The sequence below is a fragment of the Neoarius graeffei genome, chromosome 18 (assembly GCF_027579695.1).
Source record: "Neoarius graeffei isolate fNeoGra1 chromosome 18, fNeoGra1.pri, whole genome shotgun sequence".
In the NCBI taxonomy this organism is placed as follows: domain Eukaryota; kingdom Metazoa; phylum Chordata; class Actinopteri; order Siluriformes; family Ariidae; genus Neoarius; species Neoarius graeffei.
The window spans coordinates 59,087,647-59,231,825 of NC_083586.1; the positions used below are offsets into that span (position 1 = coordinate 59,087,647).

The 144,179-nt window shown below is 43.6% G+C and overlaps 3 protein-coding genes across 4 annotated transcripts in view; 2 read left to right on the plus strand and 1 right to left on the minus strand.

The window, feature by feature from the left end:
- Positions 1-3,476: 3,476 nt before the first annotated feature.
- On the minus strand, positions 3,477-86,327 carry rfx1b (regulatory factor X, 1b (influences HLA class II expression)). Of its 2 annotated transcripts, none has more exons than XM_060899096.1 (18): positions 86,164-86,327; positions 62,352-62,717; positions 45,519-45,613; positions 45,364-45,432; positions 36,548-36,624; positions 36,104-36,449; positions 35,747-35,928; positions 32,564-32,683; positions 29,983-30,110; positions 29,768-29,886; positions 29,382-29,485; positions 29,145-29,296; positions 28,937-29,034; positions 25,507-25,656; positions 25,155-25,363; positions 7,683-7,836; positions 7,440-7,485; positions 3,477-4,197 (listed from the first exon to the last, which is right to left on the minus strand). In XM_060899096.1, exons 2-18 carry the CDS (start codon positions 62,689-62,691, stop codon positions 4,058-4,060), a joined length of 2,529 nt encoding a protein of 842 aa, XP_060755079.1. In that variant the 5' UTR covers positions 62,692-62,717; positions 86,164-86,327; the 3' UTR covers positions 3,477-4,057. The 2 variants fall into 2 exon arrangements, with proteins under 2 accessions (XP_060755079.1, XP_060755078.1); XM_060899095.1 differs by having other exon boundaries at positions 45,364-45,435.
- Positions 86,328-96,955: 10,628 nt separating this feature from the next.
- rln3b (relaxin 3b) lies at positions 96,956-104,895 on the plus strand. The gene is made up of 2 exons (XM_060899122.1): positions 96,956-97,127; positions 104,381-104,895. The coding sequence occupies exons 1-2, from the start codon at positions 96,956-96,958 to the stop codon at positions 104,692-104,694; spliced, it is 486 nt and encodes a 161-aa protein (XP_060755105.1). The 3' UTR covers positions 104,695-104,895.
- Positions 104,896-118,846: 13,951 nt separating this feature from the next.
- Positions 118,847-144,179, plus strand: part of spast (spastin) — a 42,287-nt gene continuing 16,954 nt past the window's right edge. The window contains exons 1-7 of the mRNA XM_060899104.1: positions 118,847-119,428; positions 136,063-136,146; positions 136,243-136,326; positions 139,419-139,490; positions 139,593-139,738; positions 142,819-142,964; positions 143,143-143,236. Coding sequence (XP_060755087.1) covers positions 119,047-119,428; positions 136,063-136,146; positions 136,243-136,326; positions 139,419-139,490; positions 139,593-139,738; positions 142,819-142,964; positions 143,143-143,236 — 1,008 coding nt within the window. The 5' untranslated portion in view covers positions 118,847-119,046. The remainder of the gene's footprint in view (positions 119,429-136,062; positions 136,147-136,242; positions 136,327-139,418; positions 139,491-139,592; positions 139,739-142,818; positions 142,965-143,142; positions 143,237-144,179) is intronic.

The window sequence follows — 144,179 nt, forward strand, 5'->3', positions numbered from 1 at the left end:
GTTGCTGCTTCTACGTTACCTGACGGATGTGAGAGGAAACGGAAGGATGCAGATGTGTAGAACGGCTGATCGATGTGAAAGATGCAGATCATGAACCAAGCAAATGAAATGAAGGAACGACCTGGAGGCTTAAATTCTTGGAGAACCGTGGAACTTAGACTGCATAGCTATATATATATTTTTTTGTTTGTTTGCAAAAGCACAACAGATATCATAGTCAGCGATATAACGTCTTAATTTATTCACACAATTAAAGATCTCTGCAGTCAGAGGTTATTCTCCAAAGGCACAAGCAGTACAAATATTACCGAGGCATCAAGCTTTAAATCTCTCTTCTGGCAAATAAGCATGCAAATTTAAAAAAAGACAACACAAAGCACAGATGCTGCTTCATGAAAAAGTAACACTGCAACTCAAAAGGATGTCAAGCGTAAACAAATGTCCGATGCATCATGAGGAATCCGTCTGTTGGGTTTGTTTTTAGGTCGGCGCCTTGTGGAAACATCATCCCCCCCAAAAAAAAAAAAAGACAGAAGAGGTGTTGCTTGTGTTTTAGCATCCACGTAAAACAAACGATGATTGTAGGTGATTCTACGTTCCACCAACCTGTGGTCAAACATCTCGATCGTCACAAAGATCATGTAATGTCGCTAATTAATAATGCATTAAAGGGAGCAGGTCAGAATCGTAGCACAGATTTATGCGAACCATGACGAGCAACTATGGAAAATCGGGACAAGTCTGCAGCTTTCTGGAGGAACTTGAGGCTGTGCAAAGTGATGACAGACAAGACGGATAACTGAGCACGAAAATCATTGTCCAAAAAAAAAAAAAAGTCTCTTTTTCAGTCTCTGAAACTCTGACGCATCATTTAAAACAAAACAAATCAGACGTTCATTCTGTCTGTGTATAAACACACTAATAAAGGTTTTTGAAAATCTTATACATTATTAAATATAAGCTAGCGCGAATTGAGGAACATGTTCCAGGCCCCAAAAAAATCTAGCCAGATTCATTCTGTGGTTGGTAGAAGAGAGCAACTGGACTTGCTTGGAAAGTCTTGAAGACGTTTCGCCTCTCGTCCGAAAGGCATCCTCAGTTCTGTCTGTCTAATAGGGAGTATCAAGTATTTATCCTCTCATGGATCATCATAGAATCCGAATCAGAATGCTGATGGCTGGCTGATAGAGGTCATAGACGCTGTCTTGATCCATCCTGGTGCCCTGTGTCTGGTCGGAGTTTTATCGCCCCACTCCTGTGAAGGACGGCCCCATGAGGACAGTTGAGGGTTATACCTGTTAAAACTGTTAATATTATAGTCAGGCTGTTTGTTGTTGCCCAAATGAGGATGGGTTCCCTTTTGAGTCTGGTTCCTCTCGAGGTTTCTTCCTCATGTCGTCTGAGGGAGTTTTTCCTTGCCACCGTCGCCACAGGCTTGCTCATTGGGGATAGATTAGGGATAAAATTAGCTCATGTTTTAAGTCGTTCAAATTCTGTAAAGCTGCTTTGCGACAATGTTTATTGTTAAAAGCGCTGTACAAATAAACTTGATTTGATTTGATAGACGCCCACCTCTGTTCAGTGATGGTCGTTCCAGGTTGACAAAATGAACGATCCTCTCTGGCTAAGATGTCTGCCAGTTTTCCGGAAGTCCTCTCATACTCCCGCACCAGTCGAAGGGAACTCATCCCAAAGTGCGTAGAAACATGTCTGTGAAGATACTCAGTCGTCCAGGTACATAGTAATCTGTGGTTGGTAGAAGAGAGCAACTGGACTTGCTTGAAAAGTCTTGAAGACGTTTCGCCTCTCGTCCGAAACGAGACGATGGGATGAGTTCCCTTCGACTGGTGCGGGAGTATGAGAGGACTTCCAGAAAACTGGCAGACATCTTAGCCAGAGAGGATCGTTCATTTTTGTCAACCTGGAACGACCATCACTGAACAGAGGTGGGCGTCTATGACATCTATCAGCCACCTACAATGCAGCCATCAGCATTCTGATTCGGATTCTATGATGATCCATGAGAGGATAAATACTTGATACTCCCTATTAGACAGACAGAACTGAGGATGCCTTTCGGACGAGAGGCGAAACGTCTTCAAGACTTTCCAACCAAGTCCAGTTGCTCTCTTCTACCAACCACAGATTACTATGTACCTGGACGACTGAGTATCTTCACAGATAAGCCAGATTCATTACACGTCAACTCATAAGTGCTAATGGTAGGGTTAGAAAACTTTTTTTTTTCTTAGTTTAAAGATTAGAAATTTCACCTTTAATAAAAACCTTGAGCTCAAAAGGATTTGCCCGTGTCAGGAATAAAACACAGCAGGGCATGCTGCAGTAGGAAAACAATCCACAATCGGATGATGTGATACAGCCTGGTGCAAAGAGGAAGTGTTTTCCGTGACAAATTAAAAATTGCGATTGTTAATTAACTTCTCCTTCTTCAATAGTCAGACCAACAACAACAACAAAAAAACACAGCTTGTCTTGTTACCGAGAAACCATAAAGTGCGAAACCTTGAAGGCTTTCCTTTGTCGGAAAACTTCCCGATTGTTTCAAAACGCTGACGCTGGAGACTCCTTTCTTGTGAGCCGTTACTATGGAAACGATGTATTAGAACAAGTGCATTAATACAAAACGCTGGATTACAGTGTGAGGGCAACAGCACCGAGAGTCCGACAGCACTGTGGTGTATTTAATGTTGTTCGATCCACATTCACTGGATATGAGGAATCGCGCACTCTGGTTGGCTACTCTACTACTAGGATATCAGCTCATATACCGTGAGTAGAGAAAAACAAAATGGCGGCGCGTGTTGCCAAACCAACCGAGGACAAAGTAAAAAATACAAAAAAAGTATGATTGTAAGGACGTAATTTTTTTTTTTTCAAGAATTATTACATTTTTCACAAATTGCTCCTGTAATTTCGCTGGTTCGTTTACATTCTTTATCTTTAAGCATTAAAAATTTGTTGACTGATTAAAAAGCTCAAAGAAAATTGAATATTTTACTACGCATGTATGCAATTTTGTCGGACGTTTTGTGTAAATTTGCAAAAAAAGGCTCCATTTTTCTCAAAATGCAGTGAATGTGGATAGAATAAAAAACACAGGGATGCAAACGGCGCGCCTTTTGGCGGATGCCGCCTTTTTCACGGCTGAATCGCGCAGATCCGATTTTTTTTGGGGGGGGGTTGGAGTGTCTGATTATAATTTCATCAAAGTAAATTCTGTATGTAAGCAAATGCCGTTACAGTCCATGAAACATAGGAAGTATAAGTATGAGAAGAAAACAGTAAATCAGAAAGCTGCGCAAACGTGCGCAGCTTTCTGATTTACTGTTTTCTTCTCATACTTATACTTCCTATGTTTCATGGACTGTAACGGCATTTGCTTATTTAGTAATTTTAATACAGAATTTACTTTGAAATTATAATCAGACACTCCAACCCCACCCCCCACCCCCCAAAAAAAAATCGGATCTGTGCGATTCAGCCGTGAAAAAGGCGGCATCCGCCAAAAGGCGCCCCGTTTGCATCCCTGAAAACAGTTTCACTCAATCTCGTCGTACATGGCTTGTAGCGCTATCAGCTCGTGTATGACTCGATTTCGTGGAATAACAAATTTGTAAAAAAAAAAAAAATTTGTATTGAATTGTCATGGTGCAGATTTTTTAGATTGTAACAGCAAACAAATAAAACTAAATTCCATGATTAAAAAGGAAAAAAAAAAAGACTTTAAAGTGGCAGTATGTATTCATATGCATTTAAATTCTATCACACGAATGGACTGTAATGTATACGGTATATAAGGCAAATTAATTTAAGGCATTAAACATTGATGCACTATGGCTGATCGAACAGTACTCTCAAAAGGCAGTAATGAATAAGGCAAACAACTGCATGGCACTAAGAGAGGAGAGAACACAAAGATTAAATCTCTATGTATATTTATATACGTGTGTGTGTGTGTGTGTGTGTGTGTGTGTCGTTCATATCTAAAATCTCTGAACAGGTCTATGTGAGCGTAAGTGGTGTTGAATCGTGTGCATTAGTTGTGCGTGCTGTTGAACAGGTCAGTCCTGGCTAATTTGGTGGGTGGTTCCAGAGACTCCTCCCCCATTGCATTCGAGTCGACCGGAATAGACACCTGGTCTTCATCGCTCTCGTCGTCGTCCTCCTCTTCCTCTTCTACGACACACACAGTGAACGTTAACTCAGAATAATGGTTTATCGAGCGGTTCACATCGTCAGAGCCCTGCTGCTTGGTGACTGGGAAACACGGATGGCTCTTTTTTTTTTTTTTCTCATTACTGTTTACCACAGACATGAACATTTCCCTCCAACATGTTGGTAAGTAATGGAAGGCTACAACTACATTAAAGGAGATACGCAGAACCATGGCCTCACTTTTTGATTATAAATGCCTAGAGAATGGCACAGGAATAATTGTAAGCGTTAACAATAAATCTAATATAATAATTTTTATGATTAAAGTGATTTCATATAGGTAGCGGTCTGAGTGAATGACCTTGACATCTGTGACATCACAGCAGGAAGGCTATCGGTCTCATCGCCATTTCCGCTATACTAAAACACAGCTGACTGCAACTCCGATCCTCCATTTTGAGCTAATTTATCGCCATGCCACGTAGATGTGTTGCTGGCGGGTACAGCAACACCAGTGGCGGCTGGTAGTCTTTCAAACAGGGGAGGCTGGTCGGTTACGATATTTCCAGATTTTAAAAGAAAAAACATAAATTTTGCCCATACTCTTGCCTCTGATCTGGCTGATTGTTGGCAGCGTCACAAACTGTGAAATAACAGGTTCTTTTGGCCCATTAGCCTACTGTCCAATATACATGATGGTGGTGTTGGGGGGGGGGTATATTTTAACATTTTAAAATTGTGGCATGTTGTTTAAAAATTGACCTCGGCTGTGTTTTTGTTTAAAAATGTTTTCCAAATTGTAGCTGTGTTTAATTCATATTCAGAAAAACATATATTCCAATATAATATACTCAGCATAAACATTTTAAATAGATTCTATATTTTTGGTCCATCCATGACATATTACTAAAGTAGCCTATTTACTGTTGTTGATGTGGGTCACTTGCTGTTAGCCAATTCACTTTCTCGTACCAGGAGAGCTGAAAGGAACGAGTATTATTCCCTACCTTTTTCACCAAGTCAATTTGAGGCGTTGGTCTACCCTGCTCTTTAATTTTAATTTTTTCCTCGAAAGGAAGACTGGCAAAGGGCTTCGCCAAAATTAAATCAGCAATGCTTGGCATCCGTGCGCAGCTTTCTTGCTAGCTGACTAGCCCCCTCAAGTTCAAGTTCAGTCACTCAAATAAACGAAATTTCTGGAACTAAGATAGCAAACTTGACAACACTATATTTACACTTTATTTACAGTGAAAATATATACAAACTAAAAAAGCTGGTAGAAACCGTATGTAATGAATGAAATCAAAATGTAAGCTGATCTCTTACAATACACCACAGCACTTGCGAATCCGCATGGGACTGAACTGATGTTGCCAGATACTGCTGACGTTATCCAGCCTAAAATATGTTCAAAACCCGCCAAAATGCACTTAAAACCACCCAATCTGGCAACACTGTACCGCTGCCTGTCTATAGTTGAAACGAGCTGTCAATCAAAGAAAATATCCGGCCGCTTTCACCAATCACCAGTCTCCTCACGGAAACTGCCATGTCCCTCCCATGTGAGGCTTGGAGTCCGTGGGCGGGCATTTTTGCAGTATTTGTCCAATAACCGTCTTGCATTTTGAGATTGAAAAGCGCATAGCTCCCAAATGCCATTGAAGTCCACTGAGGCTGGGAGTCTGTGAGACTCCGTGGGCGGGCATTTTCGCAGTATTTGTCCAATAATCGTCTTGCATTTTGAGATTGCCAAGCACATAGCTCCCAATCCACTGAGGCTGGGCTGCATCGCGCTGTCACGAGGGGGAAAAACTCACGCACACATTAGGCGAACTGCGGAAAGTTATAACGGAATGATTTCGCACTGTAGTTGGGTTGAGCACATATATTTCTATGATTCTGGATCTGAAATAGCAATGTTATAAGGTCGGCTATAACATAAGCCTAGCGCAATTCATCCTACACGATGTTCGTCATTTTTAGAGGAGGCTGAGCCTCCCTCGTTGTCTTAGAGCAATCGCCCGTGAGCAACACGACAGAAGGTGGATTTACGTTGCATTCATGGCCCAAGAATGTTCAAACTGCAAAGATTTGGACGCGTTTTGCGAGAAGTTCACGGGCACATTGGCGCCTACGAAGCGGTCTCTCCTCTGCTCTGCACATTTTACTGAAGACTCGTACGAGACCTCTGATCTGTTGAGGAGCGTTGGCGATAAGCCCGTATTGAAAGACGGTGCAGTACCAACAATTAAATGAAAAGAAAACTACAAGAGAAGGAAAGTGAGTTCAGTTGCACCAGTTCTCCCGGAGTATGAGCTGAGGGTCGTTGCTAAAACCCAGGACGTGACGTGACATCGCTCGGGCAGCGACCTCCCTGCAGTTGTTGCTAAAAACCGGTGACATCCCGTCCCGGGTTTTAGTAACTGCCTGAGCCGAGCAGTAATGGCGGAGTACTCAGTATGGATAAAATAGAGAATGAGTGGACCAGCCGTCTGATTTCTCCACTGGATATGCTCGCCTCAGCAGCAGTATCTCGCCCTTACGTGAAAGAAGTAAATGAACGGAGAACTGAAAGTCAAATTGTTTCAAAACAATCAGCCACAAGAAGCGAGAACACAGACGGGTAAGCTCCGACTCTCATTTGGATAAAAAAGCAAAAACACCACATTGTTTACCTGCATTTAGATTAATACATGTAACTTGTATTGTGCGTTTAAATTAGCGGTATAAGATTATTTAATTTGCTTCAGAATGTGATTCTCAGTTCATCTGATTATTTAATTCGCCTTTTACGTTTTATCAGTGAAAATGCATTCATGTACATGTATGTTGCATAAGTTATAACACCCATCCTGTTTTAATGAGAATCAACCTACAATCAATGAAGTTAAATCAGTCTTAGTTGAGCGAGTCGGTAACGGGATTTCTTACTTTCACCATAAATTATTATTTATATGGCTTTGGTCTATAGCTGTAAAAGGCCTCGGCCTTAAAACCGGTTCCCGCTGTGATGTCACGCACTGACGGCTGGCTGGCTCAACGGGGCAGTGCAATTTATGCAGCATACAAGAGTCAAGGATGAAGATACTATCCACTCAGAAATTTTATTTTTAAATAAACGGTTCTGTGTATCTGCTTTAAGTATGGACTGCTACGCGAACCCCTGTGCGCTCCACCACATCACCACAAAATGGCTGCTTTTTGTAAAAACAGTGAACATGTTATAGAGGATGATTGTCTCTGTGATAATTGAAGTGTGTTACCTTTGTCTGCATCTGCTGTGCTGTCGTTCCGGCCGAGGTTGGCAAACTGAAAATATAAAAGATAAATTTAATCGCACACGCAAGCTTTTCCTCTATGAGGTGGCATGTTAAGTAAGAAGAGCAGCGGTCCTTAAACAGAGCCCTGTGGAACACCACAGCGAGTAAACATTTCTGATGATCCCAGAGCTATACATTGTGTGTGTGTGTGTGTGTGTGTGTGTGTGTGTGTGTGTGTATACATACTTCTCCCATAACAGCGATGGGCGTTTCTCCTTTGGCCTGGGCGACTCTGTGCTCCACCAGGTAATACATGTACTCATCATACAGCAGACGGATGAGATGGAACGAGCCGAAACTGGCCGCACTGCGCAGAGTCAGATCCCTGATCACCATCGAGCTAAACACACACATACACAGGGAGGGATTAGTACTGCTGTACTACACACTACATACCGATAAATCTGTTTTAATTCAACCGTTTTAAAGGGTTGGTACTAAGTGGATAGATTAGCTGGTCAACAACACATTTGTAAACTGTTTGCAGGAATACTTACCCACACATTTCACTCCTGAGTGTGTTCCTGTCATATAATTGTTGAGTTTCTTTATGGAATATGCTGTCTAGGCTAACTGCGAACACATGTTTAAAGTGAATGTACAGTGGTGCTTGAAAGTTTGTGAACCCTTTAGAATTTTCTATATTTCTGCATAAATATGACCTAAAACAACATCAGATTTTCACACAAGTCCTAAAAGTAGATAAAGAGAACCCAGTTAAACAAATGAGACAAAAATATTATACTTGGTCATTTATTTATTGAGGAAAATGATCCAATATTACATATCTGTGAGTGGCAAAAGTATGTGACCCTTTGCTTTCAGTATCTGGTGTGACCCCCTTGTGCAGCAATAACTGCAACTAAACGTTTGCGGTAACTGTTGATCAGTCCTGCACACCGGCTTGGAGGAATTTTAGCCCGTTCCTCCGTACAGAACAGCTTCAACTCTGGGATGTTGGTGGGTTTCCTCACATGAACTGCTCGCTTCAGGTCCTTCCACAACATTTCCATTGGATTAAGGTCAGTACCTTGACTTGGCCATTCCAAAACATTAACTTTATTCTTCTTTAACCATTCTGTGGTAGAACGACTTGTGTGCTTAGGGTCGTTGTCTTGCTGCATGACCCACCTTCTCTTGAGATTCAGTTCATGGACAGATGTCCTGACATTTTCCTTTAGAATTCGCTGGTATAATTCAGAATTCATTGTTCCATCAATGATGGCAAGCCGTCCTGGCCCAAACCATGATACTACCACCACCATGTTTCACAGATGGGATAAGGTGCTTATGCTGGAATGCAGTGTTTTCCTTTCTCCAAACATAACGCTTCTCATTTAAATCAAAAAGTTCTATTTTGGTCTCATCCATCCCCAAAACATTTTTCCAATAGCCTTCTGGCTTGTCCATGTGATCTTTAGCAAACTGCAGACGAGCAGCAATGTTCTTTTTGGAGAGCAGTGGCTTTCTCCTTGCAACCCTGCCATGCACACCATTGTTGTTCAGTGTTCTCCTGATGGTGGACTTATGAACATTAACATTAGCCAATGTGAGAGAGGCCTTCAGTTGCTTAGAAGTTACCCTGGGGTCCTTTGTGACCTCGCCGACTATTACACGCCTTGCTCTTGGAGTGATCTTTGTTGGTCGACCACTCCTGGGGAGGGTAACAATGGTCTTGGATTTCCTCCATTTGTACACAATCTGTCTGACTGTGGATTGGTGGAGTCCAAACTCTTTAGAGATGGTTTTGTAACCTTTTCCAGCCTGATGAGCATCAACAATGCTTCTTCTGAGGTCCTCAGAAATCTCCTTTGTTCATGCCATGATACACTTCCACAAACATGTGTTGTGAAGGTCAGACTTTGATAGATCCCTGTTCTTTAAATAAAACAGGGTGCCTACTCACACCTGATTGTCATCCCATTGATTGAAAACACCTGATTCTAATTTCACCTTCAAATTAACTGCTAATCCTAGAGGTTCACATACTTTTGCCACTCACAGATATGTAATATTGGATCATTTTCCTCAATAAATAAATGACCAAGTATAATATTTTTGTCTCATTTGTTTAACTGGGTTCTCTTTATCTACTTTTAGGACTTGTGTGAAAATCTGATGTTGTTTCAGGTCATATTTATGTAGAAATATAGAAAATAAAGGGTTCACAAACTTTCAAGCACCACTGTATGTAACGCCTCTAAACCCCACTTTTTTCCTTGTGCAAAGCAACAATTATTATGTTGACTGATAATGTGATTTCCAACCAAAGCTGATCCAAAAGGCCATAAATTGACGGAAAATCAATAAGAACAGCTGATTTTCACGGAATTTGTCGAGACTGAATCGGAAGATCCCGAAGGGGTGCGTGATGTCACACGCGTAACAATCCAGGTATCGATTTTGTTCCCGTACGCAGCAGTGGTTAGAGCAGTCTCGTTATGGAATCACGTTTTGGAGAGAATTCTGAGCGTGATTGGGATTCTTATATGTCGGATGAAGGGGCAGTTCGAGCCCCCAAGATGAAAAACTGCCAGTTCGCGACACTCTTCCTCTGTAGCGCGTGAGATGGAGAGATCGATACAGTGCCTTGCTAACGTATTCATTCCCTTGGTGTTTGTCCTGTTTTGTTGCATTACAATCTGGAATTAAAATGGATTTTTGGAGGCTTAGCACCATTTGATTTACACAACATGCCGACCACTTTAAAGGTGCACATTGTTTTTTTTTATTGTGACACAAACAATAATTAAGATGAAAAAAAAACAGAAATCTGGAGTGTGCATAGGTATTCACCCCCAAAAGTCAATACTTTGTAGAGCCACCTTTTGCTGCAATTACAGCTGCAAGTCTCTTGGGGTTTGTCTCTATCAGCTTAGCACATCTAGCCACTGGGATTTTTGCCCATTCCTCAAGACAAAACTGCTCCAACACCTTCAAGTTAGATGTGTTGTGTTGGTGTACAGCAATCTTCAAGTTATACCAAAGATTCTCAATTGGATTGAGGTCTGGGCTTTGATTAGGCCATTCCAAGACATTTAAATGTTTCCCTTTAAACCACTCCAGTGTAGCTTTAGCAGTATGTTTAGGGTCATTATCCTGTTAGACCGTGAACCTTCGTCCCAGTCTCAAACCTCTGGCCGACTCAAACAGGTTTTCCTCCAGAATTGCTCTGTATTTAGTGCCATCCATCTTTCCTTCAGCCCTGACCAGCTTTCCTGTCCCTGCAGATGAAAAACATCCCTACAGCATGATGCTGCCACCACCATGCTTCACTGTAGGAATGGTGTTCTCAGGGTGTTGGGTTTGCACCACACATGGCGGTTCCCATGATGGCCAAAGAGATCAATTTTTTCTCATTTGACCAGAGAATCTTCTTCCATGTGTTTGGAGAGTCTGCCACATGCTGTTGGGCAAACTCCAAACGTGTTTTTTTTTTTTTTTAAGCAATGACGTTTTTCTGGCCACTCTTGCATAAAGCCCCGCCCACTCTGTGGAGTGTACGGCTTAAAGTGGTCCGATGGACAGATACTCCCATCTCCGCTGTGGATCTTTGCAGCTCCTTCAGTGTTATCTTTGGCATCTTTGTTGCATCTCTGATTAATGCCCTCCTTGCCCGGTCTATGAGTTTTGGTGGGCGGGGCCTTCTCTTGTCAGGTTTGTAGTGGTGCCATATTCTTTCCATTTTGCTCTAATGGATTTAATGGAGCTCCCTGGGATATTCAAAGTTTTTGGGATATTTTTTATAACCCAACCCTGATCTATACTTCTCCACAACTTTGTCTCTGACCTGTTTGGAGGCTCCTTGGTTTTCACGTTGCTTGCTTAGTCATGTTGCAGAGTCAGGGTCCTTCCAGAACACGTTGATTTATACAGACATCATGTGACAGATCATGTGACACTTTGATTGGATCTTGATCAACTAACTAATTATGTGACTTAAGTGAATCGGTTGGAGCAGCTTTTATTTAGGGGTTTCATACGAAAGGGGGTGAATACTTAGGCACACTCCAGATTTCTGTTTTTTCATTTTATTGTTTGTGTCACAATAAAACAATAATGTGCATCTTTAAAGCGGTCGGCATGTTGTGTAAATCAAATGGTGCTAGCCCTCCAAAAATCCATTTTAATTCCAGCTTGTAATGCGACAAAACAGGACAAACACCAAGGGGGATGAATACTTTTGCAAGGCACTGCAGATAGATAGAGAGAAAGAGATGTGCAGAACGCAGTGGTTACCTTTCATCATGTTTTCCTGAACAAAACTAAAAACAAATTGAGTTTTGCAATATTGCAATCTGAGAGCGTTTAATACGTTTCAGTTAATAGATGATGATTGCCCGTGCGTTTTTCTTCCTGTTAAAGTGCATCAGACATGATGAGATCGGATGTTGCGAGCGTGTAAATGCTGCTTGTAATCCTGCGTTGTGTGTGTGTGTGTGTGAGAAAGATAATGTGGAAATCGACGAACTGTCCAAATGCCATTTATTAAATAAATGGGTTTCTTTTTGCTCCAGTAATTCCCATGTGGTCGTTCTGGTGGTGGTGGTGGTGAACACTTAATGAATCAGATTTGTTATTAGTAGGCGACACACAATCTGCCCGCTTCGTTTGCACAAACCTCACCCACTGTTACTTTAGTGTCATTTCTTGGAAATTCGTGAACTGAATGTCCTGTTGTATATGGATTTAAACATCCAAACACAACGCAGCGCTTTCACGCTGTTATTTTTATAAGATTCCAACAATATCCGATTTCAGCGAGTAAACAAGCACGGAGTCAGATGAGCGGAAATAACCCAGATAACCGCAGTTCCATACGTGACGTCATGCGAGATTAGCCCTGAGGCAAGACTGCTTTTTCCGGGATCCAGACGCTGCGATTTATTGATAATTTTATTATCGAGCACAAAACTAAAATGTAGTATATTATTTTTTCCCTGCTTTATTAATTCATTTTGGTCATGAGTAATGATATTATTTTAAGGCATTAACAAAGGCACTTGAACAAAAATGGTGTTAAAGGGCTGATGACACATTTTTGACATCTTTGGCGATGTTTTATAACATAAAAAGTAATTCCCGATGATCCATATATTAATTCACGAAGGCGCCTATTTTACAAGTTATGATAAAAAACGCGGCTATTTGGGCAAATTTGACGGGGCTGCAGCACCCAGGAGACGAAAGAGGAGGAGGAGCTATATGACGTCAGCGAAAGAACCTTCCTCCTAACTTACCAGTTTGTTGTTGATGCGGCAGGTGTTCAGTTTATCATTATTAGTATTTTTATTATACATTAGTTACTATGCCTTCGCGTTGTGTTGCCGGCTTTTGCTCCAAAACCCACAAGGATGGGGTAAGTTTATTCAAGTTTCCCAGAGATCCCGAGCTGCATGCGAAGTGGGTGAAGCAAGTCAGGCGCACTCGTGACAAGTGGGAGCCCTCACCAACATCCATCCTGTGCTCTGAACACTTCGATTTGGATTGTTTTGACACCCTTCCCAGCTTAAAAGAATCTCTTGGGTGTGCAGTTCAGCACAAACGTGTGTTACTACCATCAGCAGTGCCTACACAGTGTTGCCCAGTTGGGCGGTTTCAAGTGCATTTTGGTGGGTTTTGAACATATTTTGGGCTGGAAAACATCAGCAGTATCTGGCAACAGATACTGCTGACGTTTTCCAGCCCAAAATATGTTCAAAACCCACCAAAATGCACTTGAAACCGCCCAACTGGGCGGGAAACCTCCCAATCTGGCAACACTGCCAGTATTCCGGAGGGGGTCTACTAGTAGCTATGCCGGATCCAAAGACAGTCCTCCTGTCAGAACGTGTTGTGAAACGACATAAGATAAAGGTACGTAGAGCTATAGATTCTACATGATAATCATAAATGTAATCATAAAGTCGGCGTGATATCAGTCATGTATTTGCTTGTGAAAGCTTGCGGCTTTCATGTAACTGCCGCCTAGCAACGAGAGGCAAAGGGTAAAGAGGGTAGGCTATCACAGATTCTATTCGGAAGAGATCAACACAATTCTAGACTCCCAGAAGAGGAAGAGCTAGCACTAGAGAGTTCACCGGCGTTTTCATGCGCCATTTCCATTGAGTAGAACCGCCAGTGAACCGCAGCGTGTTCTTCCGCCGATGTCACAACATGGCCGCGAGCCACGGACCCAGTTTTCTTGCGCTGTGCAATTAAAAGTTGGATATTCGCGTAACAACAGCTTCTTTTCACGTAATTATAACAGAAATCTAACATGTTTGCCATGTTGTATAGTTTATTTAAGAAATTGCATAGAGTCATGTTCGTGTCATCAGCACTTTAAAGTGCATATCACGGGTAAATTCAGGAGCAAGATCAATGTAATTCTCCTATTTTATATTAAACTTTGGTCAAATATCTGTAACATTTTGCATTTTGTGTAATTTTTTTACCTTGCGCAATACCAGAAAAATTCAGTTGAAATCGAGCCATTTGAGTTGAATTGGTCCGCCTCTGAAAAAACTTGGCATTTGGATTTCCTGGGAAACATTGATTTTCGTGACGTCGCGTGCGGGACGCCTCCTTCTGAATCCTACGTCAGCGCTGGTTTGTTTATGAGAAAACGTCCTGGTGGTTTTCTGCAAATTTCTTCAACGTTATCGCGTAATTATTAAAATGGTTAACAGATGTATCGTAGGAGGGTGTAGCAGCACCAATCATGATGGGATTAGTACTCATCGTTTCCCAAAAGACCGGACAATGAGAGAGAAATGGGAGCGCTTGGTCTACACAGGCTGTGCACTGAAACCGTGCAAAGCTCGCGCAGCCTGCTGGCGCTTCCGCAGGTGACGTCACGAATCTGGCTCCAGACTCCCTTGGGATTTTTCCAGACGTGTTTTATTTTATATTTTTCTGCTGGAGACAGATGGCCTTGTGCAAAATTACCCTTCTGGATGAGTGTGTAAAGGGACATACGTTCATATAAAAAAAAAAAAAAACATGAAACTGGTCCAGAATATGCACTTTAAGGTGATAATACACAGGGCAACTTTTCGGAAAATGTTGCTGGGCGATTGCGCTTCGACACTTTCCCATTGAGACTGGGGCAACATCATTTCTATCCGAACGATTTTGATCACTTTGGTCAACTTTTTAAGCTCATCCAATCAGAGTGCTAGCAGCAGATCATATGACCACCTGACAGCTTCTGAAATTTTCAATGAAGATGGCGGCGTCTCTGGCAGTGCAGTGAAGACAGAGACGACGTGTATCTTTTTATGGCGGTAAAGTGTGTGTGTAAACCCAAAGTGCTGAATTTACCTCATCAAATGCTGAACCAACATATCTATTTTTACATGCTCAGGTTGGAATAAAATTTTTTTTTTTCAGCAAAGTGTAAACTGCCGTTAGCTAACCACCGCTCCATAAAAACTGAATGGGATTTAGCTAACTAGCGGTTGTTTTTGCTCACATATGCCCCTTTTCCACCAAAGCAGTTCCAGGGCTGGTTCGGGGCCAGTGCTTAGTTTGGAACCGGGTTTTCTGTTTCCACTGACAAAGAACTGGCTCTGGGGCCAGAAAAACCAGTTCCAGGCTAGCACCAACTCTCTGCTGGGCCAGAGGAAAGAACCGCTTACGTCAGCGGGGGGGCGGAGTTGTTAAGACCAACAACAATAAGACCGCGAAAGATCGCCATTTTTAAGCGGTGAGAAGCAGCAGCTGTACAAACGCGAAGTCAGCCATTATTATTATTGTTGTTGCTGCTGCTTCCGTGTTGTTTTTGCTTCGATATTCGCGCCAAGGTTTAAGCAAACGTAGCGACGTAATGACGTATACAGCGACATAATGACATGTCTTCTCTTAGCACCGTGAGCGATGGAAAAGCAAACTGGTTCTCAGCTGGCTCGCAAGTTGAACGAGTTGTGAACCAGCACTGGCCCCGAACCAGCCCTGGAACTGATTTGGTGGAAAAGGGGTAATAGTTAGCTGAAAGTTATCGCTAGCTATGTTGGGATAACGTTAGCTCTCTTGCGTCAAGTTAAAAGTGACGGGCGGCTCACGATTTTTTTGTGAGTTGTAATAGAGATTGTCTGTCTAATTTATCGTCTGATCTAATTCACATCCAGAACACGACTATTTGTGGAACCCGAGTAGCCTGGCAAGCCAGACTAAATGTGAATATTTAGTCTGGCCTCAATCCGTAGACATTTCCGAAGGGGGTAGGAGGAACAAACTGCTGTCTTTCAAACTGTCTCTGTGCGTATAGGCCAACGCTCTGACCAATCAGCGCAACAGTGACTGTGACGTAGTCAGAGCGACAGAAAGCAGTGGGGGAGGCCTTGAAATAAATAATTTTTCAAAATGCATATTAATTAATAAACAGGTTCTAGATATTAAGAAGTTTGGAGATAACGACCACAAGTTTGGAGTCTGTACCACATACTTAACATACACTCTTATTTTTTTCAAGTGTTTTTCAAGGGTTTGCTTAAACTGTTTTTGAGAGTTTTTATTTAGTGGTGTTTGGTGAAATAATTTCCCTTAAATTTAAAATAACGGGAAAATAAGAAACAATCAAAAAGTAATGTTTCAAAGCTGTTTATTAATTCTTCGTACTGCACAAACTAGCCCCATCCTTTTGGCTACGAGCGGAGCCAGCTGGTAGATCAGACTTTTGCCATAGCCGGTCGGCAAAACAGCGAAAACGTCCTTCTTGAAAAGGAATGAGCAGAGAGCCTCTTCCTGCTCATGTTTCAACGAAAACTCCAAGTCTAATTCTTCTAAAACTGATTCCAAAGCGGAGTCAAACGCGCACTGTTCACTAGCCGTAGCCATCTTTCCTGTTGCGCTTTCTCCAGCGTCGCGCAGCTTTGTCGTCACTCCTGCAAAAGCCCGCCCAAAGAATCCAAACAAAAACCTTGCGTTGTGATTGGCGGGCACGATTTGATGCCCGGGGTGTTTGTTTATATGGTGCGAGGCTAGACCCACTCGCTAGGCAAAAATATTTTTGGCCGCTAGGCGGGTGGGTCTAGTTTACTAGGCTAGAACCCGAGGGCAAAACAGTACAAACTTCGGGATCTAAAAAAAAAAAGCAAGCCTTTCAGGAGCTCTGCCACGCCCTTTTCCTCCTCAGCAGCATCTCCTGGTCCATGCCCTTTAGTCTTTTTTGCTGAGATGAGAATTAAACTATGATGTTTTTGTGATGTGTGCGTCAGTTATTACTTAGAGCACATGTGATTTGAGGCTAGTAGCATTTTAAAGAGAGTTAAAAAGTTTATGATGAACAGAATATTATTTTATAAATGTTAAAATAATGTCAAATTATCTTTTGACCAGAGGATCTATTCAGTTTTGTTCCAGACGTGATACTTACTTGAGCGAAATAAATAAAGGCTGAAGCCGAGACAAAAGAAGTAACAATTGCAAATGTTTGTGACCCTCTTTCTCCCTGGCAATCGATTTGCTCTTATCTGATTGGTTGTTGCCCTAATTAGTTGCCCCATGTATCATCACCCTTAGTATTTCCTAGCTGTAACTGTGTTGTTTGGGCAGCAGATAATGTAAAACAGTAAGAATACAGGTGACTTCACCCGAGGCGGAAGTAACACAGCTCTAATCTAAACCAGATGTAAAATGTGAAAGAGCTGTTGCGTGACTGTGTATAAACAGATTTAACAAGAAATCAGAGCGCGCTCTCTCTTTATACAGACTGCTGAAAGATAAAGAAAGGAGAAGCAAATAGAGGAAGTACAAATGTTTATATAAGTTTTTAAGAAAAGTTTTTTTTTTTCCATTTTTAATAAAAATAATATTTTAGTTAATAGGCTGTTGCATTTCACTCCAAACTTTACAAATGCGGGGAAATAACTAGAGTCCTGTGCAGGTCTGAGCTCAGCCTTTGTCTGATTGGGAGGTAGAAGCTACGGTACGTTAAAAAAAAAAAAAGCCGCTCAGAAATACGTCGACGCCAGGATTCGAAAAAACGTTGCAAAATACAGTACGTTCCTTTCCTAGACAGTGCTCTAGACCGCTCAGCCACAAAGGATTACATCATAAACTGAGGTTATGTAATGTGGTGCTTACACAACAAATATTTCAGTGTCTATCTTTGCGGTGTCTGTGTGCCTAGCAACAGATTTGCTCTTATCTGATTGGTTGTTGCCCTAATTAATTGTCCTGTGTCTCATCTGGTTGCCCGTTGCCGGCAACATTGCCCAGTCTATCATCACCTTAAGAACAAAATGTTTGTAAATCTGGTGGGATGTTTCAGTTCCCAACGGATTTACAAACATGAATGAAACAATGAAAACTTTTACACTGAAACCTACAAAATAAATGTGTATAATTTTTAACTATTCTATTGAAGAGCAGAGGTGGACAAAGTACCCAACTTCATTACTTAAGTCAAAGTACAGATCCCACTGGTCAAATGTGACTCCGATACAAGTGAAAGTTGTCCAGTCAATTTTTTACTTAAGTTAAAAAGTACTGAAGTACTTGCTTTTAAAAATACTTAAGTATTAAAAGTACATTTTCTGTCAACGCGTCGTTGTATTATCACCACAGCTCTTACAAAACCTAACACCGTTACCAAAGACAGAAATGTGAATTCACAAAATGAACGCGTGCTGTGCATCATGGCGGTTTAACGTTAAGCTAGCTAGTCAGTGAAACTCCACCTGACATGCTAGCAAACTCTTTTCAAACTCAATCATATTGGGTAGCTAACGCTACTAGAAAAGAACAATTTCTACATTCTGTTTATTTGGCAAGATTATGCTAAAACACATTTCTGAAAGGACTTCAGATAAGTTAACGTTATTCATATTAGCGTAACTTCATTTTTACATGCTAACTAACAGCGTCCAAGTTAACTAGCTGTTTGTAAACGTTATCGCGTGGACAAGGTGACAGCAATTTGGCGGGCAAATCCATAGAAAGTCATTTGACTAGCCAGACTGCATAGCTACGTTTGCAATGTTATCGCTCGCTCTAAAAGCACAGACAATTCATTACAAGCTTTCTCTTGGAACAAAATGTTTACGGGCCTCAATATGTTTCCGCAGGTCGGATGGCGAGTTTTTGTAGGCCGTGATGTGGTTCGTTTCGGCAAACATTTAAAACAAAATTAATCTTTATTCCTTTCAGAAAACTGAAACATGGGTTCTAGGTAAAGCCATGAGCGCATGCGTTCTCCAGAAGAACCGCCTCCTTCCATTCTGCCATCAACCGATCGTGTTAAATAATGGTGTTGAGAAATTACTGAACTTGATTTTATCCAGTCTATGGACGTGACGTGACCCTAGTGATTACTGATCGGCTGTCTCAGTGTCAGCTGGGAAAAAAGCAATCAGGTTTTAGAAAAGGACAGAAAAAAGCATCCACTTTCAAAGCCGCTTCATAGTAACGAGTAACGAGGAGCTTGATAGAAATGTCGTGGCGTGAAGAGGACGATATTTGTCTTTCAAATGGAGTGAAGTTAAAGTTATGAGTTTCCAAAAACAGTAATACTCAAGTAAATGTACTTTGTTACTGTCCACCTCTGTTGAAGGGTGCCAGTAACAGAGATGCCTACCCCAAATTTTGAATTTCATCTCATCTCATCTCATTATCTCTAGCCGCTTTATCCTTCTACAGGGTCGCAGGCAAGCTGGAGCCCATCCCAGCTGACTACGGGCGAAAGGCGGGGTACACCCTGGACAAGTCGCCAGGTCATCACAGGGCTGACACATAGACACAGACAACCATTCACACTCACATTCACACCTACACTCAATTTAGAGTCACCCGTTAACCTAACCTGCATGTCTTTGGACTGTGGGGGAAACCGGAGCACCCGGAGGAAACCCACGCGGACACGGGGAGAACATGCAAACTCCGCACAGAAAGGCCCTCGCCGGCCCCGGGGCTCGAACCCAGGACCTTCTTGCTGTGAGGCGACAGCGCTAACCACTACACCACCATGCCGCCATTTTGAATTTCAGTATTCTTGAAACATTTTTCAGTATTTTGGAATGACTTTCAGTAACATTAATTTATGCGCATTTCCATTATAAGAGCTGTATATACCAATATGTTTAACATTTAAATTATTAAAAAGAACTGTTTTGTGTGAATTGAATAAACAAAACGCGAGCAGCCATCTCAACTGAATTTCCACTCAACAAATTTCTAGAGCATACAATATATCACATCTTTCTTTGCCCTCTAAGTGCTTTTAGCAAACCCCTAGTCAGAAATCTTGGTGTTCTATTTGACTCGGAGCTAAAATCTGATAAGCAGATAAATGCTGTTGTAAAGGGCAGCTTTTTTCAGCTTAGGTCCATAGCCAAGTTAAAATCTTTTTTAACTGTACCAGATCTTGAGAAACTCATACATGCTTTTATTACCTCAAGACTGGACTATTGTAATGCACTTTACACTGGCATTTGTGAATCATCTCTTGCACGTTTACAGCTAGTCCAAAACGCAGCAGCCAGGCTACTTACTGGAGCCAGGAAAAGAGATCACATCACACCCATATTGGCGGACCTACATTGGCTCCCTGTGAAGTTTAGAATCCAGTACAAAGTAGCACTGACAGTTTTTAAAGCATTACATGGACGTGCTCCAACATATATAGTGGACATGTTAAGTCCATATGTCCCTTTACGGTCACTGAGATCTGCATCCCAGGGACAGCTGATGGTCCCACGTGCACGGCTTTCCATGAAAGGGGACAGGGCCTTTAGGCTACGTTCACACTGCAGGCTGAAGTGACTGAAATCCGATCTTTTCGCCCATATGTGACCTGTATCCGATCTTTTATTGACAATATGAACGACACAGATCCTATTTTTTCAAATCCGACCCAGGCCGTTTGGATATGTGGTCCTAATTCCGATTCCTATCCGATCTTTTCATATGCGACTTCAGTCTGAACCGCCAGGTCGCATTCATCCGACTTACACGTCATCAACAAGCCACAAACGTCACTATTCTGCGCTGAAGTAGGCGGCGGGTCTCTCAAAAAAAGTTACAACAACATGGCGCATAATCACGGGCGCAGATAGAGGGGGGGACTCGTCCCACCCAGATTTAAATTCACCTCGCTCGGTCCCCCCCACTTATAGGGAGGAAAAAACGTCTATGCTGTCTTTCTTTGCATAAGGCAAACCTCACGGAAAAATCAAAAGACTAATTACCATTCAGTTTATTGAGGTGCACAGCAGTGTATACATAGTTGCAACAACTCGCATAAAACAAAACAAAGACTGATATTCGGTTGGTTGAGCTGCGCAGACTGCACAGGTTGCGAGCTCGAGCTTGGTTGCTATGGTAACCCACAACGAGTTTGACAGGCATATCGGGGTTGGGGTTGGTTTGCTGGCAGCTTTGTCCCCCCCAGTTTTTTGTCCCCCCCCAGTTCAAAAAACGTATCTGCGCCCCTGCGCATGACATCAATGCGAGGGACGCTTCGGGTTGTGAAGGTTCTGAATCTTCTCAATGGAAGGACGCAGAGGTTAGGGAGCTGATTTCCATTTGGGGGGATGCAGCTATTCAAGCTAGATTGGATGGGTCATACCGCAACCGGGCGGTTTTACTTCCGTAAACACTGGCCATGCTCACTGCGTGTGACGTCGTCGTATCCTGCAATGCGCATGCGGAACACTTTTAGGTCGCTTTTTGTTCATACTGAGGATCACATACAAGTCGCATATATTTGTTAATGTGAACGACCTCACAAAAAAATCGGATTTCACAAAAAAATCGGAATTGAGCATTAAGCCTCGCAGTGTGAACGTAGCGTTAGTGTCTATGCCCCACGTCTCTGGAATAGTCTACCACAGGAACTGAGATCTGCATCTGAGGTGTCAGTGTTTAAAACCTCTCTCAAAACACACCTGTTTAGACTTGCCTTCAATGACCTTTGAAATTGTGGGATTCTGGGATGGAGACCCTATTACTGTATGTATTGTTGTATTGCTGTGCTGTTGTTTCTTTCCTGTCTTGTTTGCTCTGTCTCATCTGTCAGTACTGGTACCTGTATATTTCTGTATATTTTGTATTTATTTCTTTAATTTATTTTATTCTATTTTATTTTTCTTACTATTTTACTGTGAAGCACTTTGGTTTTAAATGTGCTATACAAATAAATTACTTACTTATAACCCCGATTCCAAAAAAGTTGGGACAGAGTACAAATTGTAAATAAAAACGGAATGCAATAATTTACAAATCTCAAAAACTGATATTGTATTCACAATAGAACATAGACAACATATCAAATGTCGAAAGTGAGACATTTTGAAATTTCATGCCAAATATTGGCTCATTTGAAATTTCATGACAGCAACACATCTCAAAAAAGTTGGGACAGGGGCAATAAGAGGCTGGAAAAGTTAAAGGTACAAAAAAGGAACAGCTGGAGGACCAAATTGCAACTCATTAGGTCAATTGGCAATAGGTCATTAACATGACTGGGTATAAAAAGAGCATCTTGGAGTGGCAGCGGCTCTCAGAAGTAAAGATGGGAAGAGGATCACCAATCCCCCTAATTCTGCGCCGACAAATAGTGGAGCAATATCAGAAAGGAGTTCGACAGTGTAAAATTGCAAAGAGTTTGAACATATCATCATCTACAGTGCATAATATCATCAAAAGATTCAGAGAATCTGGAAGAATCTCCGTGCGTAAGGGTCAAGGCCGGAAAACCATACTGGGTGCCCGTGATCTTCGGGCCCTTAGACGGCACTGCATCACATACAGGCATGCTTCTGTATTGGAAATCACAAAATGGGCTCAGGAATATTTCCAGAGAACATTATCTGTGAACACAATTCACCGTGCCATCCGCCGTTGCCAGCTAAAACTCTATAGTTCAAAGAAGAAGCCGTATCTAAACATGATCCAGAAGCGCAGACGTCTTCTCTGGGCCAAGGCTCATTTAAAATGGACTGTGGCAAAGTGGAAAACTGTTCTGTGGTCAGACGAATCAAGATTTGAAGTTCTTTATGGAAATCAGGGACGCCGTGTCATTCGGACTAAAGAGGAGAAGGACGACCCAAGTTGTTATCAGCGCTCAGTTCAGAAGCCTGCATCTCTGATGGTATGGGGTTGCATTAGTGCGTGTGGCATGGGCAGCTTACACATCTGGAAAGACACCATCAATGCTGAAAGGTATATCCAGGTTCTAGAGCAACATATGCTCCCATCCAGACGACGTCTCTTTCAGGGAAGACCTTGCATTTTCCAACATGACAATGCCAAACCACATACTGCATCAATTACAGCGTCATGGCTGCGTAGAAGAAGGGTCCGGGTACTGAACTGGCCAGCCTGCAGTCCAGATCTTTCACCCATAGAAAACATTTGGCGCAGCATAAAACGGAAGATACGACAAAAAAGACCTAAGACAGTTGAGCAACTAGAATCCTACATTAGACAAGAATGGGTTAACATTCCTATCCCTAAACTTGAGCAACTTGTCTCCTCAGTCCCCAGACGTTTACAGACTGTTGTAAAGAGAAAAGGGGATGTCTCACAGTGGGAAACATGGCCTTGTCCCAACTTTTTTGAGATGTGTTGTTGTCATGAAATTTAAAATCACCTAATTTTTCTCTTTAAATGATACATTTTCTCAGTTTAAACATTTGATATGTCATCTATGTTCTATTCTGAATAAAATATGGAATTTTGAAACTTCCACATCATTGCATTCCGTTTTTATTTACAATTTGTACTTTGTCCCAACTTTTTTGGAATCGGGGTTGTACTTAAATACAATAGTGTTCCCTGTTTGCAGACATTACGGTTGACTACCAATCATTGGTATTGAATGTAACTCCTCAAAAGTATTATATTATATTGCCTGGCAAAATGTTCTACCTGTTAACGGATTCTAATAAAATTTTAAAAAATTTCTTATTTCATGCCAAAGAGAGTCCGACATTGTTCTCTTAATGTCCCAATATATAAATACTCCAGCATAATGCTTCAGAAGAGACATTGAATAAAATGACATTTATAATTGTATTTAAAACAGTGGAATGATCAATATTTTGCCACAATCCCAACAGCACTAATCATAAAATTCTGTTTTTGATCAGACTACATGTACATTTGCACTTGCAACACTGAAAAGACTTTGAATTAAAGAAGTACAGCCAGTGTTTGATATTTCAGTGAATAAAAATCAGACGTGTAAAAAGAAACTGAATAAGGTTAACTCACATTTCATGGCACTAATTGGCAAGTTCAACTCCAAGCATAGGTCAACCATCACCGCTTCAGCACGGGTCACGTTCCGTGTCTTTTCATCCACAGATTTTGTAAAAAACTGCTGGATACCCCCAGATTTACTTTCCGCCTGACTCGCCATTTCAGCATACTCCATATGTTTTTTTTTTTTTTGTAGTTGACATGCAGTCATCGCAACCACCATGAGTGATGTTAATGTCAGTTCTACACAGTTTGCAGTGCGCGTATCCATTGCCCTTTTGACTGGGTGTAACCAGTGATGGGAATAACGGCGTTAGAAATAAACGGCGTTACTAACGGCGTTACTTTTTTTAGTAACGAGTAATCTAACTAATTACTTTTTACATCGTTATAACACCGTTCCCGTTACTTACAATAAAATACTATGCGTTACTTTATTAAAGCTGTTTTAATCTGGCACGCTGCTCGTTCAGCCTTTCTTTCCTCTGCTTTCGTGTGGGGCGGGGAGACGCGAGACAACGGCACAGTAAGCCAATCAGAGTAGATTTGGACAACATACGTAGGTAGGCCACGCCTACTGCACTACTACGCGCTCTTTCAATCGGAAGACACAGCGATGGCGAGCGGTCAGCCCAGCACTGCGCTTTCACATTGGAAATACAGCCATTACTTTTCATTACTTGAAATAAAAGGCAAGAGTGTCTACGTGCAATGCACATTATGCCGAGGAACAAAGCGTTTGTCCTCGTCAGTGGCCAGTAATTAGTAACATAATTTTAATAACTACAAAAATATATTACATTTGATAGATGTCTTATCTCACATTGTCCCACAAAAATATTAATATAGTGTAGATAACGTTACTAATTGGTTCTGTTAAGTGTCCATTTCAGTCATTAAACACATTTAACATTCACTTTTATTATGATTACACTAATTGAATTTGATTTTTTTTGAGGGGGAACAAAATGTAACGGAATAATTACTTTCCCTGGTAATTAGTTACTTTTATGACAAAGTAACTCCGTTACTAACTCAGTTACTTTTTGGGAAAAGTAACTAGTAACTATAACTAATTACTTTTTGAAAGTAACGTGCCCAACACTGGGTGTAACGCACGGCCATTCTACCATATCGAAAATAGCACGAACAAATGTGCGGAATCTGCGCATGTCACACACAGCACGTGCGGTTGTCGTAAAAATAAATAGCCGTGAATCGCGCATGGATTGAAAAAGTCGCTTGGACATTTAAAAACAACTCACTGGAATTTTTTAAGACTTTATAATAATTCCGTACAGAATAACACTGTTTGCCGTAACATCGTATTTACGTAACTTTTCCGTACAAAATACGGCCAATCCGTACTAGTAGGCGTCTCTGCGATAATCGTGAAATCGGCCATGCCTGGTTTCTAAATGCTAATTACAACTAAAGTGTTTCCAGGCCGTGTGTGTGTGTGTGTGTGCTGACCTGTAGAAGCTCCACTTGAGCAGGAAGAGCTTGGCGGCTTTGGTGAAGGACGGGCTGGACGTGTAGGGTTTGAGGACGTGTGTGACGACGCTGTCCAGCCACACGGCCCACTGCTCCAGAGACTTCTGCTGCTGCAGCGTCATCTTAAAGTCCTGCTCGATCCGCTGCACCGTGCGCTCCTCGCACGCACACACCCACGACGCCTGCTCCTGCTCTCACACACGCAAGACTGAATGTGTTCCTTCATCATCCAGATAAACATCTCTAAGCTCAGAATTACGTAAAAAAAAATGCCAGAAAAATGGACTTGAAACGTGTCTGACTGTGTGTGGGGTTTGTTTGTTTGTTTAACCTGTACGTTGTTGAAGTCCACTCGGTTCAGGTCGTTGAGCATTTGTGTGATCTGGGCCGAGTTCTGCAGTACGGCTCTGGCCGCCTGAGCCAGGTGATTCAGAGATGTGTATCTGCGCAACGTCTGCGCAAACGCTCCTGCACACACCACCTACAGGGCACGCACACACCATTTAGTGTTGTGCTGTCACGTACACTTGTGTTCAAAATAATAGCAGTCCAACACGACTAACCAGATCAATCACTGTTTTTGGTGGAAATTATATTACTACATGGCAAATAATTTACCAGTAGGTGTAGTAGAGTCATAGAAAACCAACAGACCCAACATTCATGATATGCATGCTCCTGAGTCTGTGTAATCGAATAATTAAGTGAAAGGGGCGTGTTCAAAATAATAGCAGTGTGGAGTTTAATTAGTGAGATCGATCATTCTGTGAAAAAAACAGATGTCAGTCAGGTGGCCCTAATTTAAGGATGAAGCCAGCACATGTTGTACATCCATTTCTCTCTGAAAACCTGAGAAACATGGGTCGTTCCAGACATTGTTCAGAAGAACAGCGTGCTTTGATTAAAACGTTGATTGGAGAGGTAAAACGTATACTGTAAAGAAGTGCAGAAAATGATGGGCTGCTCGGCTAAAACGATCTCCAGTGCTTTAAAATGGACAGCAGAGAGACGTGGAAGAAAACAGAAGACTACCATTCGAATGGATCGAAGAATAGCCAGAATGGCAAAGACTCAGCCAATCAGTACGTTTACATGCACGTCCAAATCGAGCTACTGTCGGTAATCGAGCAAAGGGTCCCAGCAGGGGTGCCAGAGAAATCCAATCCTACATGCACAAGTGAAATCGGGCTAGTGTGCAAGGTGCATTGTGCACCCGAGCCACACGTGGCGCTACACGCCCCATCGTGTTGGTGCACTTCCGGTTGTCGTCATGAAGAAGAGCTATACTGTTGCCAGATACTGCTGACATATTCCAGCCCAAAACATGTTCAAATCCGCCAAAAAGCACTTAAAACCCCCCAATCTGGCAACACTGGCAGTTCTGTGTTCAAGCTGTTAGGCTTGCTCTAATAGACTGTATGGCTACAAACTGTCCGGCGCAGACCACTGTTTTGTAAGACAACTTATTTTGCACAATTGTATATTTTTCTAAAGTCCATTTTTTGCTTACAAAAAAATATATATTTTTTGCTTACAATTTAACTTGTGTCTTAATAAACACACAAAAAGTTCAATTGTTTTGTTTTTATTGACATTCTTCAAATGTTGGACATCTATACATACACACACACACAAATACAGTGACTTGTTTATGTACACAATTCACAGCTATGCAACAGCTGTACAGATGTATTTGGTGATACAGTAAGTGAGCTAAATTTTAACAGTGCAAACAATGCCACAAAAAGAAAAAGATTCATGCCGTTGTCATGCCGACCGAGGCTGTTGTGTTTCCCGCTTGTGGTCTCGTCACTTCCGGAAGGGGCAGTGCTGAAGTAAGTAGCTCGAATACGTAGCTCAATAGGGTATACATGCACCAAGTAGCTCGGCAGAAATCGCATAATCTAGGTCGTGTAGCTCGATTCCGAGAAATCAAGTTCGGTTCAATTTCAGCCGAATTAAGGTGTATACATGGCATTTTGAACTTCGATTTCAGTCGAGCAACGGCAGAAATTCGATTTTCTCTATGTGCATGTAAACGCACTGAATGATCAGCTCCAGGGTGATCAAAGACGGTCTGAGGTTACCTGTGAGTACTGTGACAATTAGAAGACGCCTGTGTGAAGCTAATCTATCGGCAAGAAGCTCCCGCAAAGTTCCACTATTAAAAAAAAAAAGACGTGCTGAAGAGGATACAATTTGCCAAAGAACACATCGACTGGCCTAAAGAGAAATGGAAAAACATTTTGTGGACTGATGAAAGTAAAATTGTTCTTTTTGGGTCCAAGAGCCGCAGACGGTTTTTCAGACGACCCCCAAACACTGAATTCAAGCCGCAGTACACTCTGAAGACAGTGAAGCATGGTGGTGCAAGCATCATGATATGGGGATGTTTCTCTTACTGTGATGTTGGGCCCATTTATCGCATACCAGGGATCATGGATCAGTTTGCATACATCTATTGGCCCTTTTCCACTACCCTTTTTCAGCTCGCTTCAGCCCGACACGGCTCGCGTTTCGACTACCTCATTACAGCACGACTCAGCTCACTTCAGCCCTGCTTAGCCCCCAAAACTCGCACGGTTTTGGAGTGGGGCTGAAGCGAGCCAAACCGAGCCGAGTGAGGCTGGGGGCGTGAGCAGACACTCCCCTGTGCACTGATTGGTGAGGAGGAGTGTCCTCACATGCCCACACACGCCCCGCGAGCACGCTGGGATCTGTAAACACCGCAAACCCGGAAGGAGAATAATTACGAGAATTTCTGAAGCCTTATGCGCCTCGCCTCATCTATACACTCTTGCCAGTATCTGTTGGCGTTGTCGGTGACAACAAGCCACAGCACCAAGACCAGCAACACTAACGACTCCAGGTCCTCCATGTTTATTGTTTACTATCCGGGTCGTGAGACTACCGCTTAAAAGGTCACTGATGTCACTGTTTGCGCCGCTTAACGACATCACGTGACGTCCACCCACTTTCGCTAATTCCACCCAATGTATTCACCCACTTCCAGCCAGCGCGGTTGTAGTCGAAATGCAACTTCAATAGCCCCACTCAGCCCAACTCAGCACGGCACGGCTCAGCCGCGTTTGTAGTGGAAAAGCGGCATAAATACTTGAAGAGGTCATGTTGCCTTATGCTGAAGAGGAAATGCCCTTGAAATGGGTGTTTCAACAAGACAACGACCCCAAACACACCAGTAAGCGAGCAGCATCAGGGTTCAAGACCAACAAAATGAAAGTTATGGAGTGGCCAGCCCAATCCCCGGACCTTAATCCGATAGAAAACTTGTGGGGTGACGTCAAAAATGCTGTTCCTGAGGCAAAACCAAGAAATGCAGAGGAATTGTGGAATGTTGTCAAATCATCCTGGGCTGGAATACCTGTTCACAGGTGCCAGAAGTTCTCAGAAACCGTGGTTATACAACTAAATATTAGTTTAGTGATTCACAGGAATACTAAATCCTTAAGATTTTTTCAGTTTATACAGTAAATATTTGGAGTTTGTAATGAAAAATGCAGACACTGCTATTTTTTTGAACAGCCCAATGTTCATTTTTCTTCATTTTCTGTAAAGTAATTAAAATATTCATACATTTTTCTTCATGTTTTGATGTAGAATATAATGTGCAGTGTTCCCAATGCATGGAAATAAAAACTATTATAAGGATTTTGAGCTTTACTCACGTTTTTAAACACACTGCTATTATTTTGAACACAACTGTATGTGTACATGTGCATCCATATTCTAGTGCGTGAGACCTTAATGCGGACCATCTCCTCCGGAACGTTCATCATGGCACTGGTGAGCCAGTTCTCTAAACTCTTGGCACAGTTACGGATGGCTTGTGTTAAGGCACCTGAGAACAAACGTCACGCCGTTACGAGCCGAAGTGTGTCGGGTATTGGTGTGAGTACCAGGATCAGATCTCCACTAGAGCCTGGTGTCGTGTGTAGAGCTGTGACTCACTGGGTATAGGTGTGAGGACTTCAGGGATGAGGATCTCCACGAGGGTCTGGTAGAGCGTGTTGTCACAGTTGCGACTCCACTGCAGAACCGGATCGTACTGGCACAGCAGAACCAGGCACGCTTTCGGCAGTCGCTTCTCTGATTCGCTGTGACTAGAACAAGCAGAATGTTAAAGTTACGAAGTAAAGTGTGTGTGTGTGTGTGTACGCGGGAGTGCGTGTGACAGGCGACACTCACAGGTCGAGTGCTTCGTTGGTCTGGCCCTCACTGAATCTCCAGAAGCTTTTCCACAGAGTCTCGACCAGAGGAAACTGCAGGTTCACCATCACGTCCACTATCGCCTGAAACACACACACATTACGTTCCATCGTGGAGGCTGTTGCCTTAGTAACCATATACTTCAAAAAGGTACTTATATTTCACCGAGCAGCATTTAAACCCAAAACCACATCACTGCATTCGGGATCCGACGTGTTTTTTCATATATTTGATTTTCAGTTTTTGATATTTTTGTAGATCGGTTGCTAATTCATCTTCGCTAACAAGTAGACCTTAGGTGACGAGCTAGAAAGTTATCGACAGAAGCCGTCAGGTCATGTGACAATTCAAACCAAGACCTTTACCTCACAGTGTTCCCGATAGAGCTGCTGGAAGGCTCGGATATTTTCCGGAAGAATCCCTTCGGGCAGGGCCTTTCCCTGGAGATCGATCTCGGGAAACTCAGGCAGAGAGCGAGACGTATCTGAGAGAGGGAGAGAGAGATTATATAAAAGATTAATAATGATGTCAGTGGAATGTCCTCATAAGGATAGTAAGAGAAACGTGTGCGTGTGTTTACCCAAAAACTGCTGATATTGCTGGATCTGAGAGCTGATGTCAAACAGTCCCAACCCCTGGCCTGCCCCTTGCCCCACCCCCAGCGCCATCCCATTGGTCATTCCCTCAACCTTCTGCACTGGTCTTATCCTACGAGGGAAAAAACAAACAATTCAACTCAAATCAAAACAAAACAAGTAATCCACATTTCAGCAGTCAGCTAGCCTAGTAAACTAGACCCAACCGCCTAGCGGCCAAAAATATATTTTGCCTAGCGAGTGGGTCTAGCCTCGCACCATATAAACAAAAACACCCCGGGCATCAAATCGTGCCCGCCAATCACAACGCAAGGTTTTTGTTTGGATTCTTTGGGCGGGCTTTTGCAGGAGTGACGACAAAGCTGCGCGACGCTGGAGAAAGCGCAACAGGAAAGATGGCTACGGCTAGTGAACAGCGCGCGTTTGACTCCGCTTTGGAATCAGTTTTAGAAGAATTAGACTTGGAGTTTTCGTTGAAACATGAGCAGGAAGAGGCTCTCCGCTCATTCCTTTTCAAGAAGGACGTTTTCGCTGGTTTGCCGACCGGCTATGGCAAAAGTCTGATCTACCAGCTGGCTCCGCTCGTAGCCAAAAGGATGGGGCTAGTTTGTGCAGTACGAAGAATTAATAAACAGCTCTGAAACATTACTTTTTGATTGTTTCTTATTTTCCCGTTATTTTAAATTTAAGGGAAATTATTTCACCAAACACCACTAAATAAAAACTCTCAAAAACAGTTTAAGCAAACCCTTGAAAAACACTTGAAAAAAAAAAAAAAAAAAGAGTGTATGTGGTACAGACTCCAAACTTGTGGTCATTATCTCCAAACTTCTTAATATCTAGAACCTGTTTATTAATTAATACGCATTTTGAAAAATTATTTATTTCAAGGCCTCCCCCACTGCTTTCTGTCGCTCTGACTACATCACAGTCACTGTTGCGCTGATTGGTCAGAGCGTTGGCCTATACGCACAGAGACAGTTTGAAAGACAGCGGTTTGTTCCTCCCACACCCTTCGGAAATGTCTACGAGCGAGGCCAGACTAAATATTCACATTTAGTCTGGCTTGCCAGGCTAGCAGTCAGCATTAAAGATTCAAACTGTTCGATTTGGAAACCGATTAATTTCTGAATCAATCGTTCTGATTCGTCTGGTGTCCGTTTTAACTTTCAACAACCGACGCTGAACATCCGTCATCGACTTACCGACCTGTGGTCTCTTCTTTCTTTAAAAATAAAATAAAATAAATAAAACACCGTTGGAGGAAACTGTTGCCTCCTGAGTTGCACTTACAAAGGAATTTACCTTGCGATTATTTTTCTTGATGCCGCTTGTTGTTCACAGTGGCGAAAAATGGAGATGGCTAATTAAAGTTAGCTCGTCGATGGGTTATTACACTACCGTTCAAAAGTTTGGGGTCACTTTGAAATGTCCTTATTTTTGAAAGAAAAGCACTGTTCTTTTCAATGAAGATGACTTTAAACTAATCAGAAATCCACTCTATACATTGCTAATGTGGTAAATGACTATTCTAGCTGCAAACGTCTGGTTTTTGGTGCAATATCTCCATAGGTGTATAGAGGCCCATTTCCAGCAACTCTCACTCCAGTGTTCTAATGGTACAATGTGTTTGCTCATTGCCTCAGAAGGCTAATGGATGATTAGAAAACCCTTGTACAATCATGTTAGCACAGCTGAAAACAGTTGAGCTCTTTAGAGAAGCTATAAAACTGAACTTCCTTTGAGCAGATTGAGTTTCTGGAGCATCACATTTGTGGGGTCGATTAAATGCTCAAAATGGCCAGAAAAATGTCTCGACTATATTTTCTATTCATTTTACAACTTATGGTGGGAAATAAAAGTGACTTTTCATGGAAAACACAAAATTGTCTGGGTGACCCCAAACTTTTGAACGGTAGTGTACATCTCATTATCTCTAGCCGCTTTATCCTGTTCTACAGGGTCGCAGGCAAGCTGGAGCCTATCCCAGCTGACTACGGGCGAAAGGCAGGGTACACCCTGGACAAGTCGCCAGGTCATCACAGGGCTGACACATAGACACAGACAACCATTCACACTCACATTCACACCTACGCTCAATTTAGAGTCACCAGTTAACCTAACCTGCATGTCTTTGGACTGTGGGGGAAACCGGAGCACCCGGAGGAAACCCACGCGGACACGGGGAGAACATGCAAACTCCACACAGAAAGGCCCTCGCCGGCCACGGGGCTCGAACCCAGGACCTTCTTGCTATGAGGCGACAGCGCTAACCACTACACCACCGTGCCGCCCGGTAGTGTACGTTCCAAACAAAAATCACATCACACTGGTGTTTAAAGTTAAAATGACTTATTCATACAGACGGGTGGAAAGGTGGAGCTTAAATTATACTAGTAACTTGTTCATCGGTTTATGGCGTGCCAATAAGAGTTCCTCAGGCATGGACACAGCGACATGTATTTCTATACAGATCTGTTTACTGGTATCAACTACAGTTCTCTCTTTATATTCGTTATCTATAAATATACACACACACACACACACACACACACACACACACACCTGTGCTTATGCGAAAAGGGCTGTTGTCTCATGGCCAGGTGTTGCTGGTCCTCCATGAGTCGGTGCAGGGGGGAGCTGCTCTTGATCCGAAGGCCGTAGTAGTGGTACTTCGAGTTCCCTCTGAAACGCACAAAATTGGGTTTCGCATAGAGGATAGTTTAAACAAAGGGATTCTCTCACACACCTGTATATGAGGATGAAAACACAGAACAAGGCAAGTACTTTTCCCATCCAAGGAACTCCATAAATTATTGGCACCCTATATTATACAAATGGCATATTTACCTTAAACACATGGTGAACATCTCCCTCCCCCCACCCCCTCAACCAGTTTGGAGAATCCTGGATTCGCCGTAATGCACATTTCATAATCCTTTACAGTCCAAGTTTGTGCATATGGACATCCTCGTCGAATCAGAGCACAGTTTTTCCGTAGGGATCAAATCCACAGGCTGTAAAGTTTGCTTGGGATCACTGTCTAATGTGTAAAACATTTAGGGCCATGTCCTAACCTTCTGACAGAAGCAACCTTGGTTTTTAGGCTGAAATATCCTGGTATCGGGGCTCGACATTAAGGGCTGCCAGATTGCCCGGGGCAAGTGGGATATGTCCCCGACATGCCCAACCAGGCAAGTTGGAATGAGCATGTATTACGAACTAGCACCACAAAAATTAGGCTTTTTGATCTTTTATTTCAGTTCCTAAAAGCGTCCCTCACTACATGTCCACCATTACGTCTTGGCTGTTTTCTTTGTCTCGGTTTCATTTACTGCTTCGCAAGTTATTTTATATCCCCCCCGCTGGTGTAGTATGGTACACATACTGTTTATAGACCCCTTGTGCATGACGTCACGCATCACATGATAATTACAGCTGGGGTCAGACAGACACTGTCTTTCACGCAAGCAGCTTAATCTGTCTTCAATATGGTTAATTTTTCCACTGTTTTTGTTTGTTCAATCAGAGAAATAGATAAAAGGCATCACCGTCTCCCCGCTATCAAGAAAAATGCTAACAAATAGAAGCAAATGCTTCAAGAACAACGAGGAAATGAGCGGTTAAAGAATACGAGGAGAGGAGCTCAGCCTGAAAACTCCAGAGAAATTCACGATCGTATTTAAAATGTATTTTACAAAAACAAAGTCGGAAGTGAGGATGGAAGAGTTTGCTTAAGAATCTCGGTTTAATTTTTTTTTCTGCTTGCATTCGAGTTAGCTCCTTCATGAAAGTGTTTGATTTTCGTACAGGTGAAGCCGCTTCCTGATTCGACACAGAAAACCCAGATTGGTTTCAAACAACTCGGGCATAAAAAAAAAACAAACAAAAAAAAAAACACCTTAATAAGGAGCGACATGTGCGATAAATCCTGAAAGAACAGAACAGATTAAGAGCAGAGAGAGCTGGAGCTTTGTTTCTGTTATCAGAGGAACACAGTCCTGTGCAAAATATTTATATATCAGGGTTTTGTTTTATATATAATCATCCACCTCTCGGTTTAAAAAAAAAAAAAAAAACCCAACCCAGCGCTGCATCATGAGAAACGGCTGCACTGATTCAGTTACAGGTTGCCAGATCTGTATGAAAACACCCACAACCTACACACTAAACCAGTGTTTCTCAACACTGTGACATGGGAAAGGGGGCCGTGAGACAAATTTTGATGATGCATGAGGCGGCAATGATCTGCATTAGTGTAACTATCGTTTTTTTGAATTTTAATTCATTTTATTTATTTTAATGTTAGAATATATAATTTTTTGATGGCACCCCTAACGAAGCCAGACGGCACCCCGGTTGAGAAAGGCTGCACTAAACAATAATTTTAAACTCAAACATTATCCTGTCTGTCATGACGCACCGTGGTTTTTTTTTTTAAACCTAGAGGTGGATGATAAAAAAAAAAAAAAAAAAAAAAAAGATTTATAAATATTCTCAAACACAGTACTGTTCAAAAGTATTGGCACCCTATTGTTTTCTTCATACAAACTGTGTTATAGATTTCTGTTTTATGATTTCTACATTATGGAGTAATGAGCCTACAGTCTGAGAGAGAGTTCTACACAAACACGCTGAACTTTACAATAGCTGCATGCATGTGAAATGGAAATAAACTGATTAAGGCAGGAAAAACTATTTTGGATAAAACTGTTATTGTCCGTTACAAGTAAAAAGTAACCAATAACCAAACTTAATAATAAACTTAATCAATAACCAAACTTCAACTCAATGTGTGATCTTCATTTTATGTTGCAATTCACAACTATTCTATGGTTTTCCTAAAAAATAAATAAATAAATAAATAAATAAATAAAAATTTAAAAAAATTTGTACTCACAAAATAGGGGGCAGGTGATAATATTGGGGGGCAAGTGGAAATTTACCTCCACTCGCGCCCCCCCCCCGGCCAAGTGGGTTTAAAAGTTAATTTCGAGCTCTGGGTTTTATTAATTACAGGCATTTAGCAGACGCTCATATCCAGAACGATTTACAACAAGACCCTGACATACCTAGGGTAGGTAGTTAGCGGTTAGGTGCCTCACTTAAGCCTAGGTCACAACCGGACGTACGATTTTTTGGCCGTGCGATTTTTGGCGTTTCCCAAATCGCTGCGTTTTTTTTGTTCATGGAGAAAGACGCGCGTTGGCCGCAAGTTTGTCTTGCAACCTGAAAAAAACGTAAGCGCCCGTAGAGTTTGTTTGACATGACAAAGAACCTCTGCGGCCGGTCTGCGGCCAGTCTACGGCTCGAAAATCAGCACGTCACATGCGCGCCCTCCGTGAGTTTCTTGCGTTTTTTGCCCGTAGACCAGCCGTAGGAGCACGTACGGCCGGTTGTGACCGAGGCTTTAAGGGCACTTCAGCCATTCCTGCTAGTCCAGGGAATCAAACCAGCAGCAACCTTTCAGTCCCAAAGCTGCTTCTCTAACCATTAGGCCACGGCTTCTCCTGGTACTTAATCTTCACAAGCCTCAGAGTGTCAGTGATCCACCAATACAAGCTACAGTGGGTTTTGCAGACGTTGATTTATTCAGCAATTACGGCACTCATGGCTCGTTCGTTTTTAGTCTCGCAGCAAACGATTCCTACTGTAACTCAAGAATTGTTTCTTTCTTGCAACTCTGTGTTTAGTGTGACGTACATCGCGTGTGTGTGTGTGTGTGTGTGTGTGTGTGTATGCGTATACCTGGTGCCGAGTCGGCGTGTCCGCAAGCCAACGAACATGGAGCGGATGAGTTTGCCGAAGGAGGCGGCGTTGACGGGCTCGAGTTTGGCCTCCTGACAGTGCAGCAGGTAGTGATAGTACAGCGTGCAGCGCGGCAGACTCACACCCTCCGCCTTCTCATAGTTATCCAACAGCCATTGCACCTTCACACACACATTGTGAGGACATGCCATTAACATAATTATTAACGCATCTTTAATTACTACGATACCGCCATCTAAATCTAGCTCTAACTCAAACCTTAATCTGAGGAAACAAAAGAAATCCTTTTTTAGCTTACATTCATATTTATCGCTTTATTAATCGGCGTGTACTCACAGTAGCCGGCGAGGCGCGTATGTTATGCGTGTAATTCTGGCCTCCGCTTCCCATCATGTAGCTTCCTGGAACCACGTAACCCCCAGCCCCTCCTCCGCTGGCCACACTCCCAGCCCCACCCCCACCCCCAGCTCCGCCTCCAGTCCCGCCTGAAGAAGATGCCCCCGATACCACAGTCACCCCACTACCACCACCTGTAGAGAATCCTGTAGTCACGGAAACCGGCTGCGAAGTCACGGGGGTGGAGACCTGTGACCCGGTTGTGGGTGGATCATCGTAGTACGGGCCAGAGGGCGTGGCCTGGTCATAGAGGGAGGACTCTGTGAACGGGTATGTGCTGGAGCGGCTGAGATAAAGAACCGTACAGAATGACAGAATGAGATAATTTATCATCAGGTGTCTGATTGGCTAACAGGAAGACGAACGAAAAAGTGTCTCTCTCACATGGGCGTGTTGTTGTAGTTGCCGTCTCCGTCCGCATACTGAACCTGGCTGGAGTAGACATGCCCTACTTGAGAGATCTACACACACACACACACACACACACACACACGACACTGTTTATGAATCACTGAAACGCATCTCCTTTTCTGTTTTAGTAATGAACATCATTATGACTCACTTGAAGTGAATCATTCAAAGTGAATCATTCAAAGTGAATCAAACAGTTACAATGTTTGATTTGCTTCATTCACTGTTCACAGGGGGTGTTAAAACATGATGAAACATGCTGTCGATCACACAATTGAGTACGACTTTACATGTTTTGGTGTGAATGTGAAAACGAAAAACAAACAAACAAACAAACAAACATGATTGATTTGTCTCAGTGATTCAATTAAACTGATTCACTTCAGGGACTTGCTCAAAGGAACAGACACTACATACACACACACACTGTACTAGGACTTTAGGCGCTGACTTCTTTTGATATTACACTTCCTACTAGTGATCTACCATCTGTACATTAGACCAAATCCCAAATGGCTTCCTGTTCACTCCACTATAAATAGATAATTGGGCTAATTTTGAGTGCACTGCTGGCCTGTTAGGGCGGGACGGTATCCATCCCACTCGGGAAGGTGCTGCTCTCATTTCCTGCAGCATAGGTCATAGTCTCAGAACAGGCCTAGTTAATTTCTGACAATCCAGAGCCAAGGCCAGGGAGCAGACGAACAGGCTAAACCGACTGTCTGCTAGCTGCACAGAGTCGTCACGCAGGGTCCACTACATCGAGACTGTGTCTGTTCCCCGAGCTCAACAAAAAGGTAGAAATACTCAGAGTTTGTTCCAGTAACCTAATCAATATAAAATTAGATCATACTGACTGTACAGCCGCTGCCAGCACCTTTGATCTAAAGGTGGGGCTATTAAATATGAGATCTCTTACATCTAAAGCGCTAATGGTTAATGAACTCATTACTGATCAGGAGTTTAATGTACTGTGTTTAACAGAAACATGGATTAAGCCAAATGAATATATAGCATTAAATGAAGCGAGTCCTCCTGGATACAGTTATATACACCAGCCTCGTCTAACTGGCAGAGGAGGAGGCGTCGCGGTTATTTATAACGATTATCCAGGTGTAACACAAAAACCTGGTTATAAATTTAATACATTTGAAGTTCTTCATACTCAATGTATGTAGCCTCGAAAAATAGATCTACCCAGTTAATTACGTTGCTTATTATTTACAGGACCCCGGGGCCATATTCTGAGTTTCTTTCTGAATTTGCAGATTTTATCTCAGACCCGGTTATCTCATCTCATCTCATCATCTCTAGCCGCTTTATCCTTCTACAGGGTCGCAGGCAAGCTGGAGCCTATCCCAGCTGACTACGGGCGAAAGGCGGGGTACACCCTGGACAAGTCGCCAGGTCATCACAGGGCTGACACATAGACACAGACAACCATTCACACTCACATTCACACCTACGCTCAATTTAGAGTCACCAGTTAACCTAACCTGCATGTCTTTGGACTGTGGGGGAAACCGGAGCACCCGGAGGAAACCCACGCGGACACGGGGAGAACATGCAAACTCCACACAGAAAGGCCCTCGCCGGCCCCGGGGCTCGAACCCAGAACCTTCTTGCTGTGAGGCGACAGCGCCAACCACCACGCCACCGTGCCGCCCCAGACCCGGTTATTTCCTTAGATAAAGCTTTAGTTGTCGGAGATTTTAATATTCACTTCGATAACCCAGAAGACCCTTTGAAAACAGCGTTTGTGTCCATTTTAGATTCAGTAGGGATTAATCAGAATGTCATAGGACCGACCCATAATGGTGGTCACACCCTCGATCTAATACTAACATTCAGGTTAAACGTAGAAATTATAGAGATCTTGCATGTGACGTCACAGCCGGTCCAGATTGTAACAGACGCCATCTTGTCGGTCAAACGCCATATTTCCGCCTTCTACTTCTACTTCTACCTTTTCTTCTGGAAAACCCTACTATATACAATTCTACTACAACGGCTGTGGCTACAAGCTCTCCCTACCTGTGCACGTTTTTTGTGTTTTGTGTGTGTGTTTTTGCGTGTTGTTCGTCTGTACCGGACTTCAATATCCACTACAACCGTATGGACTTACTGGACATTGTTTCCAGCAGAAAATGACGGTTTGTAGCGATTTCCATCGCATGCACAACATTCCGGACGAGATAGCGAGACCAGCGGGGTCTCCGCGGATTGTTATCGGGTCTGGCAGGCGAAGGAGGCGGCGTCGGGAGCGGAAGCAAAAGCGAGGCTGCAGAGCCGGCCTGTTGACTAAGCTCAGAAAACAGCCACTCAAATCTCCACTGCCAAGCCTCTACCTCTCCAACGCCAGATCCATGGTAAACAAGACGGACGATTTGGAATTACAGCTGGAATTACCCTATTCTATTCTATATTCGGCTGGTCAGTGCTATACTAGGTACTACTGATATATCTAGTATCAGTACTAGTAATACTTAAGTGACTTACCCGTCCAATGAGGATTGTTATTTTCTTGTTTACAAGATGCCACATCTGAGGGTGGCTGACAAATCCTGAATTTCTGTAAAGATAACTGTGCAGAGATTTATAAGCACGCAGTGCTTCACCACTGAACAGCGAGGGAAAGTTAATGAGGTAATTATACACATCTGGGTATTCCACCTCTGGCAGTTCAATATCCACTGACACGGTCGTGAAAACTACGTCCGGTAAGCCATAAGGGTCACTAATCTGTAGGTCGTTTATTTTAGACATATATCTAGTTATCTGTTCATTAGAAAAATGAGCCGTGTAGTCTGTCGGTTGAAATTGATCCATTTTGTACACGAGTGCAGCAGTATTCAGCGGCGTTTTTTACTGACAAGATGGCGGCTGTGTACTTTCCGGTCACGTGACTGCAAGATCTCTATATAGTCACACTTCCAGTCTGAAGTTCTCTCAGATCATGATCTCATCTCATTCAAAATATGTCTGAGTAATAATATATGCACCTCACCACGCTACTGTATTAAACGTACATTCACGTCAACTACTGCACAGAGCTTTATAAATGATCTCCCAGAGTTATCAACTTTGATTGGGTCACTGTCAGCCCCTGCAGAACTTGATCAGGCAACTGAATGCTTAGAGTCAACGTTCCACTATGGACCCTTTTCACGTGACGTCACGACAAACGCGGCCGCCATTTTGGATGTGTACTACCAGTAGTTTACCACAGCCAGCATTGAGGAACACCAGCAAAGAAAGTGTTTATTTTCAGCAAGACTTCCATCATGCCACTATATTGTTGTGCACCTGGATGTAGTAACCATCAACACACAAGGCAAGGGTTATCATTTTATCGGATCCCGACGGAGAAGATGGATAGCGGCCATAAACAGATTGGCAGCCCTCGGCATACCAGCGCTTGTGTAGTGACCACTTTGTTGGAGGTAAGACGAATAAAATTAGCCAGAAAAGGCATTACATTGCTGTTAACATTCTGTGGCGGCGAGTGTGTAACCAAACAGGCTAAAATAACCCATTGTAACCTCTTTCTTCTTCTGTAGTAGCTATTGTTGACTAGCTAATGTCAACAACATCATAGCTGGTATGTTACTGTAGCAATGTTTACGTTCAGTCATTTGGATGACTGTTAAAACCTTTCAGTCTCAAGTTTTTCCTTTACTGGATTTACTAGTTTACTGTAATTATGATCCGGCAGCTATTTACACCGGATCCAGTGTAAATAGCTGCCGGAGCCAACGTCCGAGAATTAAGCAGCGCGCTCCGGCTTGCTCCCGGAGTGCTCCGGCTTGCTCCCGGAGTGCTCCGGCCGAGGTTCCGGAGCTCGCTCCGGCTTGCTCGCCCTCAAATTAAGCGGCTTGCTCCGGAGCAAGCCGGAGCGCGCTGCTTAATTTGAGGGCGAGCAAGCCAGACCGCACTGCTTAATTTGAGGGCGAGCAAGCCGGAGCACTCCGGGAGCAAGCCAGAGCGCGCTGCTTAATTCTCGGACGTTGGCTCCAGCAGCTATTTACACTGGATCCAGTGTAAATAGCTGCCGGATCATAATTACAGTAAACTAGTAAATCCAGTAAAGCCGGAGCGCGCGCCGGAACCTCGGCCAGAGCACTCCTGGAGCAAGCCGGAGTGCGCTCCGGAACCTCAGACGTTGGCGTGTATGTGTATGGCGATGGGTTTTTAACGACATAGGTATACAGATCATGTGGGCCGAAGTCAGGTAAAGACGAGGGCTTCGTGTACTTCCGTACGTCAGTGAACAATCCTGGTGGAAGCAGGTAAACGTCGTTCTCTAAGCCTGCTAACCTCAATTTTTGCAAATACCTCTCCCTCTGCTCGCCCTGTAAATGCCCTACGTCGCTGGATAGTGAAGGTGTTTTCTGCATCTCGCTCCTTTTTCTTTTATGTTTTTCGTTTGTCGCCTTCCTTGCATTCAAACTGATTCGAGCCGAAGTCCACTACATGTCCAAAATGGCGGTTGCGTTTACGAAGGTCACGTGACTGAAAAGGGTCTATACCTTAGATAATATAGCTCCTCTTAAAAGGAGAGAAAAAATTAGCACCCTGGTATAATGATGACTCTCGCACATTAAAACAGACCACTCGAAAATCGGAACGTAAATGGCGCCAAACAAAATTGGGAGCGTTCAAATTAGCGTGGAAGGAGAGCTTCCTGAAGTATAGAAAAGCTCTTAGTGCTGCGAGATCAACATATCTCTCCTCCCTAATAGAAGATAACAAAAATAATCCTAGATTCCTATTTAATACTGTAGCAAAATTAACCAGGAATAAGTCCACTATAGACACATGCACACCTGCAGTATGTAGTAGCAACGACTTCATGATTTTTTTAAATGACAAAATTGAGAATATCCGACAAAAAATTCAAACTACTAATTTAAGGTCAGACAATGTAAGTGACCCTGTAGTTAACAATATAACTGTATCAGATCAGCAATTAGAATGTTTTACTCCCCTGAGAGAAATTGAATTACTTTCATTAATCTCGACATCAAAAGCCTCAACTTGTGTACTAGATCCCTTACCTACACGTCTATTCAAACAGATAATACCTGAAGTAATTGAACCGCTTCTAAAAATAATAAATTCCTCTCTTACGATTGGCTATGTACCCAAATCCTTTAAACTAGCAGTTATCAAACCCCTGATTAAAAATCCTGACCTTGATCCCTGTCAGCTGTCCAATTATCGGCCGATATCAAACCTCCCCTTTATCTCCAAAATCCTTGAAAAAGCTGTGGCACAGCAGTTATGCTCATATTTACATAGGAATAACATCCATGAAATGTATCAGTCAGGATTTAGACCTCATCATAGCACAGAGACAGCACTGGTTAAAGTAGTAAACGACCTACTGTTGGCGTCTGATCAGGGCTGTGTCTCGCTGCTTGTGTTGCTTGACCTTAGCACAGCATTTGATACCATTGATCATTCCATTCTTCTGGATAGACTAGAAAATGTTGTGGGAGTTAAGGGAACGGCCCTCCCCTCTCCTGGCTCAGCTCTTATTTAACTGATCGCTATCAGTACGTTGATGTAAATGGTGATTTTTCTAGACATACTGAAGTAAAGTTTGGTGTTCCACAAGGTTCTGTCTTGGGTCCACTGCTTTTATATATATGTTGCCTCTGGGTGATATTATTCATAAACATTGTATTAGTTTCCACTGTTATGCTGATGACACACAGTTGTATGTTTCTGCAAAACCTGATGAGAGACACCAGTTTAATAGAATTGAGGAATGTGTGAATCACAGACACTGGACGCTTATTAACTTCCTTCTGCTTAACTCTAACAAGACTGAAGTACTTGTACTCGGACCACATGTAGCTAGAAGTAAGTTTTCTGATTCCACAGTGACTCTGGATGGCCTTTCTGTTTCTTCACGTGCAGCAGTAAAAGACCTCGGGGTGATTATTGACCCCAGTCTTTCATTCGAAACTCACATTGATAACATCACCCGGATAGCTTTCTTTCACCTCAGAAATATTGCAAAGATAAGAAATTTAATGTCACTACATGATGCGGAAAAAATAGTTCATGCTTTCGTTACCTCCAGGTTGGATTATTGTAATGCCTTACTGTCTGGATGTTCCAATAAGTGCATAAACAAGCTCCAGTTAGTTCAAAATGCAGCAGCAAGAGTCCTTACTAGAACTAGAAAATATGACCCCATCACCCCTGTCTTATCCACACTGCATTGGCTCCCAATCAGATTTCGTACTGATTATAAAATACTACTATTGACCTTTAAAGCACTGAATGGTCTCGCACTGCAGTACCAAATGGCCCTTTTCCACTACCCTTTTTCAGCTCACTTCAGCTCGCTTCAGCTCACTTCAGCCCGACACGGCTCGCGTTTCGACTACCAAAAACCAGCACGACTCAGCTCGTTTCAGCCCTGCTTAGCCCCTAAAACTCGCACCGTTTTGGAGCGGGGCTGAAGCGAGCCAAACCGTGCCGACTGAGGTTGGGGGCGTGAGCAGACACTCCCCTGTGCACTGATTGGTGAGGAGGCGTGTCCTCACATGCCCACACACGCCTCGCGAGCGCGCTGGGATCTGTAAACACCGCAAACCCGGAAGGAGAATAATTATGAATTACGAGAATTTCTGAAGCCTTATGCGCCTCGCCTCATCTATACGCTCTTGCCAGTATCTGTCCGCGTTGTCGGTGACAACAAGCCACAGCACCAAGACCAGCAACACTAACGACTCCATGTCCTCCATGTTTATTGTTTACTACCGCTTAAAAGATCACTGAATCAGTGACATACAGAGCATCGTGGACGAGTTCGCGGAGCGCAAGGCTCGTCGTATGCCCTTCAAATAATGCGCGCAGTAGGCTATTGATGTTTTATTATGAGCCATGTACAGTATGTCGCCTAATGTTTTTTTGTTTCTGAGTTACATGTTCGTTTGAAGGACTTAATGTACAAAATAACATAGTTGCACCCCGTAGTGTTGAAATTGGTAAACACAGTGCATTCAGTGAGGTTTGCACCGCCCTCCTTTTATTTCTGACTCTTCCTGTCACCACTCTGAGCGCTCATTCGTATGCCCTTCAAATAATGTGCGCAGTATAGGCTATTGATGTTTTATTATGAGCCATGTACAGTATCCTAATGTTTTTTGTTTCTGAGTTACATGTTCGTTTGAAGGACTTGATGTACTAAATAACATAGTTGCACCCGGTAGTGTTGAAATTGGTAAACACCGCAGTTGCGGACATTTTGTAGCCTAAAATGATGTTATGATAAGCTTTAATAAAGGGCCCGGTCATTTGCCCCGCCCCCGGCCCGGCTCTGACTTGTTCCGCCACTGTCACTGATGTCACTGTTTGCGCTGCTTAACGACATCACGTGACGTCCACCCACTTTCGCTAACTCCACCCAATGTGTCCACCCACTTCCAGCCAGCACGGTTCAGCGCGGTTGTAGTCGAAATGCAACTCCAACAGCCCCACTCAGCTCGACTCAGCTCGACTCGGCACGGCACGGCTCAGCCGCGTTTGTAGTGGAAAAGCGGCATTAGCGAACTTCTGCTCCTCTATGACCCGCCACGCCTACTTAGATCAAAAGGTGCAGGCTATCTGCTGGTACCTCGTATAATGAAGGCTACAACAAGGGGCGGAGCCTTTTCTTACAAAGCTCCACAGTTATGGAACAGCCTTCCAAGTAATGTTCGGGAATCAGACACAGTCTCAGTGTTTAAGTCTAGGCTGAAAACATATCTGTTTAGTCAAGCCTTTTGTTAATGGTGTTTATGAGGTAAAGGAGGAGATCTGGAGGATCCTCAGACATAGAGTGTTTTGGTAAACTGGGATGTATGGATGCTGTCAGTCCCCACTCGCTTGCTCACTCGAGTTTGTTGACTGTGTAGTGGCTGCTGCTTTATGTCCCGGGGCTCCCTCATGCCTGTGCTACCTTCTGGCTCTCCCCTTTTAGTTATGCTGTCATAGTTAGTTGCCAGAGTCCCTGCTTGTACTCAGCACAATATGTATACTGTTCCTACTTATTCAGGTGACATTGGGCATACCTAAAAACCTGTGCTCTCTCTCTCTCTCTCTCTCTCCCAAAATCTGTCCCTCTAAGTTACATGTCAATCCTGGGATCGAGATGCTGACCTCTTCTGCTCCTCGGACCTGCCTGATCCATCCTGGTACCCTGTGTCTGGTTGGAGTCTCATCGCATCGCTCCTGTGGAGGACGGCCCCATGTGGACAGTTGAAAGTCATACCTGGAGGACACTCTGGACTCTTACAGTAATGCTTTTATGGCTGAGGACTACAGTTGACTTGCTAACTTTAGGACTGCAGTTATCATGAACAGTTTTGCACTCAAGTTTCCATCAGTGAAGAGTTTATAACATCAACGAAACTGACTTCATGTTAAAACTGTTAATGTTATAGTCAGGCTGTCTGTTGTTGCCCAAATGAGTATGGTTTCCCTTCTGAGTCTGGTTACTCTCGAGGTTTCTTCCTCATGTCGTCTGAGGGAGTTTTTCCTCGCCACCGTCGCCACAGGCTTGCTCATTGGGGATAGATTAGGGATAAAATTAGCTCATGTCTTAAGTCGTTCAAATTCTGTAAAGCTGCTTTGCGACGATGTTTATTGTTAAAAGCGCGATACAAATAAACTTGACTTGTCTGTCACTTCACTACTGTACTTCAACTGCTCACAATGTTCATTCTGTTCCAGAGTGACAGTAATAATACGAAAACATACACCAATACTAAAACCTCTTAACGTAAGCTGACCTCAGGAGTGATGTGCAGGTTGCTGACTCCGTGCTGGCCGCTCTTGGCTGTGGTCTGCACTACTGACCTCTGCTGGTGGGAACAGGAAGGACATGCTCAGAGCTCGAAAAGCAACAGGATGAGACACTGAGAATGAATTAACGTGTGTGCGTTACCTGTGCAGTCTGCACCACGTGTGTCGGCACACCTGTCTGGACGGTGGGAGGAGGACTGGAGTCCGACACTGAATCGCTCGAATGGATCGATCCTTCTACAATTATAGAGACGCAGATAGAGATCAGTTAAGACACAGCAAATAGAAATCTACCGTACTAGAAAACACAAGTAATGTAATGTAATCTAATGTTCAGGACAATAAAGCACTGCTGAACATGAACACTTTGAGAGTGTGTGTGTGTGTGTGTGTGTGTGTGTGTGTAATGAAAGAGGAACTGAGAAACAGATAAGACCGAGACCTCAAGACACAGGAAAACACATGACACAAGAGCCCTGATGCAAAAACATTCCTCTCTGTTCCTTCTCATAAAACACAAACTCCACATTCCTTTCCATTCGACCGTTCATTCATCATTTCATTTTTATTATAAACGATTATTGCAATGAGAAACCCACGAGGAAACACATTTCCTCATTTAGATCCTTAGAGAAACAAAAAGGAGCGCACTTGTCAAAGGATGGGTAGTGACGGCCAAACCACATCCACCAAACCCCCTTTGTTTTGTTTTTTGAAACGTTACTAATATCCGAGGTTGAGCTATGAATTAAAATGAGATTAGACTTCATTAAACTCATGCTTGTGTTAGCATAGCTAATGACAGGAGTAGGATGGAGTAATGATCTGAACTGATACGAACTACAAGGGGGGGAACGAGACTGTCAGTGACGGCGTAGCTCACTCCAGCCCCGTCTAATCCAGAAGGAACGATCTAAACTGGGCCGCCTTGCGCAATAAATGTTGCGAGCTATATACACCATATACAAGCTATATATAGAAGCGATATCCACCCTAGGAATACCGACCTATTTGCCAGAAAGAATCACAACGGCGAGAAACTGACTGAGAAGAAGTGATTTTTGTTGAACTGCTCACTCATTAAGGCTTAATTAGTCCATAACTTCATTAATAATTGTAATGAAGCAAATCTGGGTAGAAGTTCTGTGCAACCCCGGTACCCCTACCTTCACGCCAGAAAGAATCAAAATCAGTGAAGAACTGAAGGAGAAGCGATTTGTGTGGAAACTGCTCGTTAGGGATTGATTAATTACTCCATATCTTCATTATTAATTGCAATTATGCAAATTTGTGTAGAAGCTATGGTATATGCACCCCAGGGAGACTGACCTACCTTTCTGCCAAAAAGAATCAAAACCGGTGAAGAATTGAGAGAGAAGAAGCGATTTTTGTGAAACATGGATGACGCCGGATGGACAACGGACAACACATAATGGCATAAACTCATCACCTGTCGGCTGGATGAGATTTAAAAAAAAAAAAAAAAGGTCAGGGCTGGTTTAAGAAAAAAGAAAATCTTGGCAGTAAAGTGGAAAAAATGCGTCCACTCTGATGCGTGTTAAGGCCAATTTATGCTGACAACGCAGTCCTCGCAGACGGTGTCGCGGATAGCGTCTGCGTAGCCCCCCCACCTTCGCAGACGCTCTGCGCGCACCTCCCAAAAATTGTGACCACCGCAGAAGCCTCGCAGACAGCGTCGCAGACAAGAGGGCTCTGATTGGTCCACTCTACATCCGCTGTACACGCACTTCCGCTTCCATACTTTCCCGGTTTGTTTTGTTTTCACGACCGCCATTTTTAAAAACACGAGCGAAGATGGAGCAGCATGAAGAGCGGTTGATCGAGGAAGTGAGGAAGTACGTACATCTATACGACTCCAGTTCTAGTCATTATAAGTAACCGGAGGATAAACACTCCACTAACCACACCCACCAACTACTCCTAGCGATTTCGCGACTTCGCGCCCCCTTGCGTTGTAGCGGTGAATAACATCGCACACACCCATTACTCCCCGCTCAACGATAAATTACAACTGTCTGCGAAAAGCTATCTGCGAAAGCCTTGTCGCAAGAGCATGCAGAGGCCTTTACAGGTCAAAAAGTTTCAACCTAGGTGATTTTTTTTTTTTTGACTTGGGTTAAAATTTTTAACCTAGTTTATAATTTCCAACCTCGGTAAAATTTTGGATTATCTAAGATTCTTAAAAGGGATTTTCCATCGCTTCTTTCGTCTTCTCTTTTTTTTCCATACTTAAGCAGGATTTGAACTCATAACCTTCGGAGTCTTAACCCAACACCTTAACCACTAAACCAGCAACAATGGACCTCTTGCAGTCACGTGACCGGAATGTAAACAGCCGCCATCTTGTCGGTCAACAACACCGCTGAATACTGCTGCACTCGTGTACAAAATGGATCAAATTTCAACCGACGGACTACACGGCTCATTTTTCTAATGAACAGATAACTAGATATATGTCTAAAATAAACGACCTACAGATTAGTGACCCTTATCGATTACCGGACGGAGTTTTCACGACCGTGTCAGTGGATATTGAACTGCCAGAGGTGGAATACCCAGACGTGTATAATTACCTCATTAACTTTCCCTCGCTGTTCAGTGGTGAAGCACTGCGTGCTTATAAATCTCTGGACAGTTATCTTTACAGAAATTCAGGATTTGTCAGCCGCCCTCAGATGTGGCATCTTGTAAACAAGAAAATAATCCTCATTGGACGGGTAAGTCACTTAAGTATTGAGTACTAGTACTGATATTAGATATATCAGTAGTATCTAGTATAGCACTGACCAGCCGATTATGGTTGAATATTTTATCAGTTAAGGGGCGGTCACACAGCACTCCGCGTCTATATCACGTACAAAAAGATACAAAAATCTGGTGGACGTGGTCGTAAGTGCTAATTTTTGGTCAATTTTGGCTTTGCCGTGCTTTGTACGGGGTATGGCCGTCGGCGGCTGTTTCACTGCTGCAGCACTGCCTAAGCACAGCTAACCAAGTCCAGCCACGCACCCAGATGTTCCGTACCACCCTCCTCCTCCTCCTTCTTCTTCTTCTCTCAGCAAGAATATGTTGAGCCTGTATCAGTTGGTTCTGTTGGTGCTGGAGCATTAAGATGAGGACATCACAGCGTTGAGGGTTCATGTTCACCCCTTGACATCTAGACTGCAAGTGCCGAGGTCTCAGAAAATTACGGTATTTATACATGCCGCAAATCAGAAGTGATGCAGAAGTGATTAGACAGTGATCAATCGAATTTAGAACTTGTTTGAGACGTCGTTTAACGGGCTTAGACAGTGCTATGTACGCGGAAAAATCCATTTCTCAGTGATAAGCCGCTAAACACACACTATATCCCGTGATACCAACGCGTAACACCCGTCCGATGACCGTGCTCTGCCCGTGATAGACCGCCAAACTTTCGCGTCTTACCACGTCTCCCCAAGTTTTAATAACAGCCGGGACACTGATTATCACGTGTTTTTCACGTGTGTTGCACATCTTTACCACGTGTGCCGGCCGTGGTTGTCCGCGGTCTAAAGTTTTGAGCAGTCCAAAACTTTTTGCCGCGTCCGACGCCGTTCCGATTTTCCCCTGCATCCTGTCACGTCTGTATATCGACTGTAACACGTCTTAACTTCGACATCAACACGAACAACATCGTCTGCTTCACGGGAGAGCACTTTTTGACGGGTTTTGGCCGTGATAAAGCCGTAAAGCGCTGTGTGACCGGGCCTTTAGATCAAGTATCAGTAGTCTATCACTATTACTGTATATGTGGTATACCTGATAGCAGCAATCCATTTTGCACGCCTGTCAGGGTCCCGTGGCAGCCTATGAAACTTTCTTCCCGATTTCTGACCTCTCCTGTTGTGGCATTTATATGCCATACAACTCTCCGGCATTGTGGCACGGTAATATTTGCAGATTTGTGCGAAAAAAAAAAGAAAGTCAGTGTCGGTAAATTGCGGAAATACGGCGTTTGACCGACAAGATGGCGTCTGTTTACAATCTGGACCGGCTGTGACGTCACATGCAAGAGCCCCATTGCTCGTAGTTTAAAATACAAAGTCTTTCCAAATCCTAGCACTAGCTATAGCAAGTCTCCCTAATACAAGGAGCAAATTATGAACTGGGTTAAAAATTCTAAGCGAGGCTGAAAAAGTCCACGTGCCCTACAGTTCTGAGCTGGAACATATCCACATGTTACTCTGATACATTCATCAGCTCGAAGATTTGATCAAAGGTCGAATCCCCCCCCCCCCCCCCAAGCTGCATCAATATTAAAAGGTCTGAAGATCACCGAATACTTGAAATTTCTGTGTTTTATAAGGCGGTGTGTTCATGACGCATTGTTTTCTTTATTCTTTCATTTCGGGGCATCTAAGGCTACGTTCACACTGCAGGCTGAAGTGACTCAAATCCGATCTTTTCGCCCATATGTGACCTGTATCCGATCTTTTATTGACAATATGAACGACACAGATCCGATTTTTTCAAATCCGACCCAGGCCGTTTGGATATGTGGTCCTAATTCCGATTCCTATCCGCTCTTTTCATATGCGACTTCAGTCTGAACCGCCAGGTCGCATTCATCTGACTTACACGTCATCAACAAGCCACAAACGTCACTATTCTGCGCTGAAGTAGGCGGCGGGTCTCTCAAAAAAAGTTACAACAACATGGCGCATAATCACGGGCGCAGATAGAGGGGGGGACGGGTGGGATTCGTCCCACCCAGATTTAAATTCACCTCGCTCGGTCCCCCCCACTTATAGGGAGGAAAAAACGTCCATGCTGTCTTTCTTTGCATAAGGCAAACCTCACAGAAAAATCAAAAGACTAATTACCATTCGGTTTATTGAGGTGCACAGCAGTGTATACATAGTTGCAACAACTCACATAAAACAAAACAAAGACTGATATTCGGTTGGTTGAGCTGCGCAGACTGCACAGGTTGCGAGCTCGAGCTTGGTTGCTATGGTAACCCAAAACAAGTTTGACAGGCATATCGGGGTTGGGGTTGGTTTGCTGGCAGCTTTGTCCCCCCCAGTTCAAAAAACGTATCTGCGCCCCTGCGCATGACATCAATGCGAGGGACGCTTCGGGCTGTGAAGGTTCTGAATCTTCTCAATGGAAGGACGCAGAGGTTAGGGAGCTGATTTCCATTTGGGGGGATGCAGCTATTCAAGCTAGATTGGATGAGTCATACCGCAACCGGGCGGTTTTACTTCCGTAAACACTGGCCATGCTCACTGCGTGTGACGTCGTCGTATCCTGCAATGCGCATGCGGAACACTTTTAGGTCGCTTTTCGTTCATACTGAGGATCACATACAAGTCGCATATATTTGTTAATGTGAACGACCTCACAAAAAAATCGGATTTCACAAAAAAATCGGAATTGAGCATTAAGCCTCGCAGTGTGAACGTAGCGTATGAAACCAATAATGATCCTAAGATAAGAAGGTAACTATTAAAAAAATTTATTAATGAGAGGAAAAAAAAAAACCTGCCACTCTACATCATATACAAATTATAAACTGGTGGATTGGATTCGGAGAATACTCCATGTTAATTAGATTTGTGAATCCTTCCCCATCACATCCATATTCCCATGATACAAATCCTAGTTACCACATTCATCCAATACCATTAATAAAACACCTGATACTTCTTTCACTTTTTTTTTTTTTTTAAACAAGGTGTTCACACTGTAATGAACAGGTTTTTTTCCTTTTCCTCTTTCTCTTACATTTACAATATCCATATACACTACCGTTCAAAAGTTTGGGGTCACCCAGACAATTTTGTGTTTTCCATGAAAAGTCACACTTTTATTTCCCACCATAAGTTGTAAAATGAATAGAAAATATAGTCGAGACATTTTTCTGGCCATTTTGAGCATTTAATCGACCCCACAAATGTGATGCTCCAGAAACTCAATCTGCTCAAAGGAAGGTCAGTTTTATAGCTTCTCTAAAGAGCTCAACTGTTTTCAGCTGTGCTAACATGATTGTACAAGGGTTTTCTAATCATCCATTAGCCTTCTGAGGCAATGAGCAAACACATTGTACCATTAGAACACTGGAGTGAGAGTTGCTGGAAATGGGCCTCTATACACCTATGGAGATATTGCACCAAAAACCAGACATTTGCAGCTAGAATAGTCATTTACCACATTAGCAATGTATAGAGTGGATTTCTGATTAGTTTAAAGTGATCTTCATTGAAAAGAACAGTGCTTTTCTTTCAAAAATAACGACATTTCAAAGTGACCCCAAACTTTTGAACGGTAGTGTAAATCCGTAAATTAATTTAAAGTGGAAAATGTTAACTCTTGACGCCACACTGATCCGGCGTTTGTGTATCAGATTAGTGCGTCCCTACGTACCATATGCCCGAACGTACACTTCTACACTTCCAGGCTCCTCACAGTACACTACTCCAGGCTCCTCTAGTACACGACCTCATAACGATTCTGAGATATTCGACTTGTGAGATACAACATCACAAAATTATATATATCGGTGGATTAAAAATGTAATTTCTGACACACAATGTCTAATCTACAAATGAGATGTCCGATATTAATAATCTGTCTCAGATCAGTGCATTTGTCCTCGTAATCTAAGAACAGACAACATTTAAACGTGAACCCGACGTCTCTTGTTACTCACGGTACGCCGTATCGAAGCTGTACATGCAGCTACTGTAGAACATGACTTTACAAAAGAGAGAGAGAGAGAGACTGGAGAGGAAAACAACCGAGCATCTCTCAGTCTCGTTCTCCTCTTATACAGCACAGGACGAGGCCAGCCTTGAGCGGCTAATCTCTGCAGACGGCAGGACACTCTCATGTTCTCGTAAACACGGTGTTCGGGTTGAGCCGGGCAGAGATGGACACAGAGATAGAACAAGTCTGAACGAGAAGGACGGAGTGATGTGTAAACTGGAAATGGAGGATAAAATTGATGATGATGAGAAAGATGATCCAGTTTAGTTTTGCTAGCTTGAGCTACCTGCTGTGCGTGTGTGTTATCTTTCCTGATACTTAACATTCAAACTCTGGTATTAGCATCCTCATGCGCTTCTGGTTGTATGTTCATCAAATCAGTATATAGCCCAAGGTATGGAGAAGGTCCCGGGTGCAGCCTGGACTATCAGGTGGAGCTACACATGTAGCCCTGCCCCTAAGCCTAACCGTAACCCTTGTGCAGCCTCACCCCAGTCGCCAGGCTGTAGATGAGTGCACTCGAAGGTCTCTCATCTCATCTCATTATCTGTAGCCGCTTTATCCTTCTACAGGGTCGCAGGCAAGCTGGAGCCTATCCCAGCTGACTACGGGCGAAAGGCGGGGTACACCCTGGACAAGTCGCCAGGTCATCACAGGGCTGACACATAGACACAGACAACCATTCACACTCACATTCACACCTACGCTCAATTTAGAGTCACCAGTTAACCTAACCTGCATGTCTTTGGACTGTGGGGGAAACCGGAGCACCCGGAGGAAACCCACGTGGACATGGGGAGAACATGCAAACTCCACACAGAAAGGCCCTCGCCGGCCCCGGGGCTCGAACCCAGGACCTTCTTGCTGTGAGGCGACAGTGCTAACCACTACACCACCGTGCCGCCACACTTGAAGGTATGAGAGAAATATTTATGATTACAGTGTTCATAAGAGCAGGTCACTTTTACTTCAAGGTCAGTATTAAAATCACGGAAAGGTCCAGTCACCTAACGTATAATAAAATCAGCTGAAGCTAGAATCGCCCAAATGCTTTCAGAATGACCAGGTAACACTTCCTGTCGTATGTCGCTGCTCTTCCAGGGATGGTTCCTAAACCCCTCCCCATAGGGTAGCGCAAGAAACTTCACCAAATACTGGATTACAAAATAAAAAAAAATCTGAAAAACAAAAACAAACTAATAAAAATGACTGAATTAAAATGAAAGATTTTGCCCGCGGCTTATTCCTGACTAGGAGAAGCAAACGTAAGCTTTAGTCTACACTACAAAAAGTCATCTTAGCAAGCGAAAAAAATGCATAATTGAATATTTCTAGACACTTGTAGGTACAGTCCCTTTTTAACTACATTTCCCATCAGCCAACTTCCACGTTGACCTATGTCACGCGTGGGCGGGATCACCAACGTCACATCCTCCAGGAAGGCATAAACCATCCGGGAACTCCTAGCTCTTTCTCTTTCGGCGCCGTGATTCAACACGGACACAAGGAGGAATCGCTCGCTCCACCCGAGCAAACCCAAAATAAGACGTCTTTTCTTTTCTTTCTTGCAAGAATCAGAGTTTCGCGCTTTTCTTTGTTTACCTTTGGCCACGGTAGACTCTAAGATCGCGCGATTTTAAACTCAGCTCGAGTTACAACCGGTTTTTCATTTGTTCCTTATAAGTACGTACATCACTGCAACCAGGCAGTTATTTTAAAGTTAAGAAGCGATTGAATCCTTTTTAACTCAAAAGCTGTGCACAGTATTTAATCAGAGACTTTCTTTTCATCACGAGCAACCGTCGTCGGATCAAGAAGTTCTCTGCTCACGGAATCGATTCACGGAAACGACTCACGTGCTCCACAACGGCGAACCTCCAAAGTCTCGGAAAATCTCTTCATAATCTTGCTAAAGGCAAGATACTAAGTAAGACTGGCAAATTTTGGGCAAAACCTAGTCTTAGGAATTAGCTTTATTGAAGTAGTGTGAATTTAAACTCACGTTTAATTGTTACACTATAGACACGCAGTGTGTTGAATTGTTGATTGTTCTGTTATGTTTTAATCTCTCAATTGTTTTAATAGATAGGCTGTGCATGCTTCTTTATTCCGTACTAACATACTTAATTTCCTTATACATCTTGACTGTATCAAGATTTCAGTGGATTCAGTATTATGAGCTAGTGGGTTAACTACCGGCTAGCCCTTTGTTACTTAGAAACACGTGGTCACAGGCCTCAACAGGCCTACCCGAACACGTGGCACTCCCCCCCCACACCTTTAGCTAGCAACCAAGCTAGGCCTCCACCACACACACACACACACACACACACACCTCACTGTTTGTATATATTTCAATCTGCTATTATCCATTTTTATTTTTGTTATAGTAAATTCATTTATTACTGAAGCTGTGTGTCTTTATTTGTTGTCTAACAATATCTTTGAAGTCCCCAATCTCCAAAGAATTCTAAAAGGTGCATATAGTTTATGTAATATGGTAAGTGATCATAATAATTTGGAATATACCATAATTTAGCTGTTTGGTAATTTATTATTAAGCACCAAAATTAATGGTATTAATTAATGAGACTGATTCCATGAGTGATGTAATGATATGAGACAACGGCGAACCTCCAAAGTCTCGGAAAATCTCTTCATAATCTTGCTAAAGGCAAGATACTAAGTAAGACTGGCAAATTTTGGGCAAAACCTAGTCTTAGGAATTAGCTTTATTGAAGTAGTGTGAATTTAAACTCACGTTTAATTGTTACACTATAGACACGCAGCGTGTTGAATTGTTGATTGTTCTGTTATGTTTTAATCTCTCAGTTGTTTTAATAGATAGGCTGTGCATGCTTCTTTATTCCGTACTAACATACTTAATTTCCTTATACATCTTGACTGTATCAAGATTTCAGTGGATTCAGTATTGTTATGAGCTAGTGGGTTAACTACCGGCTAGCCCTTTGTTACTTAGAAACACGTGGTCACAGGCCTCAACAGGCCTACCCGAACACGTGGCACCAAAATTAATGGTATTAATTAATGAGACTGATTCCATGAGTGATGTAATGATATGAGACTGATTCAATTTAAATAATTCAAATGAGACTGATTCAATTTAATTATTAACCTTCAGATTTAATGAGACTGATTTAATGAGATTGATCACTCAATTACCCAAATGCACCTACACACTTTCATTTTTTCCTTATTCTCATTTTGCTTCGAGAAATAAATGCTAAAAATGAAAAATTCTCCGACAAAACAAGGCAATTTCAAACCTGAAATGAGTAAAAATAGCTTTAATAATCTGAAAATTATTTTATTGTAAACTTATCAGAGGAAAAACAAAACCCGCATATAAGAACCTGGATGGCTAAGATTTTCCATTTACACCCCCCCCAAAAGAAATTTACTGGTTCCATAACATATAGGTTTTTACATGACAGGCTTGTTGGCCCTGTGCAAAACCCCCAACCTGGAGGACCGGTAGATTGCTCTTGATCTGGCCCCTAACCTTCGACCTGTCTGGCATGGGTGTCCCTACCAGGACTTCAAAAAGGTCCAGCCAGCATAGCTCTTAGGCTCCTTGGGGCACACAAGCCTCTCCACCACAACAAGGTGGCAATCTAATCGAGGAGGTGCCGTCTCAACAAGGCCAGAAACTCTCTTAATATGATGAGCAAGGTATGGTGCTGCTCCACCTACAGCACTTACACCAAGCTGGAACTCTACCGCAGCTGTGTCCTCACAACTCTCCTATATGGTTCGGAATGCTGGAGGCTAATTGGGAACGATTTAACAAAGCTTTCCACGTTTCACACCAAGAGCCTCCGCCGAATTCTACGCATCTTCTGGCCCAAAACCATTTCAAACAAGGACCTGCTTGAAAGGTGTGGAGCTGAATCCTTGGCTACCATCCTAATGAGGAGATGCTGGAGGTGGATTGGCCATGTCATCCGCCAAGAAGCCTCCATCGTCAAGACTGCCTTGCACTGGACACCAGAGGGAAAGCGAAGGAAGGGTCGTCCGAAGATCACATGGCGGTGGACGGTGGAGAAAGAAATGCAGCAGATGGGAAAGACATGGAGCAGCATTTCAGTCATGGCGAAAGACCGGCAGAAGTGGAGGGATCACGTTACTGCCCTACACGCCACACAGTGTAATGGGCATGAGTGAGTGAAAAGAAATTTACATCAGAACCTGTCTTAGGCAAAAATTTTAAACCAGGTTCTTATTTTCAAATAGAGTCAAAACTTAAAAAAATAATAATAAAAATAACAATAATAAAAGAAAATAGGCTCTACAGAATAATGAAAATGAGCTCGAACCCTGGCGATGTCATGAGACACAGTACATTCATATGTACACACAACATATGTCCATCTGCAAAGATCCGTGTGGAGCAGGGCAACATGATCAGTAGCTGTGTTTGGTAAAAATACCAGATCGCTGACAATCAATCGTAAAGTTTTGCAGAACCGTGCACATGGATCGTTTTTACGGTTTGGCTTTGATTGTAGGATGTTCCATTGTAGTATACAATCCTCGAATGAATTTTGTTGATAATTAATGCCGTCTTGTAAATCAAGATTTGCATTTTCTGAAGTCACTGATACTCAGGTTTGCAGCAGATTCTTACTGTACTGTAAAATCAATAATCGACAAGTGTTGCCAGAAAAAACAAACCTTGCCCGGTAGCACTTATGATGAACATGGGGGGGGGTCCCCCTATGCGTACATGTGGCTACTGCTTATAAATAAAATAGTTTTCTGATCCCATGTCCATACAGAAAATATAGCATATATATATATTTACTCTATGAGGCAGTAGCCACAAAAATGAAGTGTACATCAACTTTACATCAAAGAGTATGTGGAGAGGGTCCACACCTTCCGGTTTCTCGGCGTCCTCATCTCCGCCGACATCTCCTGGTCAGTAAACATTACAGCAGTCATTAAGAAGGCTCAGCAGCGGCTACACTTCCTGAGAGTCCTCAGGAAGTACAACCTAAACTCCAACCTGCTACTGACCTTCTACCGCTCATCCATCGAGAGCCTGCTGACGTACTGTATTACGGTATGGTACGGCAGCTGCACTGCTGTAGACAGGGAGAGGCGCCAGAGAGTAGTAAAGGCAGCACAGAAGATCATCGGCTGCCCTCTCCCCTCCCGATGGACATTTACACCTCCCGCTGCCTTAGCAGAGCTAAGAATATTATCAAGGACAGCTCCCACCCTGGCTTTGATCTGTTCGACCTGTTGCCCTCAGGGAGGCGCTACAGGTGCATCAGGACAAAGACAAATCGATTCAAAAACAGCTTCTTTCCAAAAGCCATAACCGCCCTGAACTCGGATATGCTCTGACTTTATAGTCTATTTATTTTACAATGTGACTCTCTTCGTGCAATAATTTATAATGTGCAGTACTTTATAAGGTGACTCTCTCTGTACAATACTTTTATAATGTGCAATACCTCACTCCATAATGTGAAACGCAACACATACACCTCAGGACTGTGCACCTTACCCCCCTTACAATAATAATCTCCCCCTTTCCCCCTCCCCCCCACATGCTGTTTGCACTGTTATTGGAGATGCTTTTAATCTCATTGTACATGTGTATAGTGACAAAGGCATTCTATTCTAAAAATGAACAATTTAAAAATCAGAGAAGTAAAATATACCAAGTGTCTGTACTTTATATTATTCTACTCTTCCCTCTTACAGTTTTCGAGACTGAAACCTCCGAACCGAGGCCGACATACACACGCTGTCGCCATGACCCAAACTCTTATTTCCTGGAAATGGCCCAGCGCTAGAGCTCAACGGAACGCACTTTCCCTCTGTAATAAGCATAAACATGTCTGAAAGTGATTTCTTTAGTCTAGTCCATTTATTTCGAATGTTGAACCGAATTGTATACACTCACTGGCCATTTTAATTGGAACACGTGTATGCGCAGTGCATGATTGTTACACTCTTACAGCACGATGACGTAGTGGCTAGCGCCTCTATATGAGGCAGTAGCCACAATGAAAATGATTTTGACCTTTTTGGTGACCTTGACTGGATGACCCTCAAAACGTTGGATGTTCTATTTGAGACCAATGCCCATCTATCGTGAAAATTTCATGAAGATTGATCCAGACATGCCCTGTGATGACCTGGCGACTTGTCCAGGGTGTACCCCGCCTTTCGCCCGTAGTCAGCTGGGATAGGCTCCAGCTTGCCTGCGACCCTGTAGAAGAGGATAAAGCAGCTAGAGATAATGAGATGAGATGATCCAGACATTTTCCCGTAATATTGTTAACAAAAAAAAAAACAAAGAAACCCGACCGAAAACCATACCTCGCCCCCTGGTGGACTCCGTCCCGGGTAAGGTAATAAATGTAATACAAGTTTACAACAACCGAAGTGGTTTCTGTGGTAAATGGTAGTTTTTACAGGGTGGGGGTACCAACCCCACGCCCAACCGTCCTCTTTTCTCGGAAAAGACAGCGCGGGAGACAAAAAAAAAAAAAAGATGTGGAGAGTAACTGTAATGGAAGATCTACAACAGTGTGGTACAAACTGGTATCAAGCTCCCACCTTGGCCAAAGACAAAGAGAAATGGATGATGATGCTGTTTTGTTACCTTGATTTTACATACAGTATGTGCTTATCTGTAATAAGCTGTGTTCACATATATACCGGTACGATAGTGGTATAACTGTATCGATACAAAGTATACCGGTACAGTTTAGTGCATCTGTCCACACTAGCGAGAAATGTTTGCAGTTTTCTTTTACGGTAGTTGAAATGCGTGTGCGCGAAATGTTTCCGTGGTTACCGAGTAACTTCCTTCCGAGAACATGGCGGATGAAACAACGTGTGTGTGCTTTTTGTTGTCAGTGTACAGTCTGTATTTCTGGTGGTCATTTATTCAGTCGAATCGTATAAAACGCGCGAGCCAGTTGAGAAAGAAACAAAGAAAACGAATCTCCCTTTCTCCCCCCTCACTTTCTCCCTCTTCCCTTCTCTTCCCCTCCCTTTCTCTCCCTTTTCCCGTCTTCCTCCCTCCCTCCCTTTCTCCGCTCCATGTAGCTCCACGGTCGTTTTGAGTCATTTTTACGTTTTATTTACAGCTGGAAAGCACGGGCGTATCGTATTGTATGAATAACCCGGAAGACGTAGGAATGGTTCATTGCGCATGCGCATTATATTTGTATCGATACAGAACCGCTTCATCTGTCCACACTACAGCGAAGCGCTACAGTACCGATACGAAACCCATACATTTGTGGTTTCGTACCGATACAGTTATACCGCTACAGTACCGGTATAGACCCTTTTCAGTCACGTGACCTTCGTAAACGCAACCACCATTTTGGACATGTAGCGGACTTCGGCTCGAATTGGTTTGAATGCGAGGAAGGCGACAAACGGAGAACATACAAGAAAAAGGAGCGAGATGCAGAAAACACCTTCGCTATCCAGCGACGTAGGGCATTTACAGGGCGAGCAGAGGGAGAAATAACAACAGTAACGACACATTAGCAACGCCGTACAGAAATAACGGTTTATGGCACAGACCCTTTCGGTTCTCGCTCATCTAGCTGCTACAATGACTGCTTAGACTGCAACAATAATACCTAACACACATTTAAGTATCCGTCGTAAAGACGTGAAACTCATCGAGTGACGAGTGTGTTCATTGATAAGCTAACACAATCTAAAAGTAGACATACCATCACACTGCCCTGGCGCTGTGTACAGTTCACCTTCTATGGTTTGTGCACTCGCTATTTGCCATTACTTTCTCCAACCGTTGTTACAGATTACAGGGAACGGCCTGGATTTAAGAGACAAATACATGTTCCGCTTGTTTTGAACACTTATTTGTAGGCAGTGCTTTAATTTGTAAAGTGGGAGGTCCCAGAGCGTAGAGGATGAGCAGCTCCGGTGCGGAAAAAAAGGGGGCGGGGCGCTGCGCTTCTGGGCATGTTTTGTAATAACACTGCAAATTAAGTTCATCTGCAGATATTTTGTGGATGTCGTTTCATGAGAGAAATCACCAACAAGGCAGATATCAAAATCAGACATTAACACTAAATAAACTTGCATTTTTTTAATTTAATTATTTGGGTTTTTTTTTTTTGTTACATAGTCAAGAGAGGTGTCGGATCACCGGATCCAGTGTAAATAGCTGCCGGAGCCAACGCCCGAGGTTCCGGAGCGCGCTCCGGCTTGCTCCCCCTCAAATTAAGCGCTGTTTGTAGGACACTGCCTCTGATCTGTCCTACAGTCTACCAACAGCAAAGGAACACAACGCTAGCTAATGTCGTTAGCTAATAGCTACTACAGAACAACAAAGAGGTTACAATGGGTTATTTTAACCTATTTGGTTACACACTCGCCGCCACAGAATGTTAACAGCAATGTAATGCCTTTTCTGGCTAATTTTATTCGTCTTACCTCCAACAAAGTGGTCACTACACAAGCGCTGGTATGCCGAGGGCTGCCAATCTGTTAATGGCTGCTATCCATCTTCTCCGTCGGGATCCGATAAAATGATAACCCTTGCTTGTTTGTTGATGGTTACTACATCCAGGTGCACAACAATATAGTGGCATGATGGAAGTCTTGCTGAAAATAAACACTTTCTTTGCTGCCGTTCCTCAATGCTGGCTGTGGTAAACTACTGGTAGTACATGTCCAAAATGGCAGCTGCGTTTGTCGTGACGTCACGTGAAAAGGGTCCATAGTTGCTAGTGTGGACAGGTGTTGCGGTACGAAAGTAGTATCGTATCGGTACAAAATCCCTAGTGTGGACAGGGTATTAGCTTACATTGCAGACATTTGGAGAAAACGTATACATAATTTATATAAAAGATAAACCACGCCTAATGCCAATGAGGAGCTCTTTTCTTAAGAAAATAAGAACCCATTTAAAAACCTGATTAGCTTAATTTCACAGTAAATACAGTGTATGTAAGAACATGTTTAGGCTAACTTGGAAAAATCCAGGTCCTTATACGCAGGTTTTGACTGTATATTTCAACCATATTCAAGATATTTCCAGTTGTTGTAATCTTGTTTTTTTAGCAGTGTAACACCAGTTAAGATCACTTCCATCCTGAACGTATGGTTTAATCCGGAAATATGTGGCAGGATGGAGAGAAGGAAACCCAAAAAAAAAAAGGTTTTGATTTCTGTTTCACGTCGGCTTTAAAAGGGCAGGACCTGATTTCCTGATTTGGGGGCAGTGAAGTGGGATATATAAAAAAATAAATAAATAGAGAGAGAGAGAGAGAGAGAGAGAGAGAGAGAGAGAGAGAGAGAGAGAGACACACACACGTTGCTTGCTAAGCTAACTCGGGTTGTTTTCTCTTCTTAGTAATCAAAACTCAATCATAAAATAAAGTACAGTATTACTAAATGTAATCTTCTAAAAAGAAATCTCATCATCTTGGGCTTCTGACAGCTCCGAGTTCACGACGTGTGACGTTGCTGTCGTTTCTCGTCATGCAGTTAAAGTGTAATTGCAGCCTTGTAGTGCATTTTTGTCGTAATTTATTAACACATCTGAGGTAAATGTTGAGGTTTTTGATAAATCTGAGTCGCTTCCACTGTCACAGCTCCTTTCCATAGTCCATACACCAGACTAGCTAACTAACTCACTTTCCTCTCAGTCATTAGGCTGCATATGCTGGCTGTATGGTTTCCAGTTGCTTAGCAACAGCGTTGTCAAGAACTACTGCTTTTTTCCCCCAACTCTGTTGATGTTAGTTGATAGAACCACGCTGACCAACGTGGATTTGGCTAAACATCTGGGATTCTTTTGTTTCTTTGGTGTTTTAGTGTGAAGCCGGTGATGGTGTAGCACAAAGACGTGATTTTAAAAGTGGGAAACGGATCATTATGGGCTGTAATGGGCGGTGGAGGGATGTAGGGTAACGTGAGATGTGGGACACTTCCTGTGGTTCTCTGCTAATAGAAGTCGCCACAAATAAACCTGCAGCAATGCAACACTTTCACCCCGCACGCACACACGCATGCATGCACGCACGCTTGCACACACACAGAGCTCCTGGAGGAAGCTCAGAAAGGAAATGGAGAAAACATGTAGATGTGTAGAGGGTGTAACAGAAACTAGAACCATGCCCAGTTGTGTGCATGTGTGCACGTGAGAGAGAAATACCACTCTACTACTACGACGACGACGATGTCTCACCTGAAACAGTCACCACTATATACTGTGGTGTGTTTTGCCCGTTGCTGGACCCGGAGGTGGAGCTCTGAATCTCAGACACGGCGTACTGCGCTGCCGCCGCTGTAACCTGAGTGGGCGTGGCCAGAACAGCCTTCTTGAGGATCGCTGGAGGTGTGGTCTGCGTTATTCTAGAGGAAAGGCCTGCCTGTGATGGGGAGGAGCCGGATGAGCTCTGGATGTCAGCAAGGAACGCGGGTGTGACTGTGGGAGTGGCTTTTCGCTGGCCGCTTTTCGGCGTGTTCACGCTGCCCCCTTGAGGCTGGGAGGACTGGAGCTCCTCGGTGTAGCCTGGAGTCGCCATTGAGAGCGCCGCTGGAACCCTGCTCACTGGGAAACATAGGAACAGGACAACTATAATAATAATAATAATAATAATAATAATAAATACAGAAACTTGCATGGGTTTGATGGATTCTGTGGAATTTACAACCCCGTTTCCCAAACAGTTGGGACACAGGGTAAAATATTAATAAAAACAGACATTTGATGATTTGAAAATCATGGAAATCCTATATTTCATTGAAAATCGTGCAAAGACAACATCTCAAAATGTTGAAACTGAGAAATTTTATTGTTGTTTGAAAAAGATATGCTCATTTTAAATTTAATGCCAACAACACATTTCAAAAAAGTTGGCACAGGGACATGTTTACCACTGTGTTGCATCACCTCTACTTTTAACAACACTCTATAAGTAAATGTTTGGGAACTGAGGAGACTGATCGCTGGAGGTTTGAAAGTGAAATGTTGTCCCATTCTTGCCTGATAGACAATTTCAGCTGCTCAAAATTTCAAAATGTGCCAAATGTTTGAAATGGTCTGAACTGCAGGCAGGCCAGTTTAGCACCCGGACTCTTTTACTATGGAGCCATGCAGTTTTAATATGTGCAGAAAGCGGTTTGGCGTTGTCTTGCTGGAAGAAGGAAGGCCTTCCCTGAAAAAGATTTTGCCTGGATGGCAGCATGTTGCTCTGAAACATGTATACATCATTCAGCATTAATGATGCCTTCCCAGATGTACAAGCTACCCATGTCATATGCACTAATGCCCCCTCGTACCATCACAGATGCTGGCTTTTGAACTGCGCACTGATGACAAGCCGGATGGTCCCTGTCCTTATCAGCCTGGAGGACGTGGTGTCTATGATTTCTAAAAAGCATTTCTACTTTTGATTCATCAGACCTCGGGACAGTTTTCCACTTCACCTAAGTCCATCATAAAAGAGCTCGGGCACAGACAAGGTGGTGGGGTTTCTGGATGTTGTTTATATCTGGTTTTAACTTGCGTTTGTGGAGGCAGTAATGAAGTGTTTTCACAGACGATGGTTTTCTGAAGTGTTCCTGAGCCCATACACTACCGGTGCGTTCATGTGCTATGGGAATTATGGTAAATACCAAACGCCGACATGGAAAGCACACATGAACGCCCCCTCTTGTGGTATTTTCCACTGGGCAACTCGTAGAAAATTTTGATACACGAGTTGCCGAGATGAGATGAACTTTAACCTTTCAACATGGCGGTGAACAATGTGTTAAGAAAATCTCTACTTGTCATGATCAGGAAATATTCAGCATTATTTACCTTTTGACAACTCATATTCCTGCTGCAGCTGATGAACAAGGCAATCTAGAATTGTTTTAGCCAAATAACAGGCCTGATTCTGAATCTGGTCCACCATCTTTAATTGAACAACAAAAGTATGTGAACACAACACACTGGTAAATACCACCTCCCAACTGGAAAATATCATCTTCCCATAGCACATGAACGCAGCATACTTTCCACTACAGACACGTGTCTGCTTTTAATGCAGTGTCTCCTGAGGGCCTGAAGATCACAGGCATCCAGTGTCAGTTTTCAGCCTTGTCTCTTGCATACAGAGATTTCTCCAGATTCTCCGAATCTTTTAAATGATATATTATGTACCATAGATGATGTGATCCCCAAATTCTTTGCAGTTTTCCATTGAGAATGTTTTGGTATTCTTAAATTGTTGCACTGTTTGCCCACACAGTCTTTCACAGAGCGGTGAACCCCACCTCATCTTTACTTCTGAGAGACTCCGCCTCTCTAGGATGCTCTTTCTACAATTTTTAGCATTTCCAGTGCTTTGTTGCCCCTGTTCCAACTTTTCTGAAGCGTGTTGCTGGAATTAAATTCAAAATGAGCATCTCATCTCATTATCTCTAGCCGCTTTATCCTTCTACAGGGTCGCAGGCAAGCTGGAGCCTATCCCAACTGACTACGGGCGAAAGGCGGGGTACACCCTGGACAAGTCGCCAGGTCATCACAGGGCTGACACAGACACAGACAACCATTCACACTCACATTCACACCTACGGTCAATTTAGAGTCACCAGTTAACCTAACCTGCATGTCTTTGGACTGTGGGGGAAACCGGAGCACCCGGAGGAAACCCACGCGGACACGGGGAGAACATGCAAACTCCACACAGAAAGGCCCTCGCCGGCCCCGGGGCTCGAACCCAGGACCTTCTTGCTGTGAGGCGACAGCGCTAACCACTACACCACCGTGCCGCCCCAAAATGAGCATATATTTAAAAAAAAAAAAAAAAAACTTTCCCGGTTTCAACATCTGATATGTTGTCTTTGTACTATTTTCAGTGAAATACAGGGTCTCCTATATCGATTAGCAAGCCACCGTATTCTGTTTTTATTTACATTACAGGGTCCCAATTTTTTTGGAATTGGAGTTGTAGCTCACAAACTGTTTACGTGTCAGAAATTGGTTTTTTTTTTAGGCGTTTGTGGCTTTGAGATGAAAACCACAAAGATAGAATACTGCAGCTTTATTCAGATCAGCCATTCACCTTCGCTTCTCAATCTCAGCAAACACACACATCAAGCAGGCAGTGAGTGCGATTTCATACAAAAGGCTTGAGAGAGAGCGAGAGAGAAAAACTGCTACCAGACATGTGCCTCTTTTGTGTCTTATTGAACGTAAAGGAAGTTACTTCCTGTTTGAAGGCCACTGTATTAACCCCAGTGCTCTGTGTGTGCATGCGTGAGAGAAGATAAGAAGAAACAACAGAGAAACTGACAACAGTGAAGCGATGCCAAAGTGCCCTTTCTTTCTCTTTTGGATCAGGGAGCAGGACTGCATGATGACTTTAAAATTATTTAAACCTTCATCTTTATTCACAACTGATTTAGGATCAAAATTTTTTTTTATTGTACACAGACATTAAAAAGCAACAATGCTACTAAACAGATCAATGCGAAGCTTGTGACGCAACACGCTAAAGTCAGAAAATCGGTATCTCACATTCGATAATAATTTAATCTAAGCTCTCTGAAATATGTATACACTGCATGCGCTGAAGAATTCTCGATTCTGATTGGTCAGAAGGTGTTGAGTCACTTTCTAGAACCGCACAGCTACGATGCGCGCGCACACATACATACTAATACAAGGGTTTTCAAAGTGTGGGAGAGTCAGCCCCCCCCCCCCGGACAGCAAATAAACAACAGCGCCCCCCCCCCTTACAATTTTTGTTGTTGCTATACTTAATGTTCCATTCGTATTTAAAAAAAAAAATGGTTGTTGTACACATTATTTTTTTCTTTTTCACATTTTAAACATCTGTGCTTTTTAAAACATCTTGTTTTACACATTTTAAACATCTCATAGCATCGTTAGCTAGCACCTCTTGGCAGACAACACACTGTGGAGCAATTCCAGCGTTATGGACGTGACACTTGAACGCAAAATGGCAACAAATGACCCAGTGCATGTTTTATTGTCTCCCAGTATTTAAACAGGTGTTGCATATTTTAAGGCTGTACCATACTGGAGAAGTGATAGAACAAGAACAATTCCCATAGTACATCTAGGGCATGCCAGAAAACACCAATAAAAGATGCGTTATGGATGTGACAGAAGAAGTATCACTTTTCTTGGGTGACTGTACATTTTTATCAAACTCCATGAAATTGTAAACCTAATGTCGAAATGGAGAGATCCATTTGATAGACGGGTCCAAGGTGAATATTAAAAAATCTTTGTTTAAAATATTGTGTATTTCATGCAGAGTTTCGGAAGGAAAAGTCAGCGTTATGGATGTGACGAAATTCCGTTATGGATGTGACGCATCTGAAATAGACATGGCATATGTTTAGAAAATCAGCAATTTAACCACCATAACCCTTTGAAAAACTCTCTAAATATCAGCTAAAACTATCAAAGTTCTTAAATAATATTTAGGATGGCTATTGTTTTGCTGTTTTGTGGATTTTAGCATACATTTCTGTGGCTTGTGGCAATAATATAGAATTGTACATGATCAAAGTTGGTTTTAGCTTGGGTTTTACATTATAAGAAAGAAAGACTGACAGTGACATATTAGGTTGGTTACAAATTGGTTCAACTTATTCACATCTGTAAAATACAGGCCTAGGTGATATCTCTGGGAGTGGTTTTGATGTATTACATGTTGCTTTATTTTTGCATGGTGAGGTTGACATTTACATGGAATTGCCCTGTGGCAGTGGAGCATCTTCAGATCCAGTCCATGAAAATCCAAACTTTAAATAATCGTGGTCATACTTCCTTCTTTTTCCAGTCCCCCCCAGGATTCCGCGGGCCTTTTTTGTGATTGTTGCGGGCTAAAATGTCTGATGTTGCGAGGGGTTTTCCAAAAAATTGCGATGAAAGTTGCGGTGTCTTTTAGGTTTTTGTTGCGATTACATTGCGGGAGGAAGTGAAAGTTGCGAGAAACTGTTGCGATTTTCTCTTTTTGTGATTAAAATTGAGTGATATGTTAAATATTAAGTTATTACTGAAAAACTATTGATTAAAAAAACAAAGACACTGAGAAATGGTCCTATAAACCTTCCTGGGGGGCGTCGTGGCTCAGGTGGATAAGGCGCCATACCATAAATCCGGGGACCCAGGTTCGATTCCGACCCGAGGTCATTTCCCGATCCCTCCCCGTCTCTCTCTCCCACTCATTTCCTGTCTCTACACTGTCCTATCCAATAAAGGTGAAAAAGCCCAAAAAAATATCTTTAAAGGCTCGCCTGAGTTAGGGAGCCAATCAGAGAGTGGGGAGGGGTGGAAAGACGGTGACGCGTACTACTCGACAAACGGAAGCTTGTAGTTTATTTGGGACTGTTTACGGATCACATTTAACATGGCGGCGAGCGATACGAACCAAACTTTCGATCAAGCTTTAGACACTGTTCTGAATAGTTTAGAGCGAAAGTTTGTTTTAAAAAAAGAACAGCGTTTCAGTCTTTCTTCGTCGCTCTAACTACGTCACCGGGTACAACTGCCATGATTGGCCATGGGCTACGTGTACGCCAAATGATAGACATTCGCAACGTCCAATAAACGGCCGTTGACAATCGTAAACCACACCTTCCCTACGAGAAATTCAATAGGCGGATTCCAGACCATATTTCACTTGTGATATGGTCTGGTGTTAACCAGACTATCGGGTCGGAGGTTTCAGTTTCGAAAACTGTAAGAGGTAAGAGTAGAATAATATAAATAATATACAGTACAGACAGTGAAGACTCAGTGGAACGCACTTTCCCTCTGTAATAAGGCCATTATTAAAAAATGTTCTGTTTCCGGTCCACCGGCCGGGTGAGTGCCGTTTGTGCGGTTGAATTTTTTTTTTAACGCCGGTTTTTCGACATTTTTTTCGGGTTCGTAAATCTAAAATCGAACTTGACATTTATGCATTCCCAGGGCTTTCCACTAAGGGCCTCTGCATGCTCTTGCGACAAGGCTTTCGCAGATAGCTTTTCGCAGACAGTTGTAATTTATCGTTGAGTGGGGAGTAATAGGCGTGCGCGATGTTATTCACCGCCACAACGCAAGGGGGCGCGAAGTCGCGAAATCGCTAGGAGTAGTTGGTGGGTGTGGTTAGTGGAGTGTTTATCCTCCGGTTACTTATAATGACTAGAACTGGAGTCGTATAAATGTACGTACTTCCTCACTTCCTCAATCAACCGCTCTTCGTGCTGCTCCATCTTCGCTCGTGTTTTTAAAAATGGCGGTCGTGAAAACAAACCAAACCGGGAAAGTAGGGAAGTGGAAGTGCGTGTACAGCGGATGTAGAGTGGACCAATCAGAGCCCTCTTGTCTGCGAGGCTGTCTGCGGTGATCACAATTTTTGGGAGGTGCGCGCAGAGCGTCTGCGAAGGGGGGGGGGGGGGGGCTATGCAGACGCCATCTGTGAGGACTGGGTTGTCAGCATAAATTGGCCTTAAGGCTCATACTAGCCAGTCATGAGACATTTATTGCAAATGTTGCAGTCAGCATTTAAAATGCTAACTTAAAGTTTTTGTACAAGTTTCAGTTGATTAAACAGTCATATTTTATCAATTGTGTCTGCTTTTGTAATAAAAAAGTACTGAAAGAAAAAACAAACACAGCATTGCGATTTCTTATCCATCCATATATTTAAAAAAAAAAAATCCCTCCCTCCCGACTGAAATTTTTTTTTGCTCACCCGGTGGACAGGAAATGGATTTTTTTTTAAGGATGGCCTAAGCATAAACATGTCTGAAAGCGATTTCTTTAGTCTAGTCCATTTATTTATAATTAATATTTACAGTAATAAATCAACAGAGCAGGGAAGTTTTTAATCAATGGGGTTTAAAAGTGGGCGTGACCAAAACCCCTTCCTTTGTGTATGTAAACAAACCAAGAAACCATCCAATGACAGCAGTGTATGCAAAGGAGGCAGGTGAGCCAATCAGCATGTTTGTGGGAGGAGTCTTTCCGCCCGCTTTTTATTATTTTTTATTTTAAATACGCAGAACCTTTATTTTTAAATACATTTCTGAGTGGATAGTAACTCCATCCTTGACTCTTGTATGCTGCATAAATGGGAATTTAAAAAAAATGTAAAAAAAAAAAAATATATATATATATATATATATATATATATATATATATATATATATATATATATATATTTTTTTTTTTTTTGGAGAGTTAAAATCGACCGCAAAGTTGACATTGGAGCCGCCCCGCTGAGCCAGCCAGCCCTGAGTGTGTGACATCACAGCGGGAACCAGTTTTAAGGCCGAGGCCTTTGACAGCTATAGACCAAAGTCATATAAATAAAAATTTATGGTGAAAGTAAGAAATACCGTTACCAACTTGCTCAACTAAGACTGATTTGACTTCATTGATTGTGGGTTGACTCTCATTAAAACAGGATGGGTGTTATAACTTATGCAACATACATGTACATGCATGCATTTGGCTAATTAAATAATCAGATGAACTGAGAATCACATTCTGAAGCAAATTAAATAATCTTATACCGGTAACTTAAACGCACAATACAAGTTACATGTATTAATCTAAATGCAGGTAAACAACGAGTGTTGTTTTGTATCCAAATGAGAGTCGCATCTTTCCCGTCTGTTCTCGCTTCTTGTGGCTGATTGTTTCGAAACAATCTGACTTTCAGTTGTTCGTTCAGTTCTCCATTCATACTGCTGCTGAGGCTCATTCTCCATTTTCTCCATACTGAGTACTCCGCCATTACTGCTCGGCTCAGGCAATTACTAAAACCCGGGACGGGACGTCACCAGTTTTAGCAACAACCGCGGGGAGGTCACTGCCCGAGCGATATGATGTCACGTCTCGGGTTTTACCAATAACCCTCGGCTCGCGCTCCGGGAGAACTGGTGCAACTGAACTTACTTTCCTTCTCTTGTAGTTTTCTTTTCCTTTAATTGTTGGTACCTGCACCGTCTTTCAATCCGGGCTTATAGCCAGCGCTCCTCAACAGATCAGAGGTCTCGTACGAGTCTTCAGTAAAATGTACAGAGCAGAGGAGAGACCGCTTCGTAGGCGCCAATGTGCCCGTGAACTTCTCGCAAAACGCGTCCAAATCTTTGCAGTTTGAACATTGTTGGGCCATGAATGCAACATAAGTCGCGTTGCCGGCGGGTGCAGCAACATATCTACTAGTGGTGTAAATAATAATCGATACATATCGATGCATCGATCCTACAGTTGACGATCCAATGCATCGACACGTCCACAAGAGAATCGATCCTTGTATGTATTTTACCTCCTGTCTATTTTTAGTCATCTGCTCTAAGGCGTAATTCTGACTCCCGCGCTGCGGGTGGCGCTAACCTTACTTTGTCTCCACCTCCTACTTCGCTTCTCTACCCTCTTTCAGCGGGCACACACACACTCTCATAAACAGTCGGGGCAGACATTTTGTTATGGCGGAGAAAAAAACTGACTTACACACTCCTCAAAGTTTTAAGTCGTTCGTATGGAAGCATTTCGGTTTCCGCAAAGAGAAGGGACAATTGGTAAGGGATGTGGCTATATGTAAAGACTGTCGATGTGAACTTAGATACTGTGGAAACACGTCTAATTTGTCGGCGCACTAAGTGCAAGTATAGACCTATGTTTTTGTTACATTTCTCTGGTAGTGCACTTTTGCGGTCATTGCACTGATTTTGTGAAATACTTTTTTCATGTAAGGCTTAAGAAAGGCCCTTCAGTATCTATAGCTAAGACAGGTGCATTTTTTGGTGAATGAGGTGTACAGTAGGCCTAGGTGGAGCACTACTTTGTTACTTTTGTTATTTGCTATTCTTTCGCAAATAAAATATTTGATGATATTACAGCTTCTGTTGATTTAAAATTTGAAATATAGCCTAGCCTGTAAAGTAAAAAAAAAAAAAATCGAACCAATTAATCGAATCGGATTGAATCGAATCGAATCGTGGGGCATTCTTAAGTATCGAAAATAATCGAATCGTTGCCTTAAGAAATCGATACTGAATCGAATCGTCATGATGGCAGTGATTTACACCCCTAATATCTACGTGGCATGACGATAAATTAGCTCAAAATGGAGGATCGGAGTTGCAGTCAGCTGTGTTTTAGTATTGAGGTATTTCACTCACGTGACCAAGTCATGTGATGCTGCCATTTTGGACGTCACGGCTCGAATCAGTTTGAATGCGAGGAAGGTGACAAACGAAAAACATAAAAGAAAAAGGAGCGAGATGCAGAAAACACCTTCACTATCCAGCGACGTAGGGCATTTACAGGGCGAGCAGAGGGAGAGGTATTTGCAAAAATTGAGGTTAGCAGGCTTAGAGAACGACTTTTACCTGCTTCCACCAGGATTGTTCACTGACGTACGGAAGTACACGAAGCCCTCGTCTTTACCTGACTTCGGCCCACATGATCTGTATACCTATGTCGTTAAAAACCCATCGCCATACACAGGTATTGATCTGAAAGCGTATACGAGTTTGGATGCCTACAAATATTTTGTGTCAGGCTGGGTAACATGCCTACATCAGCGGGTCGTCCCTGGAGCCGGTGGTCGCCATCTGATTACAGCTAAGGTTTGTTCACATTTTCATTTACTTTCGGTCCTCAGGATAAACAAAATGTTATTAAATGTCATTGAAATAACTTCTTAGTCTGTTGAGACATGGCCCGTTATAAATTTGCTGTTACCAGGCAATGACCAAGAACTGTATTATTAGGGTCGGTGTAGTTGTAGCAGTGTATTAGCAACTAGCTGTTAGCACTAGCTAATGTCAACAACATCGTAGCTAGTATGTTACTGTAGCAATGTTTACGTTCAGTCATTTGGATGACTGTTAAAACCTTTCGGTCTCAGGTTTTTCCTTTACTGGATTTACTAGTTTACTGAGCTAGCGCGCTCGGCGGCCGAGCCGGGAGCCATCGCGCGCTCTCCGGCCGAGCCGGGAGCCATCGCGCCCTCTCCGGCCGAGCCGGGAGCCATCGCGCCCTCTCCGGCCGAGCCGGGAGCCATCGCGCCCTCTCCGGCCGAGCCGGGAGCCATCGCGCCCTCTCCGGCCGAGCGGGGAGCCATCGCGCGCTCTCCGGCCGAGCCGGGAGCCATCGCGCGCTCTCCGGCCGAGCCGGGAGCCATCGCGCCCTCTCCGGCCGAGCCGGGAGCCATCGCGCCCTCTCCGGCCGAGCCGGGAGCCATCGCGCGCTCTCCGGCCGAGCCGGGAGCCATCGCGCCCTCTCCGGCCGAGCAGGGAGCCATCGCGCGCTCTCCGGCCGAGCCGGGAGCCATCGCGCCCTCTCCGGCCGAGCGGGGAGCCATCGCGCGCTCTCCGGCCGAGCCGGGAGCCATCGCGCCCTCTCCGGCCGAGCCGGGAGCCATCGCGCGCTCGGCGGCCGAGCCGGGAGCCATCGCGCCCTCTCCGGCCGAGCCGGGAGCCATCGCGCCCTCTCCGGCCGAGCGGGGAGCCATCGCGCGCTCTCCGGCCGAGCCGGGAGCCATCGCGCGCTCTCCGGCCGAGCCGGGAGCCATCGCGCCCTCTCCGGCCGAGCCGGGAGCCATCGCGCCCTCTCCGGCCGAGCCGGGAGCCATCGCGCCCTCTCCGGCCGAGCCGGGAGCCATCGCGCCCTCTCCGGCCGAGCCGGGAGCCATCGCGCCCTCTCCGGCCGAGCGGGGAGCCATCGCGCGCTCGGCGGCCGAGCCGGGAGCCATCGCGCCCTCTCCGGCCGAGCCGGGAGCCATCGCGCCCTCTCCGGCCGAGCCGGGAGCCATCGCGCCCTCTCCGGCCGAGCCGGGAGCCATCGCGCCCTCTCCGGCCGAGCCGGGAGCCATCGCGCCCTCTCCGGCCGAGCCGGGAGCCATCGCGCCCTCTCCGGCCGAGCCGGGAGCCATCGCGCGCTCTCCGGCCGAGCCGGGAGCCATCGCGCCCTCTTCGGCCGAGCGGGGAGCCATCGCGCGCTCTCCGGCCGAGCCGGGAGCCATCGCGCCCTCTTCGGCCGAGCCGGGAGCCATCGCGCGCTCGCTCAGTAAACTAGTAAATCCAGTAAAGGAAAAACTTGAGACTGAAAGGTTTTAACAGTCATCCAAATGACTGAACGTAAATATTGCTACAGTAACATACTAGCTACTGTTGTTGACATTAGCTAGCTTGCCGTCCAAAATGGTGGACACCGGGGCGTCACGTGACCCTGTGACGTCAGGTGAAAAACCTCAATAGCGGAAATGGCGATGAGACCGATAAGACTTCCTGCTGTGACGTCAGAGATGTCAAGGTCATTCACTCAGACCGCTACCTACATGAAATCATTTTAATTGTAAAAATTATTATATTAGATTTATTGTTAACGCTTAAAACTATTCCTGTGCCATTCTTGTGTTCTCAAGGCATTTATAAACAAAAAGCGAGGCCATGGTTCTGCGTATATGCTTTAACCTTTTTGGTCACCGTGACCTTGACTTTGGCCAGATGACCCTCAAAATTTTGTAGGTTCTATTTGAGACCAATGCTCATCTATCCTGAAAGTTTCATGAAGATTGGTCCAGCCATTTTCCCGCAACATTGTTTACAAAAAAAAAAGAAGCAAACAAAGAATCCCGACCAAAAACAATACCTCACCCCCGATTAGGGCTGCACGATATATCGTTAAAAAACCGCGATCTCGGTTCACACCTACATGCGATTCACTTTTTGATTAGAGACGATTCTTCTGTTTTGTTTTGTTTTTGCATCACGAGCCGCGTCACACTTTAGTTTCCCTCCGTGCTCCCGTAAAGTCCACTGTAGTTGCTTTCTCCCTCAACCAATCCTAAATGCACCTGCACGTCATGTGGTTGCGCGTAGCAGCAGGCTTTCTCCCTAAACCAATCATGAATGGACCTGTACGTCACGTGATTCAGCGGCAAGCAAGGCAGAAAGAGATACTTGTTTTTTCGAAACACAGCAGCATGAGTGAGTGAAGAGATATGCGAAGTCTGCATGAGGAAAATGGAGGATGATGAAAACCCAGGTGTTAAGGGCCCCATACACGTTCAAAAAAGTCGTCAAAATTTTGTATCAAAATTTTGATACAAAGTTTGATCGTGTGTAGGGTGTTTTGATGTCAAAAATTTGATGTCAAAATTTTGAACCCAAATTTTGACATATCAAATCACTTTGATATTTTTTGAAGAGTCATCAAATTATTGATGCGTGTGTGGGGGGCTGAACGCATCACAGTGTCTTCTTTCAATATCAATGGCTTGACAAGGTCCAATAATTCATCGAAGGATGGGGCATCCATCCTAAGGAAATTACAGAAGTCCTCTGGTTCTTTGAGACGAAGTTCTCTGAGGAGGTTGACGTGACCGTACGTTCGCCGTTTCAAAAACCAGTCTTTCGACCATTTCGGTCGATGCCGAGGTGGTTCATTGTCCAAAGCGAACACAAGTGCTACGGCCACTGCTGCGTCCATGTCTAAGTTTTTGACAATACTGAATTTTTGATAGAAAAAACATTGAATCGTGTGTGGACATTTTACATCAAAATTTTGCATCAAAATTTTGATATCAAAATTTTGATGACTTTTTTGAACTTGTATGGGGCCCTTTAGCGAAGAGAGCCAGGCAAGTCGTCCAACACAGTTTGTTCCTTAAGGGCCCCATACACGTTCAAAAAAGTCGTCAAAATTTTGATATCAAAATTTTGATACAAAGTTTGATCGTGTGTAGGGTGTTTTGATGTCAAAAATTTGATGTCAAAATTTTGAACCCAAATTTTGACATATCAAATCACTTTGATATTTTTTGAAGAGTCGTCAAATTATTGATGCGTGTGTGGGGGGCTTTATTGTTTGTTGACGCTTCAGACAAAAGATGATGGCCTTGCAAGTTTCAATAACTATCTTTCCAATTGCTTGCGGAGACGTTGCAGTCAGGAATTTCAAGTCTTCAAAAGAATTTCCAGATGCCAGGTACCTCAGTGTGACGGACAAGCGTTCACTTGGTGGTATAGATGAACGCATCACAGTGTCTTCTTTCAATATCAATGGCTTGACAAGGTCCAATAATTCATCGAAGGATGGGGCATCCATCCTAAGGAAATTACGGAAGTCCTCTGGTTCTTTGAGACGAAGTTCTCTGAGGAGGTTGACGTGACCGTACGTTCGCCGTTTCAAAAACCAGTCTTTCGACCATTTCCGTCGATGCCGAGGCGGTTCATTGTCCAAAGCGAACACAAGTGCTACGGCCACTGCTGCGTCCATGTCAAAGTTTTTGACAATACTGAATTTTTGATAGAAAAAACATTGAATTGTGTGTGGACATTTTACATCAAAATTTTACATCAAAATTTTGCATCAAAATTTTGATATCAAAATTTTGATACAAAATTTTGACGACTTTTTTGAACGTGTATGGGGCCCTTAAGAGAGGTTCGCATTCTTTGGTGTGGCAATATTTCGGGTTTAAACCAGACGACGACAACCAGCGCGATGTACACTGCACCATATGTTCTGCCCGAGTAGCAGCAAAGCAGGGTAATACGACCAACCTGTTTAGCCACCTCAAACGCCACCACAAAGTGCAGTATGAAACTGTACAAAATGAATGTCCAAAAAAACAGACGTCTATAACGGAGACCATACGCAACGCGACACCATATCCACCCAGCTCCAGCAGGCAGAAGGAAATAACTGCAGCAATCGCTTACCACCTAGCTAAAGATATGGCCCCCATAAACACGGTAGAGCATGACGGATTTTAAAAAATGATCAAAACATTGGATAAACGATACTCGATGCCTTCACGCAACTATTTATCAAACGTTGCAATACCTGCCATGTACATTACAGTGTTCTGGCTAACACAATGTGTGTAAATGCCTGTTGTAGGTGAACTTCATAGAGTTCATTGCAGTTCATTTTAGAAGTAATTGGGTCTTCTCTGCGTTTATTTTATTGGTCATGAGCTTTGGGTAATGACCGAAAGAACAAGATCGCGGATACAAGCGGCCGAAATGAGTTTCCTTCGCAGGGTGGCTGGGTGCTCCCTTAGAGATAGGGTGAGAAGCACAGTCACTCGGGAGGAGCTCGGAGTAGAGCCGCTGCTCCTCCACATCGAGAGGAATCAGCTGAGGTGGCTCGGGCATCTTTTTCGGATGCCTCCTGGACGCCTCCCTGGGGAGGTGTTCCAGGCATGTCCCCCCGGGAGGAGGCCCCGGGGAAGACCCAGGACACGCTGGAGGGACTATGTCTCTCGGCTGGCCTGGGAACGCCTCGGTGTTCTTCCCGAGGAGCTGGCCGAGGTGTCTGGGGAAAGGGAAGTTTGGGCTTCCATGCTTAAGGCCTCTGCATGCTCTTGCGACAAGGCTTTCGCAGATAGCTTTTCGCAGACAGTTGTAATTTATCGTTGAGCGGGGAGTAATAGGCGTGCGCGATGTTATTCACCGCCACAACGCAAGGGGGCGCGAAGTCGCTAGGAGTAGTTGGTGGGTGTGGTTAGTGGAGTGTTTATCCTCCGGTTACTTATAATGACTAGAACTGGAATCGTATAGATGTACGTACTTCCTCACTTCCTCGATCAACCGCTCTTCGTGCTGCTCCATCTTCGCTCGTGTTTTTAAAAATGGCGGTCGTGAAAACAAACCAAACCGGGAAAGTAGGGAAGCGGAAGTGCGTGTACAGCGGATGTAGAGTGGACCAATCAGAGCCCTCTTGTCTGCGACGCTGTCTGCGAGGCTTCTGCGGTGGTCACAATTTTTGGGAGGTGCGTGCAGAGTGTCTGCGAAGGTGGGGGGGCTACGCAGACACCGTCTGCGACGCTATCTGCGAGGACTGGGTTGTTAGCATAAATTGGCCTTTAGACTGCTGCCTCCGCAACCCGGCCCCGGATAAAGCGGAAGAAGACGAGACGAGACTTTATTGGTGTTCTGGCTAACAGAATGTGTGAATATCTGTTCTAGGTGAACTTCATGGAGGTTACAGCCATGAACATTGTGCACATTACCACAACTGCCTTGACCGTATTAGTCGTGCTGTATTTTACTTTAAATATTTTTGTTATGCAAACTGAATAGTAAATTGATTTTGAATTTGAGATTAGAGTTGAATAAAGATTTAAATTTGTTTAAAAAAAAAAAATCGTGCAGAGAATCGTGATATCAATTCTTATCAAGAAAATCATGATACACATTTTTTCCAGAATCGTGCAGCCCTACCCCCGATGGACTCCGTCCTGGGCGAGGTATAAATAAATAAATAAATAAATAAAGGTTCTCATTTTGCTGTTACGTACGAGGATTAAAACACTTCACTGACATACTGTTATAGGAAAATAATCCACTTCCTGGTGGGAACTGTTAATCTGCTGCATCACACCATCCTGTCGCTGATCATTTTCCGAGAACAGCACGCTCCCAGGTGTTTTATTTTGCAGCTCAATCGATAACACACTTCCTCTCACATCTCATCTCATCTCACCTACTGAATGCTAAATGATCTGTTCCTATTAAACACAGCAATGAGCCATTGAATTATGGCAGTCTTTAATTGGTTGTCAAACAACTGGGCTGGGGTGGCACGCTGGTGTAGTGGTTAGCACTGTTGCCTCACAGCAAGAAGGTCCTGGGTTCGAGCCCCGGGGCCGGCGAGGGCCTTTCTGTGCGGAGTTTGCATGTTCTCCCCGTGTCCGCGTGGGTTTCCTCCGGGTGCTCCGGTTTCCCCCACAGTCCAAAGACATGCAGGTTAGGTTAACTGGTGACTCTAAATTGACCGTAGGTGTGAATGTGAGTGTGAATGGTTGTCTGTGTCTAATGCCGCTTTTCCACTACAAACGCGGCTGAGCCGTGCCGTGCTGAGTCAAGCTGAGTGGGGCTGTTGGAGTTGCATTTCGACTCTACAACCGCGCTGAACCGTGCTGGCTGGAAGTGGGTGGACACATTGGGTGGAGTTAGCGAAAGTGGGTGGACGTCACGTGATGCCGTTAAGCAGCGCAAACAGTGACATCAGTGAGCTTTTAAGCGGTAGTCTCACGACCCGGATAGTAAACAATAAACATGGAGGACATGGAGTCGTTAGTGTTGCTGGTCTTGGTGCTGTGGCTTGTTGTCACCGACAACGCGGACAGATACTGGCAAGAGCGTATAGATGAGGCGAGGCGCATAAGGCTTCAGAAATTCTCGTAATTCGTAATTCTTCTTCTTCCGGGTTTGCGGTGTTTACAGATCCCAGCGTGCTTGCGGGGCGTGTGTGGGCATGTGAGGACACTCCTCCTCACCAATCAGTGCACAGGGGAGTGTCTGCTCACGCCCCCAGCCTCACTCGGCTCGCTTTGGCTCGCTTCAGCCCCACTCCAAAATGGTGCGAGTTTTAGGGGCTAAGCAGGGCTGAAGCGAGCCGAGTCGCGCTGTTTTTTGGTAGTCGAAACGCGAGCCGTGTCGGGCTGAAGTGAGCTGAAAAAGGGTAGTGGAAAAGGGCCATATGTGTCAGCCCTGTGATGACCTGGCGACTTGTCCAGGGTGTACCCCGCCTTTCGCCCGTAGTCAGCTGGGATAGGCTCCAGCTTGCCTGCGACCCTGCAGAACAGGATAAAGCGGCTAGAGATAATGAGATGAGACAACTGGGCTACGCTACACACACACACACACACACACACGCAGTAAACACTCAGCTAAGCAGGAGAGATGATTGAAGACTCTATATCTGGAGCCTGCAGAACTGGTTTCACAATGCACCCTACAAATAGATGCTGTTTACTTGCCTGGTCTTGTGATGGAACGTACAAACTCTGATAGTGAAATCTCACATGTAACGACCTCTGACTGATGTGAACTAGTTATAATTAGTTTTATTAGGCCGCTGGGGTGGTGGAAGGACATCAAGGTGTTTCCATATTGCATATTCATGCGTACTCAGATTCTGAGCCATGTAAAATTATTTCTTAGGACTTAAAAAAAAAAAAAAAAAACACCCGCAAAATCACTTATTTCCCACATTAAATTTTTTTCAGTATTTTAAGGCTTACATTTAGCATTAACGTAAGTGGTACAGTAAATTGAAGCATGTATTCATTAGTGCAGGCTTAAATATTTAAAGGTTCTGATTGCAAAGTTGAACTCTGGGTAAAATGTTCCATTTCTATTGCTGTTGGAGGTTTGAGATGTTTCGCTACTGCGCACGCACACACCCACACCATATATCCTGTGTGTCAGTGTTTTGCCGACATAAAAAGCATCCCGCATTTTATGATTCCGGAGATTGCCGAAGCAAGTGAGCAACAATATCACATCACGTGACCACCGTGGGGCGTGTCTGACCTACTTTAAACCAAAACAAGTCGGCGTGGGCGAACATGGCAGACTTGTCTCTCCCGCCAACGGAAAAGAAAAGGAAAGCCTGCCTAGTGAAAGCGATTGCAAGACTAGATTTAGATGATGTCATTTTTCTGGATAGATAACTAATGGCCCTTTTCCACTACCCTTTTTCAGCTCGCTTCAGCTCGCTTCAGCTCACTTCAGCCCGACACGGCTCGCGTTTCGACTACCAAAAAAGAGCACGACTCAGCTCGCTTCAGCCCTGCTTAGCCCCTAAAACTCGCACCGTTTTGGAGTGGGGCTGAAGCGAGCCAAAGCGAGCCGAGTGAGGCTGGGGGCGTGAGCAGACACTCCCCTGTGCACTGATTGGTGAGGAGGAGTGTCCTCACATGCCCACACACACCCCGCGAGCACGCTGGGATCTGTAAACACCGCAAACCCGGAAGAAGAATAATTACGAATTACGAGAATTTCTGAAGCCTTATGCGCCTCGCCTCATCTATACGCTCTTGCCAGTATCTGTTGGCGTTGTCGGTGACAACAAGCCACAGCACCAAGACCAGCAACACTAACGACTCCATGTCCTCCATGTTTATTGTTTACTATCCGGGTCGTGAGACTACCGCTTAAAAGCTCACTGATGTCACTGTTTGCGCTGCTTAACGGCATCACGTGACGTCCACCCACTTTCGCTAACTCCACCCAATGTGTCCACCCACTTCCAGCCAGCACGGTTCAGCGCGGTTGTAGTCGAAATGCAACTCCAACAGCCCCACTCAGCTCGACTCAGCACGGCACGGCTCAGCCCGACTCAGCCGCGTTTGTAGTGGAAAAGCGGCAAAAATCATTCTAGCTAGCGCTTAGCTACCTTAGCCTTCGAGTGCATGGGCTCGACTCCACAGTAGCGAGTCGATGACGGAGTTATACAATTAACGCTTTGATCTTACACAGAAAGAAACGAGAACACAAAAGCATTAACAGAGAAAAAAAAAAGTTACTGGACAGTATATTTGTCTTTTGTGTCACGGATCTATTCGCAAACGTCAACCACAGATTACATCCCTGCGACTCAAAACTCTCCGAGGTCGATGCAGAGTCACGATGTTTTCTTGGTGGCGTCGCCATCTTGGTGTGACGCAGTTCCATAGTAGCTATATGCTAATTAAATTGGTTAAATCTTCTTGCATTCGGCTGTTTCTTGTTTCCGTAGGGCTGTACTATTTACCTCAAGAGGGAGGAAAACGATCCCAAAACAGAGAAAAGCGACCCTCAGGACATCAAAATGATCACATCGCGTTCGTCCACATGATACTGTTCTCGCGAGACACAGGAAAATGCCATGCACAATTTAAAAAATTTGAAAATTTCAGATGACTTTGCAGTCAGCAAATATAAATAAACTGATGTTCTTTCGATCCATTAGTAAAAAAAAAAAAAAGTACATAAATGAGCTTAAAGGTAATTACAGCATATAATGTTGATAATCAGCTGACCTGACTTCACATACAGTACTAATACTAATTAATGCATTGTTATATTCACAATCGTTGAATTAGTTTGATCATGGATCGATGGAATGGACATTAGTTAAAGGACATGAAACATAAAAGTACGCTATATCAGTTTCTTTCCATTAAAAATATGAAATAATTGCATCAACAAATACAAAATTATCTATTAAATTTAGCAAAATCGTTATATTCGTGATGATTATATGGCATTTCTGCTCGAGCTCCGATATGCATATTTTACAACCGGAAGAGCCGCTGTCACGTGATCATACGTCACAAAAACTTTCGGGTACAGCACAAGCGGGTAGATGAATGGAGAAGTGTGAATCGTGATGATGACGAATGCGACAAAATAGTTTTTGTGTCTTGGATGACAAGAAAATTGTTTCGTTTTTAGATTGTTTAACGTAGATTGAACATCATGGTGTATTGCGACCTCCCAGTCAGTCAGATGCTAACTCCTGTTAGCAATGTAGCTAGGCTCAGTATGGCCAATGGTATTTTTTGGGGCTGTAGTTAGATGCGACCAAACTCTTCCACGTTTTTCCTGTTTACATAGGTTTATATGACCAGTGATATGAAACAAGTTCAGTTACACAAATTGAAACGTGGCGATTTTCTATGCTATGGAAAGTCCGCACTATAATGACAGGCGTACTAACACCTTCTGCGCGCTTCAGCAGCGCATTGATACCTTCACTCGGAGTTGTACCATTATTTTTTAGACAGGGCGGACGGACCAGGGCATTCGCCCGCCTGGCCGTGCCCAACGAGGAGCGCTCTCGGCCGGCTTGGGAGGCAGACGGCAGCCCCTCCTGGGAGTGTGGTTTTACCATGGGCCTCATGCGGTAAGGATTAGTATTATAATTTTGGGTGTATCAATTATTGATTATCATAATTCTGACTCGTTTCGCCATTTTGAATGTTTTCATCTCGGACTCTGGAAGCATTGTATCTCAATCAATCTCGAAAAATATCAGCAAAAAAAAAAAAACTAGCTTGCAACGGACTTTAGCTAGATCTATGATGAACTTTCAATGTATGATACAAAAATAATACTTCTTTCAACAGATCATTAGCCTTTGAGCAGAATTGTTTTTAACTTACCAGGAAGTGTTATCGAGCCGACCGCTTTCAGTTTCATGGGGATTGAATGAACTCTCTGCATGCTCTTGCGACAAGGCTTTCGCAGATAGCTTTTCGCAGACAGTTGTAATTTATCGTTGAGCGGGGGAATAGGCGTGCGCGATGTTATTCACCGGCACAACGCAAGGGGGCGCGAAGTCGCTAGGAGTAGTTGGTGGGTGTGGTTAGTGGAGTGTTTATCCTCCGGTTACTTATAATGACTAGAACTTTTTTTTTTTATAATGACTAGAACTGGAGTCGTCTAGATGTACGTACTTCCTCAATCAACCGCTCTTCATGCTGCTCCATCTTCGCTCGTGTTTTTAAAAATGCCGGTCGTGAAAACAAACCAAACCGGGAAAGTAGGGAAGCGGAAGTGCGTGTACAGCGGATGTAGAGTGGACCAATCAGAGCCCTCTTGTCTGCGAGGCTTCTGCGGTGGTCACAATTTTTGGGAGGTGCGCGCAGAGCGTCTGCGAAGGTGGGGGGGCTACGCAGACACTGTCTGCGACGCTATCTGCGAGGACTGGGTTGTCAGCATAAATTGGCCTTCACTCTCAGAATCATCTGACCCGTCAGAGTAAAGACAAGATCCATGTTCATGTGAATTTCCAGCTATCGGTTCGAATTGATAGGGTCTAACTTCACATCTCTGTGAAACATCGGGAATGTCACTGTCGATGGTGTCCATTTCGGTAACCTGTTTACATTAGATTCCCAAGCGCTGGCTCCTTGAAAAGTTTTTGTGACGTCACAGGTCACGTGACCGCTTAGCTAATTAACGAATCATTGTTTTACGCTGATGTATAAAAAAGTTGAATAATGTGATGATTTTCACATTTTTGACACCCTGCAGTGATTTAGATGGCATTTCTTATGTCCTTTATACATAATTATACCCAGAAAAAAATCCATGTCCCATGTCCTTTAATGCAGCTCCCCACCCCTGATTTTCTCCGTGATTTAGTTTTGGCTGATTTCCTTTCCATCACTCAGCGCTCCCTAATCATACAACAAATATGACATTACTAGCAGACTCATTTATCCAGAGCGACATACAGCGAGTGCAAAAGTCAGGTACACGAAGTGCTGAACTTCTAGACAAAAAAGTTCTAGCACCAAATGAACAAGTGATAACAATAACTCGTGTAATATTCTGTTGAAGTATCAATACGCAAACCGCCAAGGAAACAAACCAACCAACCAAATACAGACTCTGAGACAAATGATATCCGTCGACCACATCTTGTCGAACGGCTTCTCGTGCTGCGTCCCTCAGAGGGAAGCGCTATCTGCCCTCTTTCTCATACATGAGCCCACTAACACCTGTGATTGGCTACTGTCGCTGTGATTGACAGGGGAAAGAGTATGCCACTCCCTCCCTCCTTGACAGCACAACTAGTTTTTCACTTGGATTCCCAGCCACAGATATCTGTCGCCAAGTTATTATTGAATTACTTTCTAAATATTATGTATAGTTTATAACTGTCAATTATAAACTGTACAGTGGTGCTTGACATTTTTGTGGACCCTTTAGAAATTGTCACATTCTGCATAAATATGACCTAAAACATCAGCAGATTTTCACACAAGTCCTAAAAGTAGATAAAGAGAACCCAGTTAAACAAATGAGACAAAAAATATTATACTCGGTCATTTATTGATTGAGGAAAATGATCCAATATTACATATCTGTGAGTGGCAAAAGTATGTGAACCTCTAGGATTAGCAGTTAATTTGAAGGTGAAATTAGAGTCAGGTGATTTCAATCAATGGGATGACAATCAGGTGTGAGTGGGCACCCTGTTTTATTTAAAGAACAGGGATCTATCAAAGTCTGATCTTCACAACACCTCAGAAAAAGCGCTGTTGATGCTCATCAGGCTGGAAAAGGTTACAAAACCATCTCTAAAGAGTTTGGACTCCACCAATCCACAGTCAGACAGATTGTGTACAAATGGAGGAAATTCAAGACCATTGTTACCCTCCCCAGGAGTGGTCAACCAACAAAGATCACTCCAAGAGCAAGGCGTGTAATAGTCTGCGAGGTCACAAAGGACCCCAGGGTAACTTCTAAGCAACTGAAGGCCTCTCTCACATTGGCTAATGTTAATGTTCATGAGTCCACCATCAGGAGAACACTGAACAACAATGGTGTGCATGGCAGGGTTGCAAGGAGAAAGCCACTGCTCTCCAAAAAGAACATTGCTGCTCGTCTGCAGCTTGCTAAAGATCATATAGACAAGCCAGAAGGCTATTGGAAAAATATTTTGTGGACGGACGAGACCAAAATAGAACTTTTTAGTTTAAATGAGAAGCGTTATGTTTGGAGAAAGGAAAACACTGCATTCCAGCATAAGAACCTTATCCCATCTGTGAAACATGGTGGTGGTAGGATCATGGTTTGGGCCTGTTTTGCTGCATCTGGGCCAGGACGGCTTGCCGTCATTGATGGAACAATGATTTCTGAATTATACCAGCGAATTCTAAAGGAAAATGTCAGGACATCTGTCCATGAACTGAATCTCAAGAGAAGGTGGGTCATGCAGCAAGACAACGACCCTAAGCACACAAGTCATTCTACCAAAGAATGGTTAAAGAAGAATAAAGTTAATGTTTTGGAATGGCCAAGTCAAAGTCCTGACCTTAATCCAATCAAAATGTTGTGGAAGGACCTGAAGCGAGCAGTTTATGTGAGGAAACCCACCAACATCCCAGAGTTGAAGCTGTTCTGTACGGAGGAACAGGCTAAAATTCCTCCAAGCCGGTGTGCAGGACTGATCAACAGTTACCGCAAACGTTTAGTTGCAGTTATTGCTGCACAAGGGGGTCACACCAGATACTGAAAGCAAAGGTTCACATACTTTTGCCACTCACAGATATGTAATATTGGATCATTTTCCTCAATCAATAAATGACCAAGTATAATATCCATCTGTAGCCGCTTTATCCTGTCCTACAGGGTCGCAGGCGAGCTGAAGCCTATCCCAGCTGACTAGGGGTGAGAGGTGGGGTACACCCTGGACAAGTCGCCAGATCATCGCAGACGCAACCAACCATTCGCACCTACGGTCAATTTAGAGCCACCAATTGGCCTAACCTGCATGTTTTTGGACCGTAGAGGAAACCCACACAGAAAGGCCTTCGCCGGCCGCCGGGCTCGAACCCTGAACCTTCTTGCTGTGATGTGACCGTGCTAACCACTACACCACCGTGTACGTATAATATTTTTGTCTCATTTGTTTAACTGGGTTCTCTTTATCTACTTTTAGGAAATGTGATGATGTTCAGCAGAAATATAGAGAAAATTCACAAACTTTCAAGCACCACTGGAGAGGAGTAACATTTATAATACAGTAATTACACCGGCAGGCTGAATGTTAAATTTTAATATTGATCTAAATACGCATATTCGTGCTATTTCAGCATTTTAATATATTCCGTGCTGCTTTTCAAGGTTATTTCCGCGTCGATCTGTGTGACAATGCTGATTGGCTGTGAGCCACGTCAATCAAGGACTATTTCACCTTACGACCACGCCTACTCCGGACAAACCACGCCCACTTCACTCCCTCTGACTGGTCAAGTCGAGTGCCAAAACTTTTTTTAAACGACTTTTCATAAAAACAAGGACGAAAGAACTTATGACACTCATTCACGAGGAAGTTATTTGACAAAACGATTTAAATAAACACTAATAATACAGTCGAGAAATGATTTATTTGGCGTCATGACGGTCTAAAGCCTGAGGTCAGGCTTCCCCTTTAAGCACTGTTTACACGGCAAGGTTTAAAGAGTTGGGTTTTTTTTTTTTTAGCCGGCCAAAAACAACCAACAAGTAAAAGTACAGCACTCTCGTGTTACCACACCCGCCATTTTGTGGCACTATCGCGGATCTGACATCGTCATAACGACCGTCAGCCTTCAGAAAGCTGCGAGGATCCGGTTACCTCCTTCCGCCTCGCTCGCGCTCAACAGAATCACACACACACACAGAGAGAGAGTTCAGTTTCAAAAAAAAAAAAAGGCACAAGACTCTGCGTCAAATAAAAAAACCACAATATTCACCTTCTAATTCGTGCTCTTTGTTTGTTGAGGTTTTTAAAAAATTCCTCAATAGTTTAAATTGTTGTTGTTGTTGTTGATTCCCGTTGCTTGGTTCTTGTCGCCAGGACTACCGTGACTATGGCGCCTCGTCCTCACCGGGGCAACTGTTGCTACCCACCCGTCCAAGTCCCGCCCTCACCTTAGCAGTCATTGGTGCGGTGCTCCAAAAACACTTTGCTTCATTGGCTGATTTCCTTGTCCTTTCCAAAGCTGTCATTTCATTCGCTGCTGACTCCTGTCAATCAACAGGGGGTCGTTACGTAAAAAAAACGCCCCTCATACACACAAACAGACTTTTTTTTTTCTCCTGATGTTGTCAGTCAGTCAAATCTGGGATATGGATTAAAATATCCCAAAACAGTTTAATAGTGCAACACAAAAGTCTAGAAATGTTATGTTGAGAGTTTGGGACATTAAAAAATAAATATATATCCTTTCTTGTACTTGAAACTTTTTGGGTTACATGACTGTGGTGTCGGCAAGAAGGTCCTGGGTTCGAGCCCGATGGCCGGCAAGGGCCTTTCTGTGCGGAGTTTGCATGTTCTCCTCGTGTCCGCGTGGGTTCCTCCGGGTGCTCCGGTTTCCCCCGCAGTCCAAAGACATGCAGGTTAGGTTAGCTGGTGACTCTAACGCTACGTTCACACTGCAAGGCTTAATGCTCAATTCCGATTTTTTTGTGAGGTCGTTCACATTAACAAATATATGCGACTTGTTTGTGATCCTCAGTATGAACGAAAAGCGACCTAAAAGTGTTCCGTATGCGCATTGCAGGATACGACGACGTCACACGCAGTGAGCATGGCCAGTGTTTACGGAAGTAAAACCGCCCGGTTGCGGTATGACCCATCCAATCTAGCTTGAATAGCTGCATCCGCCCAAATGGAAATCAGCTCCCTAACCTCTGCGTCCTTCCATTGAGAAGATTCAGAACCTTCACAGCCCAAAGCGTCCCTCGCATTGATGTCATGCGCAGGGGTGCAGATACGTTTTTTGAACTGGGGGGGACAAAAAACTGGGGGGGACAAAGCTGCCAGCAAACCAACTCCAACCCCGATATGCCTGTCAAACTTGTTGTGGGTTACCATAGCAACCAAGCTCAAGCTCGCAACCTGTGCAGTCTGCGCAGCTCAACCAACCGAATATCAGTCTTTGTTTTGTTTTATGTGAATTGTTGCAACTATGTATACACTGCTGTGCACCTCAATAAACTGAATGGTAATTAGTCTTTTGATTTTTCCGTGAGGTTTACCTTATGCAAAGAAAGACAGCATAGACGTTTTTTCCTCCCTATAAGTGGGGGGGACCGAGCGAGGTGAATTTAAATCTGGGTGGGACGAGTCCCACCTGTCCCACCCTCTGTCTGCGCCCGTGATTATGCGCCATGTTGTTGTAACTTTTTTTGAGAGACCCGCCGCCTACTTCAGCGCAGAATAGTGACGTTTGTGGCTTGTTGATGACGTGTAAGTCGGATGAATGCGACCTGGCGGTTCAGACTGAAGTCGCATATGAAAAGAGCGGATAGGAATCGGAATTAGGACCACATATCCAAACGGCCTGGGTCGGATTTGAAAAAATCGGATCTGTGTCATTCATATTGTCAATAAAAGATCGGATACAGGTCACATATGGGCGAAAAGATCGGATTTGAGTCACTTCAGCCTGCAGTGTGAACGTAGCCTAATGGCCCTTTTCCACTACCCTTTTTCAGCTCACTTCAGCCCGACACGGCTCGTGTTTCAACTACCTTAGAGCAGCACGACTCCGCTCGCTTCAGCCCTGCTTAGCACCCAAAACTCGCACGGTTTTGGAGTGGGGCTGAAGCGAGCCAAACTGAGCCGAGTGGGGCTAGGGGCGTGAGGAGACACTCCCCTGTGCACTGATTGATGAGGAGGAGTGTCCTCACACGCCCACACACGCCCCGTGAGCACGCTGGGATCTGTAAACACCGTAAACCCGGAAGAATAATAATTACGAATTACGAGAATTTCTGAAGCCTTATGCGCCTCGCCTCATCTATACGCTCTTGCCAGTATCTGTTGGCGTTGTCGGTGACAACAAGCCACAGCACCAAGACCAGCAACACTAACGACTCCATGTTTATTGTTTACTATCCGGGTCGTGAGACTACCGCTTAAAAGGTCACTGATGTCACTGTTTGCGCCGCCTAACGACATCACGTGACGTCCACCCACTTTCGCTAACTCCACCCAATGTGTCCACCCACTTCCAGCCAGCACAGTTCAGCGCGGTTGTAGTCGAAATGCAACTCCAACAGCCCCACTCAGCACGGCACGGCTCAGCCCGACTCAGCCGCGTTGGTAGTGAAAAAGCGGCATTAATTGACCGTAGGTGTGAATGTGAGTGTGAATGGTTGTCTGTGTCTGTGTGTCAGCCCTGTGATGACCTGGCGACTTGTCCAGGGTGTACCCCGCCTTTCGCCCGTAGTCAGCTGGGATAGGCTCCAGCTTGCCTGCGACCCTGTAGAACAGGATAAAGCGGCTAGAGATAATGAGATGAGATGAGACTGGTGTCGTGGTTAGTACTGTCGCCTCACAGCAAGAAGGTCCTGGGTTCGAGCCCGGCGATGGCCTTTCTGTGTGGAGTTTGCATGTTCTCGACATCAAGTTTATTTCTATCGCGCTTTTAACAATAAACATTGTCACAAAGCAGCTTTACAGAATTTGAACGACTTAAAACATGAGCTAATCTATTCTCAATGAGCAAGCCCGTGGCGACGTTGGCGAGGAAAAACTCCCTTGGACGACATGAGGAAGAAACCTCGAGAGGAACCAGACTCAAAAAGGAACCCATCATCATCTGGGCAACAACAGATAACATGACTATAACATTAAGAGTTTTAACATGAAGTCAGTTTCGTTGATGTTATAACTCTTCACTGACGGAAACCCGAGTGCAAAACCATTCATGACAACCACACTCCCAAAGTCAGCAAGTCAACCGCAGTTCCCAGCCACAAAAGCATTACTCAAAGTGTCCAGAGCGTCCTCCAGGTGTGATTTCCAACTGGGCCGTCGTCCACAGGAGCGACGCAACGAGACTCCAACCAGACACAGGGCACCAGGACGGACCAGGCAGGTCCGAGGAGCAGAAGAGGCCAGCATCTCGACCGACATGTAACTCAAAGGGACAGATTTGGGGCAGGACACTCGCCATGTCCACGTGGGTTTCCTCCGGGTGCTCTGGTTTCCCCCACAGTCCAAAGACATGCAGGTTTGGATAACTGGTGGCTCTAAACTAACCGTGAGTGTGAATGGTTGTCTGTGTCTCTGTGTCAGCCCTGCGATGATCTGGCAACTTGTCCAGGGTGAACCCCGCCTCTCGCCCCTAGTCAGCTGGGATAGGCTTCAGCTTGCCCGCAACCCTGTAGAACAGGATAAGTGGCTACAGATAATGGATGAATATAGACTGGAGTTAGAGAGCAACCCAACACCCTGATATGTCTCTGTGGCATTTTAATTAAACACTTCCAAACAAAAAGCATTGTGCTGTAAATCAATACGATAACAGCGAGAAAATCATCTCGGTCCGTACACTGCCTCTGTATCTCAACGAATGCCAAATTGCTAAGTGAATTTCACACACGAGCGGCTTACACACACACGCGCACGAGGATTGCTGATAAACAGCTACAGGCCGCTGATTAGCAAGTGATGACAAAACAACCACGAGCACATATCTCACCTCACTCTGTTTCCTCTTACGCATCCGTCTCTTATCTTTGAGCCAAAATGTCACGGCAGGGTAATGAACCCAAGGTTGAAATATTGCACCTGTGACATCTCCGAGCCCTTTTTCTGCAGATTATGATTATGTCTCTCAAATGTAACTTTATATCCTAAACCCCAGTTTTAGAAAATAATGGCTGTGATGTACTACATGCACACTATCGAATCTTCTGTGCCTGTTTTATGTCATGTTTGTCGCTGAAGACTATCAACGGTTATCGTTTATGACACAAGCGTAATGTCGTGTCACACAGATTAATCTCATGTTTAAAATTATTTCAATCGTCATTGGATGATGATGCTGTCTCCTTCTTGTTTTAGACACTCTCAGAAAATTAAGGACCTTTATGGGTACAATGGCTTGTCACTGGATCAGTAGGTACTTATTTGTGGCATACAAAAGTTTGGTCACCCTTGCTGAAAATGTCTGTTACTGTGAATAGTTAAGTGAGCAGAAGACGAACTGATCACCAAAAGGCATAAAGGTAAAGATGACACATTGCTTTAATATTTTCCGCAAGATTACATTTTTATTTCCATCATTTACAGGCATAAAATACCAAAAAATGAAAAGGATCTGAAGCAAAAGTTTGGGCAACTGACATGGTTAGTACCCAGTAACACCCCCTTTGGCAAGTATCACAGCTTGTAAACACTTTTTGTAGCCAGCTAATCATCTTTCAGTTCTTACCTGGGGGATTTTCACACATTCGTCCTTGCAAAAGGCTTCCAGTTCTACAAGTTTCTTGGGCTGTCTTGCATGCGCTGCTCTTTTGAGATCTATCCACAGATTTTCAACAGTGGCGGCTGGTAGTCTTTCAAACAGGGGAGGCTGGTCGGTTACGATACTTCCAGATTTTAAAAGAAAAAAGAAAAAACACATCAATTTTGCCCATACTCTTGCCTCTGATCTGGCTGATTGTTGGCAGGGTCACAAACTGTGAAATAACAGGTTCTTTTGGCCCATTAGGCTACTGTCCAATATACATGATGGTGGTGTTGGGGGGGTATATTTTAACATTTTATATTTTAAAATTGTGGCATGTTGTTTAAAAATTGATCATTATTGAAAGCAGCTCTTTGTCAGGAACCTCAGCAGTAACAGCAGAGTGTTCTGGAATAGGCACAAGCACTGACCTTGGGGAGCCAAACATAGAGCTGGGTGCCACACATTTCATTCATTGACACTTTCCCTATATTTTACTTATTTTGACTGAGAAATGTTTTATTGACAATTTTGAGAACCCTTCACTTTTAATCCAGGTCTGTAGTGTGAAATGTTCTCGGCTGTGTTTTTGTTTAAAAATGTTTTCCAAATTGTAGCTGTGTTTAATTCATATCCAGAAAAATACATATTCCAATATAATATACTCAGCATAAACATTTTAAATAGATTCTATATTTTTGGTCCATCCATGATATATTACTAAAGTAGCCTATTTACTGTTGTTGATGTGGGTCACTTGCTGTTAGCCAATTCACTTTCTCGTACCAGGAGAGCTGAAAGGAACGAGTATTATTCCCTACCTTTTTCACCAAGTCAATTTGAGGCGTTGGTCTACGCTGCTCTTTAATTTTAATTTTTTCCTCGAAATTAATTTTTTAATTTAATTTTTTCGCCAAAATTAAATCAGCAATGCTTGGCATCCGTGCGCAGCTTTCTTGCTAGCTGACTAGCCCCCTCAAGTTCAAGTTCAGTCACTCAAATAAACGAAATTTCTGGAACTAAGATAGCAAACTTGACAACACTATATTTACACTTTATTTACAATGAAAATATATACAAACTAAAAAAGCTGGTAGAAACCGTATGTAATGAATGAAATCGAAATGTAAGCTGATCTCTTACAATACACCACACCACTTGCGAATCCGCATGGGACTGAACTGAAATTCACCGCTGCTTGTCTATATTTGAAACGAGCTGTCAATCAAAGAAAATATTCGGCTGCTTTCACCAATCACCAGTCTCCTCGCGGAAAGCTTTGCCATGTCCCTCCCACTGTGAGGCTGGGAGTCCATGGGGCGGGCGTTTTCACAGTATTTGTCCAATAACCGTCTTGCATTTTGAGATTGAAAAGCACATAGCTCCCAAATGCCATTGAAGTCCACTGAGGCTGGGCTGCATCGTGTTGTCACAAGGGGGAAAAACTCACGCACACATTAGGCGAACTGTGGAAAGTTATAACGGAATGATTTCACACTGTAGTTGGGTTGAGCACATATATTTCTATGATTCTGGATCTGAAATAGCAATGTTATAAGGTCGGCTATAACATAAGCCTAGCGCAATTCATCCTACACGATGTTCGTCATTTTTAGAGGAGGCTGAGCCTCCCTCATTGTCTTAGAGCAATCGCCCGTGGTTTTCAATGATGTTTAGGTCAGAGGACTGTGAGGGCCCAGGCAAAACCTTCAGCTTGTGCCTCTTGAGGTATTCCATTGTAGATTTTGAGGTGTGTTTTGGATCATCGTCTTATTGTAGGACCCGTCCTCTTTTTAACTTCAACTTTTTTACAGATGGTGTGATGTTTGCTTCCAGAATTTGCTGGTATTTATTCGAATCCATGCTTCCCTCGACCAGTGAAATGTGCCCTGTGCCACTGGCTGCAATACAACCCCAAAGCATGATCGATCCACACCCATGCTTCAGAGTCGGAGAGGTGTTCTTTTCCTGGAATTTGGCTCCCTTTTTTCTCCAAACACACCTTTGCACATTGTGGCCAAAAAGTTCTATTTTGATTCCATCAGTCCACAGGACTTGTTTCCAAAATGCATTAGGCTTATTTAGATGTTCATTTGCAAACTTCAGACGCTGAATTTTGTGGCTCGGACGCAGGAACGGTTTTCTTCTGATGACTCTCTCATGAAGGTCATATTTGTTCAGGTGTCGCTGCATAGTAGAACAGTGCACCACCACTCCAGGGTCTGCTAAATATTTCTGAAGGTTTTTTGCAGTCAAACAGGGGGTTTTATTTGCCTTTCTAGCAATCCAACGAGCAGTTCTTTCAGAAAGTTTTCTTCATCTTCCAGACCTCACCTTGAGCTCCACTGTTTCTGTTAACTGCCATTTCTTAATAGCATTACGATCTGAGGAAACAGCTACCTGAAAACACTTTGCTACGTTCTTGTAGCCTTCTCCTGCTTTGTGAGCATCAATTATTTTATTATTCAGAATGCGAGGGAGTTGCTTAGAGGAGCCCATGGCTGTTGATTTTAGGGACAAGTTTGAGGAGTCAGAGAATTTATACAGCTTTGAAATCTGCATCATCTGACCTTTCCTAACGAAGAATTTGAACAAGCCACAGTTCAATAAGCTAATTAAGGTCTGGAACCTTGGTCAAAGTTACCTGAGAATTCAAATGTATTGGGGAAAGTGCCCAAACTTTCGCATGGTGTTCCTTTTCTTTTTTCACTCTCCAATTGTACAAAACAAAAATAATACACAAATCTTGCATAAAACGCTGAAAAGAAATGTCTCGTCTTTACCTTTATGCCTTTTGGTGATCAGTTCATCTTCTGCTCACTTAACTATTCACAGTAACAGACATTTTCAGCAAGGGTGCACAAACTTTTGCATGCCACTGTATACTGTTTGGAAACATATACAGTTGTGGTCAGAAGTTTACATATGGTGACACGAATGTCATCTTGGATATGAATGTCGTGACAATATTTGGGCTTTCAGTAATTTCTTTCAACTGTTCTTTTTCTGTGGCAGAATGATTGTACAGTATACATCTTTAAACAAAAAAAAACCCACTGGAATTTCGTGCACAAGTTTAATTTTCTTTGGGCTTTCTGAAATCAACACAGGGTTAAAATTATACATACAGGTTCAAAAATGTACATACGCTCACTTAGATTATTAATTCAGAGGTGCTGAAACTTCCAAAATGTGTCTTATCTGGCCAAGGCTGAGTTCTCTTAACTTCCTGTTAGTGGTCATGATTGACTACAGCTGGTAGCTTCTCTGTGCTTTCATAAAAAGGGTTTGTTTACAGCACTCATTGGATTGATCAACACACAGTAAAATGGGAAAGTCCAAGGAGCTCAGTGCAGATCTGAGAAAGAGGATCGCAGATATACACAACTCTGGAATGTCTCTCGGAGCCATTTCTAAACAACTGCAAATTCCAAGATCAGTTCAAACAATTGTATCCAACTTATTGTCAAGTCAAGTCAAGTTTATTTGTATAGCGCTTTTAACAATAAACATTGTCTCAAAGCAGCTTTACAGAATTTGAATGACTTAAAACGTGAGCTAATTTTATCCCTAATCTATCCCCAATGAGCAAGCCTGCAGTGACGGTGGCAAGGAAAAACTCCCTCAGATGACATGAGGAAGAAACCTCGAGAGGAACCAGACTCAAAAGGGAAACCATACTCATTTGGGCAACAACAGACAGCATGACTATAACATTAACAGTTTTAACATGAAGTCTGTTTCGTTGATGTTGTAACTCTTCATTGATGGAAACTTGAGTGCAAAACTGTTCATGACAACTGCAGTCCTAAAGTTAGCAAGTCAACTGTAGTCCTCAGCCATAAAAGCATTACTGTAAGAGTCCAGAGCGTCCTCCAGGTGTAACTTTCAACTGTCCTCATGGGGCCAACCTCCACAGGAGCGATGCGATAAGACTCCAACCAGATACAGGGCACCAGGATGGATCAAGCAGGTCCGAGGGGCAGAAGAGGTCAGCATCTCGATCCCAGGACCGACATGTATCTCAGAGGGACAAATTGGGGGGGGGGGGGGGGAGAAAACACAGGTTGTTAGGTATGCCCTAAAAATGACACAAGTATTAAGTCTGTGTGGTAGGCTCGCAGAGACTAGAGTCTTGACATCAGGCATAATACACAACAATGGCATGTTTATATGGTTAAAAAATATTATGACCTGCTCTGGCTGGATGCTTGATTGGATGATGGGAGCACACTCCTCAGCAATGATGGGATGCAGATGGGACCCTTAGGGCTGGCCAAGACAATTCAGTTACATTTCACTGGGTCTGGGACATGCGACAGAATGTCTGACGGCCGATTCCCTGCAGGCTACGATAGCCAGTCGAGGTCTCCACCCTCTCCACCAAAAGATTTCCTGTTGACTCCATGTAACTCAGAGGGACAGATTTGGGGGGGGAGAGAGAAAGAGAGGGAAAGAAAACACGGGTTGTTAGGTATGCCCAATGTCACCTGAATAAGTAGGAACAGTATACATATTGCACTGAGTACAAGCAGGGACTCCGGCAACTAACTATGACAGCATTACTAAAAGGGGAGAGCCAGAAGGTAACACAGGCATGAGGGAGCCCCAGGACATAAAGCAGCCAGCCACTACACCGTCAACAAACTCGAGTGAGTAAGCTAGTGGGGACTGACAGCATCCATACATCCCAGTTTGCCAAAACACTCTATGTCTGAGGACCCTCCAGATCTACACCTTTACCTCATAAACACCATTAACACAAGGCTTGACTAAACAGATTATTGTGAGGTGTAATCACTTTGCCAAGCCACTTTGCTTCAAGAAAACCCAAACTGTCACCCTCAGCTGAAAGGAAATTGGTTTGGATGATCAGGAACAACCCAGGAACCACCATGGCACAGCCCTGCCATGAACTGGAAGCTGATGGTTCACTGTCTACAGTTCAGATCACCATGGACTAAGAGGCTGCTATCCAAGAAATAACCCCCTGCTCCAAAATTGACACCTTCAAGCTTAACTAAAGTTTGAAGCTGACCACACAGACAAAGAAAAAGCATTCTGGAGGAAAGCTGTACGGTCAGATGAGACAAAAGATTGAGTTGTTTAGCCACAATGACCACCATGTACAGAGGGACACATACCAGCTGGTGGTGGTGGTAGGGTCATCATGCTCTGGGGCTATTTTGCTGCCAGTGGAACTGGTTCATTGCACAAAGTGGATGGAATAATGAAGAAGGAGGACTACCTCAGAATTCTTCAGCATAAACCATCAGAAACTTGAACACGACTTGGGAGTTACAACAGGACAATGAACCCAAACACGCATCAGAGCTGGTTGTGGAGGATAAAGCAGGCTAACATTAAGCTTAAAACAAGTCCTGACTTAAACCCTGTTGAAAATATATGGACCGTGCTTATAAGTTGAGTCCGTGCCAAGAAAAAAACAACAACAAATTGTATTGAACTCTACCAATTCTACCATGAAGAGTCGTGAAATATCCAACCAGAACTCTGCCAGAAGCTTGTTCATGGTAAACAAAAATGTTTGGTCAAGGTGAATCTTGCGAAGAGACGTTTTACCCAAATATTAGGTGTGCTGTATGTATATTTTTGACCCTGTATGTATGATTTTGACAGTCAGTCGCTCGCTAGCGCGAAAGTTTTACGTCTCCGATGTGTGACGTCATGTTGTCTTGACAACCATGCAATATCGTAAACCATATTCAACGCTCATTCTCCACTGGATAGAGTGACGCGATACACGTAGGATAAGAGACATGTGAACGATATTGCATGCTATCGAACCAAATGAATGAAACCCACTTAAAGGGAATAGAACACGTTTTTATTATATCGAAAATGTCCTGTGTGTATAATAATTTACTTTATAGATGTTAATCTACTTTCATAGAGTTTAATACTTCATAGTGTTTAGGGTAACAGTGTGTGTGTGTGTGTGTGTGTGTGTGTGTGTGTGTGTGTGTTTTCCCCCAGTTGGTGTCTGTATGTGTGTGTTATCTTAAAAGGTCACAAATGATAAGATTAGGCCATTTCCACTGACCTAACCTTGAAGGCTGGATTGTGGTTAATTAAAGCAGTTTCAGGCCAGTCCTTTGTCCCACTAAAGGTCTCTGTCACTATCTGTCTGACTGACACCAGGGGAGGAATAGGTCATACTGGAGAGCTCAGGAACTATAAAAGAGCTCTGAGGATGCTGAGAAACCCAGTGTGGAACCTGCCGCAAATTGTCCATCAGCCTCATCTTTGCTCGGCTGGTTCCTATCCGGTTCTCACCGTCATGTATAAAGAGATCGTGCTGACTCTGAGCCTGCTGGTGGCACTGGCATGCCAAGCCCAGGCCACAGAGGGACACCCCATCTACGGCGTGAAGCTCTGCGGGAGGGAATTCATCCGCGCTGTCATCTTCACCTGTGGAGGCTCACGCTGGAGAAGATCTGTGGGTGAAACTGGTGTGTATTTCAGACAAATTAATTACATTACATTACATTTAGTCTGAATGATTTGGCTTTCGTTCAAAGCAATGTACAAGTGGTTCTATGTTCTACTCGGAACCTTTTGTGCAATTGAAACTTTCCGTTTTTAAAAGTTCTGCCAAAGGAAGAAACAGGAGAACCCTTCAGAGTAGACCCCGAAGCCGCCGCCAGGCGCCGCTAAAACCGCCATTTAGAATTTGAGCCGCCGCCAGCCAATAATTTTGTAAGCCAATTTGAGCCGCTATCTAATAAAATTTGGCTGAGCCACTAAGAATTGTGTACATCAAATAATGGGTTTATCCACATCATGAGCTACAAGAAAAGTGACACAAACATGATCAACTGTACACACTAGTAGTAACACAATAGAGACGTATAGGCATACACTGTAGAGATTTAGAACTGATATCACAGCACAGAGAGCCACCACAAGCTTGCTGTTGTGACTACCTGTCTGGCTTCCCGCCCCTCACACCGTTACCACGATACACTGGGGAACCCGGGAACCCACCCAGAGCATCAATCGACTCCGATATCGACGAGATGGCTGCATTCTTTGCCGCTGCTGAGGGAAAGTGTAAAGGTTTTGTTTGTTTGTTTGTTTGTTTGTTTGTTTCACATACTTCGAGATTGATAAAAAAAAGTACTCCACCACTCTACTTTCATCATAGTAAGATAGCTGCCAGTCCTTCACTGGTCATTGCTAGTGAGAGTAGATAGCTAGATGCCTTCCTCGAACAATCCAGATTAGCTTATTATTAGCATTGAACTACAATCTTGCTAGATTTATATTTACAATGAAGTAAGAGACCAGGGGACCTGTGGTAATTTGCTATTTATTCCCCCCATTTGTTTGATCCGTTCGCCCGGATATATGCCACACAGTGACGTCCAGTATCAGCCATTTGTAGCCATAAACATTTTGGTGGCTGCAGCAGCCATTAAGGTTTTGGCTGAGTCAGCTAGCCAGCCAATAATTTCATCAGCCAGCCATTATCCTGAAAACAAACGGCTTCGGGGTCTACTTCAGAGTAATAGATTCTAACGCTGTGTTCGATTTAACTCCGAACTGGGAAGTTGGAACTTGGAATTATGTCTTTTTTTTAATCTCTGTGTCTTCAAGCTACAAAGTTTGAAAAAAAAAAAACACGGACGCTTCCATATCTGTCTTTTGCATGCAACAGTATGTGATATGTCTTCTCCGCTATCCAATAAACCATTTTTACTGGGAAAGGTTTGATACCGATACTGGGAATCAGAACAGTTCTAGCTCGACTTTTTTTTTTTTCTCTACTATTGATGCTGTGAGAGGCCATGTTGGACTGTTTGTCCCTTACCAAACTTGTTTTTTTTCAGGAGACCTTCCTGATTCTGAGTTGAATGGGCGTCTTCTTTGGTTTTTCAAAGTGAAAGGATGGAAATTCCCAGTTACAAGTTTGGCACAAATGCAGCATAAGAGCAGTTAGAATTCCACTGAAAGCCAGTTCACGTGGCGCTGCTGATTGCTGTAACGCTCCTCCTTATGACATCGTCAACTGGTAGCTGAAATCCAATTTCAGGAAAATTCAACGTATTTCAATGGAAAAACTACTTTAAAAACTTTGCTGTCCCTTGAATATTCTAAGGCGGCACGGTGGTGTAGTGGTTAGCGCTGTCGCCTCACAGCAAGAAGGTCCTGGGTTCGAGCCCCGGGGCCGGCGAGGGCCTTTCTGTGTGGAGTTTGCATGTTCTCCCCGTGTCCGCGTGGGTTTCCTCCGGGTGCTCCGGTTTCCCCCACAGTCCAAAGACATGCAGGTTAGGTTAACTGGTGACTCTAAATTGACCGTAGGTGTGAATGTGAGTGTGAATGGTTGTCTGTATCTATGTGTCAGCCCTGTGATGACCTGGCGACTTGTCCAGGGTGTACCCCGCCTTTCGCCCGTAGTCAGCTGGGATAGGCTCCAGCTTGCCTGCGACCCTGTAGAAGGATAAAGCGGCTAGAGATAATGAGATGAGATGAGATGAATATTCTAAACCCCATGAGGAACCCAGTGTATGAGAGTGTAACACTGTAGTAATAAAGAGTTCCTCAGATTGTTCCTCTGGAGCACCTTGACTTGTTCTATGAACCACAGAACAACTGTTTTCTCATCCTGAAACAGTTCTATGCCCACTCTGAAGGCTCCTTGAGTAGAGTTAAGGGTTGTTAGATCTTGAAAGTGGTTCTGCTCGACTACGAAAAGAAAACCTGTGCTGTTGGAAACAAACTAAACAAAGGTTTACGGTGTGAGATAGAAACTTTTTCCAGCAGTGCTCATACAAAATGTTGTTATTATTATTATTCCTCAATTTTCTGCAATTAACGCAGCCAAAATTTTGAGAGTATTTTTTTCCATTGACAGAATTTTCCTGAACTGGATTTTCAGCTGCAAGTCGATGGCATCAAAAGGGGCATTACAACAGCTCTCTGACATGTGAACCCTCTTTCATATGGTTCTGAAGAGACGAAGTTTCAGAGAAAGTCAAACTGAATACATCCAACAGTTCAAGATTGACTGACTTTTTTTTTTTTAATTAGTGCGGAACAACTTTAGAAAGCTAGATCAACCATCCATGCAGCATCAGGCATCTCATCTCATCTCATTATCTCTAGCCGCTTTATCCTTCTACAGGGTCGCAGGCAAGCTGGAGCCTATCCCAGCTGACTACGGGCGAAAGGCGGGGTACACCCTGGACAAGTCGCCAGGTCATCACAGGGCTGACACATAGACACAGACAACCATTCACACTCACATTCACACCTACGCTCAATTTAGAGTCACCAGTTAACCTAACCTGCATGTCTTTGGACTGTGGGGGAAACCGGAGCACCCGGAGGAAACCCACGCGGACACGGGGAGAACATGCAAACTCCGCACAGAAAGGCCCTCGCCGGCCCCGGGGCTCGAACCCGGACCTTCTTGCTGTGAGGCGACAGTGCTAACCACTACACCACCGTGCCGCCCCAGCATCAGGCATATCAGATGAAAATTCAAATTTAGTCCAAATTGCTTGAAACTGGTCTCATTGAATTCTGAATCGAATGCAGAACAACATACTTTTTTACTAAATTAAAATATGTTTATCGGTTCTTCAGATATTACAAATCAAAGATTGAAGAAACAGCTTAATTTTTAGAAAACGGCCGTAATATTCTGTATGAGGGTCACATGGTCCAAAATAGGCTTCATTAACCAATGAGATCAAACTTTTTTACTTCATAACTTTTTATTTTGGGTGGCACAGTGGTGTAGTGGTTAGCGCTGTCGCCTCACAGCAAGAAGGTCCGGGTTCGAGCCCCGTGGCCGGCGAGGGCCTTTCTGTGCGGAGTTTACATGTTCTCCCCGTGTCCGCGTGGGTTTCCTCCGGGTGCTCCGGTTTCCCCCACAGTCCAAAGACATGCAGGTTAGGTTAACTGGTGACTCTAAATTGACCGTAGGTGTGAATGTGAGTGTGAATGGTTGTCTGTGTCTATGTGTCAGCCCTGTAATGACCTGGCGACTTGTCCAGGGTGTACCCCGCCTTTCGCCCGTAGTCAGCTGGGATAGACTCCAGCTTGCCTGCGACCCTGTAGAACAGGATAAAGCGGCTAGAGATAATGAGATGAGAGATGAGATGAGAACTTTTTATTTTTCAAGATATTTACATGGAAATTGGCAGCACATAGATGGTTGGATACTGAATACAAAGTTTGAAAAATCTGTAAAAACATTCTACGCAAATTAGTATTTAATTAGTTTTAATTATGCTAATTAGGTACAATGTTAAATCGGTACACTCAATAAAAAAGTAATAAAAGGTTATTTCTAATCCCCTCTTTGTGCTCTGTAGGCCTTTGTATTTCTCAAAAGTAGGGCTTACTAGTGTTTATATGAAAGAATATAAATGATTATTTCAATTAATATTCACAGCTTTCAAGCCGAACCTCGAAAAAACTGTCTGATCCGCATCCAATAAACAATTCACATTAACTGAACTGAAACTGAGACTCGCGTTTCTGAGTTCCGTTTTTTTAAAATCTCATTCCGACCACGAAGCTCTCAATATTGAGATGGAGTTGTTTTCATCAAAACAACTCCAGTTACATTCTAAAATAGTTATTTATTTACAGGAATGAGTTTGATTTGGGGCGGCACGGTGGTGTAGTGGTTAGCGCTGTCGCCTCACAGCAAGAAGGTCCGGGTTCGAGCCCCGTGGCCGGCGAGGGCCTTTCTGTGCGGAGTTTGCATGTTCTCCCCGTGTCCGCGTGGGTTTCCTCCGGGTGCTCCGGTTTCCCCCACAGTCCAAAGACATGCAGGTTAGGTTAACTGGTGACTCTAAATTGAGCGTAGGTGTGAATGAGAGTGTGAATGGTTGTCTGTGTCTATGTGTCAGCCCTGTGATGACCTGGCGACTTGTCCAGGGTGTACCCCGCCTTTCACCCGTAGTCAGCTGGGATAGGCTCCAGCTCGCCTGCGACCCTGTAGAACAGGATAAAGCGGCTAGAGATAACGAGATGAGATTGATTTGAAAAAATAAGTAGGTAAAGCTACGAAAACTCTCTTCAAAGTCTCCCGTGAATCATAACATCAAAACTAGCAGACGGAAAATTTCGCTGAATTTCTGAGACATCAGAAACAGTGAGAGCGAGAGAACATCCCTATTTAAAAAAAAGTTTTCTGATTGATATTGACAAGTAATCCAGTGGGAAACCGATCAGGAGAGAGAGCGAGAGAGAGAGAGAGACTGACCGCTTTCCCGTGACTCAAAAAGTCAAAGAAAAGCACTGGCAGTTTCCTGGCGTCACGCGAGCAGAGTTTTTACTCCGTTCTACCGACTACAATCTGCCGTTACTCCCAAAGTACTGAACAGATCTTAATGAGAGAAACTTCTTTTTGAAAGCAGAGATTATAAGCTTTTTAATTAATGATAGTATTCATGATAGAAAATATTCACAGATTTGGAAACTTAGATGAGTGTCTGCATGGACAATTTTCACAGCACCGCCAGCAAGCGTCTGATACACCTACATTTATTGTTTTGTCTCTTCGGCACATTATAATAATCTCATCTCATCTCATTATCTCTAGCCGCTTTATCCTGTTCTACAGGGTCGCAGGCAAGCTGGAGCCTATCCCAGCTGACTACGGGCGAAAGGCGGGGTACACCCTGGACAAGTCGCCAGGTCATCACAGGGCTGACACATAGACACAGACAACCATTCACACTCACATTCACACCTACGGTCAATTTAGAGTCACCAGTTAACCTAACCTGCATGTCTTTGGACTGTGGGGGAAACCGGAGCACCCGGAGGAAACCCACGCGGACACGGGGAGAACATGCAAACTCTGCACAGAAAGGCCCTCGCCGGTCACGGGGCTCGAACCCGGACCTTCTTGCTGTGAGGCGACAGCGCTAACCACTACACCACCGTGCTGCCCCCGTTATAATAATATTAATAATAATTCCTCATAAGAGTTCTGATGAATTTCCTAAAGCAGAAACCATCTGGGTTGGCATGGGAATGAAAATGATAGCGGAATAAAAGAAAGATGAATGGTGTACAACAGACAGAGAAGATCAGTGACTTTCACTACATGTGGAATCTGTCTGAATGTGCAGTGAGTATAGGTGAGCTAAAGTTCCTGTACAATACATATAATAAATATATGACAAAGCAAACTGTATGGGGATAAAAGTGTAGTTTGTGTGGGTTTTTTTTTTAAGCATTTCTCAAACGGTAAAAAAATGGCTTAAGAACCCTTTAGTAATTCTGTGTTGCAATTATACAATCCTGCCGTGCAGTAGATCTCACTAGTTCCTTCTCTTCAGACTTCTGTTTCCTTTTTTCTGGCCCAGAAATGAACAACGAGCCACAGCAGAGCTGCTGAACCCCACCCTTTTTCCACTGAAAAGACAACTCGCAAGGCATTAAAGGGGAACTGAAGTCATTTTTAAACTCGCTTTATTTCTTAATTAACGTGTTATTCAGTTACGTTTTCGGTTTTAGTAACCTTATATCGTAACTCGTATTGGCAACTAACTGCAGTTAAATATGATACTTATCGGCCTGTTCGGTTTTTAGCCGTGTTGAATTTAGTCCGTTTGGTCCACGGCAGGCGTCGCTTATCCGCGCGATCTTCACGAGACTTGTGCGAGACTTCGAAACGTGAAGAAGTGTCAGCCAGGTGTCAGTGCTGCCATTTTGAAAACTGTTTTCCAAACGAAGTATTGCACAAAAACGAGTTTAAATAACGATTACTGCCGACTTTTTTCAAACTTTCCTGATTGCTATCAAAACAAACAAAACTTCCGGCTTGATTACATCACCGTTCGAAAGAGGGCGTGCGTGTCTTTTTTTTGCATTCGCGCTGAAAGAAATCAAATTAAAAGCCTCAAATGTGATTTAATAAAAGTCAGCGGCGAAGAAGAAAGTATTCAGGCTTGATTTAAAAGAACTGAAAATACTTTGTATTGATTAAGTGGGAAATGCGCTCAGTATAATATGGATTTATCACAGAAACACACGCATGGATTTATTATTTTGAACGAAAACCCACCAGCCGACTGATCCGGCACGTTTTAATTGTGCGACAGTAATGACGTAAATACCAGCGTGATGGAGTAGTGTCCGAAAGAGTTTGTTCATTTTACCAATGAGCTCACTGTATAGTCCTCTATACAGTAATTCCCTATATAGGGAGTAGGGAGTAGGGAACGAGTGAGCGATTTCGGACACAGGGTTTGATTTGCGCTGTACGTTTTACTTCCGTCCTACGATGTCTCACACAGGTCTCAACGAATCTCGTTTACGGCCGTTGCTTTGACATATGGACTGATGTATTACAGAGCGTATTTCAAACACTCATAACCCGCTATAGCAGCGACAAAATAGCGATCAAACATGCATTCCGGTATTTAATAAAATGAGAGAAATAGAATTTTGATAATAAAAAATTTGCCTTCAGCTCTCCTTTAATAATTTGAATAGATGGGAATGGATGAGTTTCAGGCAAAAGGGAAACGTGTCAGTGTTTTTATTATGGTTGCATCAATCTAAATATATTTAATGTCGTAGTAAAGTGTGTAATTTATTATTGTATTATGTTATTTCTACTATGTAGCTGTGCTGTTTATTCAGCCATCATCTTGTGTTCTGCGCTGTAGCATGTTCCAGAAGAGCACAGACTGCTAAAATTACATTCTCCCTTCCTGTCTGTCCCCATCAGGTGATTTAACCAGAAACTTTCTCTCCACTCATGATGATGAGGCCTCAGACAGCTGGACGCACAACGATGAGCAACTCGTCCCCCGCAATTCTTACAAAGCTCAGGCTGATCTGGAGGTGGACAGCTTTGGTCCAGAGGGTCCGGGGGGTCCAGAGAGCTTAGCATTCATGCGCCCCGGACGCTCATTCATCTCAGACGAGGTTCTGGAGGCTCTGCGCACCTCAGACAGGAAAGGCAGGGACGTGGTGGTGGGTCTGTCCAACGCCTGCTGCAAGTGGGGCTGCAGTAAGAGCGAGATCAGCTCCCTGTGCTAAAACGGACACTTCCTTTCTGGCTCCATTCGTCCGTGTGTGTCCATCTCAGACTGTCGTGTTGGTGTCTCTCGTGTCTGCTGTTTGGACGGATGGTGGTGTGTTACTTGGCCTAATTTAAATTCTGCAGCTGGAGAGTAATGTATTAAAATTTATGCAAGTGTGGCGCGTCTCTGAAAGAAAACGTTCCTCTGTGTATTACACCCTGCCCTGCCCTGATTGACCCAAATAAATAAAGCTTCGTTTTGCAATACATTTTATCGCCATGTGATTTTTAGCATCGCAGCAGCATCGGAGGATACGTCTCGTATGGTCTCAATGACACAATTGGAAAGACACTTTGTCCGAGCTGTCTCGGTTTGATGTCTTTGTGCGAATCTGAGCCCTATGAGATGGTGATTGGTTTTCTCTTATGCTTTATGGTCCATAGATAATCCAACCTTCAGAAAGACCTTTGCCCATGATTCGATGCCAACGCCTATATGACCATCCAGGCTGAATAACAGATTGCAGCTTTAAAGAAACGGTTTAACCAAAAATGAAATGCATGTAATTAGTTAAATGTAGTCAGGGAGATCAGCCTTGTTTGAAATTTATTTTTTAAAATTTTGTACAGGAACCACAAGGCAACAAGTATTGATTGATCCACATGTACCTGGAGAAACCCCACATGGACACAGGGAGAAAATACTATTGTCTTAGACATCTTACCTTTCACTTTCGCTGGGACTTTCCTATCACAAATGACTCCTGAAATCCTTCTCCAACTGCTCCACCCTGTCTGCGCTCTCTTTCTCACCTCACTATCGCAGCCCCCATTTTCCTGCACAGTTGACCCCAGGTACTTGAATTCACCAACTTTCTTTACGTCTACTCCTTGCATCTTCACTGCGCTCTCATCCCCGTTCTCATTGATGCACATGTATTCTGTTTTGCTCCTGCTCACCTTCATTCCTCTTCGTTCCAATGCATCTCTCCAAACCCAACTCAACCTCCTTTCTACTTTCATCACATATCACAATATCATCCGCAAACATCATGTTCCATGTTGACTCTTGCCTCACTTCGTCCATCAAGCTATCCATCACTATGGAAAACAAGAAAGGACTCAAAACAGATCCTTGATGGAGTCCCACCTTCACCTTGAACCATTCAGTCGTTCCAACTGCACACCTCACTGCTGTTTCACTGTTCTCATACAGGTCTTGCACCACTCTGATATACTTCTCATTCACTCCACTCTTTCTCATACAATACCATAACTCATCTCTCAGCACTCTATCGTATACCTTCTCCAGGTCTACAAACACACAGTGTAGCTTTCTCTGGCCTTCCCTGTACTTCTCCATTAACATCCATCCAGCCATCCATTATCTGTAGCCGCTTTATCCTGTCCTACAGGGGCGAGGGCAAGCTGGAACCCATCCCAGCTAAGTATGGGCAAGAGGCCGAGTACACCCTGGACAAGTCGCCAGGTCATCACAGGGCTGATACATAGACACAGACAACCATTCACACTCACATTCACACCTACGGTCAATTTAGAGCCACTAATTAGCCTAACCTGCATGTCTTTGGACTGTGGGGGAAACCGGAGCACCCGGAGGAAACCCATGCGGACACGGCGAGAACATACAAACTCCACACAGAAAGGCCCTCGTCAGCCGCTGGGCTCGAACCCTGGACCTTCTTGCTGTGAGGCGACAGTGCTAACCACTACACCACCGTACCGCCCTCCATTAACATACTTAAAGCAAAATTTGCATCTGATGTGCTCTTCCTTGGCATAAACCCGTACTGCTGTTCACAGACTGCTACCTCTCTTCTCAATCTCGCCTCCAATACCCTTTCCCATACCTGTATTTACATTGAATTTACTAAATAAAATCAACCAATTTTTTTTATTCTGGCAACTCTGTCTCCATCTGGTGGTAGAACTACGAACTGCAGCCTTTCTGAACTTTTATTATTATTTGTGTAATTTTGACTGCAAAAAAACAATTTTCTAAAGATATTTTATTGTCTATAAAACTAATTTATAGCGAAATGGTATCCGTGTGGATATAATTCTGTAGGTGGGAGACACTGAATCACCACAGAAAGAACTCCTTCCTGCTTTTCTGAGCTTGAGCTTCTTTTATGGACGCTCTCACTCAAGTGATTTGGCTTCCTATAAGGATTGGAACTACTAGTTCACATATTGTGACCAAGCACACACACATTAAATACGAGTTTCTTTTTTTTTAAATTAAATTTGTATTTCTTTTTCAATAATAAACTTATAAATCTCATCTCATTATCTGTAGCCGCTTTATCCTGTTCTACAGGGTCGCAGGCAAGCTGGAGCCTATCCCAGCTGACTACGGGTGAAAGGCGGGGTACACCCTGGACAAGTTGCCAGGTCATCACAGGGCTGACACATAGACACAGACAACCATTCACACTCACATTCACACCTACGGTCAATTTAGAGTCACCAATTAACCTAACCTGCATGTCTTTGGACTGTGGGGGAAACCGGAGCACCCAGAGGAAACCCACGCGAACACGGGGAGAACATTCAAACTCCGCACAGAAAGGCCCTCGCCGGCCCCGGGGCTCGAACCCGGACCTTCTTGCTGTGAGGCGACAGCGCTAACCACTACACCACCGTGCCGCCCTGTATACAGTGGGGCAAAAAAGTATTTAGTCAGCCACCAATTGTGCAAGTTCTCCCACTTAAAAAGATGAGAGAGGCCTGTAATTTTCATCATAGGTACACTTCAACTATGAGAGACAGAATTGGGGGAAAGAATCCAGGAAATCACATTGTAGGATTTTTAATGAATTAATTGGTCAATTCCTCGGTAAAATAAGTATTTGGTCACCTACAAACAAGCAAGATTTCTGGCTCTCACAGACCTGTAACAACTTCTTTAAGAGGCTCCTCTGTCCTCCACTCGTTACCTGTATTAATGGCACCTGTTTGAACTCGTTATCAGTATAAAAGACACCTGTCCACAACCTCAAACAGCCACACTCCAAACTCCACTATAGCCAAGACCAAAGAGCTGTCAAAGGACACCAGAAACAAAATTGTAGACCTGCACCAGGCTGGGAAGACTGAATCTGCAATAGGTAAGCAGCTTGGTGTGAAGAAATCAACTGTGGGAGCAATTATTAGAAAATGGAAGACATACAAGACCACTGATAATCTCCCTCGATCTGGGGCTCCATGCAAGATCTCACCCCGTGGGGTCAAAATGATCACAAGAACGGTGAGCAAAAATCCCAGAACCACACGGGGGACCTAGTGAATGATGTGCAGAGAGCTGGGACCAAAGTAACAAAGGCTACCATCAGTAACACACTACGCCGCCAGCGACTCAAATCCTGCAGTGCCAGACGTGTCCCCCTGCTTAAGCCAGTACATGTCCAGGCCCGTCTGAAGTTTGCTAGAGAGCATTTGGATGATCCAGAAGAGGATTGGGAGAATGTCATATGGTCAGATGAAACCAAAATAGAACTTTTGGGTAAAAACTCAACTTGTCGTGTTTGGAGGAGAAAGAATGCTGAGTTGCATCCAAAGAACACCATACCTACTGTGAAGCATGGGGGTGGAAACATCGTGCTTTGGGGCTGTTTTTCTGCAAAGGGACCAGGACGACTGATCCGTGTAAAGGAAAGAATGAATGGGGCCATGTATCGTGAGATTTTGAGTGAAAACCTCCTTCCATCAGCAAGGGCATTGAAGATGAAACGTGGCTGGGTCTTTCAGCATGACAATGATCCCAAACACACCGCCCGGGCAACGAAGGAGTGGCTTCGTAAGAAGCATTTCAAGGTCCTGGAGTGGTCTAGCCAGTCTCCAGATCTCAACCCCATAGAAAATCTTTGGAGGGAGTTGAAAGTCCGTGTTGCCCAGCGACAGCCCCAAAACATCACTGCTCTAGAGGAGATCTGCATGGAGGAATGGGCCAAAATACCAGCAACAGTGTGTGAAAACCTTGTGAAGACTTACAGAAAACGTTTTGACCTCTGTCATTGCCAACAAAGGGTATAAAACAAAGTATTGAGATGAACTTTTGTTATTGACCAAATACTTATTTTCCACCATAATTTGCAAATAAATTCTTTAAAAATCAGACAATGTGATTTTCTGGATTTTTTTTTTCCCATTCTGTCTCTCATAGTTGAAGTGTACCTATGATGAAAATTACAGGCCTCTCTCATCTTTTTAAGTGGGAGAACTTGCACAATTGGTGACTGACTAAATACTTTTTTGCCCCACTGTATGTAAATACTTAATTAAATTTAATTTATCTAGAAGTTCTCTTTATTTTCTATTCTCTGTTTATACTGTAATGATCCTGCTGGAATCTTAATTTTCCTGAGGGAGCCCTCCCAAAGGGATCAATAAAGTTCTATCTAATCTAAGACTTTATGATTCATTCATTGATGAGCGCGCATGCGCAGGTGGATAGGAGTAGCACGCATGTGTATATTCAAAATTTATTAAATGGCCTATTTTGCCTAAAGTTAAAGAAATGGATTTCAAAATCATCAATAAGATTTATCCTGCGGCAGAGCTTCTAAAACAAAAAGATTTAATGTTGAGGTGGATCAGTGTTCCTTCTGCAATAATGATGATGAAACACTGGAGCATTTGTTTTATTTATGTCCTGTTTCTCATTGTTTTTGGTCAGATATTAAAAAAAACTGGGTATCATTTAAAATTAATGATGTTCCATCCTTTGAATTATATATTATTTTCTACATGGATAATTTGTCCTGGGCGGCACGGTGGTGTAGTGGTTAGCACTGTCGCCTCACAGCAAGAAGGTCCGGGTTCGAGCCCCGTCGCCGGCGAGGGCCTTTCTGTGTGGAGTTTGCATGTTCTCCCCGTGTCCGCGTGGGTTTCCTCCGGGTGCTCCGGTTTCCCCCACAGTCCAAAGACATGCAGGTTAGGTTAACTGGTGACTCTAAATTGAGCGTAGGTGTGAATGTGAGTGTGAATGGTTGTCTGTGTCTATGTGTCAGCCCTGTGATGACCTGGCGACTTGTCCAGGGTGTACCCCGCCTTTCGCCCGTAGTCAGCTGGGATAGGCTCCAGCTTGCCTGCGACCCTGTAGAACAGGATAAAGCGGCTAGAGATGATGAGATGAGATGAGATAATTTGCCCTCTTCTGTTTCGGACATTATTGACATAATTTTATTAAGGGCTAAATATCATATTCACTGGAGAAGCTGTAAGCCCTCCTTCCCTGGATTTATTAATGACTTTAAAATGTTTTTCTTGTCTCTCAAAAAAAATAGGCTGTAAAATTGCAAGAAAAACAAGTATAGACATTGCTCGTTATCTGTTATTGAAATTTATGAATCCTTTTGTGTCTCTGCTCCGTTATATGTTCATTTAATTGCCTAATTTAAAATGTAATTTACATGCACCTTATTTGTTTGTTTTTGTTTTTTTTCTCTTACATGTATCCCCTAATCTTTAATTTTAATCCATATCCTCCCTGAGAGTTCTTCTTCTTTAGGGTTTTATGGCGGTTGGCAACCAACTTAAAGGAGCATTACCCACACCAACTGGGCTGGAGTGTGGAACAGGTAGATATTGGATTAAATAAACAAAACAAAACAAAAAAAAACCCTTATATCCTCTGGGCTCGGGTGACCAGATTTCCCGAGTCTAAAACCGGGACACTTTGCGTGTGACCGTGATACTCGTGCACGCACACGCGTTTTGATGTAAACATGCGCCGGCTCAAACCATGGCTCAGACAGGTGCTTTTATCATTTTGTAGAAGCTCACTTTTATCAACATTTCAGAGAATAATCAAGTATTTTCTTGTTATCTACATGTACTTCTATCACAATTCAGTTAAAGTAAGAAAATCAGACAACACATGTGATGATAGAGAATAGGCCAATAGCCTAAATTTCAACTGATTTATTTCACCTTTGTGAAAACGCCAAGAAAATGCATTGCTTGCATATTAACATCAACATTTTATGCGATGAACTTTTTTTTTTAAACAATAGGCTGTGCATTGTAACAGGAATCAGCGCATGAGCCTAATTGTTGTCACTTCCGAACCTTTACCCAAAATGCCTCTGTTTAATCTTAACCAGTGTCGGCTATTAACTATTTTGAAAACGTGAGCCCTGAGTTGACAACAGCATTAAACAAGTCAAGACAATCTGTGATACAGATTAAAGACAGATGAAAGACAACAAAAAATGTTTCAGAAACACAGCCACCCAACCTAAAGAAGATGCCATTTTATTGCATATATTTACATGATGAGTGAATTTGCTCCAGTAGCGCTTTATTGCCCGAGAGCCTGCTGTGAAACTGCGAGCAAGTATCGTCGAAATTGGCCCGAGTAATGAGCAAGGCTTCGAGAGTAGGCACGGTCATGCGATTCCTCTCGTCAGTCCAGGTGTTGCTCATGAGTGAAAATATTCGCTCAACTGGAGCATTGGTGCCAGGTAGGCAAACTGGCAAAGCTGGCTGACATTGCTGTAAGGAATCTTCCTACTCTTGAAGTGTGCGAACATCTCCGCCCAGCGCTCATCCGTTCGGCATTGTTGCGCAGTAGTTGACAGCCGCTAGCGAAAAAAAAAGTTATAACGCGGCCTCTATATTGCAATACTGTACAAATAGATACATTGTAAGGTTGGCTGCGCACATACGCTCATTGATGCTGAGTTGCTAGAAGCTTTATTTAGAGGTCTGCGCGGGTCGGATTTTTCAGTCCCGCTCCCTCCCGCGCCCGCATTGTGCAGTCCCACTCCCGCCCGCAAAGAATTATAATCCCGCATGATGCAGACGTTCGTGTTATTTCTCAGGAAAGTTCTTGTCTTGACACAGCGTGATGGTACCCCACCCCCTACTTTGAGTGGATTTTCTCAGGAAAGTTCTTGTCTTGACACAGCGTGATGGTACCCCACCCCCTACTTTGAGTGGATTTGAGTATAAATATCTACAGCTCACGTTCATTATTGTTTACCTTGCTTCTGAATTCAGCATGTAGTGTCTCTAATAATAATAATTAGTGCTGTCAAGCAATTAAAATATTTAATCGCAAATCGCACATTTTTATCACATGAGAAACCATTGTAATTCTCCGATCAGCATAAAAAAGTGAATGGGCTTGCTTTGTACCAAGGGGGAGAGTGTGTGTGTGTGGTTTTTTTTATCGCAAAGCAGAGCTAGTAAGAGAAGTGAATTGATTTACTGCTTGAGTTAGTCTACAACTTTAATCAGAGAGACAGGTTACACAGTGCCGATAGGCTTGACTCAATGCTATCCCAGAAATCCTTCCTGTAATATGCAAATTTGGCCACCTCTGATTGGACAGCCAAATTTGCATATTACAGGAAGGATTTCTGGGATAGCATTGAGTCAAGCCTACCGTCACTGTGTAACCTGTCTCTCTGATTAAAGTTGTAGACTAATGCAAGCAGTAAATCACTTCACTCATGGTTCTTTTGCTAGCTGGGTGTGAACTGCGAGTCATTAGAGTGATCAAAGGATTTCCCGTTAGGGTGATCAATGGCAAATTTAAGATGCTATTCCTCACTTAATCTGGCAATCTGACTCTCTCTGCAAATTTAGGCATCTTAAAATATTTTTATTAATGCCAAATAAAATATCCAGCACAAATTATATATGATAGACATAAATTAATAATTTATAAATTTTATTTCAAACACATTTTTAGTTAGCGGGACTGCAGCTTATCACCACTCCTGCCCGTGCTGCATATGTGCAGTCCCGCTCCCGCCCGCGCGCATATGTGCACTTCCGGTCCCGCCCGCGCCCGCAATGAGCTTTCAAAATTTGTCCCGCACCGCACTGCTTTGCGGCGGGTCCCGCGAGTCCCGCGGGACTCCCGCAGGAGTGCAGGGCTCTAGCTTTATTGACATCTCATTGGCTATGTATGATCGCTGTAACCGGGACAGTTTGTTAGTGTTTGGTGTAAACCAGGACATTTCAGCGTCCCGACGGACCTTTGTCGGGACTGGGGACACACAACTCAAAATCGGGACTGTCCTGGTCAAATCAGGACGTCTGGTCATGTTACTCTGGGCTAGCCCAGTTTCTCTGAGAAATCTGAGAACAAAATGATATATATGGCTAGATGCCTTACCCAAGATGCCAGGTAGATTAAAACTGCTGTGTTTCACTGTGCTTAATGACTGACAAAGGTTTCTTCTTTCTTCCTCATACTGTTTGCAGTGAAATAAAACATGCTCTACTGTTTCCAGCTGGCTACAGTAATCACAGTTTCCTGTGTGATGTTTACCCATTATTTTTAGTGTACCGTTAAGCCCTGTGTGACCAATTCTTAGACGGGTTATCATGCTCTCATCTTTCCTACTTCTACCTTCCATTCTTCCTTCGTCCACCTGTTTTTGGATGTTGTACAGATGTTTGCCCTTTTCATTGCCATCCCAGTATTCCTGCCAGATTGATTTGGCATGGCTCTTTATAAGGACCTTAGCCTCCGCCTTACTCACAGGGATTAGTAAATCTACCTCTTTATGCTTGAGTGTTTGTTTGGCTAACTTGTCCACCTGCTCATTACCCTCAACACCAGCATGTGCCGGTACCCAAAGACAATGAGTTACTATTCCTACTGCTTCTAGATGGAATAATGTACTGTATACTTCATTAACGAGGTCGCCCCTGAATGATCTACCTGACTGTATGCTTTGTAGAGCTGAATAACTATCTGAGATGATGACAGTATTGTGAATTTTGTTTTCTTTTATCCATTCCAGGGCCATCCCTGAGAGTTTGTACATTTTCCTGTGTGTGTGTGTGTGTGTGTGTGTGTGTATGTATGCATATATATGAGTGTTTAGTCTACGTCTAGTTCATATCTAGAGTGTTTATACTGTTTATATTGTCTGTTTGAGTGTTTAGTCTGTGTGTAGTTCTTATCTAGTGTTTACACTGTTTATATTGTCTGAGTGTTTAGTCTATGTCTTGTTCTTATCTAGTGTTTATACTGTTTATATTGAGTGTTTAGTCTGTCTAGTTCCTATCGAGAGTGTTTATACTGTTTATATTGTTTGGTTTTTTTCAATTATTCTATTTTTATTTATTGCACTGCCTGTTTGCACCGTGGGTCAGAGAGGACTGATATTTCATCTGTGCTGTATGTCGAGCATGTATAGCATATTTGATAGTGATGTGTCGGTCGCGAACGATCCGGTTCAAAGAGCCGGCTCTTTGAAGTGAACGACGGGAGCCGGCTCTTCGGTGGGAGCCGAATTAGGTGCCTCAGAGAGAGAGAGAGTTCAGCTCAGCTGAAGGATGATTGTCTATTTGACAACCATGATGATTGTTTTGTTGCCGTGAATTCCTAAAGCTCATGATATAAATTGTCGCTCATAAATTGACAGGTTCGGTCGGCAACCGCCTCGGCATGGCCAGATTAATCTGCGGTATACAACGAGACAGCAGTCATTATAACAGGAGCAGATTTGCTGTTCCAGCGGCTTCTCATTACTGGTGGAGCAGAGTGCGGCACTTTTTTCTCTTTTTACATGCGCTCAAGGTGCCACTCAGCCCAGCCCCCCTCCCATTTCAGGAGCCTCACTGTCTCCTCTCATCTCCAAGATTCCATAAGGCTGCTGGGCCATAGAAGGTTCACGCTACACGCGTGTAAAGAAAAGTGGACAAACGTAGCATGACTTGCTCTGGGCCATAGAACGGCGTTCACGTTGCACGCTGCACACTTCACGCGTGAAGCGAGAAATGAACATGCACACTTTTTTCTAGGCGTGAAGACGGAAATTCCAGTCAATGCATGCGGTCACCGCCGCGCCAGCCAATCAGAACGGGTCTAGGGAGATAACTCTATGCTTTCAGGGGAAAACTTCAGAAAAAATATAATTGAATGGTATAATTGAAAAATAGTTCTTCATCGGGATTGTCAAGCAGATTATAGAATGTTCGGTGAAATTCACCACGGGTTTCTCTCAGAAGGAAGTGTTCTCGGCTCCAAATTCTGTTCCTTTTTCTCTTCCTCTGTCTCAGTAAAAGCAGAATGAGGCAATCGTCGTCATCCGAAGAGTCCATATTGTTGGTTACTCGGTCAAAGTAGAACAGACGCAACACGTGAACATCCAAGCATGAAGTTTAATGGCCCAGGGTCCGGTTCTTCACGTGAACGTGCAGCGTGAACCTTCTATGGCCCAGCTGCCTAAGGCTGCACTCTATCCACGGCTTACACACGTGATGGCACGGAGGATGTGTATAGTGGCAACATCTGTCCCCTCAGAGAGGATCTTTTCAAAAGCAGGACAGATTATGTTGACATATGTAATGTGAATGTGTATGACTGACAGATGTATTCTGTACAAATGTTTTGGTTCCACTCCACAAGGGGGAGCTATCGATTTTTCAATAAGAGGTCAAGTGTATTGGTGACGTCACTCCCAATATAAAAGACGGTTCCCTCTTGTGATCATTCTCTTCTAAAGGTTTACTATACAAACTAGATAAACTAGGTATAGATGGTAATATGTTTAACTGGATAAATGGTTTTCTACATAATAGAGTCTTACAAGTAAAGGTTGGGGATGCAATATCAGATGAGTTTAATGTACAAAATGGTGTTCCTCAAGGAAGTGTAATTAGTCCTATTCTCTTTCTGATTGCTATCAATGATTTAAATTTAAGTGGTATGCAAGTGTCCATATTTGCTGATGATACTGCAATATGGAAAGCAGGAAGAAACATTAAATATATAAAAAGACAGGTTCAGAGAGCTATCAATGATCTAGAAACATGGTGTGATCAATGGGGCTTTAAGGTTTCGAAGGCCAAAACAAAAGTGATTTTATTTCATAGGAAAAAGTGTAAAGAGCCTATAGATATTTATTTTCAAGGTACTAAGCTAGAGCAAGAAAAACAAGTTAAATTTTTAGGGTTAATTTTTGATCAAAAACTTACTTGGAAAGATCACATTGACTATGTAGTTAAGAAATGTAAAAAGAGGATAAATCTGCTAAAGGTGATCTCTGGTTCAAAGTGGGGTGCAGGTAAAGAAGTATTGTCATCTGTATATAAAGGTCTAATTAGGTCTGTTATTGATTATGGGAGTGAAGTTTATGACACTTCAGTTAAAACTCATAAAAATAAGTTGGACAAAATTCAGGCTCAATGTTTAAGAATATGCTGTGGAGCATTAATGACAACACCTATTAATGCACTACAGGTTGAGTGTGGTGATATGCCTTTAGATCTACGAAGGTTGTGGTTGCAATGTAAACTAGCGGTTAAATATAAATTTAATTCTAATCATCCTACTAGTGCATGCTTTAAAGAAGCTTATGATGGTAAATACCAGGATTCTTTCAACAGTATATTTAATAAAGTAAATGAGTACACTAAAGATCTCAATATTGAGGGTCAGGAAATAATAGTTGATAATATTCCTTATTGGGAATGTGGAGACATAAAAGTTTGTTTAGATTTAGCTAATAATATCTCTAAAAAGGATATTCCAGTTATAAATTTAGCACATAGTAAGGAGTATTTGCAAAAGTGGAATAATCATTTAAAGGTATACACCGATGGTTCTAAAAGTGAGAATAAAACAGGTTGTGCATTCTATGTTCCAGAAATGGGCTTTAAAAAATGCATGAGATTAACTGATAATACAAGTGTGTGTGAATCTGAGTTGGTGGCTATTCTGTTAGCCATTTCTTGGTTAGCAGAGAATCCTCCTTTTCAGTTTGTAATTTTATCAGATTCCTTATCTGCTCTACAAGCTATTGAAGGAGATAAATTAAGTAAGTTGGTTTGTGAGATTAGGTATCAAATATTTATGCTGCAAAATAAAGGTATCAATGTGGAATTTGCTTGGATTCCTGGTCATGTGGGTCTAAGAGGAAATGAGGTTGCTGATCAGTTGGCAAAAGAAGCTCTTTCTCATGAAAATGTTGAATTGACAATTTCCCCAGAAATGGCAGATATTTTAAAGGACATGAAGGGGGTTATCATGAGGTTATGGCAGGATTGCTGGAATAAAGATGTTAAGGGAAGATTTTATTTCAAGTCTGAAAATAAAGTGTCTCTTAAGGTGAAGTATACAGACTCCAACCGAAGGAAGGAGGTGTGTATGACTCGAATCAGGTTTGGTCATTGCTGGTTAAATTCTACAAGATGCTTAATAGGCAAGCACCCTGATGGAAATTGTGATTTCTGTCAATTCCCAGAAAATGTCCAGCACTACCTGCTAGAGTGTATTGAATTCCAGCACTTGCAGGAGGAACTTGTTAATATGCTTATGTCAAAATCTTTAAAAGTCGACAGTACTTCTCTATTAGGAAATAAAAGTCATTATGACAAAATATGGAAATATGTGCTAGGAACTAAAAAATTTATTTAGATTTAGGTGCACAATTTCGCCTTACTTTATTAACAGGCCCACTTTGTCTTGGTTTCACTCTGAATCGGCCCAGAGTAAAAGGTGATTGGGACTTTTCAATTTTCCATTTCAGGATAAGCACTTTTAGATTAGGGTGTTAAAGTTGTATTATAGGGAAATCATTAATGAAGGTCCATATTATGTTGGGTTTGGTTTCAATACACTTGTGGTGTAAATAACTGATACAGATAGTACCTATAAGTACTATATATTGCAAATGTATATAGAAACACTTAGTGAGGTCTTGACCTCAGTAATTTTGCTACAGGTCGCCATAGCATCACTTGATGGGAGCGACCCTAAATCCCACAACAACAATGATCATTCTCTTCTCTTGAACTCTTGGCTCTGTGCCTGATCTAGAGGACATGCAAGAAAGAGCAATGTTTAGTTTGCCAATTTAATAAATATGCCTCAACGGCTGAAGATGGACACTCGACTCGCCTACTTTTCTAACTTGCACTATTGATTCCTGCTGTGTGTTGGTATACTCTGCCAACAGATTATAACTGAGAGGAGAAATAGAATCAGCCCTTCCAAGCTGAGACACCTGGTTTGCCTCAATGCCAATCTCCACTAAAGACTTATTCTGGGAGTTTGTGCAGCCTTAATGTAAATAGTTTTTTGTTATTGACACTTCTTTGTAATTTTTACTTCTTTGTTCATTGTACTTTATACTTATTTTATATACTTATTTAATATTTTATTTAATAAAATATTTTGTTGCACATTGTTCTGTGTTTGTTAAAATAATTTCCAACTTTGCTTCATAGTTTCTTAGGCCTGATTTATACTTCATAATTTATTTTGTGGCATTTTGTTCAAGGTCGAGTGTGAAATAAAGCCATAAAGGATAAACAGTTGATGTCTTCTGTGTATTTTATATTGGTAATATAACACAGTTTTGCATTATGTTTGTGAGAAAATTATTTATTAATTGGTAAGTAAGTTTTATTTCTATAGCTAGAGCATTGTTACACTGCTATACTTTACAAAGCTTTACAATGGCTACAAAAACTAAAAAATAAAATGGAAAACATCACACATCACATTATCTCTAGCCGCTTTATCCTTCTACAGGGTCGCAGGCAAGCTGGAGCCTATCCCAGCTGACTACGGGCGAAAGGCGGGGTACACCCTGGACAAGTCGCCAGGTCATCACAGGGCTGACACATAGACACAGACAACCATTCACACTCACATTCACACCTACGGTCAATTTAGAGTCACCAGTTAACCTAACCTGCATGTCTTTGGACTGTGGGGGAAACCGGAGCACCCGGAGGAAACCCACGCGGACACGGGGAGAACATGCAAACTCCGCACAGAAAGACCCTCACCGGCCACGGGGCTCGAACCCAGGACCTTCTTGCTGTGAGGCGACAGCGCTAACCACTACACCACCGTGCCGCCCAATGGAAAACATCCTATTGATAAAATATAAATAATAATGTAATTAATTAACTAGTTAATTGCAGCAATTAAATCAAAAATAAAATCTCAGGAGCCGTTTGGGAGCCGAAAGAGCCAGCTCCCGAAAAAGAGCCGAAATTCCCATCACTAATATTTGACAATAAAGTTGACTTGACTTGACAATAATTAAAAAAAAAAAGAGTAGCGCGCATGCGCGGATGGATAGGCGTAGCGCGCATGCGCGGATGGATAGGCGTAGCGCGCATGCGCGGGTGGATCGGCGTAGCGCGCATGCGCGGGTGGATCGGCGTAGCGCGCATGCGTGGTACAGGTCAGGGCTGGGAGTGTAGTGCAGTGTATTTGACAGCGCCTCTGGCACATGACCGAACCATAAACAAAACAAACACTGAAGCCGGAACTGCGATTAATTAATCAATAAACTGGATCAAATGGAAGCGGATTAGTTTGAAGCGGATTAGTTTTGTTATGGAAGCGTTCTGCGCTGTAAATGTGGATGAATTCGGCGCCTGGAGCGAGCAGAGTGAAGTGGAAGAAGAGAGCCGGCGGTCGGATCAGGCCTGAACCCGGGGACACCTGTGAGCAGGAGGCGCTTCACCATCCTCCTCCTCCATCTCCTCCTCCGCGGTTCTACCACCTGCTGGTCCTTTTCTCTCCGCTCCTGGGGCTCTGTTCAGTCCTCAGGCTGCTGGTTTCGCACCTGTGTGCGCTTGTAGCCCGGGTCTGCAAGCCCATCCGCCGCATTATGGCGACCAGACCGAGGGAGGCGGACGGTCGGGACTCGGATGCCGCCGGAGAGCTGATTAAAAAACACCACAAACAGGCGTTTGAGTTCATCTCAGTGGCGCTGCGGATCGACGAGGATGAGAAAGGTAGCACTTAGTTTCACTCTATTGTTTTTGATAACTTCAGCTCAAGTGTTTTGGAAAAACTGGCTTCCGGTCCGGGAAGGAGGTTTGTGTTTGGCTGTCAGTCATTTCATAAACGCTCTCTGGGCCACCGTAGATCTCGTATTTTGCTAGGCTGCAGGCAGGCCAGTTTAGCACCCAGACTCTTTTTTTTTTTTTTTTTTTAAATTAAGAAAAAGGAACGGTGGTGTAGTGGTTAGCGCTGTCGCCTCACAGCAAGAAGGTCCGGGTTCGAGCCCCGTTCCCGGCGAGGGCCTTTCTGTGTAGAGTTTGCATGTTCTCCCCGTGTCCGCGTGGGTTTCCTCCGGGTGCTCCGGTTTCCCCCACAGTTTCCCCCAAAGACATGCAGGTTAGGTTAACTGGTGACTCTAAATTGACCGTAGGTGTGAATGTGAGTGTGAATGGTTGTCTGTGTCAGCCCTGTGATGACCTGGCGACTTGTCCAGGGTGTACCCCGCCTTTCGCCCGTAGTCAGCTGGGAGAGGCTCCAGCTTGCCTGCGACCCTGTAGAACACTGAACACACACACATACCCAGAGTAGCGGGCAGCCATGCTAACAGCGCCCAGGGAGCAGTTGGGAGTTAGGTGCCTCGCTCAAGGGCACCTCAGCCCAAGGCTGTCCCATGTTAACCTAACCTAACCGCATGTCTTTAAACTGTGGAGGAAACCCACGCAGACACGAGGAGAACATGCAAACTCCACACAGAAAGGCCCTCGCTGGCCGCGAACCCAGAACCTTCTTGCTGTGAGGCGACCGTGCTAACCACTACACCACGGAGCCCATCCATCCATCTATTATTTATCCCATCTGACTATGAGCAAGAGGTGGGGTACACCCTGGACAAGTCACCAGGTCATCGCAGAGCTGACACACGGTCAATTTAGAGCCACCAATTAACCTAACCTGCATGTCTTTGGACTGTAGAGGAAAACCACGCAGACAACATGCAAACTCCACACAGAAAGCAGCCGGCGAGGGCCTGGGCTCGAACCCAGGACCTTCTTGCTGCAAGGCGACAGTGCTAACCATGACACCACCGTGCTGCCCTTATTAAAGTGCATATTCTGGACCAATTTCATTTTTTTTTTATATGAAAGTATGTCCCTTTACACACTCATCCAGAAGGGTAATTTTGCACAAGGCCATCTGTCTACAGCAGAAAAAAATAAAACGCGTCTGGAAAAATCCCAAGGGAGTCTGGAGCCAGATTCGTGACGTCACCTGCGGAAGCGCCAGCAGGCTGCGCGAGCTTTGCACGGTTTCAGTGCACAGCCTGTGTAGACCAAGCGCTCCCATTTCTCTCTCATTGTCCGGTCTTTTGGGAAACGATGAGTACTAATCCCATCATGATTGGTGTTGCTACACCCTCCTACGATACATCTGTTAACCATTTTAATAATTACGCGATAGCGTTGAAGAAATTTGCAGAAAACCACCAGGTCGTTTTCTCAAACAAACCAGCGCTGACGTAGGATTCAGAGGGAGGCGTCCCGCACGCGACGTCACGAAAATCAATGTTTGCCGGGAAATCCAAATGCCAAGTTTTTTCAGAGGCGGACCAATTCGCCTCAAATGGCTTGATTTCAACTGAATTTTTCTGGTATTGCACAAGGTAAAAAAAATTGCAGAGAATGCAGAATGTTACAGATATTTGACCGAAGTTTAATATAAAATAGGAGAATTACACTGATCTTGCTCCTGAATTTACCCGTGATATGCACTTTAAGGAGCCATGGAGTTGTAATGTGTGCAGAAAGCGGTTTAGTATTATCTTGCTTTTTTTGGGGGGGGAGAAAAATAGAAATAAAAATGAACAAAAATCAAATCTTCATCAGTGCCGAACCCGATCCGAACCATGTTTTGGTTGGCTTGGCCAGAATTGCAGCAGTAGGGTGGCTGGTTCCTTTCTGCACACTCATTCATTCACACACACACTCTCTCTCTTACGGACAATTTAGAGTAGCCAGTTAACCCAGCTGCATGTCTTTGGACCGTGAGGGAAACCCAGACAGATATGGGGAGAACATGCAAACTCCACTGGGCTCGAACCCAGAACCTTCTTGCTGTGACACGCATACTACTTCTTTTGTGAACAAAAACTGGACTCAAACGTGATAAGTAAGGACGTGGTGTTGTTATATAGCCTGGCAAGCCAGAGTAAATGTGAATATTTAGTCTAGCCTCGCTCGTAGACATTTCCGAAGGGTGTGGGTGGAACAACCCGCTGTCTTTCAAACTGTCTCTGTGCGTATAGGCCAACGCTCTGACCAATCAGCGCAACAGTGACTGTGACGTAGTCAGAGCGACAGAAAGCAGTGGGGGAGGCCTTGAAATAAATAATTTTTCAAAATGCGTATTAATTAATAAACAGGTTCTAGATATTAAGAAGTTTGGAGATAATGACCACAAGTTTGGAGTCTGTACCACATACTTAACACTTTTTTTTTTTTTCCAAGTGTTTTTCAAGGGTTTGCTTAAACTGTTTTTGAGAGTTTTTATTTAGTGGTGTTTGGTGAAATAATTTCCCTTAAATTTAAAATAACGGGAAAATAAGAAACAATCAAAAAGTAATGTTTCAAAGCTGTTTATTAATTCTTCGTACTGCACAAACTAGCCCCATCCTTTTGGCTACGAGCGGAGCCAGCTGGTAGATCAGACTTTTGCCATAGCCGGTCGGCAAACCAGCGAAAACATCCTTCTTGAAAAGGAATGAGCGGAGAGCCTCTTCCTGCTCATGCTTCAACGAAAACTCCAAGTCTAATTCTTCTAAAACTGATTCCAAAGCGGAGTCAAACGCGCGCTGTTCACTAGCCGTAGCCATCTTTCCTGTTGCGCTTTCTCCAGCGTCGCGCAACCTTGTCGTCACTCCTGCAAAAGCCCGCCCAAAGAATCCAAACAAAAACCTTGCGTTGTGATTGGCGGGCACGATTTGATGCCCGTGGTGTTTTGTTGATATGGTGCGAGGCTAGACCCACTCGTAGGCAAAAATATTTTTGGCCGCTAGGCGGGTGGGTCTAGTTTACTAGGCTAGCTGTTATAGGACGTTTCCTGACAACAGAATGGTGTGGTGATGTGTAGTTATTTCTACCACACTTTTTATAAAGAAGGTGATTATGGGCTCGCACAGTGTGAGGTGACAGTACTAACTGCTGTTCCACCCCCAAACCCACCGAAATAACTGTTATAGCCCTTTCCGCCACTCCCTAATCTAGAACAGGGTCCGGGGGTAAAAAAAAAACAACTGCCTCACAAACTGGCAAAGTCCCAAAGTTAGAAAAACTGAGGTGGAGTTTCAGAATAAGAATCAGAATGCCCTTTTATTATCATTGCATATTAACATGCACTGAAATTTGCTGTGTCTCTTAAAACCAAGGGAAAACAGAACCTCATTCACTCGACTCATTGGTCCATTTGCTCACTTGCATTAAAGGAGAGCTGAAGGCAAATTTTTGATTATCAAAATTCTATTATCTCATTAAATATTGGAATGCATGTTTGATCGCTATTTTGTCGCTGCTATAGCAAGTTATGATTGTGTGAAATACGCTCTGTAATATATCAGTCCATATGTCAAAGCAACGGCTGTAAACGAGATTCGTTGAGACCTGTGCGAGACATCGTAGGACGGAAGTAAAACGTACAGCGCAAATCAAACCCTGTGTCTGAAATCGCTCACTCGTTCACTGCTCCCTACTCCCTATACAGGGAATTACTGTATAGAGGACTATACAGTGAGCTCATTGGTAAAATGAACAAACACTTTCGGACACTACCCCGTCACGCTGGTATTTACGCCATTACTGTCGCACAATTAAAACGTGCCGGATCAGTCGGCTGGTGGGTTTTCGTTCAAAATAATAAATCCATGCGTGTGTTTCTGTGATAAATCCATATTATACTGAGCACATTTCCCACATTAATCAATACAAAGTACTTTCAGTTCTTTTAAATCAAGCCTGAATACTTTCTTCTTCACCGCTGCCTTTTATTAAATCACATTTGAGACTTTTAATTTGATTTCTTTCAGCGCGAATGCAAAAAAAGCCGCACATGCCATCTTTCGAACGCTGATGTAATCAAGCCGGAAGTTTTGTTTGTTTTGATAGCAATCAGGAAAGTTTGAAAAAAGTCGGCAGTAATCGTCATTTAAACTCGTTTTTGTGCAATACTTCGTTGGGAAAACAGTTTTCAAAATGGCAGCACTGACACCTGGCTGACACTTCTTCACGTTTCGAAGTCTCGCACAAGTCTCGTGAAGATCGCGCGGATAAGCGACGCCTGCCGTGGACCAAACGGACTAAATTCAACACGGCTAAAAACCGAATAGGCCGATAAGTATCATATTTAATTGCAATTAGTTGCAATACGAGTCACGATATAAGGTTACTAAAACCGAAAACGTAACTGAATAACACGTTAATTAAGAAATAAAGCAAGTTTAAAAATGACTTCAGTTCTCCTTTAAAGGATATGGGACATGAAACATAAAAGCACGCTATATCAGTTTCTTTCCATTAAAAATATGAAATAATTGCATCAACAAATACAAAATCATCTATTAAATTCAGCAAAATCGTTATATTCGTGATGATTATATGGCATTTCTGCTCGACTTCCGATATGCATTTTTTGCAACCGGAAGAGCCGCTGTCACGTGATCATACGTCACAAAAACTTTCGGGCACAGCACAAGCGGGTAGATGAATGGAGAAGTGGATGACAAGAAAATTGTTTTTATAGTCTTTAAAGTACATTGGATATCATACATTGGACATCATGGTGTATTGTGCTGCTTATGGTTGCAATAATTCCAATGGGAAATGCCCTGGAGTAAGTTTTTTTGCATTCCCCAAGGACCCGAAGCTGAGGAAAGTGTGGGCTCACCTGCGCATGCACAGTAGGCTTCGCGCATGCGCAGTAGGCTTGGTAGGACAAATCCAAGCGGTAGGATAACTTTACAGAACACCCGTTGAAAAAACTTTGCACCTACTGTTTCCCACAAACTGTGTTCGGACCATTTCACTGAGGATTCTTTCAACATTAATACTCAGGTACTGAGCGATATTAATTCATGAAACATGAAACAGGAAGTATAAGGATGAGAAAAAAAAACAGTTTAAATCGGGAAGCTGCGCAATTTGCGCCAGGCTGCACAAATGTGCGCAGCTTCCCGATTTAAACTGTTTTTTTCTCATCCTTATACTTCATGTTTCATGAATTAATATCGCTATTTTAAATTTTTTTTTTTTTTTTAATCGGATCTGCGCGATTCAGCCGTGAAAAAGGCGGCATCCGCCGAAAGGCGCGCTGTTTGCATCCCTGCACGGAGGCCAGGGGACAGGGCAGGAATATTTTTGTTGATACGAGTGATCCGGTGCGATTTCGCGACCCCCCTGTTGAAGACCTCTGCGCTAAGCGACTGAAAGCCGAGGTAAGGATTAGTATTATAATTTTGGGTGTATCAATTATTGATTATCATAATTCTGACTCGTTTCGCCATTTTGAATGTTTTCATCTCGGACTCTGGAAGCATTGTATCTCAATCAATCTCGAAAAATATCAGCAAAAAAAAAAACTAGCTTGCAACGGACTTTAGCTAGATCTATGATGAACTTTCAATGTATGATACAAAAATAATACTTCTTTCAACAGATCATTAGCCTTTGAGCAGAATTGTTTTTAACTTACCAGGAAGTGTTATCCAGCCGACCGCTTTCAGTTTCATGAGGGCTGAATGAACTCTCACTCTCAGAATCATCTGACCCGTCAGAGTAAAGACAAGATCCATGTTCATGTGAATTTCCAGCTATCGGTTCGAATTGATAGGGTCTAACTTCACGTCTCTGTGAAACATCGGGAATGTCACTGTCGATGGTGTCCATTTCAGTAACCTGTTTACAGGCTGTTTAGATTCCCAAGCGCTGGCTCCTTGGAAAGTTTTTGTGACGTCACGGGTCACGTGACCACCTAGCTCATTAACGAATCCTTGTTTTACACTGATGTATAAAAAAAGTTGAATAATGTGATGATTTTCACATTTTTGACGCCCTGCAGTGATTTAGATGGCCTTTCTTATGTCCTTTATACATAATTATACCCAGAAAAAAATCCATGTCCCATGTCCTTTAAAATAAGCCGTCAGTTGAATAAGTAATATCTCTAGAAAGTAATATAAATAGAATCTAACATAATTTAAAGTGACTTAAACATTGCACAATAGTGTATTATGATTTGCACTTGAGGTAAAATTGTTGTGGGGGTGGAAGGGTGTGAGTTCAGTTCACTGAGAGCTGTTGGGTCGAAGATGTTCCTGAGTCTGGAAGCGCAGCCGTTACGGCTCTGTAGCGTCTTCCACATGGCAGTAACGAGAACAGGTGATGAAAGGGATGAGAAAATGTTTAAATCGGTGAAATTTAGTTCTGTCTGAAATGTTGTCGTTGTGATAGATGTTTCTTTCTGTAATATCTCACAAAATATCAGGCCATTCTGTTCTGTGGCTGGGAAGTTATTTACTTTGAGGGGATTAAAGCAAATAATGTGCATGAGATCGCTCGCTTCGCGCAGTCAAGCAGACAGAGGAAGTCCGTGTGCGTGCGCATGCGCAGGTTTCCCTTTGAGCGTGCACTGACAGTTCCATCATTCTGTTGCTAAATGAACAGCTGATCATACCGAAGTGCTCGCTGAGCGCCGATATTTATTAGTTTGATGTTTCCTGCGTTTCCTGTCCTTCGTATATAACATAACGTCTTTTCTTCTAGCTTTCCGTTAGTCGGTCTTTCACGTTTCATTCGCACACTCATGTCCTCCACTTTTCTCTCCTTTTTCAAATTTGTATCCCACAATGCCTTGTGCGAACGGGGAAAGCCCACCACGTGATGAGATGCATGATGTAGTATCTTGTATCGGGTCATGGTGAAGCAGGAAAAAATAGCAGACGATTCAGGGCCACGTGGCCTTAAATTCATTAATTGTTCTATTTAAAAAAAAAAATTGGAAGTCTGTGATTCAAATTCAGTAGCTTTCGGTCCACTAAACAAAATAATCAGGTGTCGGGGAAAATTCTTTTTATGACCTACACTTGGAAAATCTGAAAGGTGGTCTAGCTCTAATGATGATGCAAGATAATAACCTTAAAAGTCAATTAAAAAAAAGTTTTTTATAAAACGCAGGTACAGCTCATGCGTTCTGTCTGCTATGATTTGTCCCTGCATACGATACCCCAGTAACATTTCAGTGGAAATGACGACAGGGGCTTAGCCAGGATCGGGAAGGTTGGGAGTGTTTCTGAAAGTAGGGCGTGTAATTTGGTCATGTATGATTTAAAAAAAACTCGTGAAGAGGTTTATCTAAACACGTGATCTTCTCATTCTAAACCTGCCAAGCTTCGCCGGCGAAGCTCTCAAAACTCATAGTATTTTGCTTCCATTCAATAATAATAATAATAATAATAAGTTCAGCTTGTATAGCGCCTTTCAAGAAACCCAAGGACGCTTTACAATTATAGACAAAGAAAAAAATAACAATAAAACATAAATAAATAAATGAATAATAATAAAAAATAAAAGTAAAAAGTCCACCAAGTAGGGGTCAGGATGTAATTCCTGTGGTGTAGCAGCCACAGTCCCACCAAAAGGCGCACGAAAACGAGTCCCACATCTCCAGCACAGCCGCCATGACGCCGTCAGCCACATCGCTCAAACACCACGCCGTGGATCCACAAAGCGAGCACAGAAGCTCCGCCACGCAGAGCGCTGGTGTGTCCCAAACCGCCTGCACAGCCGCCGCGACACCACCGAGCAACATCGCTCGGAACATCACGCCAAGCATTAAAGCACAGAGCGCTGGACAACCACGATGTTAAATGAGCAACGAGCTCACTGCAGTCCACAGCCGGGAGCGCAGGCATCACCCACAGCGAACCAAGGCCTGGAGGGAACCGACGCCCAAAACTGGGTCCGGAGCTACACCACAACCGGTGGACAAAACACTCAAACAAACATCAAACTACACAAACACACAGAAAAAATAAATAAATAAAATGAAAATTGAAAAAGACCCTCAAGCCTCGTTTCGAAGTCTGACCAATAAGAACGCTACATTTTTGGTGGTAAATTTGATTTTCTCGATTTAACTTCCATATATGGAAGTTCCCCCCGCGTGCGCCGGGAAACTGCTGTCCGTCGACAAAAAATGTCCACAGAAAAGCACAAAATTTTGGTTAGCATGGGTTAGTATACATTTTATCGGGCGTGTTTGGGGATTTATGGCTGTTTTTTGAGAATTGGCCGTGTAAAACACAGCTCGCTAGCTAAACCTATGAATGACGACAGCTTGCGCTAGGCTATGTAATGTTCAGTTCTCAAATCTACCAAAATGTAACTGGTTCTCACAAGGTACCAAGGCAGAGCTGGGTCCAGTTCAGTACCAGCACTGTCCTGGTGGAAAAGAGCGATTAGAAATGTAATGGTGATCAGAATTAGACTGATTGACCTGATACACCTTTAATAACGTCTGTAATCCAGGAAGGACGCTGCCTCTTGGGGTATGAACAGGTGAATGTGCATTCTCTTGGACAAAATTAGTATAAAACTTAATGTAGATATAAATATCTTATGGCATGTTACAAAAAAAAAAAATAAAGAAAATATCCGAGCCCAAGTTAAGTCACGAGTCCTTAAAATTAGTGCACGAGTCGGACTGGGGTCGAGTACTACAAGCCTGGCGTAAACTCCCCTGTCCTGAAGACGTAGGCATATTTAACGTTGGAGCTTTACCTCTGAAAACCTCGAACAAAGTGCCGACACTGGAGACTCCTTCTATAATTGTTAAATAAATGCCTCCTTCACCACATCAATGATGGATTATACACGTGTGGAACAACAATAGTTAGACACGTGACAGAAAAAGCTCGGTGGGTGGTGGGATACCGAACAGGAGGCTCTGTGCGTGATCGTTTTTTCAAAGCCGTGTCCGTTTTCCGGACGAGTTGTAAACACGACTTGTTAGTGTGCCGATTGCAGTGATGTAGTGTTTCTACAGTAACCCTGCGCGCACACACCCTCGAGCGAGTGGCCTCGAATGGAATAATCACTCTATTGATCCCACACGCATCGGACCAGCACTGATGGAGGATAAACCAGGACATATGACTGTGACCATCACTGGCATCATCTGCATGCTGTGGAGGAATATTTACAGCGCCGTCCACAATTATTGGCACCCCTGGTTAAGATGTGTTAAAAGCCTTTTAAAATAAATTAAATTTTTATTGCAGAGGCATAATCTCACACTGGAAATTGTAGAAAAATGTAACCCTAAACTCAAGTGAATTTAAAAAAAAAATCCCTGGGGGCGTCGTGGCTCAGGTGAATAAGGCGCCATACCATAAATCCGGGGACCCGGGTTCGATTCCGACCCGAGGTCATTTCCTGATCCCTCCCCGTCTCTCTCTCTCTCTCCCGCTCATTTCCTGTCTCTACACTGTCCTATCCAATAAAGGTGAAAAAAGCCCAGAAAATATCTTTAAAAAAAAAATCCCTGACTAAGAAATAATTATTTTTCATAAAATCACTTGTTCCACAGTTATTGGCACCCATAACAATTCCTAGAAAATAAATGTAATTGGGCGGCACGGTGGTGTAGTGGTTAGCGCTGTCGCCTCACAGCAAGAAGGTCCGGGTTCGAGCCCCGTGGCTGGCGAGGGCCTTTCTGTGTGGAGTTTGCATGTTCTCCCCGTGTCCGCGTGGGTTTCCTCCGGGTGCTCCGGTTTCCCCCACAGTCCAAAGACATGCAGGTTAGGTTAACTGGTGACTCTAAATTGAGCGTAGGTGTGAATGTGAGTGTGAATGGTTGTCTGTGTCTATGTGTCAGCCCTGTGATGACCTGGCGACTTGTCCAGGGTGTACCCCGCCTTTCACCCGTAGTCAGCTGGGATAGGCTCCAGCTTGCCTGCGACCCTGTAGAACAGGATAAAGCGGTTACAGATAATGAGATGAGATAAATGTAATTGAAGCATTTCTGTCATTTCTACTGTAGTTTATAAAGTTGATCAGAGTATCTAGGAACCTCTAATTAGTAATTCATCACATCCTGTTTCCCTGGGGTATAAATATCAGGGTTTTTTCTAGAAAAATTTAGTATGAGGGCGCTCACCATGGCGAGGGAGCGAAGCGGGGGCGGGGGGGAGATGGTGCCGGTTGTCCCCCCCCCCCCCCCCCCGCGCAAAGCCTTTGAAAAATGCTCCAATGGGACATTCTGAGGCTATCTAAGAGGGAAATTGTAACAAATTGTCTGTCAACATTGAAAAAGAAAGAAGTAATCTTCTTCTGCCCCGGACAGTCTTTGGCTTTCTTCCGCTTCGTGCCGCGGGATGACATCTTTAAATGCCCAAGTGTCAACAAAAACAACTCGCGAACTACTTCTGTCAAAAGCTCCCGCGCCGGTGGGTGAAAGGTCATTCAGTCTCGAGAAATCTCGCTCTACAAGTCAGCTGACCTTGTATGTAACCCATGTCAAATCTCGCGAGAGCAGCCGCGACAAGTAAACAACTAAACAACATGGCGCCTCAGTCTGGAAAACGCCAATTCGGATTGTTTTTGCACCGTCTGGCGGTGTATCTACTGTGATTGGAATATTTTTGGAGCAATTATAACGTATTTGATGATCAGACACATTGTCACGTAGTGTTGCTGGGATGTTTTCACGGAGTCGGTAAGGGGGCGCACGCCGAGAGTAAGAGGGCGCAGCGCCCCTGTTCCCCCGTTTAGACGAAAGCCTGAATATGATGCGACACAGAGCCCTATTTCTCTTATCCACTCTTCAACATGGGAAAGACAAGAGAACACACCATTCGAGTAAGGCAGATGTGTGTCGACCTTCATAAGTCCGGCAATGGCTACAAGAAAATAGCCACTCGCCTACACCAGCCCATATCTACAGTCAGAGGAATCATCAAGAAGTTTAAAACAACTGGAACAGTGGCAAACAAGCCTGGACGAGGATGCAAGTTTATCTTGCCACCACGCACAGTGAGGAGGATGGGAAGAGAAGTAAAAAGTTCTCCAAAGCTCACTGTTAGAGAATTGCATCAAAGAGTAGCATCTTGGGGTCACAAAGTCTCCATAACGACCATCAGGCGCTCTCTACGTGCCCACAAGCTGTTTGGGAGGCATGCACGGAAAAAGCCTTTTCTCAATTACAAGCGTAAACGTCTGGAGTTCGCTAAGCGGTACTGGGACTTCAACTGGGACCGTGTGCTTTGGTCAGATGAGACCAAGACAGAGCTTTTTGGCAACAAACACTCTAATACATCACAAAATGTGAGTATGCGGAAAAGCACCCCATGCCCACTGTGAAGTATGGGGGAGGATCGGTGATGCCGTGGGCCTGTTTCTCTTCCAAAGGCCCCGGGAACCTTGTTAGGGTGCACGGCATCATGAACTCTTTGAAATACCAGGACATTTTAAATCAAAATCTGGTGGCCTCTGCCCGAAAGCTGAAGATGGGTCGTCACTGGGTCTTTCAGCAAGATAATGACCCTAAACCTGTGGCCAAATCGACACAAAAATGGTTCACCAGACACAAACTCAAGCTCCTCCCATGGCCATCTCAGTCCCCAGACCTCAACCCAATTGAAAACCTGTGGGGTGAGCTGAAGAGGAGAGTGCATAGGAGAGGACCCAGGACTCTGGATGATTTAGAGAGATTGTGCAAAGAGGAATAGTCGAAGATCCCTCTCTCTGCATTCTCCCATCTTGTGAAATGTTATAGAAGATTAAGTGCTGTCTTGTTGGCAAAAGGGAGCTGTACAAAGTATTAACATCAGGGGTGCCAATAATTGTGGCACACATGATTTCATGTAAAAGAATTATTTCTTAATGTGGGATTTTTTTTTCCCCACTGAATAAATGCACTTGAATTAAAGGTTGGATTTTTCTCTTTTTTTGCATTGTTGTCCTATATTATTTAAAAAAAAAAAGAATTTATTAGAAGCCTAAGAACATATCTTAACGAGGGGTGCCAATAATTATGGAGGGCACTGTGTTTGTGTCCTTTGCGGTCAGTCCGTTGTGTCCATAGTGCAGTCAGTCATTGTACTGGATGGATTAGACTGTTATACCGAGATCAGACTGCACAATATTTTTGTCTTTCGCAATGGTCGCCATGTCGGATTAGGCGATCATAGTGCCATAAATTCTTGCCGTGTCTTGGTCGGGAGATTGGCATTATTACAAGTTTGACCCTGACCAATCGTCATTTGTGTCCTTGAACGTCATCGAGGAGGAGGGGCAAGAAACTGTCAATCATGGCTGTCGATGAACACGTTGTAGGAGTTGTCAAACGAGGCGAGAAAATACAAAAAATTCTGACGTGAGATTTTCATTGAGGTGTCATGGAGCATCACCACATCACCGTTCTTCAGTTATGTCACGCGACGAGGCTTGTTCGTCGTTCCTGATGTTCTTATTCAGGCCCAAAGTTGGAAATTTGCCAGCCGTGACAAAATCATGTAACTGAATTCGTGCAGCCTGATCCTGGCATTGCACCACTGTGTTTATGCTTCTGAGCTGGACATCCCTGGTGAAAAACTTTCAAGGATCTGTAAAGTTCTTTGAGGATCCCAACAAAGATCTTCAAGGATCTTTAAAATTCTTGGCAAGATCTTCAAGGATCTACAAAGATCTTTTAACTTCTTGCCAAGATCGTCAAGGATCTTCAAACCCTCCCTTATTTGGTCTCAGCCAATTTCCACCAACCAGCCACTTATGCCGCTTTTCCACTACCAACGCGGCTGAGTCGGGCTGAGCCGTGCCGTGCTGAGTTGGGCTGAGTCGGGCTGAGCGGGGCTGTTGGAGTTGCATTTCGACTACAACCGCGCTGAATCGTGCTGGCTGGAAGTGGGTGGACACATTGGGTGGAGTTAGCGAAAGTGGGTGGACGTCACGTGATGTCGTTAGGCGGCGCAAACAGTGACATCAGTGACCTTTTAAGCGGTAGTCTCACGACCCGGATAGTAAACAATAAACATGGTGTCGTTAGTGTTGCTGGTCTTGGTGCTGTGGCTTGTTGTCACCGACAACGCCAACAGATACTGGCAAGAGTGTATAGATGAGGCGAGGCGCATAAGGCTTCAGAAATTCTCGTAATTCGTAATTCTTCTTCTTCTGGGTTTACGGTGTTTACAGATCCCAGCGTGCTCGCGGGGCGTGTGTGGGCATGTGAGGACACTCCTCCTCACCAATCAGTGCACAGGGGAGTGTCTGCTCACGCCCCTAGCCTCACTTGGCTCGGTTTGGCTCGCTTCAGCCCCACTCCAAAATCGTGCGAGTTTTGGGTGCTGAGTAGGGCTAAAGCGAGCTGAGTTGTGCTGCTCTGAGGTAGTCGAAACGCGAGCCGTGTCGGGCTGAAGTGAGCTGAAAAAGGGTAGTGGAAAAGGGCCATTAGACTACGTTCAGACTGCACCCTGAAACGACCCATATCCGATTTTTTTGCCCATATGCGACCTGTATCCGATTTGTTATTGACAATCTGAACGACCCATATCCGATTTTTTTGCCCATATGCGACCTGTATCCGATTTGTTATTGACAATCTGAACGACACAGATCCGATTTTTTCACATGCGACCCAGGCCGCTTGGATATGTGGTCCTAATTCCGATACACATACGTTATTTTCACATGCGACTGCAGTCTGACTGGACAGGTCGCATTCATGCCACCTACACGTCATCAACAAGAGACAAACGTCACTATTCTGCGTTGGCTAATCCCGCCTCTTTGGTGGAAAACAACAACATTTGTACAGTTTTCAGAATTTAAATAGACTTATAGAATTGATCAAGGGCGGCACGGTGGTGTAGTGGTTAGCGCTGTCGCCTCACAGCAAGAAGGTCTGGGTTCGAGCCCCGTGGCTGGCGAGGGCCTTTCTGTGCGGAGTTTGCATGTTCTCCCCGTGTCCGCGTGGGTTTCCTCCGGGTGCTCCGGTTTCCCCCACAGTCCAAAGACATGCAGGTTAGGTTAACTGGTGACTCTAAATTGACCGTAGGTGTGAATGTGAGTGTGAATGGTTGTCTGTGTCTATGTGTCAGCCCTGTGATGACCTGGCGACTTGTCCAGGGTGTACCCCGCCTTTCGCCCGTAGTCAGCTGGGATAGGCTCCAGCTTGCCTGCGACCCTGTAGAACAGGATAAAGCGGCTAGAGATAATGAGATGAGAGAGAATTGATCAAGCTAATCGGGGCTTAATTTGAGGGGGAGCAAGCCGGAGCGTGCTCCGGAACCTTGGACGCTGGCTCCGGCAGCTATTTACACTGGATCCGGTGATTCGCCACCTCTCTTGACTATGTAACAAAATAAAATAATAATAATAATAATAATTAAATAAATAAATGCAAGTTTATTTAGTGTTAATGTCTGATTTTGATATCTGTCTTGTTGGTGATTTCTCTCATGAAATGACATCCACAAAATATCTGTTTGTATATTACGGAAAAGGAGGGTGCACGCTTCCGTGGCCGCGGGAGGAAGACGCGCTGTTCGGGGGAAAAAGAAGTGGAAGTGCTGTGCCAGCAGTTTTGCATCAATGACCCACGACATGTCATCAGGGCATTCAGGGAAAGTAATGGAGAATTCATCCCAGATGAACTGAAGGGCCTCTTGGCCGCGATCAACACTGTCCCTATCTCAAGTGCAGAGTGTGAGCGGCGTTTTTCGCAGATGAACTTAATTTGCAGTGTTATTACAATACATGCCCAGAAGCGCCCCCCCTTCTTTTTTTTTTCGCACCGGAGCCACTCATCCTCTGCGCTCCGGGACCTCCCACTTTACAAATTAAGCACTGAAGCTAATGGTAGGTTTGGTAGGGACCTGGATGTTAAACCATCCTGTATTACAAGATTATAAGATTGTTCTGGAAATTTCCAGTAATTTGACACCTTCGGTCTCATTAGTCTGCTGCCCACATTAATCAGATTATTGTGTGAGTTCCACCGCCGCCACAAAAACCACATCGCCAGGTCTCGCCTCATCTCCATGCTTTACTTGCAAACTTGAAGAGTGCGCTTTTTTTTTTTGTTTACGTATTACGTAGATGTGCTTATTACGTGTCAATTTGCGCATGCGGGACACTTTTGGGTCGTTTTCCGTTCATATTGGAGATCGCATACAAGTCTCATATAATTGGTAATGTGAACGGCCTAACAAAAAAATCGGATTTCACAACAAATCGGATATGGGTCGTTTCAGGTTGCAGTCTGAACGTAGTGTTAGAGAAAAGTGCTATCAGCCTTCTTCCACATACAAAAGTTTGGACACACCTCCTCTCATCATTCATAGTTTTTTTTTATTTTTTATTTTTTCTTCTTCTACATTTGTAGAACAACACTGAAGACATCAAAACTATGAAATAACATCTGGAACGTACTGTTTGATGCAGTTCTCTAATCAGCCGATCCCTCGACAGCAGCACAGTCACGCAGATACAAATCACGAGCTTCAGTTAATGTTCACGTATCAGAACGGGAAAAATTGTGATCTCACAGTGAGGTGTGACTTTCTTTCTTTCACTGTGGCATGGGTGTTGGTTTGAGCCAGATGGAGCATGAAGGTTTGAGTATTTCAGAAACTACTGATCTTCTCTTGGGGTTTTGACACACAACAAACAGTCTCTAGAGTTTACACAGACGGAATGGTGCGGAAAACAAAAAAACATAGAATGAGTGAGTGAGTGACAGTCAGTCCGTCCGTCCGGTGGGTGGGTGGAAACAGCCACCTTGTTGATAAGAGAGGGTCAGAGGAAAATGGACAGATTCATGGTTTGAGCTTTTTGGCCAGGAAGGATATAATAACTCATATAATCACTCTTTACAACCGTGGTGAGCAGAAAAGAAACAGCAGAAGAACACACTGGGTTCCACGAACAGCCAAGAACAGGGATCTTAGAGTTTCTATTAAAGTTGCCGGTGAGTGTGTATGGAATTTTGTGGTTAAAAAAAAAAGTTTCATATTTTAGATTCTTCAAAGTAACCAGTGTTTCCTGTATTCGGACACTAAAACATCAGACAAAATCATTTTTGCTTAGAATGTAAACAAACCGGCGAAATGACAGGAGCAATTTGTGAAAAATGTGATGATAATTCTTGAAAAAAAAAATTACATTCTTACCATCAAATACTTTCATTCCATATTTTGTTGCCTTTTTTTGTGTGTGTATTTTAGGGGTTTTGTTTTCGAGTAGAGTTTTTATTTCGTCCTCGGTTGGTTCAGCAACACGCTCCGCCATTTTGTTTTTCTCTACTCACGGTATAGGAGCTGATATCCTAGTAGTAGAGTAGCCAGTCAGAGCGTGCGATTGCTCATATCCAGTGAATGTGGATAGAATATTAATTCTATATGAATATCTGTATCAGTTCATTCCTCCGAATATCCTTATCTGTATGCAAAGTTATATGAAAAGTGGGCGTGGCCTAAAACAGTAGGTCTTCGTCATCTTTTTGATTAAACGTGTACCATCTGGAAACACTGCGGGGGGAAGCAGAGGGTCTGATAGTGTAGGAGTGCTACTCTAATGGCGTGTGTGTGTGTGTGTGTGTGTTCTAGGACACAAGGAACGGGCAGTAGAGTGGTACCGTAAGGGCATCGCTGAGCTGGAGAAAGGTATCTGCATTGAGGTTACAGGAACCGGTGAGTCAGCATCCGTCACCTCTACGTCTACATCCAAAGTATCGACAACTTCTAACCTGACTGTGTGTGTGTGTGTGTGTGTGATGCTTGCATTAGGGGAGAAAGCAGAACGAGCCAGACGACTACAGGATAAAATGAACAACAACCTCATTATGGCCAAAGATCGTCTGGAACTGCTGGGTGAGCACGTCAGCTCGGAGATCTTATTACCCAGAACTCTTTTTAAAACTCCGGTAATCGATTTCATGGGGAAGGTTTTGCTGCGTCTGTGGAGGAAGGTATCGGCTGTGAGACGAGGTTTGGGATGTGACCCGTTCCAGCACTTGTATCTTATTTCCCTAAAGTCAAAAGTTATATTTATAGACGTTCATAACAAGGTTTAACCGTGACGTTAACTCCAGCGTTATGGCCCTTCTCACAAAAAAAGTGGTACATTAAAATATAAGAGCAATGATTTAAAAAAAATAATAATAATAATTCCCTTCTCCTGCTAATCCACTGTAGCGTGGCGTCATTTGCATATCAGAACCTGATAGGCTCTTATCGTTTATGATCCAACAACATGGTCCCTGGTACTTAGACCTTCAAATGTCCGTTTGTCATCGTCGCTGGATTACAGCTCTGAGCCGTGCACATCCTCAGGAGTGATGCTGCTGTTGTTGATAATCTGACGTGGAACATTTTATATCCGGATCCGCTTTATTCAGTCGCTCTATTTTTAGTTTTGGTTTTCTGTCTCTCACATTTCATTCTTCACTCACTCTAAATGTTTCCCCTTTTCTCGTACTTCTACCTCTCTTTCGATTTCTCTGAGTCACTGTCTGACTCACTCTGTGTGACTCACTCTTTCTCCCTGATTCACTCTCTCTGACTCGCTCTTTCTCTCTGACTCTCCCTGATTCACTCTGACTCCCTCATTGTCTATGACTCTCTCTGAGTCTCTGACTCTTTGTGACTTGCTCTTTCTCTCCGACTCTCCCTGATTCACTCTCTGACTCGCTCTTTCTCTCTGACTTTGTGACTCCCTCCTTTCTTTCTGACTCCCTGATTCAGTCTCTCTGACTCTTTGTGACTCCCTCTTTCTCCCTGATTCACTCTCTCTGACTCGCTCTTTCTCTCTGACTTTGTGACTCCCTCTTTCTTTCTGACTCCCTGATTCACTCTCTCTGACTCTTTGTGACTCCCTCTTTCTCCCTGATTCACTCTCTCTGACTCGCTCTTTCTCTCTGACTCTCCCTGATTCACACTCTCTGACTCGCTCTTTCTCTCTGACTTTGTGACTCCCTCTTTCTTTCTGACTCCCTGATTCAGTCTCTCTGACTCTTTGTGAATCCCTCTTTCTCCCTGATTCACTCTCTGACTCGCTCTTTCTCTCTGACTTTGTGACTCCCTCCTTTCTTTCTGACTCCCTGATTCAGTCTCTCTGACTCTTTGTGACTCCCTCTTTCTCCCTGATTCACTCTCTCTGACTCGCTCTTTCTCTCTGACTCTCCCTGATTCACTCTCTCTGACTTGCTCTTTCTCTCTGACTCTCCCTGATTCACTCTCTCTGACTCGCTCTTTCTCTCTGACTTTGTGACTCCCTCTTTCTTTCTGACTCCCTGATTCACTCTCTCTGACTCTTTGTGACTCCCTCTTTCTCCCTGATTCACTCTCTCTGACTCGCTCTTTCTCTCTGACTCTCCCTGATTCACTCTCTCTGACTCGCTCTTTCTCTCTGACTTTGTGACTCCCTCTTTCTTTCTGACTTCCTGATTCAGTCTCTCTGACTCTTTGTGAATCCCTCTTTCTCCCTGATTCACTCTCTGACTCGCTCTTTCTCTCTGACTTTGTGACTCCCTCTTTCTCCCTGATTCACTCTCTCTGACTTGCTCTTTCTCTCTGACTCTCCCTGATTCACTCTCTGACTTGCTCTTTCTCTCTGACTCTCCCTGATTCACTCTCTCTTAATTGCTCTTTCTCTCTGACTCTCCTTGATTCACTCTCTCTGACTCGCTCTTTCTCTCTGACTTTGTGACTCCCTCTTTCTTTCTGACTCCCTGATTCAGTCTCTCTGACTCTTTGTGACTCCCTCTTTCTCCCTGATTCTCCCGGATTCACTCTCTGACTCGCTCTTTCTCTCTGACTTTGTGACTCCCTCTTTCTCCCTGATTCTCCCTGATTCACTCTCTCTGACTTGCTCTTTCTCTCTGACTCTCCCTGATTCACTCTCTCTGACTTGCTCTTTGACTCTCCCTGATTCACACTCTCTTAATTGCTCTTTCTCTCTGACTCTCCCTGATTCACTCTCTCTGACTCGTTCTTTCTCTCTGACTTTGTGACTCCCTCTTTCTTTCTGACTCCCTGATTCAGTCTCTCTGACTCTTTGTGACTCCCTCTTTCTCCCTGATTCTCCCTGATTCACTCTCTGACTCGCTCTTTCTCTCTGACTTTGTGACTCCCTCTTTCTCCCTGATTCTCCCTGATTCACTCTCTCTGACTTGCTCTTTCTCTCTGACTCTCCCTGATTCACTCTCTCTGACTCGCTCTTTCTCTGACTTTGTGACTCCCTCTTTCTTTCTGACTCCCTGATTCAGTCTCTCTGACTCTTTGTGACTCCCTCTTTCTCCCTGATTCTCCCTGATTCACTCTCTCTGACTCGCTCTTTCTCTCTGACTTTGTGACTCCCTGATTCTCCCTGATTCAGTCTCTCTGACTCTTTGTGACTCGCTCGCTCTTTCTGACTCTCCCTGATTCCTTCCGTTTGATTTTCCGTCTCTCATTCTCTGACTCTCTCATTCTCTGACACTTTAACTCTCCTGGACTCTCTCCTTGTTAGCTCATCAAGCCAATAGGTGATGAGCTTACGGGATCATGTGCTGTCCGTCCGTCATCGTCCACATTTCACAAAAATCGCTTCTTCTCCCTCAGTTCTTCACTGATTTTGATTCTTTCTGGCGTGAAGGTAGGGGGACCTAGGGGTGCATAGAACTTCCACCCAGATTTGCTTCATTACAATTATTAATGAAGTTATGGACTAATTAAGCCTTAATGAGCAGTTCAACAAAAATCGCTTCTTCTTGGTCGATTCCTCGCCGTTTTGGATTCTTTCTGGTAAATAGGTCGGTATTCCTAGGGTGGATATCGTGTCTTTATATAGCTTGTATATAGTTTACAACATTTATTGTGCAAGGCGGCCCAGTTTAGATCGTTCCTTCGGGATGAGACGGGGCCGGAGTGAGCTACACTGTCACTGACAGTCTCGTTCTGTTTTTCTGGTTGTGATGGTGAAGCCAAGCTGAGCCCAGACTCCTCGCACACTGACAGCATTAACTCGCCTCTCTCCAACGGCAGCCTCCGCTCAGGTGAGCGCAGGTCATATAATTAAAGAGATGTATTTAATTTTAAAAGACGGTGCAGCATTTTTGTGTATTTATATGTTTGTGTCCGTGTGCGATGGTTTATAGCCGGTGGTGTTGTACCTAAGAAGACCGACGCCTCTTCATCTCTGGTGAAGGTAAAGCCTGCCAGACCTTCCACCAGCGCCGCCCAGCGCCCAACCAGCTTCACTACACCAGCTTCAGGACGAACGGGACCCCAATCCAACCCCAAGGTACTGAGTACACACACACACACTTGTTAAATGCGTTAAAGTGTTTACTCTGTTGGAAAACTAAAGGTGCTCATTTTAGTGTCCAGAGGAGAAAAATAACTTTTGATTTGGTCACGCCTCTGATTCAGTTCACTTAAAGACCCACTGACAGTCATTTCGTATTAATTTTTAAACAAACAATATACGACTCCAAAGATAAATTCTGGTTTTAATTCTTGGTTTAACTGTCCGTTTTAAACATCAGAAGTCATTTTAAATTTCGCGCAGGGAGATTGACCTGGATATGAACTGGGCTCATTCAGAGATGCCGGAAGTGACGTCACATCAGTGTGTCGTTTTTGTTTACAAGTCACTATGTTGGTTCAGTTCTCACAAGTCTTGTGATATTGAGCTGTGGTTTTGTTGTGATTTCCTTGCGTGAAAAAGTTAAATGGCGTCTAACCGAAAAGGGATTATATGTGTGGCTTACGGGTGTTCTAACACCACGTCGGAAGGAGTGAAACTCCATTCCTTTCCTTGGAAAAAACACCCTGAAATAGCAAAAGAGTGGGAAAGAAACGTTTCCAAAACACGTGCGAACTGGAAGTCGACAAAATGGTCACGTCTCTGTTCAGCACATTTCGAGGCGCACTGTTTCACTTTGTCGTCCAGAACTCGAAGAACGTTTGATCCAACTTATCCACTGGTGTTGGAGGAGTCAGCTGTGCCGACGTTGTTTGACAGGCCCGGGCCGAATCAATCTGTCAAAAGAGAAACAGATGACAGCAGACCCCCCGAAGGGGCGGTCAAAAAGCGAAAGTCCGGTGGTGCCTTTGCCAAAAGAGAACGAGCCAGGGTACGTGGCTATGTGTTGTTATTCAATACATGTATGTTGTTTAAAATTTGTTGTAACGTCACAAATGCGTCTTATACCATTGCATATTACTTATCAATAGGCCAGAGCAGCTAATACCAGTAATGTACAACAACTGAAAGGCCAGTACCTTGTTTCATATATTTAGTTAGGATAATATACATGATATATGTGTGGAGTGATAGATATAAGATGTCATCCGGCATGTTTTTTCCTATACCATAAAAGAAAAAAAATTACAACAAATTCCTTTCATCACCCCCTCCTCCGTGTCTTATTATAGAAATTGAAATACTGACAGACTATAATATATAAGAGAATATATAATATATATAATATATAATATAATATATATAATATATAAGAGAAGTGATCGTCTTCGACATGAGCCATGTTTTGTTTTCATGCAATCCAGATCGACATACACTGATGTGACGTCACTCGCCCTAGCGGCAAAAACGGGCAAATGGCTCATGGCGCTTGTAGAAGCCGGGGCAAAAAACACAAAATCGGCTCTGAAATTCTTGAATTTCTACAAAGACGACCCTTTATTCAAGTTGAGTTTTGGATATTTTATTTCACAATACAGCAATAAAACAATAAATATACATATTACGTGGTGTAAAAAGTTGTCAGTGGGTCTTTAACACTACGTTCACACTGCGAGGCTTAATGCTCAATTCCGATTTTTTTGTGAAATCCGATTTTTTTGTGAGGTCGTTCACATTAACGAATATATGCGACTTGTATGTGATCCTCAGTATGAACGAAAAGCGACCTAAAAGTGTTCGGCATGCGCATTGCAGGATACGACGACGTCACACGCAGTGAGCATGGCCAGTGTTTACGGAAGTAAAACCGCCCGGTTGCGGTATGACCCATCCAACCTAGCTTGAATAGCTGCATCCCCCCAAATGGAAATCAGCTCCCTAACCTCTGCGTCCTTCCATTGAGAAGATTCAGAACCTTCACAGCCCGAAGCGTCCCTCGCATTGATGTCATGCGCAGGGGCGCAGATACGTTTTTTGAACTGGGGGGGGGGGGAAAGCTGCCAGCAAACCAACCCCAACCCCGATATGCCTGTCAAACTTCTTGTGGGTTACCATAGCAACCAAGCTTGAGCTCGCAACCTGTGCAGTCTGCGCAGCTCAACCAACCGAATATCAGTCTTTGTTTTGTTTTATGTGAGTTGTTGCAACTATGTCTGTACTGCTGTGCACCTCAATAAACCGAATGGTAATTAGTCTTTTGATTTTTCCGTGAGGTTTGCCTTATGCAAAGAAAGACAGCATAGACGTTTTTTCCTCCCTATAAGTGGGGGGGACCGAACGAGGTGAATTTAAATCTGGGTGGGACGAGTCCCCCCCTCTATCTGCGCCCGTGATTATGCGCCATGTTGTTGTAACTTTTTTTGAGAGACCCGCCGCCTACTTCAGCGCAGAATAGTGATGTTTGTGGCTTGTTGATGACGTGTAAGTCGGATGAATGCGACCTGGCGGTTCAGACTGAAGTTGCATATGAAAAGAGCGGATAGGAATCGGAATTAGGACCACATATCCAAACGGCCTGGGTCGGATTTGAAAAAATGGGATCTGTGTCGTTCATATTGTCAATAAAAGATCGGATACAGGTCACATATGGGCGAAAAGATCGGATTTGAGTCACTTCAGCCTGCAGTGTGAACGTAGCCTAAGAGTCATTTGAATTGAGTGAATCTCTCACAAAGTGGTTAGGATTAGCATGACTTCTTATATCTGGAGTACATGTCTAGTAATAGGTGTGTGTGTGTGCGCGCATGTGCATAGACGTTTGATGTTGCAGCATTTATTTAAGTGTCTAGATGAGAAAAATAGCATTAAACCGTTCGTTAATCTGAATTGATTCACTTAAGAGTCGTTTGAAAGAAATGAATCATTCAGAAAGTGGTTTAGATTTAGAATGGCTTTGTATTGGATCTGTAGTTCTTCATTTAATATAGTGTGTAACTAATAAGAGCGTGTGTGTTTGTGCACACGCTGGTTTTAGTTTGTCCATTTTGGTGCTTAAATGAGAAAAGGATTTGTTTGTGCCTCTGAATTGATTCATGTAAAAGAGTCATTTGAAATAAATGATTCATTCATAAAAATGGTTAGGATTAGACTAACTTTACATCTGTATCTTTTCAATTACTATTTATTGTTTTTAATAATTGAATTAGTGTGTGTGTGTGTGTGTGTGTGTGGGGCAGGCTCCAGCAGGTCGGGGTGCTGCCAAAGGGAACGTTAAAGCCAGCGCTGCTCCTTCGTCCACTCCACAGAGGAAGAGAGACATGAAGAACTTTAAAAACGTGGACAGCAAACTGGCCAACCTCATCCTCAATGAGATTGTGGACAGGTGTGTGTGTGTGTCAGAGAGAGAGAGAGAGGACATGCCCTCTTCTGCATGAATGCTTTACTATATCATCAAATGTTCATTATCAGAAGTACATGAACATATTATATGTGCGGTACAGTCTGGGTTTTTCCATTCCAGTAGCGTGTGTGTTGTGTGTGTGTGTTGTGTTGCGTTGCAGTGGCTCAACAGTGAGGTTTGATGATGTAGCAGGTCAGGAGTTGGCCAAACAGGCGCTGCAGGAGATCGTGATCCTGCCGGCACTGCGGCCTGAGGTACGACACGACACCGCTTCCGAGCAGAGATCATTCACACTGAGCTGGTGTTTCCGAATGCATTTTCAGTGACCACAGGGTTGCCAGATCTGCCAAAATTGGTCCAATATCACTAACTCAATACCAGAACACAAACAAAATGCATATACAGTCTGTAGCAGTCACAGTGAACACACAAAAAACAGAAACAGAAATAAAATGTCAGTTTTAGACTGAAATATGACGCCAAACTCAAAATCTGACTTTCCAAACCTTATAAAAATCCAACACCGAGACGATCACATGCTGTAATGTTTAAAAGTAAAATCATACAGTACTTTTTGATAAAGCGCTATTAAAACCACTGCCTTAAATTATCATTCGCTAAAAGTTTTAAACGGTTTATTATTATTATTTCAGATATTGTGATAAATAAAGGATCGCTTTGAGACCGAGTAGAGTAAATGTTTTAACATGCAGATTGAATGAACCTAAAGCTAGCCGCACACTACGCCGATTTTCAGCGTACCGAGCCAACTGAAGTCGCGAGTCAGGCGTAAAGACTAGTTTTCGATGGTACCGACTCATCTCACAGCCGATTCGAAAAACTAATCGGGAGCCAGACTGATCGGCGAGAGTCGCTAGCAATAGCCAATCATATCTTTCGCATAGAACACGTGACATCATTAAACACAATTTCTAGCGCGAGAAATACGTGTTGGTAGCACCTAATGCAGGTATATACTGTAATTCCATAGACTGAAGCTTTATCCATAGACACAGTGGGCTGGAAAGCCACTCTGCTCAAGTTGTGTGGCTGAATTCCAAATCGCTTTAACTCCCCTATATAAGTGCACTATTTAAGGTTGGGAATAATAGCTCATGCAGCCTAGATAGTGCGCTACATATTCCGTGTTGTGTCATTTGTAATTCAGCCTGTAGCATCTTCAAGTGTTGGATTTAA

Excerpts from the sequence above, each read along its gene's own strand:
- rfx1b (XM_060899095.1), bottom strand. The coding sequence starts at position 62,691 with ATGGCGACTCCAGGCTACACCGAGGAGCTCCAGTCCTCCCAGCCTCAA. Across the intron at positions 45,436-45,518 it reads ACGTGGTGCAGACTGCACAG|CAGAGGTCAGTAGTGCAGAC; the intron begins GTAACGCACACA and ends TGTTCCCACCAG. Across the intron at positions 7,837-25,154 it reads CTCAAGTGGAGCTTCTACAG|CTCGATGGTGATCAGGGATC; the intron begins GTCAGCACACAC and ends GTGTGTGTTTAG.
- rln3b (XM_060899122.1), top strand. The coding sequence starts at position 96,956 with ATGTATAAAGAGATCGTGCTGACTCTGAGCCTGCTGGTGGCACTGGCA. Across the intron at positions 97,128-104,380 it reads AAGATCTGTGGGTGAAACTG|GTGATTTAACCAGAAACTTT; the intron begins GTGTGTATTTCA and ends TGTCCCCATCAG.